The 144,179-nt window shown below is 39.8% G+C and overlaps 3 protein-coding genes across 3 annotated transcripts; 2 read left to right on the top strand and 1 right to left on the bottom strand.

The window, feature by feature from the left end:
* Positions 1-7,747: 7,747 nt before the first annotated feature.
* GDF11 (growth differentiation factor 11) lies at positions 7,748-46,064 on the top strand. The gene is made up of 3 exons (XM_032210714.1): positions 7,748-8,482; positions 34,834-35,207; positions 37,002-46,064. The coding sequence occupies exons 1-3, from the start codon at positions 8,092-8,094 to the stop codon at positions 37,380-37,382; spliced, it is 1,146 nt and encodes a 381-aa protein (XP_032066605.1). The 5' UTR covers positions 7,748-8,091; the 3' UTR covers positions 37,383-46,064.
* A 10,243-nt stretch (positions 46,065-56,307) lies between these two features.
* On the bottom strand, positions 56,308-132,970 carry SARNP (SAP domain containing ribonucleoprotein). The gene is made up of 11 exons (XM_032210213.1): positions 132,865-132,970; positions 131,861-131,960; positions 124,862-124,908; positions 118,258-118,325; positions 113,717-113,768; positions 98,576-98,649; positions 96,552-96,580; positions 94,754-94,779; positions 91,863-91,931; positions 58,673-58,762; positions 56,308-57,158 (listed from the first exon to the last, which is right to left on the bottom strand). The coding sequence occupies exons 1-11, from the start codon at positions 132,898-132,900 to the stop codon at positions 57,117-57,119; spliced, it is 633 nt and encodes a 210-aa protein (XP_032066104.1). The 5' UTR covers positions 132,901-132,970; the 3' UTR covers positions 56,308-57,116.
* A 136-nt stretch (positions 132,971-133,106) lies between these two features.
* On the top strand, positions 133,107-139,848 carry ORMDL2 (ORMDL sphingolipid biosynthesis regulator 2). Its single transcript, XM_032210214.1, has 4 exons — positions 133,107-133,285; positions 134,862-135,036; positions 136,136-136,287; positions 138,446-139,848. The coding sequence occupies exons 2-4, from the start codon at positions 134,863-134,865 to the stop codon at positions 138,579-138,581; spliced, it is 462 nt and encodes a 153-aa protein (XP_032066105.1). The 5' UTR covers positions 133,107-133,285; position 134,862; the 3' UTR covers positions 138,582-139,848.
* The last annotated feature ends 4,331 nt before the right edge of the window (positions 139,849-144,179 follow it).

The raw sequence follows: 144,179 nt of genomic DNA, 5'->3' as shown, positions 1-144,179 counted from the left end.
ACCAGGATATGCGGTTGAACCTTAGAGGGCTTTAAAGGCTAGCTATACAATAAGCAGCCCTTGGATTGCACTTGAAAACTTGCAGCAGGGAGATCCAGCAGGAGAGGAATGTTGATGCTCCTTCCATAGAGGTCTCATCAAAGGTCACGCCATGAAGGTAACCAATGTGATTGAAGGTAACCAATGTGATTCTAGTCCCATGCCCAGGCCTGAAGCCTGGCTGCCACAGGCCCAACGACCAGTTTCTGCCGGGGCCCTTTGTCACTGCTGCCTTTCCACTTCCTTCCCTACAAGGGTAAGGTTAAATATAGGATTAGAGTTGTCCAGGAATAGTGGAGCCAGGATGGGTCTCCTGAGGAAAGAGTAGGCTCCTTTATAAGGCTGCTGAAATTTCCCAGTCCTGTAAAAAGATTTTGACGTTTGCTGGATGGTCCCCTCCCTGGTTGTCTTGTGCCTGGGGCACAAGAGCACAATTGTGGAGCTCAAGTGGCAAAGGGCCCTGCCCGTTTCCTCAGAACCCACAGGCTTTGGAAGATCAAACCATTTGGAGAGCATTTGGTTGGGAAGGGAATGCTGATATGACACAGAAAAAATATACATAAGGAAGGAAAATGATAACAATTAGCTTTTTTCTTTTGCTGATATGTTTTCTGTGCCTTAAAATCAACAGAGGTTTGCGACTTTGAAATGGTTTTATTTATTCATTCATTGATTTATTTTTTGTATTCTGCCTTTATTATTTTTAAAAATCTCAAGGCATCAAGCATATTTAACACAATTCCTCTTCCTCTTTTCCCCACAACACCCCTGTGGGTTGGCCTGAGAGAGAGTGATTGGCCCAAAGTCACCAAGCTGGCTTTCATGACTAAGGCTCAGGGGTGGGCTTCAAAAATTGCAGCAACGGGTTTGCTGCCTTGTTGCTGGGTGGGCATGGCCATGGTGGGTGTGGCCTAGCTGGCCTCCTGCACCATGGTGGGCAGGAGGCATTTTTTCCCCTCCCCAGGCTCCAGAGGCTTTCCTTGAGCCTCCGAAAGGGCTCTGGATGCCGGAAATACCCATTTCTTGACTTCCGAAACCTCCGGCAGGCCCTTTCCACCCCCTCCCTGAACCTCCGCACAGGCCCTGCACTTACCTAGAAGGATGAATGGACAGCGTAAGGACTCCTAGGAGGGGAGGGGCAGGGTGAGAGGGTGGGGTGGGCATGGCCAGCCAGGGGTGGCATTTGGGGGTTTGCCAAACTGGACAGAATCCTAGGTAGAGGATCGCCCGAACCTGTGCGAACATCCATCAGCCCACCCTTGCTAAGGCGGGACAGTGTTTAATTCCGCTGCCCTATATTCTTAATAGCCAAATCTTTATAGCAGGACAGCATGATTTGATTAGGCCAAAGATGCCTATAAACCCAATATCCTCCTATAATTGGACAGGAGGGATATAGTTTCCCCCTCACATTTCATCTCCTTCCAAACATGGAAGTTTTATACCCAGGAAGCTAAGTCTGTGTCATCACAGATTTTTTATAGGGAATCCGATCATTTTAACTTAAAAAAAAAAATTTTTTCTTGCATCTTTTGATGAGGAGACTATTAGCCATTTAACAGGGCAAGCCAAATATACGAGAGAAAGAGGCCGAGGAAGAGAGAACAGGGATATTACAGCTGGAATTGGAGCTGGAGTTCCTGTTTTAATACGTTTTAAAAATCAGTGCGTATAAAATAATACACTGTTGTAATCAGCTTTTGATTTAACAAAGCAAAACAGCAAACAAGCTACACTTCCCCTTTGCGTAGCTAAGTTTCTACCTATGATCCATCTTATAACCTCAGTAACTTACATCCCTGCCCACGCTAAAGATTATATGGCAGCCCCTTAGGAAGAAGTACCTGGGGGAGGATGGGGAAAACTAATCTAATTAGCATGAGAAGGAAAAGGTCATTTGTCTAATTTTAAAACAGAATCTCATGATAGGCCAAAGACAACAAAGAGCTGTCTTAGAGAAAGGGAAGCCATATTGCGGATAGCAGAAAATGATTCAAGCAAGCAAATCACTGCAGAGAGATAACCCCTATTTGAACCCAAATAACATCTGGCTCCCCCCCCCCCCCATCTGACAATTCCTAATATGGATGAAACCGGTAATGTGGTGCCTCCTGGTGGCCAATGTAACTGAAAATACCACAGGATATACCGGTATATATTGTTTAAAAATAGATCTGCTTATTTCCCTCCAAGAGTGCTGTATGGAGGTCAGGTAAAACTTCATATACGGCACAGTACAAAATGTAACATCTCTATTTTTCTGCTCTGACAGCTTAAGGAAGGTGGATTTTATATACTATTTGATAGAATCTATATATTCCTTAAAAGGGATGTGGTGGCTCAGTGGCTAAGATGCTGAGCTTGTCAATCAGAAAGGTCGGCATTTCAGCAGTTTGAATCCCTAGTGCCGCGTAATGGAGTGAGCGCCCATTACTTGTCCCAGCTTCTGCCAACCTAGCAGTTCGAAAGCACGTAAAAAATGCAAGTAGAAAAATAGGGACCACACAGCTCTCCGTGCGCCTGTGGGGTTTAGTCATGCCAGCCACATGACCACAGAGACATCTTCGGACAGTGCTGGCTCTTCGGCTTAGAAAGGAAGATGAGCACTGCCTCTAGAGCCAGAAACAACTAGCATGCATGTGCAGGGGAACCTTTACCTTACCTTATATATTCCTTCTTGCAACACTGCTCATCACCAAAATCTGAATAGCTCCAAAAATAAAAGTATTCTAGAGTCATCTAGAGTACATTGGCCCAAGGGTAGAACATCAACCAGCTACCTATTTCTGACCTGCACAATAACAAAGAAACACGTAGAGCCTCTTGATGGTTGATGTGACCTATTTGGCAAAGATCTATTTGAATGCTTAGATAGACACTTCAAGTGTATACAATTTCTATACTTCAGATCATTATTGCACAGCGAAGTTGTTCTGTGTTATTTTGGGTTACAATGGAATAGAATAGAGCTGGAAGGGACCTTGGAGGTTGTCTAGTCCTGCCCCCTGTTCAAGCAGGAGAATCTATACAATCTCAGACAAGTGACTTTTCAGTCTCTTCTTTAAAATCTCCAGTGATAGCGCGCCCATGATTTCTGGAGGCAAGCTGTTCCACTGTTTAATTGTCCTCACTGTTAGGAAGTTTCTTTGTAATTCCAGGTTGCTGGAATTCCAGGTTTCATACGGGCAAACTTGTCATCTGCTCATATAGCATCTCTTACCATAACATGCGCATGGATCATAAGGCAATTTAAATGTTTTATCTAACCTGATAAAGTTCATCTCAACAGCTGCATGTCAAATTTTCTTCATCTCCCAGCAGTGATAAAACGACTCTGTCATACTCTGTGAACTAGCTCCTTTTTGGTTTCACTCCTTTTTGACTGGATGAAAGAGTGTAAAAGCAGATCATGTGGCACATAAGTCCCCATTCTTGGAATTTATTCCAACATCTATTGGCAGATTCCATACACTGTTTTGAGAGACAATTTATTGTAGTCGACAAAGACTCTAAACCAGGAGTCCCGCTTAGACCAGTTGGGTGACCTTGGGCCAGTCATACTTCTTCCTCAGACCTAGGAAGAAGGGCAATGGCAAAACTCTTTCAAAAATGTGGCCAAGAAAACTAGCAGGGAATAGCCCAGGCAGTTGCTAGGAGCCATCACTGACAACAGCAGCATCGCTTTAAACTATGATTTGCTGATAAGCCTCTTGACTGTATTTATATATTGTTCAGAACTATTAACTATGATTTGCAACCAGCATTGGCTGATACACATAGCTCGTTAAACCAAATACAACGTAATTCCATTATGGTTGACATAGCTAATTCACTATGATCTACAATCCAACTACGCTTGTGGGCAATGAGTCATGCCTATTAATGGTCCTCAATGCATTTATATCACCAAATGCATCCAGTCAATTTGTTGGATTTAAATGAGCTGTGCACTTTCATGTAGTTTGTGTCTTAGATTTATCCCTTTCTATAATACTAAGTATCCAAAGCAGCTTATAAAAAGAGAGAAAAATTTTAACAGTATTAACAGAATAATAAGAGTTGGAAGGGACCTTGAAGGTGGGTCTAGTCTGATCCCCTGCTCCAGCAGGAGACCCTGAACCATTTTGTACTAATGACTTTCAAATCTCTTCTTAAAAGCCTCCAGTGATGGAGGAGCCACAACTTCTGGAGGCAAACTGTTCTATTGATTAATTGTACTCAATGTCAGGAAATTTCTCTTTAGTTCTAGGTTGGATCACTCTTTGGCAAGCTTCCAACAGGTACTTCCTCTCCTGCCCTCAGGTGCTTTTGGAAAACAAGTCAACCCCCTCCTCTTTGTGACAGACCTCAAATATTGGAAAACTGCCATTATGTCACACTAGTCCTTCTCTTTGCTAGAATAGACATATCCAATTCCTGCAGCTGTTCATTATATGTTTTTGCCTTCAATCCCCTAATCATCTGTGTTGCTCTTCTCTGCACTCTTTCCTATAATCTCAACTTCTTTTTTGTATTTCGGCAACCAAAATTGAATGCAGTATTCCAAGTATGCTTTTACCAGTGCAGGATAAAGCAGTACTAATACTTCATGTGATCTTAATGCTATTCCTCAGTTGATGCAGCCCAGGACTGCCTTGGCTTTTTTGCTAGCTGTAGCACATTGCTGATTGTCCATTAGGATTCTAGCTCCCTCTCACAGTTACTGCTGTGAGGTATCATCTATTCTATACCTTTGTGTTTGGGTTTTCTTGCCTAAGTGTAAAATCTTAATTTTCTCACCACTGAATTGCATTTTATTGGATAGGGCCCAGTATTCAAGTCTGTCTAGATCCTTCCAGAGCTTGAACACATGTGCGCTGGGGAATTGCTCTTCCAGTTTCTAGTGCTTCCCCAAGCATGCACACTTTCCCATTTCAGCACTCGGTGCCGAAAAGGTTCACCAACATTGGTTTATAGTTTCCTGGATCTATTTTTTTTCCTTTTTTTGAAATTTAGAACCACATCAGCTCTTTTTCAATCCTCCTTGTAGTTCTCCGGTGCTCCAGGATCTTTGAAAGATATGGTTTTTGCAAGTAGTGATTAGAATTAGTCAGTCTAAGGGGTCATGACAGAAACTTGAAAGCCAACAATGGCAAATTGAAATTAGCATGAAATTCTCAAAGCTGACCTAATGCCTGAGCAATATAACATTAATAGTGTTCATCAGTACATAGTACCAATGAGAGGAAGAGGGGAAAATACTGGTGGCTTGTTTAAAGGAATTCTTTTAATAATACTGTTTTCATATGCAGAAATCTGCACTAGAGCATTTCTAAATTTCTTTCCAGAAAGATTTCACTGATGGACTGGAACATTTTTATATTCTGTGTGTCTTACCTGTATTTGTTGTAAAAAAGAAATATTGAGCCTTATGCTTGATGATCAAGCCCAGTCAGTTGATAGGCCAGGCATGAAGAAATGCAAAAGTAAAACCAGCCTCACATGCTTGTATTCATGGATCCTCTGATCTGAAAATGATGATGATTAGCAGGAGAAAGAAGTTCTTTCTATCTGGCTACCTTACTGGGTACATGACTGCACATATTTTCTCCATGAGGGCGTCTACCCTTACCCCCCACCCTTCCCCACTCATTGTGTGGAGAGGCTTCTTACTAAGCAACTCTATGTGATAAATGAGACATTCTTTTCTCAGGATGACCTTTTACTGTATGTGCTTTTGCTGCTCAGGAATGTTAAGAAGTGAAGGACCCAATGGATGGAAATGCCAGGCTAAGGTTGGGGATGGCAGCAAGAGGGAGCAGTGTGCCAACGTTTCAGATCATGGTTTTTTTTCCCCCTAGCCCCACCTGGAGACTCCAGGCCATGGACTGATCTGAACTTTTAGGCAGCAGCACAAGGAGTTATTCTTCTGTTCAATCCCTCTCTAAAGAGAAATCTGCTTAGATCCTTTCAATTAAATAAGTAACGAGGAACCTTATAACATCCATAGACCGAATGGCTGAAGACAAATACTGTTTGAAATGTGCATTTGTCTTACAATGCTCCTTTGCCCAGGTCTATAGTGATCCTGATGGGCACGCCACTAAGATAGGCAGCCTGGTGCCCTTTCGAGTGATAGATCACCTATGTAATGCCAGGTCTCTGTCCACGGCAGCTGGGACTTCAAAAAATTCTGGTCCAAAGGATTTGTGTGTATGTGTGTTACTCCGCCCAAGATTAGGTTGGCTATTTCAGGAAACTAAGATGTTCTATGCACTTCCCTTTTTTACCTATACGGGAAAAAGAGCAACTAATTTACACTCATACTACTTTGGAGCCTAGACATTACAAATCAACATACTTCTCCCGAGGATCATATTTTGAGTATCTGAATATTTTGAGGGGTTTTTACAGGGCCCACCAAAGCAGAGGTGCCACTTGGGCAAGGCAGGAGGAGAGCATATTTGACGGGGCTTCTTCATGCACTCGACTGTACTTCTACGTAAGTAAAACCGAAGCTCTGCTGCTGGCAGGTGAAGCGGAGCTCCTGCCTCGGACAGAGCATCGCAGCAGACCCACAGCCGCCTTTCTTCCGGCTCCGGCTGCCCCTGCTCGGCCCCATCGGCAGGCTGCTCTATTGGCGCCTCACCTGGCCCGCTCCCTCGCCCCCTTTCCGCTCCGGGGCCGGCGGAGAAAGGGCTCGAGAGCTCGCTCGCTCGCTTTCCCGCCAGGAGTCCCGCGGGCGTAGGGGCGGAAGGTTGCTGCGCTTGGCCTGCGCGCCTCCGACGGCCGCCCCTCCGCTCTCCGACGGCAAAAAAAACACAGCCGCACGTGGCTGGGCTCCGGGTCTGGAGCCACGCCGGGCACCTTTCCAGGCGCTCGGGTGCTGGGCAGCAGAGTGGCGGCCGCGGGAGACGCAGCGCGGGGCAGCCGCAGCGCCTGTCGCCCGAGGGCAGCGGAGAGTGACAGCAGCCCGCCCGCCAGGCCAGCTTCGGGCGAAAGGCGGGCGAGGGCTCCCTCTCTCTCCCTCTCCTCGGCTCCGCGCTGTCTTGGCTGCGGCGCGCGTGTCTTGCCGGGCGGGAGCGGGGAGGAGCCCTCCAGGACTGTCAAAGCCACCCAGGACCCGGAGAGAAAAGGAGAGAGCTAGAAACGGTCGAATCGATCGGGGAGTCAGACGGCACGGGCACTTAGAAACTGTCAAATGGCCCAGAGAGAGAGAGAGAGAGGAGGGGAGGGACGCTGAGGCAAACTCTGCGCTGAAGCAAAACGGTGCTGGCCGCCTCAGAAGTCCAGAAGCCCGGAGGGGCTCGTGTGTATTGGGGGGGGGGAGCTCCAGGTGGGTCGGCACCCGAGGCGGGACGAGGTCGAGGATAGTGGCGGACGCTTATCCCTCGCTCTCTCCGTCCTCCCCACCCTCTGGCCGCTCGCTCGGCCACCGCTTCGCCCGAGCCGTCCCTCCCCGCGTATTGTTAGGAGCGCCTCCTCCCCTCGGGGCCCGGGGCCGAAAGCCACCCCGCTCCGCCTGCCGCGGGAAGGTAGCGCGCGGGGTTGGGGGTGAAGGGGAAAAAAGGGGACTTTGTTTCTTTAAGGGGCTGTCAGATGCCTCCTCCGCACGCTCCCTCCCTCCCTCCCCATCTGGGCGCCCCCTCCCCTCCCCGCTTCAAAGAGCGCTGCCAGCCTTTAAAAGGTTTGACACCCGGGAGAGGCGAGCGCGGTCGGAATGCTTCGCCCTGACCCGAGGAGAGCGCGGAGAAGTCCGCTCGCTTTCCCCTGCCGGTGACAGCCCTTTTGCCGAGAGCTCTTTTGTTGCCTCCGCAGCCAATCAAGGCTTTTTACGACACAGTTCAGTTGGGATATAAAAGGAGAGTCCTTCTTTCTTCCCCCCCCTCCTCTCCTTCCCCCAACCAGCAAGTCGCCCCCCCATCTCCAACCCCAAAGAACTTAGCGGCGGCGGCGGCACCACCCCCCAAGCACCCAGCAGCTGCAGCCCATCATCCCGAGGCCGAGCCAGAAGAGAAAGGAGCAGGGCTTGCTGGGCTAGGGAGCGAGCGAGCGAGCGGAGAAGCGCCAGACATGCCGGTGCCCAAGTCGACCGTCTTCTGGGGCTTCCTGGTCCTGTCGCTGGAGTTCTGCGCGGGCGAGCCCGGCGAGAAGGCGCCCACGGAGGGCGTCCCCCTGGTGACAGAGCCCGAGGACCAGAGCTGCCCGGTGTGCCTTTGGCGCAAGCACAGCAAAGAGATGAGGCTGGAGAGCATCAAGTCGCAGATCCTCAGCAAGCTGAGGCTCAAAGAGGCGCCCAACATCACCCGCGAGGTGGTCAACCAGCTGCTGCCCAAAGCCCCGCCGCTGCAGCAGATCCTGGACTTGCACGACTTCCAGGGGGACTCCTTCCAGCACGACGACTACCTGGAGGAGGACGAGTACCACGCCACCACCGAGACTGTCATCAGCATGGCTCAAGAAAGTAAGCCGGGGCTTCTTTGTTAAAGAAGGCAGGAGCCGGGCTGCCTGCAGCGGCCAAGCGCAACTTTCGCGGCCGCGGGCTTGGGGGAGGGAGGAGGAGAGCCCAGCCGGCCAGCCAGCCGCTTCGCCTCTGCGAGTCTTGGGGTTTATTGTTTATTGCAGCTCGGCAGAAACCGCTCCCAGAGCAGCAGCAGCAGCAGCCACAGCAGCAGCAGCAGCAGCGCTGGCGTCGCCAGGGACCTCCAAATCAAAGGGAATGGGTGGGCTCCTTTGCTGCAGATGGCTGGGTTTTTGCCGGGTGGTGCGGGGGGGGGGGGGGGAGAGAGAGCGAGGGAGCCGACCAGGTGTGAAGAAGGCATCAGCACTAAGTCCTCTCTCCATCTCCTTCTGGGCCGGATTTCTTTGAGTGTCTCTTAAGGACTGATTTCACTGTCAGGTTAGTTTAATGCTTAACCTGCCCCTGTGCCCTAGAGAGCAAATGCCAGGAGGGGTCAGATAGGAAAGGTTGAGTTGAATGAAAGGCCTCTGCTCCTCAAAATGTTCGACCCTGCTTTCTATGTTTGGGGAGGGGAGGAGAGGGGGAAAAAAAGAAGAGGAGAGACTTTTCCCCAATTGACTTGCAGAAACCTAATGCTTTCCCCTAAGTTGTGCAAAGTTCTTTGCCCAGCAGATGCACTTGAAGAGAAAAGCTCTGCTTTGTGCAGAAGCTTTTCTGCGTCCAGTTTTGGCAACACCAACATATTGTGCAAACTCATCCCTGTTGAGAGCTCTGTGGCTGCACTGTTCTGTGGGTTTGGAGCTTAAAGTGTGTGGAGGTAGAGTGAAGGGGAGGGGAGGGAGGGGGGGTCAGTGCGTAGATTAGTGTTGTGTGAAAAAGTACTTCTTGCCCAAACCAAATAAACCTAAGAAAGGTCATGGAGAGGTTCTGCTCCAGAGCACAGTTGCCGAAAGGTGTCATGATTCTGAAAGGCCTCTGCCAGTCATGCTCTCTTGCAAACAGAAAGGAGAAACAGCATTTCTCCCCGCTGGAGAGGGTAGCTCCTTTCTCTCCCCCTGCCAAGTTAAGGCATAATCCCTTTTGTGAGTTCCTTTCGCCAGCTGCAAACACTCAGAAGTTTGCCCAGCCAGCAGAGCGTTTGCAATATCCAGCTGCCTCCCTCCTCATCAGGCTCCCTCCTTGTTCTCTTTCCAGGTCTGCCAAAATCCAAGCCCCTTTGTACTTCTCCCGTTTATTATAACCTCACATTGAATGGCATTTTTTCATTTGTGAAGGGGGGAAAAATCAGTTAAAAGTAAATGTTTCCTAGAGCTTTGAGAAAACAAGCAAGAATGGCTGGGGAATGACAGGCCTATGTGGGATGTAATCTTTCTTTCTTTCTTGCCACCATTCCCTTGGCTGGTTTGCTTGCGAGGGGACAGTGTGGAAGTCCTTATGCAATATTGATCTTAGGGGGACCCTGAAGTGACTGAGGTATATTTTCAGGAGTTGCAGCGGTTGGAATTGCCATTGACAAGATACCTGTTAGTTTCAGGCTCCTCTAAGAGTGCTGCTGTTGCTTCTTTGAAAGTTTTCCTCTTTGTAAAGCATAAAGGGCAATTTAATAGAAATTGCAGGTAGTGCGAGTTGAAAAAAGACAAAGTGATCTGCTAATTTCTGTCACAGTTGCACAATTGCTAGGGGATTGTAGGGGCACTTTACTTGCTGCTTGATGGACGAGATAAGTCTCGGGGGTAGAGATCATTTTGAGATTTATTCTGGGGAGGAGGATGCGTGTACACACACATACATTCCTTCCCATGATAAATCTCAAAATGATCCCTCCCTCAAGACTTTAGCTTGCTCAGTGAGTACTGCAATTTCAGCATAGAGGCCCTTTTAATTTTCTTCTAGTTCAATGACAACAGCCTAACACAACCCTGCATGCTCAGCCAGCAGTAAATAATAACTTCATATTTGGGGGATATATAGTTATATTTGGCTGGCTATTACAAATAGAGAACAATGTATGCTTTATTTGTATACAATTTTCACAGGGGTTGTCAAACAAGGTAAGCCACACAATTTGTTTCCTGCAACACACTAGCCAATATCTGACAAAGCACATAATGTTTGGTAATACAGTGTGTGTGCCAATTTATGCTTCGTGCAATATAGCCAGAGTATTCTTTTTGAACAAGTGAAATCTCGCAGTATCCTTCAGGGGGGAAAGGTGTACTGGAGCCTGAAATGAAGAGCAAATGCTGACTAATTACAGCTCTGCATTATGAATCTGCAGCTTTTCTGCCTTCTTTGCTTGCTTTGACTTCAGGGAATAATCTCTGTGGTACATAATCCTTATATTCAAACATGAGACAAGAGTCACTGAAACTCTATTGTGTAAGCAAATCTCTCTAGGGCTAAGCTCATATACATGCATCTGATGCCTGCAAATCAAGCAAACTTTCCTCCTTGAATAATTAGGTGTCATTCACACATTCACCTTCATTTGCTACACTTTTAAGTGTGCTCCCTTCAGCTACAGACCTCTGTAGTTCCAACTTTTAGTTAGGAAAGCTTTGCCATCAGGGGAATGCAGATGCTAACACCAAAGAGGAACTGATTTTCAAGTGGGGGAAACAATGCAGAATAACTTTTCATGCAGTTTTTTATAGCACTTCAATTAGTTTTAAAAAATTAAGAACAGTTGGTACAATATTCAGTTAAAGAATGCTGGATAGCAGCAGTATGCTTGAACAAGTGATGTGTAACCATATTATAAAATTAAGTGGAGATGAGAGCCATTTATTTACCATGCTGAAAACAGTTAGCATAGACCAGGGGTGTTAAACTGGTGCCCCACAGGCTGGATGTATCACGCGGAGGCCACACCCACCCCAGCTCCGCAAAGGGGGGGGGATATATTGCAAAATGTCACATGATGGCAACGTGATGCCCTAAGTTTGATACCCGTAGCATAGACCCTTTTCCATATGAGGCATAGGTGTTAGCCTTATTGGTCCCTCGGATTGCAAAAGCAGCATCCTTAAAAGTGCTTGTTGTACCATTTTGCCATTCATGCTCGTGTAAGATAACTTATATAAACTTTTCTGAGCCAATATGTCAATCAATTTTGGATATTACAGCAAGCAAATCATAGAACACAAAATTTCTTTAAATTCACTGTCTGTCTATAGGCACTGTCTTTTCCTATAGGACAGGAAATCATGACTTTTCAAATGCTGCTGCCGTAGCTAAGAAGTCTAACGTTGCGGGATCCTAGCAATTATAACTCAGCAGCACCTGAGGGGTAGAAGCTTCCTATCCCCCCCATTAACTTTTTGTGCCTTCGAGTCAGGGTTGACTGCAGGTAAATTGCCTGGACTAATCCCTGCTGTTCCCTTGGCAAGGTTTTTGGAAGTGGTTTGCCTTTGCCTGCTTCCTAGGGCTGAGAGAGAAGGATTGGCTCAAAGGTCAACCAGTTGGCTTTGGGCCTATGGTGGGATTAAAACATGGTCTTCCAGTTTCTAGCCTTTACCACTACATAGAACTGTCTTTCCATTATCGTTTACAGCAGGATATAACTTAAATCTCAAGGCTAGTTAGGCTGAGAATAAGGGGCACTGAAGTCATTCTGTAATTGCAATGAGATGAGATATATTTGAAGAGGCTGCCACAAAGAAAGGGGAGGGGTGTCAACCTATTATCCAAAAGCACCTGAAGGCAGGAAAAGAAGCAATGGATGGAAACTAAGCAAGGACAGAAGTAACCTAGAACTAGGTTAGAGGAAATTCCTGATAGTGAGAATATTAAACCAGTGGAATGGCTTGTCTTCAGAATTTGTGGGGGGTTCATCACTGGAGGTTTTTAAGAAGAGACTGGACAGCCATTTGTCTGAGACGGTATAGCATTTCCTGCTTGAGCTGGAAAAACCTTATTGGAGTAGAAGACCTTGAAGGTCCCTTCCATCTCTGTTGTTTTCATCTGTTACTCGGTGAGAATATGAAGTCCATTGAATGTGTTCCAGTATATTGATGAATATCCTCTTGATCTCTGGTTTCTAGAGCAATAATAGATTTTTAAAGTATCATTTGGTATATCACAGCAAATAAATACACCTTAAGAATGAGCTTAATATTATATGAGTTAGAAAATTGGAAGAACTATATTTTAAAACCTGATAGGAATTAGAGAATTAGAGAGTTGTTGGTATCATATGATAAGTTAGATATTCAGGCTAATATATTATCAATGAAATCACTAGGAGACAGGTGTTTAGGTCATTTGCAAAAATCAATCTATTGGTAAACACTGAGCAGGAATGGTTAGATGGATGAAGGGTACTGTCAAAGGGACACTGAGGGAATATCTGAAAAACTCTTTATCCATATTCATCTTGTATGAGGAATAGATGTTACAACCCTCTAATGTTGCTGAACTGTATCTTTAAGCATATTTCACTATGGGCCCTAGTTGGTGGGTATTCCTGAGGTATTTTTTCAGCAAAATTTAGAGTCATAGGTTCTTCATTACTGATTGAGGGATTTTTTTTTTTACTGTTTGAAATTAAAGCATTGACTGAAGTGTACATGATTGCATTGTACTGAAAGTAGATCGAGTTGAAAATATGAGTGAACCTTGTAATCTCCATAATTATTACTTCTGTGTTGAGACTCCATCTAACCATTTTAATGGTGTTTTAAAACTGAATGAGGATTTGAGTATATATCATTGGAATGGCAGCCTGTTTAACTGTTATTATTATAAATGAATATAGTTTATTTTCTGGAACAGCCTGGCTGGACAGAAATGGTATCTGTATTAAGGAATATAATTCCTATCTTATCAAAGAGAGAAAATGACTACTTGAAGACCCCATCTTATTGTGGAGATATAGTGAGCTTGGGGGAAAAATAGTTCCTGCCTCCTCCTCATGTTTTATTTATTTGTTTTAAATTGTTTCACATCACTTACTTTAAAAAAAAGTCCTCAATGCAGTTTACAATAAAAGTATTTTATGTGGAGTAGAGTTACCTGTTAAAAATCAAGCTTAATGACAACAGGTTTTTGATTATTTGAGTGAAGAACTTGTCTGTAGTATTGTCTATCCAGAAGAAAATAAATCTAATTCAGTGCTTAGGTGGTTGGATGTTTTATACTTTGTCAAATCTCTTATTCTTAGTTGAAAAAAAGTCACTTTAATCTAATCATAGGTTTAAATATTACCACTTACTGGCTCACTCTAAAATTTATATAAAGTAAATTATAGCAAATATTATATTTTATTAATTTTCTTTAAATGAAAATATTAATTCTTATATGACTTGCCAACAGTTCAGCACCATTAGTGCTAACTTTGCTTTTTCAGAATGAAGTGACTTAAATAACACTTGCTGAGAAAAAAACACTTCTTTGAATCGAATCAAATCGAATCGAAGCTATCCAGCCTGTCAGTGCCCCTTTTTTTGAACACCTGTTGCTTAAAAGGGGCAACACATCCCATCTTTATTCTCCAAGGAACTGTATATAATTAACTGTAGATAATAATTATAAAAATTGCTAGATTTTTATTAACAACAACATGTGTTTCTGGTCAAGTCAAATTCCCCAAATATTAGCAGTCAATGAAATGTTTGAAATGTAAACTGCATTTAACCTTATGTTTCATATTTATTTATATTGGTCTTTAGAGATCATAAAATTGTATCATGAAGTTGTTTTGCTATTCATTAGTTCCAACAACAAAAATCATACTATGAGATTGGGAATCATTAGGCTACATCATTGAGAAAATTAGAAGCCATATGCTGAAAATGTTTTGGAACATCTCTTTTATACATATTTCTAAGTGATCCCCATATATATACTAGTATCACCATATTACACTCTCCTACTTCATACTTTATGTCAATGAATCTATCAGATTCCTTTTAGTGCCAAACAAATTTATTTCCAAAGATTCTTCTATTGCATGACTGAGGTAAATACTGTCCTGGAACTGGGCATAAAAGCCTCCAGCACAGGTGGCAGACGAGGCAGAGTGCCACCCTGCAAAAACTCTGCAATGGACTATCTGTGTACTGAGACAAATACTCAGGACTGGTTAGCATCATCAAATTGGATGTCACTCAAAGTCTTCAGTTATCACTCACTTGTTAACTGGGGCTCAAAGTAATTTGAGTGTTTTTCAGTAAATTGAATAAATGCCTCAGTTACCCAACTCTAGAGAGAGATAATCTTTTCCTGCTTCATTTGTAACGGCTTTTTCATGACAAAAAACGCAGCAGGGGCTCAGAAGGACTTCTGAGCAGTTAGATCTCCCCCCCCACAAATGAAATGTGAATCTTCTTTCTTCTCGGTTTCCTACGGTGATCTTCAATCTCTATAGAAAACAAAGCCAGATCTAATAAGCAATAGTTCTAATCAGAGGGAGAGCAGTAAAAGTAGGGTGAAGTGAGCTGCAAACCAAAAGATATGTTCATTTCATTGAACCCTCAATTGGGAGTCCTTTGAACCTTCAGTTTCTCCCAAAATGTTACTTATTAATCCCGAGAACAGAGATTGAGAGAGAGAGAGAAAGAAAGAGAGAAGACCTAATACTGTTCAAATAAATCTAAAATAGTGGATCAATTATCCACATTGGACTTGGCTGTTACGTCAAACTTCCTCCAGAATACTGCTGAGGAAGTTAAGGAAATCAAAGAACTTGAAAGCCATTAAAAGTCCTCAGGAGGGGTGATTCACACTGAACTGCTGGACTTGAAATCCAGTCAGCACTTGGCATGGGTAAAAAAAAAAATCTGGCTCTGTAGAAGGAGAAAAAAAATGACCATTCACAGTAAAGCAGCTCCAGAAGACTCCCAAACGAAACGTACAGTGGCTTAGAAATGAGTTAATTAATGTACATGGAACCATTTGATGAGAAGAAACCTCTATTCTGATCATACAGGCGGTAGCCATGGGATGGGAGTTTAAAATTAGTGGATCCAAGAATCTGAAGTTTAAGATAAAAGATGAGCAAAGGCCATTCATCCACTGTCCCAATACATCATTTTGAAAGAGATGAATAGATGTACTTTAGAAATAAAACTATTTGTTACCTTGTGGTAAGATGGGCGGTCAATAAATTTAACAAACAAACAAACAAACAAACAAACCACTTGTAACAGAATAGAATTTGAACAATAGTATTTTGCAGGCTTATAGTGTCTCTGCTTCTGCCCCCAAATGTACCCACAGTATGAGACTGGAAAGACAGAAAATGTATACCAGGAATACTTACCGCATTGTGTGAATCGCATCCATTTCATAATCATAAGCGTCGCCTTCCCTTCTAATGTTATGCTCTTCGGAAGAACTAATGATTCCAAAGGCTCAGTTTAGCAAGCAGCCACGTAAAGGAGGAACAACAGCGTATGGTCTGGAGTGTGTGAAGGCCGAGCGGAAGGAAGGGGTGTGGGGTGAAAAGGTGTGGGGGGCACAAGTGTGAGGAATCGCAATAGGGAAAAGGACTTCCCTCCTGGCCAATTCTACAGCTCATTGAGAAATTTCTTTCTCTAGCATTAATAGATTTGGATTGCTTTGAAATTTTACTGCCCATAAAATCGGTGACAAGCTGAGACTTTTTTCTGTGTTAAACGTTTGCTGCTCCTCCTTGCTGCAACCATCTCTCTCTTCTTAACAACTTGCTTCTCCCCCCACTCAACTAAAATAAATAAATAAATAAATAAATAAAAAGTCAGCATGCAAACACTGACAAGAATAATCCAATCTGATTTTAATTAGCCATGTGGAAAAGTTCCCTTTGCCCCAGGCTCACTGATTGGCTGGAGCTCATCTACTCAACTCTTAGGTTTCATCCCCTGGAATCCTGGACATTCTTCTTCATCTCTCTTTCTCTGGATGACAATTATGATTTTTGCTGCTTACATTCTTTCATGAAGCAATTGTTTGTGCCAGTGTTTTTATGGTTCCTGAACAGAAGGAAGAGAAGATTTTATAGGCAATGGGGCCATAAACCTTTCTGGGTCTCTTCTCAGTCCTTCTGTCCTGTTCTCCCCCCCCCCCTTTTAATCTAAAGCATACATTTCTCCCACTGATAGACAAGAAACTGGGAAAGGATAATTGGGTTCTAAACCATTTATTGGCTACCCATGACCCCTGCTGACCTTTCGTTTGGGCACTGGAGGTGGAGAAGGGAAGTTAATGAAGTATCTTGTAGGTTTTTTCAGGGTGTGTGTATATGTGTGTGACAGTGTGAAATCCACCAAATGCTATTCTCAGCCCAGCATTCTGACTGCAAGGAGTAGATTTAAACCAACAGTAAACACAAAGTGGTTTGCAGGCATTATATTATAATATTATTTATTATTTGTTCCAAAATGTGAGGTCAGGAATTAGAGACTGAAATATCTCAGGAAAATCTAGGCTATCAATGTTGATTACAGTACATTAATAGAAGGAAGCTGGAATGGTGAAGTGTAATGAGACTTCAATTTTTAACAAGCAATGAAATATCTCAAAAACAGATAGGAGTAAAATGTCACACTGATGTTTTCAAAGTATGTACAACATATCTTTAGTAATAAGCCATTTATGCACAGATAGTATTATATGTGTGTGTGTGTGTGTGTGTGTATGCATATGCATATGTATAATGTATATGTATACATATACATATACATACACATATACGCATGCATGCAGTTGCAACTTGGCCTAATTATATTTTCCTTTTCTTCCTTTTCATTGCGAAAATATATAGTAAATTCCATCCTGCAAGAGTGATGCATCTTATAGAGCTTTCACGGAGTACCTACTTATATTTAAGTGAAATGTAATTCCAATACTAGTATAGAAATAATTATGCCAAGGTTATGTGATATCATAAATATATTTCTTTGTGGAAACATCTAGGGAGTAGTTTATTCTTTAACCATGGGAACAGCTTGGCATATTCAATGTGAGGTGGGGAATGTGGTCTCCAATGCAATATCATTAGTACAACTTTGTTAGTAATTGAAGTTGTTCTTACTTTGTTTATAAACAATGCTAAGTTTGAAAAAATAAACAGGGCAACATTTTTATAAAAGGAGACCACAATCACCATCATCATGCCACAAAAACAGCCATGTCTGGAAGTCTAGCAATGTCACAGTTGAGGGAGGGTATGGGGCAGATATTTTCAGTTTAATATGTCAAGATGTGCCTCCATGAAGCCAAACAATAAATAAAATTGTACCTCCAAAGTTCAGTGGCATACGAACTTCTGTGGAACGGTCTGGGGGCTACAAAATAGAGGCTGAGTATTATATGAGATTTGTAGGCCATGGGGTATTCATCCTTGCAATGAATTCTAGAAGAGCCAACATTAATCATTAATGCCAATAGAAACTAAATAGTGTTATATGTATCCCACAGTAGCTCTATTTATTGCAGCAGGTAGCAATACGTATGAATTGTTTAAGCCAGCTCATTAAACGTAAAGGAAACGGTTCCCCTCACAAATATGTGCTAGTTGTTCCTGACTCTAAGAGGCGATGCTCATCTCCTTTTCAAAGCCGAAGAGCCAGCGCTATCCGAAGATGTCTCCGTGGTCATGTGGCCGGCATGACTAAATGCCAAAGGCGCACGGAACGCTGTTACCTTCCCACCAAAGGTGGTTCCTATTTTTCTACTTACATTTTTACGTGCTTTTGAACTGCTAGGTTGGGAGAAGCTGAGACAAGTAACGGGAGCTCACTCCATTACGTGGCACTAGAGATTCAAACAGCCGAACTGTGGACTTTTCTGATCGACAAGCTCAGCGTCTTAGCCACTGAGTCACCACATCCCAAGCTCATTAAAGCAGCTACATTATTTTAGGTTTGTGCAAGAGCCAAAATAAACATGCAATGACTTTAAAGAAGTGCTACATGTACACACCTGGGGATTCCAAAGCACTCTTTCTAAATCATTTCCAAAGCATGCACAACCATCGTATCTTTGTCACCAAATACAAAAAAGTTGCTCAGCTAGTTGGGGACTATTTTAGAATCAAATCTCAGTTCTAGTATTCCTCAATTAAGGAATTATCAGGATTGTATATCTATAAATGCCTTTAAGAGATGGTTCATACTAGTGATGGGTTCCAGCAGGCACTACTGCTGGTTCGCTCGTGTGTGCATTGCACGCGCTTGATGAGTACATGCACAGTGCAATGAAAATTGTTCTGCGCATGCGCAGAACTGAAAAACAAGATGGTACTGCCTATGGCACTGCCCAGGGAACCAGTTCAGGGGCATGGCAGACCTGAGTCGCTGCTGGTTCCAGCGACCCAGGCCACCCAACCACTACCGGTTTGGCTGAACCGGTCTGAACTAGTAGGAACCCACCACTGGTTCATGTTCATACCACCCATGTAACTCAGTCAGCCATTAACTTGGTTATAGTTCCTTACACAATTGTGTCATTTCAGTTGTGCTGTCCCTCATTTTTTTCAAGGCCTGCCTAATACCCTATGAATTCTTAAACCAGGAAAAGGAAGGGCATGTCACTATGTCAGTGACCACTGACCCACTGGCCTGGCAGGCAGCAAAAAGTGTGAGTTTGCTGCAGCTGGTTAATATTATGGAGAATCATTGATTTCATTTATTTACATGAACATCTGTATACTGTCACACTTCAGAGACCATTTCCAAAAATAAATTCAATAGGTAGAGTTTATTAGATATTAAATTGACAAGAACAGACAATTTACTTTATCATAGTTGACAGTCTGAGAAGCGTCATATACTGAGAGTAAGTTCTGTAATGGGATACTTTGTGTCTTTAGCCAAACTATAGTACCACATCTTTCCTTTAAGGATTAATGAGTTGAGGATTAGGCACTGCCCAAAGGTTAACAGAGTTTTTGACAGACACAGCTGACCAGGGGAGCTTAATTAGGCTCACATTTACTCTGGTACAATTTTGTTTTTCTCCCACCTGAATACTGACTAGTAGATCTGCATAGCACGCTGGAGGGCACAGATAAATTAACATGTTAAATTAGTTATAGCCCAACAAATAAAGATTCTGTCATTTGGTTTGCATGACACACCCATAGTCAATCCAAGTTCACTCAATCTAATTTTCTGATGTTGCACAACAATGAACCATAAAATAACTAGATGGACTGGCTTGTGGAGCATATGAAAGCTAAAATGCTCTGTGCACAGTCACTCATGCCCTTGTCCTTTCTCGCCTGGACTACTGTAACGCTCTCTGCATGGGGCTACCCTTGAAGAGCACCTGGAGGCTTCAACTGGTCCAGAATGAGGCTGCGTGGGTTATCATGGGGGCACCTAGGTGCTCCCATGTTACACCCCTTTTAGGCGGCCTGCACTGGTTGCTGGTTGTCTTCTGGGTGCGATTCAAGGTACTAATTATGACATTTAAAGTGCTCCATGGCTTAGGCCCAGGGTACCTGTGAGACCACCTACTGCCACCAGTAGCCTCCCATCGTCCAGTGCGATCCCACAGAGTTGGCCTCCTCAGGGTGCCGTTGGCCAGACAGTGTCGGCTAGCGACCCCGAGGGGGAGAGCCTTCTCTGTGGGAGCACCTTCCCTCTGGAATGAGCTGCCCCCAGAGCTTCGTATAATCCCCGACCTCTGATCCTTCTGACGCACCCTAAAAAGTTGGCTTTTCCAGCAAGCCAGCCTGGCCTGAACAAAACAAAACAAATTATTGGTCATTGTTAATTTTAATTTGAATTTTTTAAAAAATGTTATTGTCAATTCTTATTGGGTTTGTCTGGGTTATTCTATTTAATTTTTTTTAACTTTTGTATTATGTGTTTTTTTAATGTTGTACGCCGCCCTGAGTCCTTGGGAAAAGGGCGGCATATAAATCTAATAAACCTAAACCTAATAAACCTAAAATGTAATTTGGGTCACAGTTTAGTATTTTGTGTAAAAACAACCTATTTCTGTAATAAGTTACATGCTGGGTAATAGATTTGGGACATTCTGATTGTTTTTAACTGAAAGCAGGAATCACGAGGACTGGAAGCCAAAAAATACTAAATATGAGTGCCTATTAACTGAGCTTCCCACACAACCCCAAATGCAGATTAATAGTATGCAAACAATTGAAAAAATGTCACTGAAATATTATGACAAAATTTTCAATTCAGATGTTTTAGGTGTATCTGTGTGAGAGAGAGAAAGAAAGGAGAAAAGAAGATTACCACTGGAGCTTTAATCAAAGGAAAATATACATAATTGACCATCAGTATGGCTGCCAAAAAGGTTTAAATTCCATAAAGATGGAATAATAAAAATGATTAGATATAAATTCCAGCAAATAAAAGTCTCATCTATCCATTGCAAAGGAGGATTATTTTTTTATAAATGCAGATTAATGCTAGAATTCATAATACTAATTATAGGGAAAGTAGGGTATGGACTGGAAACGCTTTGCAAAGATACTTATATTCAAGTTTAGCATATAACTATTCCCCCCAAGTACTATATGTCTTCCAAGTATATTGGGATGAAAAGTTCTAAAAATTATGGATGAAGAATTATTGGAGTCAAAATTTAGCACCTCAGGAAGGCAGCTGGTAGGGGAACAGCTGATTTAATTCATTATAGAAGCAAGAAGTAGGGTTATAGCTTATTCTATGCAGATCCAGTGTTCTGCTTCTATCTCCCCATAACCTCTGGAAGACTTCTCAAAATATAGACCATTTCTCTATACTGTGTCAGAGCAGCGATCCATCTATTCTGGCGTTCTCAACGTGGACTGGCATTGGAAATTTCTTACAGTATTCTCCAGTCCTAGTTGTAGATTGTACCTAGGATCTTCTACATCCAAAGCACATGCTCTAACTACAGTATAATCCTGCCATCCTATGATTCCACCTCTAGTATTGGCAGATCCTGGAACTTGGAATGAGAAGCTTGTACCCATAAAATGTTGTATGCCTGTTGCTACCATGTTTCCCCAAAAACAAGACAGGATCTTATTTTCTTTGATCCCTGAAATAAGCACTTGGCCTTATTTTTGGGGAGGTCTTATTATTTTTGAGGTCCAGGAGGCGGCAAGTGTGGTCACCTCATGGCTGCTGCCTTGTTGCAATATTTTCGGAGAGGGCTTATTTTAGCCCATGCATTGAAAAGCCCAATTGGGCTTATTATCCGGGGAGATCTTATTTTCAAGGAAACAGGGTATCAGCCCAGGCAAGTATGAGTAATTACCTGGAATGATTTGATATTTTATGTAATATAAGGTAGGGAAATTTCAAATTCCTAATAAACTGCAAGATAGATGACTCGGTAGGTCATTATTGGTGTGCATGTGCATATGTTTGGAAAGGATAAAAAGGGCCAAGATAGAAAGGAACATGTCCAGCCATATTCAGCGCAATTCATGAAGTAATCTAGACCTTCAATAATTAACTCTTCCTGAATAAATCTGCTTACTTTAAGATCCGCTAAGATGGCCTTCTCCAGATAGATGATAGATGGATGGATGATAAATATTAAGGAAAAAAAATTGTTGGATGTAGGAAAAGACTTCCTTTATGGAATTATGGGGTTCCCTTTCTTGAAACTTTATAGGTACATAGGTAAAATATTTTTATTTTAACAGCCATACTGTATGACTTGCTGGGTTGGTTAGTCTTAATGAAATGGAATTCTAATTTTTGCCTGCTTTAATTTGCTGTGCTTCACCTCCCCACTTTAAGAATTCTGTTATTCAGCTATGATTTATACATTAAATCTTGAATTTGTAATTACTTTAAATTAATTGTTTTAACACAAGACAAAGATGGAGTACACATTTACTAAATAAAACAAATATTGCAGTATGTGCTACTTCTCACTTATGTGCATTTATTAGCACAGGAGTAGGCAACTTGGCACCCTCTAGATGTTTTGGATTACAGCACCCACATTATCATTCTTCTTGGGGTTAATAGGGGATGGATTTCAAAACATTGGAATGTACCATGTTTGCTTTTGATTACTTTGGGACATGTGCACATTCACTTTCTCTCTGCTAAGCACTCAGAACAGCTGGATAGATTCAGGTGTCTTGAAGCCATGTGAGAAGAGAACAGTATTTCTCAGACAGAGATGCAAAGCCAGCTCTCTATTTCTGGTTGATTTGCTTCTGTAGTAAGAAGTGTAAGAACGACATTCAGCAACTGGTAGAGATGGCTAAAGGTTTCACTCTCTAAATATCTTCTATTATTGCACCTGCCATGATAAACCTTTCTAAGGAAACTTCATGAAGTTCATATCTATGTACTAGTGGTGAAATGCACTTTTTTTTTTTACTACCGGTTCTGTGGGCGTGGTTTGGTGGGCATGGCAGGGAAAGGATACTGCAAAACCCCATTCCCTCCCCACTCCTGGGGGAAGAATATTGAAAAATCTCCATTTGCACTCCACTCTGGAGCTAGCCAGAGGTGGTATTTGCCAGTTCTCCAAACTACTCAAAATTTCCACTTGCTGAATTTCGTGGCACGACAAAACCGCGCTCGACTAAGCCGCGCCCGATTAAACCGCGTTGCTGACGTCATCAACAGGGCGACAACAGCGAGCGCGGAGAAAGAAGAGCGCTTTAAATAGCGCTTTGAAAGCAAGCCGATTCAACTTAAGGTAAGGGTTAGGTTTAGGGTTAGGTTTAGGGTTAGGTTAAGGGTTAGGGTTAGGTTTAGGGTTAGGTTAAGGGTTAGGATTAGGTTTAGGGTTGGGTTAAGGGTTAGGTTTAGGGTTAGGTTTAGGATTAGGTTTAGGGTTAGGTTAAGGGTTAGGATTAGGTTTAGGGTTAGATTAAGGGTTAGGTTAAGGGTTAGGTTTAGGGTTAGGTTTAGGATTAGGTTTAGGGGGGTTAGGTTTAGGGGTTAATTTTAGGTTTAGCGTTTACAGCGTGCTTCTGTCTCAGCCCTGTTGTCACCCTGTTGATGACGTCAGCTACGCGGTTTAGTCGAGTGCGGTTTAGTCGAACACGGTTTTGTGGTGGAACCACTGAATTTCATCCCTGCTATGTACCATAGAAATGTAAAGGCTCTATGTGGAATGTATAAAAGCTAAATTCTCTAAAAAGTGCTACAACTAAGATTCTAAATCTTTGAACTGCTTAGTATAGTTGATTCATGGTATTGATTATGTGACACAAATTGTTTTTGACTCCTAGAGACCACATAGATAGATTTTCTCCATGACAAGCTATCCCTAACCTGATCTTTCAGGTCTTCCAATGGTGCATTCATCGCCATTGTTAACTATCCACCTTCTGCTGGTCATTCTCTTCTTCTCTTTCCTTTCACTTTCCCCAGCATTTTGCAAGGCCTTCATAGCTGCTCAACCAAGAGCTAGTCTGTGACATATGGTATTTCTTGACTGCTTGTTCCTTTGCTGTTGACGGTTGATCCTAAAAGGCAGAAATTATCCACCGCCTTCATTGCTAATTGTAAGATTGGTTGTTCTGCCAGTTGTCATTAGTTTCGTCTTCTTTATATTTACTTTTAGTGCCATTTTTCTCACTGGGCCCCTTAACTTTTATCTACTTGATACTTTATATTTTGGGCTATCGAGATTAGTGTCATGAGCATAGTATAGGTTATTGATGCTTCTTCTTCCCGTTTTAAAACCATACTTATCTTCCAAGACAGCTCCCCTTAATATAGGAATCACAAAGTGCATGCTATCTTAAATCTTGCAGATCCTAAGTTGGGTCGCCAAATTCACTCCTGAATTCACTGAGCCACTCTAAAAATGTATGGAGAAGTAAATTAGAATCCTTCATGTTTTCAATTTGCTAGGTATCCATGTGATGAAGACCTGGTTAAAAAGAATCAAGCCTAGTATCGCATTCTGAAAATATATTTCACCATGAACTACATTTCCAGAGTTTCAAAATGGTTATCTGTATGCCACCATTCCCCACTCAGATGAATTCCGGATTTGCAGAACTACAACTTTTATTATTTGCTAACAGCATAGTCCTAGACCTCCATTATGCTATCATTCTCTCCCTCCCTCTTTTTGCAGCAAATGGGGAAATAGCCAGGGGCATGGCCCAGAACCATGGACAGCGCCTTGGCAAGCTGGGGGAGGGGACACACATATCCAATACCATTGAGAATAGATGATCAGCAGTAAGAGAGAGATGGTTAATGTTTGATACGGATGTTATTACATAGTGCCCACAATCTCTTCTTCCTTGGAGACTTCAACATAATAAATAAGGGACCTCACATAGGTGCTTAGGGCGCTTAGATGTAACACGTTAGCAATATTTTATTTTCAAGGCTTCAATGGATTGTCTAACTTTTGGTCTCAAAGCCTTTTGCCACAACAACGCCTGTAACTATCTGGTGTATTTCAAATGGCTAGGCCTAAAATATTCGGGGGGAGGGAGAGAAAAGGAGGAAAGGTTTTCTGTCACTTTAAGATCTGGCAGAAACTGACAGGGAGAAATTCTCAGGGGAACACAGCATTAATTTGGGACTTGTGCTCAGCAAATTGCCTTGGGCATTCGTTAGCAGAGGCCTTTGCTCCTAGCTGGCTGTACCGGGAGAGGCGGCTGGCTGGTGTCATGACCTTGGTGTGTTAGCAGGCCTTGCGGTTCATGGCACATGCAGCTGGGGGTGATTAAGCTGAGCGGGGTGCACTAGGCAGGGGCAAGGGGGCCCTCCTAACTGAATGTAACCCAGATGTCTGTGAATAGAGGAGGAAGGTAAGGAGTTTGTCCACTGGGTGTTGCTAACTGATATTGGGAGGGAGGGAAGAAGTGCCTCCTTCTCACACTCAGCCTATTTGTATAACAACAGGATTCAATCCCAATCACTCTTCTTGTCTGCACATCTGCCTTGATAGAAATGATTCTCCATTCTCCCTGGCCATTTGTTCTATGCCAAGAGAATGTGAGGAATCTCCTGTCTGCAGCATCTGGTCCTGAAGGTTTTCTCCTCTGATTTTTCCCAGCTTGTCTTATACATGAGGCATCTATCTTGGGATCTCTATGCAGGGATGATAACCATCATGGCTGGGTTTTGGATGAGAGGATTCCTCGCTCATTTTGTTTGCTGAAAATGCATTAGATTATTGTTAAGAGCTTTTAATGTTTGCATGTTTTGTTTTATTTATTCTGTTTCTCTAGTAAAGATTGCCTGGATTTATGGTGAAAATTGATTCTCCAGTAAAGAGAATTTCACTAGATTCTAGTAAAGACTGCCTTTATAGGTGGTCTGTATTTATGGTTGCAGTACATAACTAGATAGGTGAAGATATTTAAAATGTGACACGGATTAGCAAGAGATCAGTTTCAATCAGAACAATCCAGACCACTAAAGATCACAGACCAAGAAATGGCAGTAATTAAAGTTTTGTTAATATTCTTAAGGTTATGCCAAGAGGCCTCTCATGCAGTGACATTTCAATACCATACTAAAGGAGACATTCAGAAGGAGAAAATATAAACCATGTATATGATGATATATAGATATGCAGCAGATTGTTCCAAGAATATCCTCTATTCTAAAACATTGTCTTTTTGTTTCCGAATCACAAATAACATCTGATTATTTTAAAATCTGCCTTAAAATGTTGAGAACAGGTACTCTTGGAGAAAGGACAGGACAGCATGGAAAGCAATGTCTATTTAATATATATTTTATACTTGCTTAATTTTTCAGTAGTGTTGCCTTTGATGTAGAGTTGGTTGATAGTGAGATAGGTGACATATAAATTTAATAAATAAATAAAATAAGTTTATCTAAATCAGCACTAATGATTAATCTTTTTTCCCCAAATTACAGAAATGAGACATTGTAAAATTATATGATTCATTTAAGGCTAACAGTGAGGTAATGAAGTATGAGTTAATATGGGTAAGTTTCTTTAGTGATATGGTGCACAAATTCTGTGTTAAAGTTTAATTTTAGGGATTTTTTAAGAGTTAAAGAAACCTATGCTGATCCAGGTAGTCCTCAGTTAATGACTGTTTAGTGACTGAACTTAGAACGGCGCTGAAAGAGTGGTTTTATGACCAGTTCTTAAACTTACAACAGTCATAGTGTCCTCATTATCACAATTCAGTTGCTTTGCAACTGGCACACATTTATGAGAGTTATGGTGCCCCACAGTCACATGATCACAATTTACAAGTGTCAAAGGTGGCTTCTGACAAGCAGTCAATGGAGAAGCCAGCAGTAAGATGCAAATTGCAGTCAAATGACATCATGCATAACAACCTAGGGTGATTTGCTTAATGATTGCAGCAATATTGTCAACTTAAATCTAGCTCGGTCATCTGATATTTTATCTAATGACTGCTTAACTATGGAGTTGTCAGTCCCAGTTGAAGTCATTAAGTGAGGACTATCTGTATTGCACTGTATTCTAAAGCAAGGATAATATACAACTAATGCTTGTACTATATGGTAGATTAAAAAGTCTTCTTTTCTATGAAAACAGATAAAATTGAAGGACTTGAACTATGAAAAATCTAATGATAATGTGAAACCTGATCAATATGAATTCTGTCGAGAAGTACTTAGCAGATGCTTTACTGCAGAACAACAAAAAGCCTGGGAACATTCATATTATTTTATTTCTTAACTTGGAAATATCTAGAAGATCAATCTTTGGAATTGAACACCTAGTCTCTTTTAAAGATAAATCCTAATTTTGTAAATAATATATTTTATTTACTGAATATCTCAACTTCCAAACAAATTATTCTAAGAATAAAAATGCATGGGGAACCCCCCCCCCATCAATAGAAACATATTAAATCATAATGTTGAAATATTAAAATCCCAATTTTTGTCTAGATAAATGTGATTTAGCTCCTCACTGAAAAGTAAAGAAGCGAGTGCAACAGAGCATTTCAACTTGTCACAGTACATTTAGGATGGGAATATTAAACTGTTTTGCCTTTATAGTTTCAGTGATTCCTAAAAAAAATGGAAGCCTATGGTTGATCTTCCAGCAATGGCATCAAGGGATCCTGGCACTCTGGAATGGTTTGCAAGCAACCTATCTGTCACATTTTGTAGCCACTGAAGTTTCTACACCATTTTAAAAATAGACCCACATATAACAAATAGTAACAGCCGAACTGTAATTGTAATGCTTGTGCCATGTCATAGATAGCTGATGACACATCTGTCTGACTTAGGAGTGGCTGTAGGTGCTACATTAGATTTAAATGGATGCATGAGCCTCTCACTACAGCCATCACCAGGGAATCTTGAGATAGACAACAGGCCTGTTTTTGAAAGCTGTGTTAAATCTTTACAGGCGGCTGTTACATATAAGTTGGGTTGACAAAATCAGAAATGAGGTGGTGATAAAATGCCTGGGAAAGTCAAGGGAAATCATCAAAACCATAAAAAAGCGAAAGTTAGCATACTTTGGACATGTGGTAAACCATAAAAAAGCGAAAGTTAAAATATTTTGGATGTGTGATGCGACAAAATATGCCATACTTCACTTAATCCTCCAAGGAAAGTTTGAAGACAAATGAGGCCCAGGCAGAAGAAGAACATCATGGCTTCAAAATCTAAGGGACTGGCTTGGACACAACTCAACAGCACTTTTTTGTGAGACTGTTGATAAAAATAGGATCGCCAACATGATTGCCAACCTCTGATCACAGATATGGCACAAGAAGAAGATGTTAAATCTGCAATATGTCTGTCTTACTTATCAACAGCATCTCTCTGTCTTTTTCCATCCTTCTTTCCTAGGTCTAAGTTAGAGTGACTGGTCCAAATCACCCTGCTGGCTTTGTCACAACTCAGAATTTTCTGGATACTAGCTTGGTGCTTTTATCCTATACCAAACAGCTATTGTCTCTATCATGTTTAGATTTAGTTTCATTTGGTTCATTTTGATCCAGATGATTGCTGAACCAAGAAAACATTTGTTGTTCCTTGAACCAAGAGCAATAGAGCAAAATACCAAACAGCATGCCAGAGACACCTTGTTTCATAACTCTGGATGACCTTTCCCAGAGGTTTTATATAAACACGAAGCATGAATAAAAAGCTGGAACCCTATAATTCATTGTAACAAGTTAGATGTTGAACAGAGATTTCCCTTCGACATATTTTGGATAGGGTTTGACAGGAAAGACTGGTACTGTGACAGAGAAAAGTCTCCAGGGCTGCAGGAAGAGAATTTAGCCAATAGCATCAAAGACTGTCAAGAGTAATAGAGCTGCAGTTTGACTCAGTCCTGTAAGCCAAAGGCAGAAAGGCAGAGAAACATTTGTTATTATCTCCTGTGCCATCTAGTCTACGTTGATCTGATTCATCTTTTTTCTACTTGTGTTCAAGTTGTAGTGCGTCCTCCTCCTGCTTTGTCACTGTTAGTTTTCCACTACTCTGGCTTTGTGAAGGAAGAAGTGAGCCCCTGGCAGCAATCATCGGGGGGACTGCCTCTGTATTCTATAGGTCAGCCAAGGCTTCCGTAGTATTAATAGTTTATTGCCAGGAGACGATACAGGGATATTTTACAGCACATTTCAGAAACAATTTTCAACACCATTTGAAGGATGCACAAAAGGTTCCATGCACGAAATAGCCAGCACTGGGCTGTCTGTTTCTAGACTGAAAAATGCTTGGATTTTCTTTTGACTGAAGTAATATAAAGCACTTTATAATAAGCATATTTGGCATGTACACAGACCCACAATGATGCATTCTGGGCAGAGGATTTCAGAATGGAGAGAACAGAGAAGAGCGGAGTCATCAGAGGCAGTGGTTTATGACTAAGAAGACAGGAAAAGGAAGGCATTGGCGGTGTACAAGGCATGTGGATGAAGAAGGGAGAGGTATACCCATCTTCTCCTGATCACTTTTGGAAGTTCCCTCCAGATTTCGTCTTGGCCAGAATCCAGAACAACCAAAATTTCTGGGTTTCAGAGTGATTGAACTTCTGAACCACAAACTCTTTGCTTTGAGTTGAAACCAATTTCCCCTGGAATGGGACAACTTGCTGTGACCAGCTTGCCGTGGCCAGCTCACCATCACCAAGTTACCTCTGCCAACTCACCACAAGACACCTCCATATGGACAACTAACCACTAGTGGCCAGAGGGAGAGTTGGGTGAGTGGGCGAGCAAGAAGGTGGGCAGAGCACAGAGCGTGTCAGGGTGGCAGCAGGGAACACATTGGGGCAGAAAGTGGCAGCTGGGGGTTTCCCACTTTCATACCCCCCCTTCTGTCACCTATAGAGAATAGAGTTACAGTTAATCCTTGATATACAACCATTCATTTAATGACTGAAATAAGTGCCTATAACCAGTCCTTGCAGTTGCAACAGTTGTGATGTCTCTGCGATCATGTGATCAAAATTTGGGAACTCGATAGCTGGCATGTATTTATGATATCTGCAGTGTCCCTGGGTCACATAATGGGAATTTGCAACCTTCCCAGGAGACTTCCAACAAGCAAAACCAATGGGAGAATCCAGATCCACTTAACAACCGCATGATTTGCTTAACAACTGCAATTATTTGCTTAACTGTCATGGCAAAAAGTTCATAAAATCAGATGTGATTCACTTAACAACTGCATTACTTAGTGACAGATGTTCCAATCCCAATTGTGGTCCTACGTAGAGGACTACCAGGTGAAAGTTATGACTCCTTGCTTTCTAAACAAGCCCATTGTCTTGCTTCTTCATGGTAACAAAGTTCATAATACTAATTATGGAAAAGCTTCTGAGTGCCCAGTTTCTGAGCAAAATCCAGCTTCAGTCTGAAATTTCCATCCAAGCTTGGATGAAATCAATTTTTTACTCTAAGCCTCTAGAAATATTTCTTATAGACTATTTAATGTTGTTGGAAACAATGTTATTCCTAATCTCAATACCGCTACATCTGTTTTTGACTTTTGCTTCAGTTCATTAATCCTTATGATCTTCCTTGGCTCTTGCAGCATTTTGATATTGCTCCCAGGTAAATCAATTTGCTCAGTAAAGGAGAGAGGCCAGGAAACTGTCGTCCTTCTCACTGGGTTTATGACACCCACCTGCAGTACAGAAGCTAAAATGGGGAAAAATTCTACTCCCAAATTCAAGTTTGACCTTGATTAGGAGAAAGTCTTGAGATTAATCAAAGAGGGAAAGTCTATTGCTAATTCAGTTTAATCCCCAGCATTATAACTATTTGCTGGTGGGTGGGGATGGGTTGGGGCGGGGGCTGAAAAGGGTCTCTCTGTTGGGATAGGGGATGAGGAGGGACATATCCATTTACGTTTAGAAGTAGCCATATTCTCAGTTATTTAAGGTGTTATTTCATTCTTTTGGTATAGAAAAATCTGGCTCTATCTACAATCATTCTGAAGCTGCACAATGATGGCCAAATATTTTATTTAGTAGCAGGTTGCATTTAAAAAAGGGTTAACACCTCTGGAAGAATACCGGGGTTAACTTGAGCCTTTCAAGAAGACCTATATTCTACTCTACTGGCTAAGCAATGGCCAAGTTCAACTGTATTAAATTAACTGGGTTCTGAATATGCATGATTTAATCTTAGAAGAACCACTGCCCTTTGTCACAATATTTTTCAGTCTGTTACAGTTTCTTTTATAGGTGTTATTATTCACTGGGCTAGTGTATAGGGCTGAACAGCATTGCTGTGTAGCTCTTAAACTGACCTTTCAAGAGGCCATAGAGCATTCAGAGCTCTACATCAGTCTGCTCCTGCAAGAAGATTGCACAGAGAGACTTCAAACAGCAGCATGACAAAGGAGTAAGAATGGTACATTAGAATATCTGCAAGAAATACTACTTGTTTGCAAGCAGGAACGGATGGGAGCACAAAATAGACCAAATAACAGAAAATGAAGAAGGTAAATTGTTCTGGGACTTTAGAATTCAAACAGACAAGTAACATTCACATAACACGCCAAACTTAACAACTGTAGATAAGAAAGACAAAAAGGTCCAGATAGTAGGTGTGACAGTACCTGAAGGCACCAGAAGAGAAGAGAAAGAATAGGAGAAAATCATAAACACTTGCAAAAAGATGTAGGACTGTGGAAAAAGCAAACAAAGATAGTACCAACAGTAACAGGCAGCTTGGGTGCAATCCCAAAACAACTGGCACGCCAGTTGAACACCATCAGCATTGACAAAATCCCTATCAGTCGATTATAAAAGGCAGCTTTCTTGGAACAGCTGGAGATGATACCTTTAACACCATCAAACAACATTTGCCTATTCCAGATACTTGGGAAGGACATTGAGTCCACTTATGTTTATCCACTTATTAAAAATGTCAAATCCAGTCTACACATCTGGCTGACTGTGTGATGAATTATAACTAATAGGTGGACAAAATGTTAAATCCAGTCTGAACATCTGGCTGACTTTGCGACGAACCGCAGTAACAGACCGATAAAAGTCTTGGCTCATAATATAGCAGATATGAAGTGGCTTGAAAGAAGAAAGTGTGGCTAATTGAAGTGGCCATACCAGATAGTAGATAGTAGAATAAAAGACAAACATCTGGAAAAGATCAGAAAATACCAAGATCTGAAAATTGAATGGCATAAACCAGCTGTGGTGGTCTCAGTTGGCACAGTGTGTTGACCAAAATATATTAAATGGCACTTAGAAATTTCCATCTGTCACTTGTAAAGGGCCACGCCACTTGGATCCACACATATACTATGCTGACAGATTATGGCATCCTAGATTCTTGGGAAGAACTTGGTGTATATGCTAAAGTACCAGCAGCTGTGACTTCACATTGTTGACAAAAGATAATAATTTATAATGTTTTAGAAAAAGACAAAAACTTATTGTGATACAGTTTGATAAACATTATGACTACAAAAAGATGAGCTAGAGAGCTAAAACTCTCTAATTTAAACAACACAATACAGGCAGTCCTTGACATACGACCATAACTGAACCCAAAATTTCTGTTGTTAAGCGAGACATTAAGTTAGCTTTGCCCCACTTTACAACCTTACTTGCCACATTTGCTAAGCGAATTAGGCTTCCCCATTGACTTCACTTTGCAAAAGGTGATTCCAGGACATTGCATCTGTCATAAATATGAATCACTGCAAGCATCCGAACTTTAATTAGATAACCATGGGGCTGCTGCAAAAGTCACAAATCTGAAAAATGGTCATAAGTCACTTTTTTCAGTGCTGTTGTAACAATGGTTACTAAATGAATTGCAGTTAAGCCGAGGTCTACCTGCATTATCATCATGCACTCTTCATGATGGATTCCCTTTGGAGAATAACACAATGGTTGTTGAAAGGAGTTTATGCTTACAAAGAGAAGAACAGATTTGACTGACTTGAGGTTGGTTTTTTTAAAATCCTTTTGGCAAACTCCTCAAAATTCTTTAGAGGCTTGGCTATCTTCTAGCTACATTCAGTTCTTCTAAAGCTCTTCTACCAGCACATTTTTGGTGAGCTCTATATTGAAATCAGATAATAGCTTCATTTATTCCTGCTTCCTGTCCCAACGTATTGCTACTGCATTTCATTATGAATTACCATTGCAAGCCTATGCATTTATATCTAGAATGCCCCATGGAACTCAAGAGACTTGCTTCCAAGTAAAACATATGTTTTACGTACCATTACATTGCCCTTTCTCCATGGCATTTAAGGTAACTTTTTTTGTCTTTCTTATCAATAATTGCTAAATCCGGGGTATTGTATGTGGCAAATGCTTGACTGTTTGAATTCTAAAGTCCCGGGACACTTTAGTTTATTGGTTTTCTATTACTTTGTCTATTTTGTGGCCCAACCAGTTTTGGGCTTTCAGGCAAGTGGTATTTCTTGCAGGTATTCAAATATACCATTCTTATTACTTCATTATCCCATTTTCTATAATATGTCTGTTGGTGCTGTTATGGTTGGCCACTGATGGTGATGATTATATAATTAATCTCCAATTAGATTTACACTCAAAGATGGTAACAATCTAATAATTCAAGACCACATCAAGGATCTAAGAATTATTATTATGATTATTGGCAGATTATTATTATAGGCAGTTCCAAGCAAGGTATTTTTTGTAAAATTAAGGTGTTCAGGCCCAAATTAGGATTATTATTATTTTCATTGCATAGTCAGCCAGATGTTGAGACTGGATTTGGCATTTTTATCCACTTATAGAGTCCTTCCCAAAGACCTGGGATATGCAGATGTTGATGTTTGGTGGTGTTAGAGGTATTGTCGCAGGATGCAAGCGATTCAGAGTAAAACCAACTTTTGCAATTGACTGAGGGTGAATTTGTCGAAGCCAATGGTGTTCAAGTGGTGCTCCAGTTCTTTTGGGATTATTATGGTTCATCACGCAGTCAGCCAGATATTGAGACTGGATTTGGCATGTTTATCCACCTATGGAGTCGTTCCCAAGAATCAGGCCCTTTATCCACACAGTTATGTTGTCTGACTCTATCTACCAAAGAAAATAGGTGGGGTTATTATTATTATGGTTCATCACAGTCAGGCAGATGGTTAAACCAGATTTGGCATTTTTATCCACCTGTAGTGTCCTTCCCAAAGACCTGGTATTATTTTCTCCTGCCTATTACATATTTGATCCTGCTTTTATTTTTTTATAGAGTATATAAGGTTAGCCATCATCTATACCATACACCCAAATTATCTGATAACCCATTCATGGAGTAATAGCAAGGGATGTAAGTTTTCCTGTTTTCCCTTTCTTATACTGCTTGAAAGTTTTATTCCGGAAGGTTGTTGCAGAGAAAGACTGCAACAGGAGAGAAAAAGTAATTTCTACCAAGAAGTTCTTCTGCTGAGTTACAAGCCCCTTTTCTGAAAATGGAAGTGAATTCAAATCTGGGTCTTGAATTTAATAGGCAGCACAATCATCTTAATGTCTAAAACTCTAGATGTTATTTATTGTACTTTATTCTATGCCATTTTTTAAATTTTTCTAAGTCTAGCCTTTTTGGCTCCATCTTCCAGTGGTGGAACACCTTAAGCCACTAGTAGTAATGGCTACTAATTCACCAGTGTCATCTTTATTTCTGTATTACATCATTTAGAATACGGATATGGTATATAGAATAAATGATTTGGATATGCAGTAAATGGTTTCTTAATGACTTTTATTTACATAAAATATACATTTATCTTGAAGATTTTAATATTCCCTGTGCTTCAGTCCAAGCCATGCTGCCAATTAAGATAAACCTTATTGTTCAACACTCCTTTCATTGCAGGCTCAGCATTAAAAGTTTCAATTATGCAGTAACTCTGATCTTTATATGATAATCATGATGGTGTTACAGTAATTGCGCCTTAGACAGAAACGTAGCAGGAGTGTGGGAAACGGGGTATGAAGAAGGTCTGTTCACTACTTCTCTTTTTGTCTTTCTCTGCCAGCGGACCCAGTGGTACAGATCGATGGCAATCCACATTGTTGTTTCTTCAACTTCAGCCCCAAAATTATGTTCACCAAGGTAGTAAAGGCACAGCTCTGGGTGTACCTAAGGCCTGTTCAACACACATCCACAGTTTATCTACAGATCCTGCGTCTTAAGCCGGTGACAGAAGATGGGAGCCGACATATCCGTATCCGCTCACTCAAGATTGACCTGAATTCACGCATTGGCCACTGGCAGAGCATTGATTTCAAGCACGTGCTCCAGAACTGGTTCAAGCAGCCTCAGAACAACTGGGGTATTGAGATCAACGCTTTTGATCCCAATGGCAATGATCTGGCCGTGACTTCTCTTGGGCCTGGTGCTGAAGGCCTGGTGGGTAAATGAGAACACTCGCTATCTATCCTCTTCTCTTGATCCTAGGCCTGAAAATGGAGCTGGACACCCATGGAATATTTTGATTGGCCGCTGAGCTCATATCTGTCAATCTTCTTCAGCCATTGCAATGGGCTGTGAGAATAACCTTGGGGCACAGGAGGAAGAGCTGCAGCCTAGACAACAATCTGATAAACAAAAACTGAGTCCAAAGGTGGTATGTGGGTGGAGAAAGCATCTCAGAAGGGAGACTCCCTAGTTCTTTGGAAAGTAAAGGCAAGGGAAGGGAGAGGTTCTGTCAGACTTTCAAGAGTCTGCTATTGTAACCTTATAATAAAGTTATTGTTAGGATTCATGGTTATGGTTTCCTGTCTGGACTACCCTGAAGGTCTGACAACCATAATATAACTCTGGCCTAGTTTAAACATTAGGGTAAGTTGGGGGTGTTCCGTAGGGAGCTCTGCCTTTCAGAATCAATACTATCGCTGTATAATGAAATAATCAAATGCAGGTTGGAGAATGGGAAGTAATTTCCTTTTATCTGTTTCATCTTAACAGTAGGTTTATGCTATTGTCAGGGCTAGGACTTAAGAAGGGAATTCTTGCAACCTCTATGGTCAGTTGGGGACTGCAGTGTTACTACTGAGAGATGTTTACATGTCAGTCAGGGCAATGTAAAGTCATTGTGCAATGTAAAGTCATTGCACAATGGTAATTTTTGTTTGATAATACAATCAGTGATATTCTTATTACAGCCATATGCATGATTTAGACAAAATATTCATTGCTTTCAAACAGAATTAAGATAAGTTTATATCAGTTTAATATTATTTACATAGAAAAATGAGGGCAATTCAATTTCAGTGTGTGTTAGAAATCTAACAATGAAATATTCTTCTCAGGAATTCAGAATTTAGCAGGGTATATTTTAAAGTAACACTTTAAAATTAGAATTAGCTTTCTTTTTTACACAGAGAGCTATTGTATCATGCGTTGTATCATGATTTAATTTAATCTTATAACTCATCAAATTATTTATCTCAAAATCATTTAGCAAATTATTTATATGAGTTTCATCTCAATTTTCCTATGTGTCTTTTTTAAATCCTCTCTCTCATTCTGAAGTATTTCCTTGGAACCTACCCCTTTAATTATATTTACCTAATAATTCTTACAGCTTAACTAAGAATAACCCACATATAATTAATAAAAAATACAACATAAAATACATTAAAAAATATCTTTCAGAGTATTATTCATCCATTACCTACAAACTGATCTTTTAGCCTGAATACTTTTTTTCCCCCTAGAAGCAACTGATGGATCAATATTCCACTTTTTCATGGAATTTTTTTTTTCGTAGCAGACCTACATTTACTTAAGGTATTTTTCACCATCAGGCTTAATAGTGTCAGCTGGAGTGGGTTTTTTTTAAAGGAGCAACGCTCAGGACTGTTATTAGAAACTGAATAAATAATTGGAATAAATAATGACAACTGTGTGGACTATCTTGGAAAGATGGTCAAGAGATTGTATTGGATTTGGTAAGTCTGCGAAGGTGAATGTATATTCATAGCATTAGTTTACTTAAGAGGTACAAAGGGGGATAGCAAAGGTTGCACAGATGAAACTTGAGGATGGATTAGGCATAGATGTGCATGTAATTGATACCCATCAAAACTCTCGCCACAGGCTGTTTTCCCCAGCTAGAAACTATTATCTCATCATGGGGCCAATAGTCATCCTACCTAAATTCCTCTCTCTGTGATTTCTCTTTTTGTATGTCATTTGCAGCACCCGTTCATGGAACTGCGTGTGCTGGAGAACAACAAACGGTCCCGAAGGAATCTAGGCTTAGACTGTGATGAGCACTCAACTGAGTCCCGCTGTTGCCGTTACCCCCTGACTGTTGACTTTGAAGCTTTCGGCTGGGATTGGATAATTGCCCCGAAGCGGTACAAAGCCAACTATTGTTCAGGCCAGTGTGAATATATGTTCATGCAGAAATATCCCCATACCCACTTGGTGCAGCAAGCCAATCCCCGGGGCTCAGCAGGGCCGTGCTGTACACCCACCAAGATGTCTCCCATCAACATGCTGTATTTCAATGACAAACAGCAGATAATCTACGGCAAAATCCCTGGCATGGTGGTTGACAGGTGTGGATGCTCTTAAACTCCCAGCCTGTTCTGTTCCATTCTTTTTCCTGTTTCCCTCCCCTTCTAGCCCAGATTCTTGCTTTCGAGATAGACCCTGACATTGATGAATCCATTCATTAGCATTTTAAAACACTTTTGAAGAGAAAGTAATTGTGGGAAAAGAACAAAACGAAACAGAATTGTATCGAAAATCTCTAAAGTGACAACATGCGCTGTGCAATAATCAAAACAGACATCGCGTTAATTGAGAGCGGATAAGTTGTCTTGGATCGATACTTCCATTCCTGAGTCAGATCTGAAACAAGCATTCTTCTCTCTTCCTCAAGCTCTTTGTTTGACCCAACACTTCTCAAGCTTTACTTTTACTGGCATTCTCCCTTCCCAACCCCCTCCCCCACCTTTCCTCTCTTGATCTAATACTCGAACGTGGTGATAAAGAGAAAAGTCCATCAAAAAAAAAGAAGAAGAAGCTATTCAACCCGTTTACAAGAAGGAAAGCTTCCTTAGGTTGTGATAATGTGGAATAAAACGCTGTATGAAGTTATAGAGATAAGCACGGGGAAGGGGGAGGGGGTTAAAATGGGTATTTTATATGATGAAGATGAATGAAATCTGCCAGCATGAGGGATACGTGCCATCCTGGATTTGGGGGAGGTGGGTGGGAGGGGAGGGATGATTTTAGAAGTTGAGGATTGCTGAACCTGCCTGCCTTTTGAGAGACTGAATCCCTAAAGAATTCAGGAGACTCCGAAGAAATGAAAACTGGAATTATTTGGAATGTTTTTGCAAGTTGCATGATAGCAAGAAAAAATAATGAAATGGAGGCATAGATTGGGGGGGGGGAATATGGAGGAATTATCTAAATGGAGGATAAAATGTTAATTTTAGCTGCCTTGTATTCACATTTAACTTTCTTTTCAATATCTTCATTTATAACCTGAGCAATCTTTCTCCAAAAGTCATTATTCTTTAGCTTCTCCCCTCCCCCCTTTTTAAAAAAATTGAGAAACTAATTCAATGAATTTAAATTACATATTTCCATCCTCAACCCACCTTAGAGATCGTGTACAAAAACCCCACAGAAAGGGTACTGTCCATGTGAGGATAAAGAATTTTACTTACAGAACAGAAATCTCTCTAGGCAGGATGAAGTTAAGATAGAAAATTTATTTATTTATTCCTGGCAATAGAATCTTTTTTCTGTGTCACATTTGCTTAATATTCCAATGGGGGGGGGGAGGGAATCATATATATGCATGTATATGATAGAATTGGAAATTTTTCTTTGATCATTTGCAGAACTCAACTAGATCTATCCAGTTACTCTGGTTATGTACAATATTTTTTCCATTGGCTAATATGAACATATCAATATCTTTGAATAATAGGATATGTTGCTCTGTACTGTTCCTTCCCCTCCTTCCTAACATTTTAATCCTTTTTAAATTAATTTTAAATGCACTTATATAGAGATTTAATTTCCAGCTTTCTTTGATGTTGTAGTATGACTTTCCTTCACCTAACCAAATAATACCATCCAATTCTGCTTCTTTCTAAAGCAGCAAAATCCAAGTAACATAAGATAATTAAATTAATAGGGAATGCTTTCTAAATAGAATGCTATTGATGCCATAAATTGAGTTAATGTAACTGAAGTTCTGTTTTCAAGAGTTTGTTGCTGTTCTGCTTTCAAAAGTTTGTTGAAAGTAGACAGAAGATAATTATCCTTCAAGTGACAAAGCATTAGCCGTATAGCCAGAATACAGTAATTGTAATCACTCAGATAGGATTTCAGACACAGAAAATAGAAACTTTTTGTCAGAACCTCTAGCAAGACAATTGTATGGGACCAAGATAACAAATTGCATCTAGATGTTAGCACTTGCTGTTTCCTACTATTAGGATTAATTAATTACATGTCTCGTAATTCTCAGAATCAAAGAAGAGGGAGAGGTAAAGGTTAAAAATTATTAAGAAACTAATTATTATTTACATTAGTGATAATCATGGAGTCAAAGTATTCAAAGGTGGTTTTTCCAGGCAACTGGGCAATGTTGCAACCTGGACCACAAATAAGTGATCCATTATTAGAGGTCCAGCATGTGAAATAGAAAACAAAATGTTGCTATTTGACAATGACCTGTGTCCAGTCATTCCCTGCTGAACAAAGGTTTAACAAGTTTGGCATAGGAAAAATCCATTTTTTCCCAATTGTGGTTATCAGTAGCCAAATTATGAATGAACCACCCAAATATTATTTTCAAAGATTGAAGCACTTTGGCAGATGGAATGGCATATCTAACAGACTTTGTATTTTTTGGAAGGATCAATTTCTTTTCTTAAGTAGAAGTAAAAAAAAGTAGGCAAAACAACGCATAGCAACTTTGCAATGAATCAGCTTTCCCTCTCCTGATTCAATGTCACATTTGGAATGTAAACCAATTCCTTTCTATTTGTGAGGTCAAAGTAAGGATTGTATTAATGTGAGACTTTGCTGTTGCAGTTTTCATAATATTTGTGCAATGAAATTGGAATGAAGACTTTGTAATTACTTAACTGAAAAAGGAAATATGTGACAGGCAAGTGAGAACTAAATAGGCCTTTAGTCTTACGGCATCAAACTGGAAAAACACTGGGACTTAGACTGCTCATACCATTGTGGCGTCTTGATTTCCCTTTTGCTATTTTCCTGACAGTATGAAATCAGGATCCCTGTTTCTCCAGAGTTCAACTGTTCCTGCTGCTTTAGGGCTTGTTTCTCTACTTTCGGCTTGGGCTGTCTAGGGAGCTGCTGTGTTGTATGATGCAACCCTTCAGAAATGCCTGTCATAGGTCTGGAACCCAAGTGCTGAGGTGATGGACCGGAGGGGAGTCTGGCAGGTCTGGCCAAGAATTTAGTCAAGATTTTCAACATAGACAATTTTGAGCCAACCAACTAGCTTGCCAACACAACAGCTGCTCTATTGTAATCAAACAGCTAAAATATGCCCTTTGAATTTTTCTGAATTTCCCTTCCACAAAAGTACTGGTTTTGGATAAGATGGGTATTAATAAATGGGGAAGAAGAGTCAACCGAGATTGTCAGGAAGAAAGATTATTTTTCTAGTTCTAGCACTTATTGTACATTAAGTTGAGGATCTCGGCACTCAGATAGATTTCTATATAGATGACAACTTTGGTTCTTTTGTAGGCAAACTCATACAGCTTTGATTTCTCTCTTGAAAGTTCCAGAATACTAAAGCAGAAAAGAAGGCATGGATGGATTTTGAGTTGAGGATATATAAGGTAAAATTCTGTCCCCCCCAAAAAGACTCCCACCTCTATTCTATTGATAGGGAGTTCAACTCTGCTCAAGTCGAGCAGAATCTTAGCACTTCTCATGGGTTAAATCCTAAATCTTAAAAGAAGGGAACAGTCGCTTACCCAAGGTGGCACAGAGAACAAACTCTCCTGGCCCTTTCTGAGTTGTACTGCTTTTCCTCCTCTAGCACTTAGATTGAAGCGCTTCGCTCTTTTTCAAAGCACTCATCAAACATGCCTTTTCAGCTTCTTAACACTGGTTAAGTTACCCTAACTTATTAATCGCAGAAATGAGAGAGTTTTAAACACATAGAGAGCAACAGTTCTCCAACTAGTAGCCTATGAGGGCATTTATAGCTGGAATACTTAATTTCTCAATAGCTTAGAATCTTTTTAAAAAGATGGCTAATAGGGTTTGGGTGGGGTGGGGGTGTTATATTTCTTATCTCAGTATTTGTTACCTGCATTGGTCATTGTTTAGTCTGCATTCTTGTCATTTAACAGGCCCATACAAAGATTTAGAGTCTTCTTGAGAAAAAAATTAAATAGTTTCCTTTGTAATGTGCTGCCAAATCCCCACATTTGGACTACCAGCAGTGTGAATGACATATATATGACAGTTTTAACATTTTAGACAAAGGGAAAAATGTGCATAAATCTTGAAATGTGAGATCTGTCTAAAAAAATTGGATCCTAGCAATCTTTATTATTTGTCTCGGCATTTTTCTGAATATGAATTCTGAGTATTTGCTATTTAGTAATGTAGAATAATACCACTGATTTATTTTTCAATTTGTGTCCTATTATTTTTTCCCCATCTTTGTGAATGAACACAAAATCTGCAAATGACTGATATTTCAGCCCTCCTCTGAAGTATTTATATTGCTCTGGGAATTTATATCGAGAAGTAGCAGGACATATTTAACTAACAATCCTACAAACCTGTAAAATTCTCTGCATTTTAGCTTCTTATTTTGCAACATATAGTCTACCTTTCAACTCTTATTGGACTTGGCATAGAAACAGGCAATTCAGAGAAAATGTGAGAGGCCTTTTCTCAATAAACATGGCCTATTAAGAGATACTGTACTGCTTTCTCTCTGAATAGAACAAGGTACATGTTGCATAGCTTGTAATTTAAGTAGCTATGGTACTCTGTAAAGAATTAGCAACAGAACAGAAATTACTTTTCTTTACTAAGCAATATCCCTACATATATCTAGGCATAACTTTTTCCCTTTTAAGTCAATCCATAATACAAAGATATATTCTTAATTTTCTAGCAGTGATTGAAAATGTGTATCTTGCACAAAAAACTTTCTCACAACTACTGACCCCAACAATTTGACAAATCAAACATTGCTGAAGTTTTTATTTACTGGTATATGTTTTTGTGTGTCTGCGCATATACCGTAAACACATTCTCTAAAAGTCTAGAAAATTTGATGTAGAAATGAAAAAAGAATGACTTCCAAATCTTCATTCAGTTAAGCATTTTTCCTCTAATATTATATCAGCACTGTCATTCACAAAAGGTGCCTTTTGATATTTTACAGACTGGGCACATAGCACACACAATCTTTCATTTTGATTCCATGAAAAAACAACATTAAAGATTTCACATATCCTGGCTAAAGTTTGAAAGAGTGCAGATAGAATTTCCTGACCATGGATTTAAGTAGGTCTTTCTACAGTGGAAAATAAGTATATGACATGAATAGGAAGAATGTATCAGATTAATAATGCCCAGCTATAAAATCATTGGCTTTAGAGCTATTCTGTAAAAGCAGAAAAAAAAGATAGGACTATGAGAAGTTTCATTTAAAAAATAGTAGGGATTAGTAGTTCTCCAGAAAATGAAATTAAAATGCTAGAAAAGGAATTTAACAATAATGGAACTATGGGAATAGCAACGTGCAAATTTATTTGAGACAGGAAATTCATTAATCTACCTCTGTAACATCTGCTTGAGAGAAATTCTTCTTATTGTAGTAACTTTTATTATTATCTAATATCTAGTAGGCCTTAGTTTCAACCATTCACCATGACAAAGAACATCTCATCAAGAACCAACAAAATCCTCTTTCCTTAACCATCTCTCCATAACGCATGGGGAGATGGGTAGCAAACAATTTAATAAATATATATATATTTTAAAAAATTGTTGATTCAGAGAAGGCACTGATTTGTGGCTATGGTTATCAGATTCTTAATTATATTCCTCTTTCAGACAGAGATATAGTACAATGCCACATACTTTAGTATGTATAAGTCCTTCCTTGCTATAAATACAGAGATCAGAAATGCATGGGAGAGCTATTTTTTAATACCTGTAATTTTTTGTTCATAACTTTGCTAAGCTGCAAGGATGGAACACACACACATATACACACACACACACGCCCTGTGAAAACTGAGATAGCGATGATCAAACAGTAGGATTAATAGTAGGATTTACAAATGAGTATTTTCCAATGTCCAATCAAGAAAAAGTTCTGCCCTATTTTGTTGGCGTGCAGGGAAAAGAGGCTGAAGGTATTATACTACAATAAAAAAAATACCTGAAAGAACTGTATTACATTCTTAAGCCAATTTGTTGAAGTTAGTTATTAGAACTGTTACAATTCTAAATAGCTTATTAAATACCAAAACGTTCCACTATAAGCAATGAAAGGAAAAGCTTTGCTTTCTCTTGTAGGTAGCATTGTATTAAGCCACTTCAACCTGCTATGGCTAATGTGCATCATGATGAAGAGAGAATATTCTACTTGAATTTTACATGCAAAGATACACATCATAGTGGAGCAAATATGATTTGCCCTTTTGTCCATCTATTAGTATAGTTAGTTACTGTCTCTTTAGTAATAGTTTCCTACTGGCGCAAAGGTCCAAAGCCATTTGGGATTCTTTTGGGACATGCAAATTGATCCTATGAATGTTTACTTAAGATACAAACCATGTTATTTCAGTGGCACTTATTTGCAATAAGTGTTTAGGACTGTAGCCTTAGGCAACAATGATACAGCCCATACAATTGTATAAAAACAACTCTTCTGAAAGATCATAATTTCCTATTCAATGCTGACTAACATTTACCGGCCACATTAAATATAACAGACTGAATAGCTGGGTAAGTCTTTTCTGAACTATGGATGCTTTCTTTCTGGGATTTGGGTGGTTTGATTCCCTGCTTCTTCTACTGCCCAATGGTGCTAAACTAGAAAGATAAGATCCAACGTATCTGCTACTAATAGGTTTTTCCAATGGGACAGTATTTTGCTTTGGGTAATCTGACTCACAAAAGGCAGACAGGCATAATTATTTCTGGAGGTGTGCTTGTAAATATCAGTCCTGCAAGTATATTATTATTTGCTTTGTTTATATTAGTGTCCATAAATGTCATAGAAGGATGTGTGACAATAAGTATGTGTGTGAGTGGACACATAATGTGCCTGCGTGTATGAGCTGAAGAAATGAGACTGAAGATGATAACATGGGCTAAGTTTTGTTTATTTTAATCACATGACCAAAAGGCCATTCACTGGTTAAGATTGTGTTTATGTTTGTTTGTTTTGATGACATGACCAAACACAGCACTTGAACATCAAAAATAAAAAATTAAATATTAAAAAAAATATATTAAAAAAAAAAAAGAGTTCAGAGCTTTTCACTCCAGCCCAGCACCTGGGACATATATAGCTGTCATTTTAATCTTTCTAAGCAGAAGATTATTGATGGTCTTAAACAGAAGAGGCTGCCAACTAGGGAAAACTAAGATTCCATGACAGCATGTTATGGTGCGATATAGTAATTTTGGTTGGGAAAAGGCACAAGGTGGTTTTGGACCATGACGGACATTATTCAACAGGAACTGTTGTACTTGATCAGTGAATTCATTCGAACCTCTTCACCATCACCCTGACCTGCTGCCTTTTTCTACAAAATGGATGCTGGTTCACTTTGGAAGTAACATAGGCAGTCCCATCACAACATATGGAAGCCTCAGAGACTTTGCAGGAGTGAAGCAGAGCGCCTGGACTTAAAAATGTTGAATGTTCACTGTAAAAATTTCTGTACTGAGAGACTGCTTTGGGCTAAGGTACCATTTGCACTATGGAAGGTTAAAGAAAATTTTTAAGAGAATAGGAGGGGTTTTCCCTTTTATGATACACCCTAGAGCTGAAGAGATACTTTTATGTCTGTGTTTTCTCTTTTTGTAAAGACAGTATGCGAGGACTAGTATGTATGAATTTTGATGTAGCTCCCTCTCTGAGGAAGAAAATTTGCTATGTAGTTCTGCAAACATAACAATCATATGTTTTATCTAACTTCCAAGTCACAAAGTGTTTTGTTACCACTAAATCCAACTCTAATAGGATTATATTTTAGTTCTCCACAGATTGTATTTAGGTAAACCATACTATTACATCTTTCTGAAAACCCTAAATAATTAAAGAAATAGCCAGTTAATGTCCAGCTAGGCTGTGCTTCTGCTGAGTTGTCATGAATAAGAGAGAAGACACTATGAAATCATTAGTCTGGAAGAAAGGGCTAAAGCTAACGTTTACAATAACTAACTACTCCTAAGTTATTAGGAAATCAGGAGTAAACAAAATGCACCCCTTTCCTTTTTTGCAATACTTTTTTTAAAAATATTTCAATATACATCTAGTACTTAGGACGCCTAAAACCCTTTGCAGACTTCTTCACCAACTCTGGTGTAATTTTAAGTTACATTGGTTTACCTATATGTCTCATCAAAAGAAGAGGGCTTCTCATTCATCGGTGTTGTGAATTTTAATTGATATGTTTAAAGGTTTAAAGAATTTGCAAAGGAAGGAAATGCTAAAGGCATAAGAAGGATTATGTGGTTTAATACCAATTTATATTTTAAAAAAGCACCAGTCTTGTTAACCTCTTGCTGATATTTTTAAGTTACATTTTTTTCATAATTCCATCTTATTTGTCACTGTTGAAAATCTATTTCTTAAAGGACTTCATTGCATTTATGAAATGCACAAAATTCTTGATTTCAGTTAAAACAATGACATTAATTATGAAATTAATATGATGTTATACTAGAAAAACGATTTTCCGGTTTAGCCGGAAAACGTTCCCAACTATTATTCAGTTCCAAAAATGAAAAATATGCTAATTCTGTTCAATAGGGTTTATTGAGTATGAACATAGGAATTAAACTGAGAGGGCACTCATTTATGAGAAGATGAGATCAGAACTGGTAATTTTAACAACTCTTTTTTCATACACATATTCGAAAAAAGAAATTAGAGGAAAAATTACTGCCTTGGCTATTTCTCCTCAATGTTGTATAAACTAAATTTGTTCTGTATCTGGCTCTAGTCTGTTAAGTATATCATAATAATTGCTTCTGTTCCAATTTCTCTTTGTCCTTTTATAGATTTTTTTGTACAATAAATATATACAGCAAAAAGCTTTTCTTCTTTTAATGTGTCAAGTTTGGAATCTTGAGAAGTATATAACTTGGTGTTCTGGTTTTGAGTTTCCAATGTTAATGAAGAGATTGGCATGTTTATTTCAATGGGTAACTTAAGGCCTCAGCTCTATTGCGAGGAAGGAAAAAAATATGTGCTGGAATATAAATTAATGTTACTGGATGCTCTTAATCTCAAAACCATCTGAAACTATCCAATCATACTTCTTGAGAAGTGAAAATAATATAACAAAGGTATTGAGTTGCATATGATTAAATTGTATTCATGTTTTAAGAAAATTTCAAAATCTTTATAATTCCACTGAATTGGCTATTTTTATGTATGTCATTCTTTTCCACTGTAATTTCATTCTTTTCTTTTTTAAGGAGCTTAAGAGTAGTGTTTCTTTACTTTCAAGATTCAAGTTGCTATTCAAGCAATCTAATGAACTAAAACTTGCCAGAGTTATAAATAGGGTTTAAAAAAATTCTTTCAAACTAATTTCACGTGGGTACATTTATGTACTTCTGAAGAAAAAGATTTGGGAGGGCAAGAAAACTCATATTTACAGTTACAGCTTGAAATAATAAATAGGCACCTCAAGTACCAATATAATCCAAATTGAAAGATAGTGTTAATTAAAAATTGGAAAACACTGTGAACCAACAAAAATGCTTAAAAATACTTTTAAAAGATTAGAAATTTACATCATTCCCAAAATATCTTTCAATTTATTTCAGCTGACCTTGGCTAATACAGGGTCACTACTGTATATCTATTATTTCTCTCTCTTTGTGATTAATTGCAGGCATATACATAATGGAAAGATACATGATTCAACATTGTAGCCTCCTATCTATCTAACTTGTTTGCTCCACTACTTTTTTTCTCCTTTTAGTTTTATTCTATCCCTGCAACCTTTCAGGCAAAAATTAATGCTTTGGACAGACCACAGCATTGATGAAGCAATTATTTATTGAGTGATACCTATATTGCAAAAAAGGTTGCCAATTATACCAAGGAATTTGATATTGTCCTGAAAGGCAGTCTCAAGCCCACCTCAAATTATTTCATTTGTTTTGCTATCCTGAAAGCTAAGATTTATAATTGGCCAGATGTGCTACAGGAAACTAGATCATGGAATGTTGTTTTATGGAGCCCTCATAAAAAGGCAACAGGCATGTTGAGAATGCTGGCTGTGTATGTTATCAAAGTGACAAGGTTCAACAAAATGAATCTGTGTACTCTATTGAGGTAAATGGAAGTGTGAATACACAAATGAATACCAGCAAGAAGTACTATACAGTTGGTCCTCAACATATAACAATTCATTTAGTGACCATTGCAACAGCACTGAAAAAAGTGACATGACCATTTTTCACATTTACAACCGTTACAGCATCCCCATGGTCACGGGATCAAAATTCAGATGCTTGTCAACTGATTCATATTTATGATGGTTGCAGTGCCCGGGGTCATGCAATCCCCTACTGGGACCTTCTAACAAGCAAAGTCAACAGGGAAGCCAGATTCACTTAATAACTGTGTTATTAACTTAACAACTGCAGTGTTTCATTTAACAACTGTGGCAATAAAGGTTGTAAAATGTGGCAAAACTCACTTAACAACTGTCTCATTTAGCAACATATATTTTGGATTCAATTGTGATAAGTCGAAGACTACTTGTATGCTAAATGTGTGCAAATTCTAAGCAGCTCAACTTAACCAACTTCACACAACTAAGTCTTAAGTTTCCCCAAACATCTCTAAACTAACAATGCTTCTTCAAGCTCAATAATCTATTCTAGAATACTTTCCTGATGAGATATTATGCCTTTATATAATTATCTTCCCTGCTTCAATAAGAAAAGTCTGTCAGACTGAACCACCTATACCAATCTGTTCAGAGATGATTACGAAAGCTGAAGCACTTGCCTGGGCAGACCCATCTGAGGAGGTTGAAAGATGATTGACAAACCATTGCACAGCTGTAAAATTATGTCAAAAGATATAATATAACATAATATAATAATATAATACATATTCTCTGCACATTTTCTAAGATTTTTTCTTACTGTAACGTTTACAAAAATGGAATAACAAGATAGAAAAACATGCATATGTAACTAATTGCATGGTTCACACATAGTTTATCCATGGTTACAGAGGTAGCATAGCATTCTTTTAATTAGAAGGAATGGGACAGACAGCATTTCTTCTCTCTAAATGAATATCTGCCTGGCTATTAAGTCAGTTACCTACTTACAGCATACTGACAGATTCATATAAAAATGTGAATTCATGAATTCTTTTGAAAGTTCATATTTACATTACATCAACCTTGCTTCCATTTACTAAAAGTTGCTTAATAGTGAAATGGGAGGCATATAAATATAATAAATAAAATTTCCTGAAACTATGTCTCATTTAGTAATATAAACTAGACATTACAAACTAACACCAATGGGCTTTTCCATATTTACTAGTTCAGTCCATGAAAAAGCTAATAATAAACAAACACAATTTAAAAATTACTAGTGTTCCAGAATAGCTAATTACTTTTTGCTTTGGGAGTCTCTTCTCATTCAACAATCCTTTTTAGCAAGTCTTTTACTGAAGAACTTAGGTCCAGAGGGTGAATTTCATCTGATCATTGGTGCAAAGAATAAGCTACCTTCTTGACTCAAGCAGCTACAGCGGCAGAATATTTTTTTTAAAACTGGAGATACTCTAATTTACCTAAATAACCTGATCCATAGCTTAATTCATTCTGAAGCAGTTATTGTGTGAGTAAATGAAGAAGAAAAAAACCCAGAAAGAAGAAATCATTTAATTTACATTTCAGAGTAAAGCACTGCTATTCTGCAGACATGGTTTACTATTTATTATTTTATTTTTATGACACTCTTTCTTCCCAAAGGAGCCAAGAATGGTTTAGCAGGACTTTGCATATTCAGAACAAAGAGGTGTTCATAGAAAATCGAAACAAACTCCAGAGGTAGGTAGAACCTCAGTAAGATAACAAAAAAGCAGCAATCTGGTGTGCCACAAAGTCAAAATTAAATCTGAGAGGCAACAGAATAAAATCCATATTTCAGGAACTAAAAAAGTTAAATTATAAAGACATGAAGATATTAGACATTAATTAAAATATCGAGGGTGGTGGGTGGGAAGGGGGATGATTACAGATGTCCAAGCGGCTTTAACTGAAGATAATAAAGAAATGGAAGAATGGCACACAAGGCACGACAAGTGCAGTCAAAGCCCCGAACAAAAGAAACAACTCAAGTTAAAACTCTTTCGAGCATTATAAAAGCCTTTTAGATTAAATCAAATACCTAGAGAAATAAGCCTTCTGGAATAATTAATGGGAAGTGTCTTAGGAGGCAGGCAGAATACTCAATACAGGGGAAAACTGAAAATGCTTGGAGAGAAAAAAGAAGTTGTATTCAGCTATACCAGAAAATCAGACCCAATGATTAAAGCTGTGTTTGCAAACTTATTAATATATTGTGGCTTATAACTGTTTTATTAGCACAGAAACAAGCAGGTTTCCACTTTGTACAAAAAAACAGGATGGGAACTGAGTTTATTACTGTTAGCTCTGGCTTATTGCAATGTCTGGAAGTTTCACCTAAACAGAGAGGCATGCTAAGAATCATAAGAATATGTTTTTACCTCTAGAGCACGGGTGTCAAACTCGATATGACGTACCGTGTTGTTTTTTGCCTTTGCGGAGTTGGGGTGGACATGACCTGCACATGTCGCATCTGGCTTGTGGGCCACCAGTGTGGCACCCCTGCTCTAGATAATTTCCATCTAGAGAAAAGTAGCTTTGAAAAATCTTCCTAAATCTGGTTTGTACAAGTTTTTCTGTGTACTTAACCAGTGACCACCATGTCAGGAGGCACATTCCCAAGACTAATAAGTAAGATCAGAACCAAAACAAAAATGGATTTAATTTCAGTGATATTAAATTTTAATACAAATATTACCATATGTCTGAATGGTAATTATGAAGATTCTTTACCAAAATATATTGACACAGCAAAAGTTTGAGAATTTTTCAGGGAGCTGTAATAAAATCTCATATATGTTCTCTTAGCGCCAAAGTGGGGTTTTACTTGAAACCTGAATTATTTTAAATACCTCGGAACAATTAATGTCATGTACCTGACAGCAAACACCTAGGAATAGGAAGATCACAGGGTCTTCATAATGATAAGCTCTCTTTCTGGGAGAGCAAAGAAATAGTTTTGATGTCCAATCCTCAGAATCCTTCTTGGATCTGCAGCAGGATTTTTACTTTGGTTGAAAAATTGCCCCAAAGTGCTCCCTCATCAACCCTGAAAAAGAATTAAGGAGAGGAAGCCCTTGTGTGATTGAATTTTAAATGGAGAATGCCCCCATTTCTGTAACTGCTGTTCAAACCTCTGATAGACAAAGACACTTGATAAAGGGACTCTATTGGATGATTTAAAATTATTTATGTAAGTGAAAAAATGGTCCTCTGAGGATTCAAATTCCATATCATGCAGAGCTTCTCGGGCCATAGCAACTTCTTGAACTGGGCCAAGGAATAACAAGCCAACAAAGATGGAAAGGATTATATACTGAGTGAATCACAGTGGTTATCAAACTTTGCAACATTTTGTTACAAAAACTCTCCTTTATGTAAAAACTAGACATAATCTACTTAATTGTTTATAATCCTCATGTATTGGTTGAAGTATTTCTGAATAATCTATCAACCTGTGAAGTTTTGTGACAAGATATTACTTTAATACCATTACAACTGAATTCAACACAGCCAAATTAAAAACAGTTGAACTGCTGAATTACAACTTAACGAGCAAAAGCCTAGAAGATGCTGAAAAAATAGGGCACATTAAGTCTCCTTGAGGGGAAAAAAAATCCAACTCCAGGTGCAAACTTCCTTACTTTGACAGGGATATGTAGAGGAGTCTCCCTGATGGTAATATAAACACTGATATGAAAGCTGACATTTCTTCACATCATCAACAAAGCAAAGCTTCATTAAAATCCCATATTTTGAATTCTGCTTGGAAACCGGCCAGTATAACAGCAGACTAAAACTATTGAGATAGAACTTCATCAATTGGTTCCCCACCCGCCAAAAAAAATTCTTAACAGATTTCACTGTATGCAACTCTCAGCATATGTGGAGCATAAGAGAGAAAAACTGCAAGCTTTTCAAGGACTTTGCAAAGCCCTATATGGCACAGAGCCAGGTAATCTGTGGGACCATGTCTCCCTGAAGTCATCTACCCACCGAGTCAGTTATGGTGGGCACACTCCTAGTCTCTTCCTTTAAATACTGCCATCTTATGGGATCTACGAAGCATGTCTTTTCTATGGCAGGCCCTGCCCTCCTCGGCTCAAAAACCTCTGAAGACCTGGCTGGTATAGAATAAAATGGACAAAAGGATTTAATAGAGGACTTTATGTTAGAACCTTAACTTAGTGTCCAGTTTTTTTAAAATGTTTATAGTTTCAATAGATATCTGTATTATATTATTATTGACATTGTTTTAATTATTGATTGGGAACTTTCTACAGTTTGACATAAGATGGATGGTTATATAAACATTTTACATAAATATGTCATCATTAACTTTATAGAGTACTGGGAATTGTAACTTGTCAACATCCTCAGGCCTATAGTAAATGAATTTGCAGTTACGTTTTTGAAATAGCAGACATTAAAAATCTTTGAAAGTAGCCTTTATACAAGTGCACAGCAACTGTTTAGATTGGATATTATTTAAACTTGAATAACAATGTCCAGACCACAGAATAATACCGTACATATATTTATACTATGTTTCCATTGAATAAAAATGTTCCCAGACTTATACCCGTTTAATGCAATCCAATTAAGAGTAAGTGGAATACATTTGCCTAAAAATATCAATCACTTTTATCAATCTTCTATGCAACATCAAAGTAACCAATGTAGTTTCATATTAAAATCAGTCCTGAAATCATCTTAATAATTTTCTAAAAAATTGTTTGAATGCCAAATATGTCAATTAAATAATATTGTTAAATCAAGTTCCTTCTGCAGTGAAATCAACATGCCTTGTTACATACAGCAAAATCCTGGGTGTGCATTGCCAGGAAAAATAAATTATGTCCTATGTGACTCATTCTCCAATACACATATTTATCATTGCAGGCTTAAAGCAAATCTCATCTCCTTACCCTAGGGCAGTGTAATGAGTTGCATTCTCTAAAATCTTGTAGCACTAATGCCACAATTCTGAACTATACTTCTTAAATCATGGTTGTATGTGCTTTTCCTATCATGCTTTTCAAAATATCCCCCCCCCCAAAAGAGAAGAAAGGTAGTTTCTACATGTGATCTTAATAGTTATGTACCTATAAAATTAGCTTTTAGTTCTTTCCAAAGTAGAAGGGGACTAAGTTGAATTGCAGATGTTCAGAATTTTGGATGTGAAATCACTTCATTTGCCTACTTCCAGAGATAAAATTGTGTTAGAACTCAGCAAGGGGGCAGGGAGCAAAGGAAATATATTTCTTTTTAACCAACTCCTTCCTGGCAGACATCTAAGATGCTTTTCTCTTTTTGTTACAAACAAATTTCAAACCCATCCACCAAAGGCTGGAAGGGTGGGCGAGAGGCCAATGGGGGGGAAATACAACAATGCAATTGGGAAAAACACATATTTTCTATTTTGTTATGAAGGACAAATTATAATCATTCTCCTTTCTGACCTATAGTTAGACCTATTGCATCTAGAGTCCTAGTGTCTATTTTTGAAAAGTGACCATGCTGAACGTGGGTGCTACATAGTCTTCCGTAGCTCTCACACTGCAAGTCTTGGACATCCCTTTCTTTTCCTGGTTTTCCCACACTTTCTGCCGCTCATTGTATGCCTACTGCTTTTTTTTATCTGGCTATTCAGCTCAAATTAGTCACGAGCGGCCCCCAGCTTAGAGAGGAAAAATAAATTAGGTAGTGTTTTAAACAGAGTTTGATTAGCTTGATCCCCTGCTTTTTTTCTGCTAAAGAATGAAGTAACCCTCACCTTTTACAAGATAGCATTTTGAAATATTTTCCCCAATGCAGAAGTAGTACAGATGGCAAGAAAGACCTCTGAAAGATAATTTCTTTTTGAATGATAATTAACAGGATCCGAACAGACCAAGTACATAGACCAGGAGTTTTTTATATTAGCACTACTGCCAAAATAGGTAATTTCATTAAGCAACACACCTAAAAACATTTTATTTTAAGCCCAGGAATGCAGTCATGATAAGATGAAAATTTACTTATAATAAGAGTACAAATATCCAACCATAACAAATACTTGACCATACATAGTTCTGAATCTAGCCATGTAGATTTCTCCTTACCAAGAAGCTTGCCATGAATTGCAAAAGCATTCTGATTTGATAAAGTCTGCATGTTATCTTTTCAGATACCCCTGTCACTGACTCCTATTCTCTTCATTAAAAATGAGATAATGTGTATCCATAATCTTTTGCTTCGATATGATGGACAGAAGGGAAAGAACAAAAATCATACTGTATATGAATACATTTAATAAATAAATAAAAATATCCTGTATTAGAAAAGGAAAGCAAACATTCTTCTACTGACTTCACAATATTAAATAGTATTAATTAAATCTGGGTAAAAAGAAATGTATATAAAAGCAGTTAGTAAAAGAGATCATGTCACCATAAATGAATTTATTCTGCTAGCATCCAAGAAATCGACTGCTTGTGTCCAGTATTGGATGACTGCAGGAAAGGAGTGTTTAATTTGATTATTTCTCAATCTGTCCAAATCAGGATTTATATTTTCTAATCTGAAAATCCATCAATGAACCACAAAGACTAAATCAATGCTTTGCTTGCAGTCCATTAAAGCTAAAGTAACACTATTCCAAATACAAACCATTTCAAGAAACCAATGGCTAGGAAGTAGGAAAAATTAGAACAGTAATCACCCTTTATCAAGAATGTGTTGTTCTCCCAGTAATACCTGCTTTTCATCTAACTACCTCAGCGGTTAACATGTAAAATGAATATAACCCATTCTTAAAGAATTCATACTTTGAGTGGCAATTTTGATGCACATTATGGTGGTCAACGGAACCAGAACACACCCCTTCTGAATTAATTGACCAGAAAAGGGGGGAGGGAGAGTGCAGTTGCTTTGAACTCCAGTTTTTACGGGCAAAGTTGAAAAAAATTGAGGAAGATAAATGTAATGTTGGGGTTTATTTTTCAACAAGTAATATAGAAGACAGTTCATCCTACAATAATTATGCATTATTGAATATAAAGGTGAAGTTATCCTTGATTCAAAGCTGATTCTGATAACCACATTCACTATTGTATTTATATCCAACCTTTATTTTGCATAATCAATCCATGCACATCAAGTACCTTCCTATTTTTCATTCAGTACAGAGATGTACTGAGAGGTACTGACACACAGCCAGCTTTTATATCTAAGGGCTGGAATTCCTGGTCTCCTGCTTTCTAGTCCAGCATCTCAATCACCACACCAAATTGGTTGACTAATATGCTTGCAGTTTTCTTATCAGTATAATGGAAATAGCCTGCTACTGCCTTCTTCCACAATACTTTTTCAACTTTTAGTTTAATCTGTAGCCCTGAAATTCCCAGATGGTCTTTCATTTTGAACCAAACACACTTAGGTTCTAGGATCAGTCAAGGTCAGATACAAAACAAAGCAAAAGATCCAAAGATCCATACAGCAAAATGCTTCCCTATGTTCTAATCCATTTCTTTTAAAATTACTGTTTTTGATCAAGGTACCCAATCTTTCAATGCAGGTTGACCTCCTCATACCACTGAACACTTTAAGAGTCACACTTTCTTTGGTGACAAAATCTGCTCCATAATTAGAAGAAAAACTATGCAATTATAAAGCCTGGTTTTTAAAAACAGGAATATAGGAATATTCTGATCCAACAAAAACAGGTTTTCTCTTGATAAGAACTAGACACAACCACTGTGTGCATCATTTATAGCTCTGTTATATATGGCAGCAAGTATAAACAACAACAACAAAGCAAATTCTGATGCATCAAAGAAGCAGGGAATGTATTTCCTTAAGCAGTTTTATTATGAAACCAAAAATGAAGTGTTGTACTGGTTTCAGTACAACCTACAAAACATTTCAAAGGAAGTAACCCAATTGTAAAAAAGCAATTAATAAAATATACATGTTATAAAATTAAAACACAAAAAAAAATTAAACAAAACTTTAGGATATATAACAAACAGCTACTACTACATAGCAAATAAATCATTGGACTGTTGCTCAAAGCAGGCTTAAATAATGAAAAACATAAGCATACTGTCAAACAGACTAATTTCAGAATACAAATGAAGCATGAATGCAGGATCAGAAATATATACACACACACACACACACACACACACACACACACACATATACACACATATATACACACATACATACATATATATACATATATATATACATATATATATATACACATACATACATACACACATACACACACACATATATATATATATGTATATATGTACTCAGACAAAAGGAATTAACTATGAGATACAGTATATGTGGAAAATAATCTTTAAAAAAAAAAGGGTAAAAAAAAATTCCCAAAGAGGCCAAACCTATTACCATTCAAAGCAAAAGTCAATCAGTAACTGTATAAAACCTCTCATAAATCATTAAGATTGTTTTTAAAATACAGACTGTCCTAACAACTTCTTTCTATGAAGGATGATACAGATCTGCAATAAAAATTAATGTTTGTTTAGTCTATTTTTAGTTTAAAAAAAGAGATATACATTTAGATGAAGACAAAATCACCCAAAAATATATTCCTGCTCACCTACACTTGCATTCAATTTCTAAAGCTGGTATGAATAATTTGTTTATCATGAAATAGGATGTAGTAATGTAAAAGGCAAGAAGTTTTCTCCAAGTAGTTGTCTTTAATAAATTGAAACACTAAGCATCAGATATTCAAAATACATTCAGTTCAGAGAGAAACATAGAACACTGTATTTGAAAATCAACTATGAATTTAAAGCTTAAAAAAGCTGAAGATGAATATAATATTTTGTAATCATTTTATGCCTATTGTTTTTATAACTTTTTGGTACTATTTTTAACGGAGGAAATTCTGTATTCATGACAAATTTTAAAAGTTTTGAGGCATAGTTCTAAAGGTTTACTATGAATAGTAGTAGGAAGTTGTCTAGCTATGAACATGACAATTTTACTACCTTTACACTGGGATGCAATTTGTTTTATTCTGTGGGCCACTCATACACTGTAATTGAACAATATGTAAAAAGTTCTATTTTAGCAAAGGATAATGCAAGATCCATCTTAAAATTCCATAACTTCATCAGCTTCAATATTTAGTAAACATATAACTCCAAGGAGAAAATGTTTCACTTTTTAATAAAATCTAGGCTTAAGAGTAATCAGAAGAAACTGATTGACTTTATGATTGGAATTTATAAATGAAAGAAAAAAATATTTCTTAGCTAAAATTAATAGAAAATTTGAAATGCCTAGGCAATGAATGCCTACCTAAAAATGCAAGGCATGCCCAATTACTGATTAAGTTTAAATGGAGCTGAAGGTGACAATTCATAGTAGTTGGGGAATCCCTTTGCAGAGCTGCCTCTACTCCAAAAAGAAGAAGCAATGTGTACTTTGCATACAAATGGCTAAAAAAAACCTATTAGATCCAAATTGGTTACAACATACATAAACAGAATATTTTATTCTGTACTTTTCCGGTCCAAAAGAGTGTGGGGTGGGGTGCAAACAGCACAACTCAATAGCTAGCTTTGAAATACAAAGTCAAAATGTGTGTGAGGGAGAAACTGTATTCTTCCTTAGAGATGGAAGAATGTTTAAAACATACACCCTGAACAAGTAAATACTAAGAAGAAGATCATCAGACAAGGCCAAAACGTTCTGCTCTTTTTCTCTTCTTTGCCTGTAAATAGGAATTAAAAGATGAATTAAAAAAAGTCAAAACCAAAGGGAATGGCAACTCTGAGTATGGGTTTTGGCATAAAGAAAAACAGAAAGTCTATAAGGAGTGTAACAGTATATGTCTAAGAAAGCATCTTTCATATCAGGTTTCACAAGAGGCACTCCTATTGCAATGGGGGCATCCAACTACAGTCAGAAATTAAGCTATAAAGCATGAGATACAGTGACCTGTTAGTTGCTTCATCCTGCTGGTTTATATGAGAAAGTTTTGCTTGGAACAATTACCATTTTACAAGCTTAGAAAGCCTTCTAAGCAATAGGAGGTGGGAAATGTAAAAGGCCAAAGGGTTAACACTCTTCTATTCACAGAGAAGGCGAGTGGGACACAGTCAAATGCATTGAATACACTCATGCATCTTTGAGATATGCCTCTAAGTCAATACACCAGGGGCATATAAATCTTAATTTTTACCACGATAAATAGCTTAGGGGGCAACACAAGTCCTAATCAAGAATCTCCAGGGAAAAGGTGTCATTTAGTACATACAATACTACAAAAAGAGCTTTTTGTTTCAGGCACACTCACTAAGTGCCCTAACGGAAAAGCATGGAATCCCTCAGACCACAGCCCAGCCACCCCCTTCACTCCAACTGAACAGGCAGATCATTCTACAGCTGCTATTTCATTTTGTGAAGCAATGCTTGCGTTGCATCTAGGGAAAACAAAAAGCACCCCACAGAAGGTGCCAATGAAAATAAACTTTCTCACTCAGGGTCAATCCAATATCCAAATATTGTTCCCTTTTGTAAGTGAAATTAAAGTTTAGCAAGAGAACTACTTGTGGACGAGATTAAATCTTAATAGTGCAATCAACCCAAAAACAAAGTTGCTGAGCCAAAAATAACCACAACAACCCTGCATACTTTGAATAGAAGGAATCATAGGTCTGATAACGTAATGGCAGATTCTTGTCATCAAGAATTTACAAAAAGATAAAAGCAGTAGCAGTGTTTTTCTAACAGTGGAAGAGACAATAAAATAATCTTGCATGCATGCCATGTGATATACATAAATCCCACATTTTAAAAAGCACTTTTTAAGCTCTACAATGGATAGAAAATTAGTCTGGATCTTCAATCCCTAATTCGAAATCATCTATGTTGATAACTAAATGATCCTGGACAACTCAGAAGGGTAGACATACAAGATAAAACTAAACTATTCCAAGTTTTATATCTATTGTAGAAGTTAATGACAGGAAATTCCAACTATTTTGTTCTTCAAAAATTATCCAGCAGAGCAATAATATGAAAATATCTTTAAAGAGAGAAAAAAGAAAATTTCTGATATAATCCAAAATTATTTATATTTAAGTTAGTATACAATAATTGAATGGGACTATGGGGACTGGGCAAAGAAAAGCATAAGAGTCACACAGTGCCATCTTGTGGAGTGCCTGACATTATTTCAATTACAAAAAGTATCAGCGCCCAAGATGTTATAACAAATGTTACCTCTGAGTCTTCTGTAGTTCCTGCTCCAGCTGAACTTGTAACAATGCCAAACCTCTCCTTTCTCTTTTTTAGTTTTTCATCATCTTCGGTCTATAGAGAAAGAGAGTTACACATTTGAATGTAGACCAATAGAATAATTTTAATTCCTATCATCTTATTTTGCTACCTGGAGGTTCAAACAATTGATAGAAGAATATTCACAACTACCTGTTATTGCATGCATTAAACAGACATTCTCAATATAGACAATATACAATTATAAGATGTTGATCACAGAAACAGCCAGAGCTGCTGATTAATCAAGTTCCTTCTACTTTGATTGTCTTTCTAGTAATTAAAAACTTTATGCTAAATCCAGAATCAATGAAAATGTCAGTTGCTACTAGAAAGAGACAATGATGTGTAATACAATGCTAATTCCTCTTGCCTAGCTATTTACAGCCGCAAGGAAAAAAGAAAAGAAATTGAAATGAATGTTGCAAGCACCTAATATTATTGTGCTTCTTTTAATCCACAGGCAACAGCAGGATCAAAGTACTCACCTATTAAACCAAAGAAGTTGATAATAGTTTGACCTATTAACTAATAATTTTTAAAATATAGACTGACTTTCCTCTAAAATTAAGAATTTAAGCTAAAAGCATATCATTTTCTTTGCAGGTTTAAGGTGTTTTAGGACTTTGTTAAAGATAGGAAATTATATACAGCAATGGAGAGCATAAAGTGCTTTTATAACATTTTTAACTACAGAAAAAAAACCTCCTTAAAATAGAGGATGTATTTTTTATTTTAGTACAAATAAAACTTGCAGAACTTTAGAAATTACTTAACAAAATCTGATCATTAAAATTTTCAGGACATGAAAGAAATAATTAGAATGAGAGAAATAGCGCACCTGAAATTTATTTCTGGGCAGGTCATATTTTTAATTTAATCCATTTGCTACCATTATTGAAAGCATTTGCATTAGATGACTTCTATGGCACTTAACTTGCCTTCATAAATTCTGTTTCAATTATTTTCCACCCTGAGTGAGCAAATAAATGGTGTGGGTTCTTTGGATTTCTTCAGCTGATTTTCCTGTAAGCCTGGGGCTTTTTATTCTTTTAACCTTTAACCATGTTTGTGGCTTTGGCCTAACAGTAATAATCAAGGCCATCTATTAACCTTTAAGAGCTTCTATGTCATCCATTTGCCATATAAATTCTCTTGTGCTATTTTCAGCTCTACAAGATTGTCCAATTACTTTGCTTTCCTTCTCTAATTTTGCTCACCAGTTCATACAGGGTATTTTCAATCTTCTCCCTATCCTATTTGATAATTTAGTAATGAGGGGCTTAGAAGTAAGTAGAGTCAAGGAAAGGATGGGAATGGAAATGGAAATGTAACCACATAAAATGCTTAATTTTATTTGCTTGGCTCATTAATCTCACTTGAATGCAAAACTTCCCATATCCATTATGGATATATGTCACTGGCTAGGTTATATTACAATTTTATGTATTTATTATTGATTGAACTTATACGACTGCTTATTTCACAGAGTGGCTCCTTAATCAGCAGAGCCAGGTCTTCACTAAATCACTAAATGTTGATGAAATATCAGGACTATATAACTATATAAAGCTTGCTTTCTTTCATATTTCATCTATGCAAATATCTTCTCTGATTGAACTTAATCATCCAAGTAATAATTGACTTTATTTATAAAAAAAGGGCAAAATGACACTTATCAACCAATTAGCTCATAAACTCACTCATATCACTGATACATTATGCAACTTTTGTCAGCAAAGTTGTGCTGATTACATCATGAACAAGGGTCAGCATTGTCTTTGCTATGTTGACTATTTTCTTAAATAACAACACTACAGCAATTAAGTTCAAATTTGCTAATTATAACATCTTAATCAGTCACAGTAATAGTAACAACTGAAAATTTTAATTAAAATCCAGCAGTTTCTCATGGGATTCAGACAATAGCAACAGTGTATATGAACAGGTATAAATCCTTTCTATACACTTCTATCTTTGGAATGGCTCCTGTCTTAACTCTGTGTCAACATCTTCATCAGATTTTATTTTCCAATGTTAGAAAAATTATTTAGTTGAGGGGGAGGTCCAAATCGGGACTGAAATATTATGCATATGTAATTCAAAACTGAAAAGTATGTTCTAGGCATAAATGTTTTGGAGTTGGGGATCCATGGGAAGTAAGCAAGGTTAGCAGCAGTATTGAAGTGGAACTAGGCAAAAGCAGTAGCTGGAAAGGTGGGGGGGGGGGGGGGGAGAAATAGATTGGATATACCACTCTTGAATTCAATAGTAATAGCAACCAAGGGGAGATAAGGGAAATGAAGCGGCTGGGAAGTGATGTCTATATAGGTTAGATGTGCCGTACTTGAAATCAAGGGGAAAAGGAACAACTAAATGGAGGTAGAGAAAGCAAGTGGCATTGGATATATTGTGTTGGAATTCCAGGATATTGGCAGTGAATAACAGAAGTTAGAAAAAGGAAAAATCCAAATGGAAAACAATTGGAAAGATTATGTGAAACACCAGCCTTGCCTAACTTGTCCTATAAAACTCTTGCAAATTTTGTTCTGGCCCAAACCAGGAACCATCAAAATATTCTGTGGTTAGGATATTTCTGCTTCGAATAATCCAGCTGAAATTCCAGACTGAAATTATTTGTCCCAGGTTTATAACAACATGTATTTTCTATTTTAAGTTAATACTTAACTTTCATAGATTAATTGATTTGACTATGTGCTGTCAAGTCAGCATCAATGCTTAGTGACCATATAGACAGATCTCTAGGCTAGTCTTTCTAGATATGACATAGAATATTTTGGGACCTATAATAGTTTGGCTAAGAATGCCAAAAAGAATAATGAAACGTTTTCTATTTAGAGCTTTTTTTTAAAAAAAAACTATCTAACTGCCCAAACAATAGAAACTGCCTTTTTTAATTTTAAGGTAGGGCAAAAATACGTACATTTAGTTTCATTATGCTAAACAATATATCCCAAAGGATTTCTTCTAAGTCAGGAAAACAGTGGATTGTTGAGAGATATGTGGGGACAAGGGAGAGCATTCTGAAAACTATTAAGTATTTGCTGGGGAAAAAACAAACAAAATTTGGTTTCTTTTGATTTACATTTCAACCCTTTTAAAAATAAATATAGCTAAAAAAATTAATCTCCAATAATAACGTTTGGGGAACCCGGGGAAGAAAAATACAATTCTTGATCTCAGGTTGTGCATCTCTGTTTTATGCAGATAAAGGTCGTTACTTTACATACAAATCTAACTTTGATATTTCCTGCTTAAAGGGTTTTCTTCTAATTGATAACTTATTAAGTTAACAAAGACATATGGTACTTTAAAATAAAGGGAAAAAGATGAAACAAAGGAGAGGGAAAAGCACTGCCTGTATTTAATGGCATTCCTAAGGGATGTTTTATATAGCATACTTCTGTTTGCTCGTAAATGGATATAAAAAGTGAAATATAGTATCCTTTTTATTTATTTTGCAGAGCTACTGTGTATGTACTGCCATTAAAATATATGAATATATATGAATAAAATATATTTCTTCAACAAAGATTAATCTGCAGGTATAACCAACCAACCAACATTAAATTTTTGGTTATTTCCAACTCTACAAGGAAAATATACACAATGTAATGGAAATGCTTATCAAAATTAAACATGTATTTTACATATATTTCAATATAGCATTAATCTTTCCCAAACCACATTTGTTTAGGTCAAGGATGGTAACTGTGTTGTATCGTCAAAGCCGAAAGAACATTTAAGAACAAAATAGCCAAACCACAACTTTAAATGAATGAACATATATAATGGGGCACAGAAGGGGCTGTAGTGAGCTTTTTATTTATTTTTCTAGTGAGCCCTTATAATCACCCCGCCCCCACTCGCTGCCTGAAGGGAAAGTGTGTAACAATCCCACTAAATCAACATGGTTCTAATGATCTCCCTCACTTGACCCCCTAGTATACTAGTGTCAGATGCAAACATGTTACAATAAACTTCACTCCATCCTTAGCTCCTCACTGACAGGTTTTGATTCATGGGGTGCTGAAACCCATCTGAGGAAAATTACCTCTATCAAAACACTTCTATCTCAGCATCTATCAAGCTTTGCTATAGCCCTGGGGCACACTTGAATGTGCACGTGGGCATTTGTGCATGAGAAGTGGGGGTGGAAGCTGACCTTTCTTCTGAAATGATACATTTTTTGAGGCTTGTGATATTAATGTTTTCTTCTTGTACTGCTCATGCAGAAAGCTTTGAAGAACAATCCCACTTATTCTAATAGGAATCTGAAACCTGAAATATGGCATAGAGCCTAGCATTCATAGTCTCCAGACTATTCCATTGTTTTATTAAAAAAATCAATGTGTTAGGAAAACTGAACATTTGTATTATGTATATGGTAACTGGCATTGTAAAGTATATTAATCAACTTTTAGCCTCTTTATTTAAAAATATTTTCTGGGAAGAGTAAACATTCTGAAAGTTGATGGAAACTTAATAATGAAATGCGAGACACATATGGGATTTCAGCAGCCAAGGATTTCTCCCTTCAACTACACGATTTCCTAAATAATAGTTTATTCCATGATTCTTGTTTCTCTGCTATAATTCTCTGCTATAATATTCTCTGTTGTTTCTCTGCTATAATATTCTCTGCTATCCTCCGAGTCCCATCTGCCAGTCAGTGTCGACTGGCGACTACGCGGAGGAGAGCCTTCTCTGTAGTAGCTCCGACCCTTTGGAATGATCTCCCCGTGGAGATCCGTACCCTCACCACCCTCCAGACCTTCCGCACAGCCCTTAAGATCTGGCTATCCCGTCAGGCCTGGGGTTAGATTGTAATCCGTCCCCACCCGAATGATGAATGTTGTGTTTTATTTTTAATTATGTATTGTTTTATGTCTCACTGTTTGTATTCCCCTCCCCATGAATTGTAAGCCGCCCTGAGTCCCCCCAGGGAAAAGGGCGGCCTATAAATAAACTTTCCTATTCCTATTCCTATTATCACACTTTAGAAGGTTTTCCCTAGCATCCAAGTGGAATCTGCTTTTCTGAATCTTAAGACCATTATCAGGACAACATAGAAGTTACCATCTTCTTCAAGGTCTCGGGCTTCAAATCCTGGCCAGTACCTACCTTACCAGTAATGGTCCTTAGGCTGAGACCTCCTAATCTTTCACCAGACATAAACCAGTCTTGGTGGTTTGAACATTGCCCAGATTAACAAATTCTGCATCAAATGTTGGAGAATTGGGACAACCTGACAGGAAGTGGGCTATTGGAACAAACCATTCATGAATGAGACAACACCACCACCCCCAATTGACAGAATGCTACTGCAAAGAACAAGAGATATATGAAACATATGAGGGAACTATGGATGGAAGATCTGCATCCACACCAATTGAGAAATAGTTAAAAATCTGTTTGGATTTGGGGATGGACCAGTTTTTCAGAGCCAGCCCCCTTAGAGAAAAAGAGGGATTTTTTTGGCAGGTGGCAGTTACTGGCTTCCCATTAACTTTCTGGGCAAGTTAACAGTGAAGATTGCAGGGCTTTGGCAAAGACTCGTAAGTGTGCATTTGTTGCCAAGAGCCCAAATCACAATCACATGATTATGGCGACACTACAACAGCCATGATTTCAGGCATGGGTCAGCAGTCCCTTCATCAGCACTATTGTAATTTCAAGCAGCCACTGAACAAATGGACTACCCGTATCTTATAATTCTTGCCTCCGATTTTTCGCAGAATAACCCTGTGAGGTGGGTTGGGCTGAGAGTGAGTGACTGGCCCATATCATCCCACTGGCTTTCATGCCTAAAGGAGGCCTAGAACTCACAGTCACCTGGCCACTCCTCCAAATAGGCTCTCTGTAAACTATTAGGTTATTACTGTAGAGAAACAAAACAGATGAAGCAGAATCATTCCATCAACTTTGCTGAAAGATCTACTACCTTTGGTTCATCCATCATTTTTAACAAGCAATGGCAATTCCATTAGGCAACAGGAGAAAAATAGTGCCATTTCATTGCTTTTGCTGAAATTATTCAACATAACTTTAAGAATTGGTGCCCAAATTTTGTTCCCCCCCATCTTCTCTATCTGCAGTGTTTACCATACAAGTCAGTAGGAAGAGCTGACATTGTTGGGTTTTTTTTTGGGGGGGGGAGGGTGTCTGATCAAAACATACTTTAAATAATAGTAAATTAACTAGGAAACCTTTTACTAAGTTATATTAATAACACAAAGAAAACATCCAGACAGCCTTGTATACATATTTAAGAATCTCCAAAAGAACACAAGCACTTTGAATGACAGAGAAGGCTAATATACATAACAAAGCTGTAAAATGGTTTGGATTCAGAACAGAGGGAACGCAAATGCAATCCATCCTCCAACTCATTAAACTAGCCACACTTCTCCAGGATAGTGCAGTTGCTATAGGGTAGTTTGTTGTTGTTTTTTGGCTGCACCGCATAAACTTGGAAACAAATACAACAGTTTAATAACTATAGAAGAGTATTTATAGCTCAGGGCTGAACTGTGGGGTCCTTGGTGCTCTCTGAGCTTGGTTGTTTTTTTGCAGACCTCTCATTACCAACAAAGCAACATCATCAGTGCTAGAAGGGTAGTAGTAGGATAATAGTAGACCAAAGTTCGCTCTAGTGTTCTGAAGCACTGATGCTCAAGCAGATCTGAAATGTTGCACCTATTTAACAATTTATTCAGGAATATTAATTTCATGCTTATATTGACTAGAACTGACATTTTTGTGATGTCAAGTCAGTGTTCAAATTAAATCTTTATTATGGTTAATAATGACTGGTGACTGCCTGGACCAGTTCCTACCACATTTTTTCTTGGCAAGATTTCAGAAGTAGTTTACCATTTCCTACGAGAAAGAGTGTCTGTCCCAAGGTCACACACTTAGCTTTCTCCCTAAAGCAGGACTAGAACTCCTAGTCTCCCAAGCTGTTGTTGTACAACATCAAATTCTGCTAAATTAAAAAAAAACCTCACAATTTTTACATAAAATTCTATGGAAGATAATAATATTGTTACACCTCCTGAATTCTCAAAGTTAATGAAAGCAACATTTTTCTATTACCCATCAAGGCTAGGATATAATAGCTTTCCAGTGAGAAAAGCACAGAATACAAGTGAATAGCATCCTTTTTTCATTATATAATATAAAGTAGAATAGGTTAAATATTTTAAATACATCATAGAGTCCTTTGGGCAAAAAAGGCACAATGTAAATTTATCTGGATTGTTAATTATATAGTATTTATATTCTGAGTGACAAGAAGAAACAAAAATTTAAAAGCTGCTATCACAAGGCAGGCATGTATAATTTTTAAACAAAATCCTCAGCATACTAACTTGATCCTCAGATCAGAATTTAAAGTGTTACTAAACTCTGTGTGTGTGTCTGTGTGTAAGAGAGCACACCTAAAGGGAAAAATTGATACTTAGGCCTTAGAAGATCTAAGTCCCTATTTTGTCCCCTTAAACCCCACTCTAGAAATGGGAGTGGGGGGAGATCAGGCCAATGTTGGATAAAAATAAAATAGATTCATTAAGACATTTATATTTCTCCCAAATTTTCCCAACATTTTAGTTATAGCATTTTTTGGAAAATGCAAGTGTTGGCTGGAAGCCACAACCAATTAGAAGCCAGTACAGATGACAAAACAAGTCTCTTTTGATTACTAGTCTTTGTTAGCTACCTAACTGTATTTAGAATACTGCAAAGTTGTGTAACCGATGTCTTCTAACCACAGGGGCCTCCTGTGATTTCAATGACAATGATGCATTTGAGAGCGCTCCCAAACTATATACTGACCTTCCCTGATGGACACCACTCATCTTGGCAGTCAATACATTCACTATCATGTCAGTGTTTCAAGGTATATATAAAATACCATGATATATAAAAACAAGCAGCACAAAATCCAGCAATGTTTATACAATGAAATACTGTTGTAGAATAGGATAACAGATCTTGAATGCGGTTCAGAAATATCTAGCCATCATATACCAGATAAAATCAAGATGGAGTTAGGGTTAGGATGAAAGTCCCACTTTCTCAACTACTTCCTTGATTAGAATATTGCTCTCTGATTATTTTGGTGTTGGCTTTTTTATTGTTTCTTTTGAATGATGTTTAAATGTGGTTTATCTCTATGTGTCTCTTCATGACTGATTTCACTGACTGCCAAGCTTCCAGAAATTCTGTAGCATTTGGCTTAGTGTAGGATGCTCTAGTATGGTTGACTCTGTCCATGAGTTATGAAATTAAGAAGTGCCATCATGTTTTCTGATTGCTAATTGATGCCTGCTGTGATTTTTTTGGTTTGTGTGTGTGTGTGCGTGCGTGTGTGTGTGTTAGGTTATTAAGGCTTCTCTTCATCAGGCTATCTACTTTCTATATTGGGTTGGTGTTTACTGGGATATAAGTTTCTTTGTCTTCCAGTAATTCTATGCCTCTTTTGTATGTATTATGATCTGTCCACAATAACTGTGATTTGGCTTGTGTCTGCTGCAGGATAATGATGGTTTGGTCCTTCTTTAGGCTTTTGAGCAGCCAACACCCAGATGAGCAGAATTAACACCAGACAAACAATCCATAAAATAAAACAGTACTCTAATCAAGGAACTAACTAAAGATTAAATCACACCCTACCCAACCCAGGCAGGGGTATTGTATATAAACAGGAAACAAACCTCACAGCAACTGGCACTGGTGATGTAACCTAGTCAGGTAAACTACGCAAACAAATAATCACTAAGGACTCCACAATTACAATCTTCTAAAAAAAAATCCAAATTATGCATAGATAATTCAGGAACTGTTCATTATTTTGGTTGCCTCTGACTGCTCTGTAGTTAAGTCAGTTATCTGTACTTTAAGTACTGATCTTATAGAATACAGAGAATAAATTATAATTATCAATGATCATTTGAAATATAAAACAACTACTTGGTACAAGTAACTTTTGAAAGAGAAGACCTCCCAGATGGTTAATGATTTATATATATTAAAGCAGCAGTCCTCAACCTTTCTGGCTTTGTGGACTGGGTGGTGGTGGATGGTTCTGTGCATGCGAATGGGACTATGTGTGCCCACCCAACACTTATGTGGCCTGGTTCTGAATGGATCAGGATCTGAAAGTGGGCTGCAGTATTATTATTAAAGTACAAAACACAACTACTAATTCTAATTCAAGTTCTTATAGCAAAGAGAATTACCGCATATAGAAATTTAATAAAGTTATTTAGGAAAATAAATTGCACAATCCAGAGTCTCAGTTTAGCTACCCAAATGAAAAAGCATCATTTCAATTAAGCCTAGGCAAATAAATAACAATAACAATAATAATAATAGCAGCTCACTCTCCCCAATGTAAGAATTGTTTTAAATGTAACCTAAAAATAAACAGTAAGAATTTATGAATGTTTTGTGTAGCTTGTTACTCTGAATTATTTCTTTTAGAAATTTATAAGGCTTCCCATGATTATGATGACACAGTAATACAGTAAAATAATCATACAGTAGTAAATCATACAGAATTATTATTTTCTACACTCTCAAAATTTTCTCTCTATTCAAAGATTAAGAAATTCACTGGTCTCATTTCTTAGTAATAAGCTGTAGTTAGCATTGAGATAAATCTTGTTCTTCCCATAATAAATTAGTATCAAATCAACAGTACAAAATCAGCTTCAACCCATCAGTTATGTACTCTGCAAATAAATGCAATTATAAGTAATGCAAAAAAAAAAAAAAGAAAGAAAGAAAAAAAAAGAACTCTGAACCATTTTTTTCAGGTGCCCTTTAAAAAACCACAAGACATTATTAAGAATTGAATTTTACAAGCCAATGGGAGAGCATATATATAAGAAGGAACCCTTCTGGCCACTACTCCTCTATCTCCACTGCAGCATGACGGATGATAGGATGAAAAGCAGAGCCTCCAGGCTTTCAGGCGATGGTAGATTAATGATGGCATGGCCTTGACCTCCAAAAGGTAAAGGTTATGAAACACTCACGAGTAGCTGGCTTCCAATTTCATATCCAGAGGGTGAATGACAGCAACTGATAGTTTTGTTCTTCAAAACACTCTAATCTTCAGATACACAGCTGTCACCCACCATCTTTTTGAAATTCATCCCAACATATTTATATGTTCTTGCTCTTTTCCCTAGTGGACACTATTATGTGTGTGTGTGCATCAGCTATATGAACAATAGTAAATGATAAACATGTAGGTGGAACTGGAGTGACAGAAATAGTATATGCATTTAGTGAAACAGATTACTCTTCACTTTTATGGTCCTAGATAATACTTTGGCAAAATATTCATCAAGAACTGCACACTGCACATACACTATGAACAATGGGACAGGCAAAATCAAGAGGCTATGATGATATATCTATTCTGTTCCACGAAATGCCCATATGTGACTACCTTTCCTCTTTTAGGATCAGTCAAACAAAGCTCTTAATTTAAAGATCAGGAGAAAGTAAAATGCTACCCAGTTATTTTCATTCTTTCATAAAATATGCTTCACGAAGAATTCTATATATCTGAACAAGAATATACACTAAAATAATCTTTTCTAGAATTCAAAAGATATTTGGAAATGAAGCTGTATTTGGGAACCATGTTAAGGAAGCTCATGGCTGTTTATATCAAGACAACTGATAAGTTCACGTTACAATTTGATTTTAAAATGTGACATATTTGCTTACATAATGCAAGATGGCAAGACACTATAATTAATATTTGATTTCACCTCAGTTTGAAAAAGCATTTTAATTTGCTATTTCATATAGGCCTAAAGAATTTTGAATGCTTGTTGGTCAAAGATTTATCTATATAGTAGACAAATGATTGTGCAACCTATGTTTGCTATACAAAAATTAGATAGGTATATTTGTTCATACATTTCATTATTGGATTATATAAATTAAGAATTTATTCAAATACAGGAAGTTGAATATTATGAATATTACCTTCATTATTCCTTCTTTTATTTCCTAAACTCTCTCTACTTAGCACAAAAATATAAGCCAAGAAAAACAGAAAGCTTAAAAGATCAAAATTGTCTGAGGTGTTGGATTTGTAAAAGGGCAAAGTTCTGAGAGTCAGCAGTTCTGAAAGCTCTGTGTCAAAATACCAAGGCCTTCACAGATAAAAGTTTATGCTTGCTCCAAACAGGATCAGCAGGGGAGTGAGGCACAAAAAAAGTCACAGCCATGTGTTAAGAGCACACCTGCAACTCCCAGCGTTTAAATTCTGTAGTTGAAAAGCATTCTTTGACCTAGACATCAGAGGATGAAACACATATAAGGAATGCCATGTGGAACAGTCAAAGAGACATATCTCAGGTGCAGGCGAAAACACAACAAAGCCTTTCTATAGTATTTGAATATTTTAAAATTAAAAATATATTCTAAGTGGCAGGCTTAGGGCTCAATTTTGTCACAGTTATTTAATTTACCAAAGATATTAGTACAGATCAGGTTAACCATGACAAATATTAGCCTATGTTTTTGAAAATACTTTATACTTATGACTTTCCTGTTATGTTGTTAAAAATTGTCTGATTTGATATGCAGGTTGCAAACATATCAGACTAGGCAACATCATTAGTGCAGAAAAGGTGAATAAATGAAGTGTGTAAGGATTATACATATCTATTTTTCAAGGCTCATATATATCCATTACTATTGGACTTGCATTTGAAGATGCAATTAGAGAAAGGGTAATGCAGTCATAGGATAGATATATTAAAGGTGAGCAGAACTTCAAATTAAAAGGGAATATTTTTTTTTGCATGTGGGGGGATGCTGCCAGACACCTGTCAGTAAATCCTTGAACATCTCCGCCCCCACCCCTGGATCACGGGTCATGCAATACACAAATACCATGACATAACAAAAGAAATTATGTGTATAATTGAACTCCCTGCATGTAGTCAATACATGTGGAGATTCACTTTAAATGTACATCACATCTTTTATCGAGACCCTATTGAATTGATTGAGTGACACAATAGATGAAGGACCTGTTAATGATCCTATAAATGAGAAGCATTGGTCAATTGTGATGGAAAACTAAAAGACAATGACGAAAGAATTATTATTTTAAAATAAACATGCAGAAAAGTGCTATCAAATTATTTCATTCCAGATGTCCTAGTTATATAGTGTTTTGTCATAAAACCAGTTATCAAAAATAATGCAGCCAGGAGTTATAATGTAAAGAAAGCATTGTTTCACAACCATTGTGTCATATTTTTTATTCTTCTCAGTTGGTTGTCTTTTTTCAGCTATATTTTTTAAAAAAAATGAATATGCCATTGAGGTGACTGTTGACAAAAAAACTGGATAACCTTTTAAAAGATTCTGAGACAGAAACTTTTAGTTGCATTAGCTCACTCTTGTCAGCATAGAGAACATAAATTAAGGGAATGAAGCACCCTGCAGTAATAAACGTTTAGATCTGACTGGTACATGCTTTTGAGTACAACTAAAACTAAAACTAAGAGTGGGAGAATAGAAAAATGCCCATAAAGAACTTTAATTAGTTTTGTACAGTTAAAAGTGTACAGTTTATGTTCTTATATTACTACAAAAATGTACATTAATAGAGAACCTCTTGTTAATTACAATTTTTACTTTTGAGAAATTAAAAATATTAGGAAGCTATTATAATTTTTTTTGATTAATATTTCAAATCACCTTTATTACAAGGATGAAAGGGTTAAATTTAACTGGTAAACATGTTACACACAAATTGATGTGTGCTAAATGCAACAGAAACTAGAACTTTCAGTCTTTATTCTAATTCTGATTTGAGCTGCCAAATTTCCTGGTCCCATTTTGATGCTTTTAGTATTAATGTTGTAGAGGAATTTAAGCTTATGTTTACATGATCCTTTCCACTGCCAAAAAATCCAAAACAAAACATTTATTAATTTAAAAAAGCATGAAGAAGTAGTAAAGAGAAAGAAAGAAAAGAGACCAGTGAAATGAGATTGTACTAGGTAAGGGAATAGTGAGAAATAAATTACATTCATTTGAACAAAGGCATTCAGGCTGTGGAGATGATGTGCTTAATTTGCAAAAGGGAAGAGCCCACCCAATTCACCTCAATGAAATTATTTTGGTGGGCTCAAAATGCTTTGGTCCAATGCTGTGGGGGGGGGGGGGGACGAGTCCTTACAGCCTGGATGATGCCTGTCACATGCAGAGGCAGCTCCAGCAGGCTCTGTGCATGTGTGCACAGGCAGTGCTGTGTACATGCAGTCACCCAACCTGGAACGCTGGTTGGCAAGGACTGCAGATAAGTTTCTTACTGCCTCCCAACCAAAAATGACTATAGGCTTCAACACCTCTTGCCCGAATTATTTACCAAAGTTACCCAGCCCTGAAGACTCTCAATGCACACTGAAGTAGTTCACAGATAGATAGCTGTCTTCAGGGCAACTGCAAGCAGTCCCAGAGTATTTGTTAAAGTCAAACAAGGACTCCAGCTACTGCTGCAAGAAAATGCTCAGAAGAGCAAGTCACAGAAACTTGGCTATTTCACTCTTAGAAGCTGGGGGATCTTAACCCTTTGAGGGAATGCCTAATCTGAAGCTTCATACATGAGAAACACCCCTCCAAAGTTTTGCATGGCTATACTACCTGATATGTGCCGTATTTTTGGAGCATAAGACGCACCTTAGCCTTTGGGGAGGAAAATAAGGGGGGGTCTGCCTACCAGGTATTCATCTGGCTAGTGTCCTTAGCCTAGTCAGCTTCACACATTAGTTTGCTGGTTGTGAGCAAGTGCACACAAAAATAAAACAAAATGTGTGTTTCCTCAATGATGTTAAGTTGTTCAGTAAAATTAGGGGTAACAAACCATTTCCAGTATAATACTATTGCTTCTATGCTTGACAGCTGTTATAAAGGTCTTACTGTAGAATGCAGTGTTTAATTATTCTGATATAGCTCAAAACATTTTGTTTTTATTTTATATTGGACTGATATCCCACCTTTATTTTGTACAACTCAAGATGTCCTACGTAATACTCCCAATTCCTATTTCCCCTACAACAAAAAGTATTGTAAAGTGAGTTGGCCTAAGAGAGAGTGACTGTCCTAAGCCACTAAGGTAGCTTTTATATCTGAGAACTAGAATTTGTGTTCCCCCGTTTCTATTCCAGTACCTTAACCATAACACTAAGCTTTATTTTTGACATTTATTTTAGTCTTCTGTCCACAAAACATTCCTCCAGAAGTCAGAAATTATCTACTTTTTTGGGGGGGGAGGGGAAACTAAGATAATTATTAATATTTATTTATTTAGATTTCATATTATTACCATCAAGCATCTCTTTAAGCAATGTACAAAGATAATTACAAAATATATAAACATTTGGCTATTATCAGCATATTGATGATTCTGCACCTTGCAATGATGAATTATCTCCTCAGTGGTTTCATGAAAGTATTAAAAGTATTAAAAGGAAGGGAAAGAGAACCAAACTTCTGATATTGTACTTGTGAGAGACCCCAACTCCCACCTACAATCATTGATTTGAGCTGTCCACTGAGGAAGGACTGGAATCAATGGAGTATAGTGACCTCAACCCAAACAAACAATTCAGAAAGATATCATATAGTAGCTGATGGTATTTAAGGCAAATAAGCGATAATAAATCCAGAAGGGATGTACAAACATTATCAACCAGTGTAATTTCTACCTCAGGGCTATGTCTGAATCTTAACTGAAAAGGGTACTTTGGTGTTTAGAATAACTGAGCCTGGAATTACTGTCCTAACTTGTACTGGTCATCATGTGACCATGCCCAATTTTACAACTTTTTTTTTTTTTGCACTTGCCGTTAAGCAAATGCTGTGGTTGCTAAAATAAGCCATTATCAACAATGGGTGTTTTTTTTTGCTGGGAACTGGAAATAAATGCTGGTTTGTGGCAAAAATGTAAATCATGATCATGTGACTGCAGGATGCTACAAATGGCAGTAAAGGTGGGCTGTCAGCTCTCAAAATGTGACCATGTGATAATTAGGGGGAGCGGCCATCAGAACCTCTGGTCATAAGTACCTTTTTGGAGGGGGGGTCCAACATAACTCTGAATGGTCACTAAGTAACAGATCGCTAATCAAGGACTACTTATAATATTTTATTTCTGGTCTTCCTCCATCAAGATTCCAAGTGTCGTTTCTGTTTTTTCTCCCAGAAGTTCTCTATGAATCAAGGAAGCAATCAGGATCACTGAGCAAAAAGAGGTCATTCAGAAACACTTGTCTCCCATGGCTAGTTTCATAAGTAATAGTGTCTACCTTTTATTTCCCCAAAAATCCTACTCTAACCAAATGCCTTTCTGCTGGTGGAGGTATTAACACTTGAGCCAAAGTAAGAGAAGTCTGCAGATTTCTGGATATTATTCTGGGTTCCCTGTGACTTCCTGGATGTTTTAGGCAGCACTCTTGGGAGTAATTTGAAGGTTCACTATGTCTCTTTCTGGGAGCCCCAGAACCTTAGAAATGACTTTATAATTTTCTCCAGGTTAATAACCATCAAAGACATTACAGAGACATTTAGAAATTCTTCTATGTGAATTATGATGTACCTCTAGAACCTATATAGTGACCTATGGTGAGAAAAGACAGTTTGTGAGACTTATGTTTAGCAGTGTTGGCCCATATCAGCTCTAATTGTTTAATGAACTATTTATACAATTGGACCAATGGTGGGATTCAAATAATTTAACAACCTTGCCTAATGATTTCTTCCAACAACCAGTTCAACAAACTGCTCAGAAAGTTAACAACCGGTTCTCCCGAAGTGGTGCGAACTGGCTGAATCCCACCACTGAACTGGACCTAGTTATCTATTTAACTGAACTGAGGGAAACATACTTTTTCGAACTGGCACACTTCATGTTGGATTACTTTATGAAATAAATGCACTGAGACCCAACTTTGGTGTTCTTCATTCATTCATAATCTCTTGATACGTTCGTAGGAATTCTGAGAGATTCTCCTAAGATTCAGTGGCAAACATATGCAAACATTTAAAAAATCTGTTGCCATTTAAAGGGATTAGGCAGGGTGACTTCATGGTAGCAGCTCCTGTCCTTTGAAACATCCTTTCCCCTGAGGGCTGGCAGGCCTCTAATCTCCTAGTCTCTGAAAAGCCTGAGACTTGCCTTTTCCCACTAAAGGGGCATCAGGATTTTAAAAAGTTGTTTTTATGTTTTAAAATTGTTTTATTGATACTATATCTTTCCAGCATTATGATATGTAAAATGGGCAGCTTTATAAATCTTTTTCTAGAGATTTTTGTTCTTTTAATATGTAGTGCATTATCAGGATGCTGTATTTGCAACAATGGGAAATTGTCACATGTACATAAAATATTAAATATAGATCACTTTAAGAGCAACTTGACATCTCAACTTCAAACTTTCAATATTAAGGAATGTCAAGTCAGAAATAGGGAACAAGATTTCCAATGATCTACAGTAAACAAATGAGAAAAATAAAATCCTACATATACTATATCCTTCTGCTTATCTACAGATGAGATTGCTCGACTGTTACCAACACTGAAGGAATTCTCAGCAAATATCACAGGAATATTAGTTATACTTCAAAACCTAAAGATCTTGTTTTCTATAAATAATGCACCTTTTCTCTAGCAATACTGGACAAGTATTTTATCAAACAAAACCTACAGAAAGTAATGAAGTATAAAAATAATGACAATAGTGATCTTTTTTAAATTAAGCCAGAGAAAGCACTAATAATTCTTGAAAAATGGTTATGGATTAAATTGGCTTCAAAGTATTATTCGTTCTAAAGAAAAATAATAAAGTTGACCTCATATACAACTACTCTGTTCTTTTTACTTTAGATTAGTTTGGAGGGGTTTTTTCCCCACCATGAATGGGGCTTTTAAAGATTAATCTGATTTTTGTTTTTCTGGTTAAAATCAGAATAAACTCTTGAGGACAGAGAGAAAGACAGAGAGCGTGTGAGTCAGAGAGCGCACAGCTCTCTTTTCTTCTAGCTGCTCCTCCAAATTCCAGCAGCCATGTGGTTCAACAGTTCCCTGAATGGCACACATAATGACATCATTGATTGAATTATAATAGAAGGCAAAGGATGGGGGTGGGTTGAAGAAAAAGATGTATTTGTGTTACAGACAAAAGGTGAGTTCTGTTTCACAGCAGGGACAAATGAAGAACCAGATGACTGGACAAAGTAAAGTTGAAGAGTACCCCTTGCCATTGTCTTTGCTTTAAGCAACCATTCCACTTTTCCCTAAGGTTGTTGTGGACTCAAAATCCTTTTCGAATGACACTGTGTAGAAAGCAAAGATCAGGAGCCCTGCTGACCCTCTAGAACACTCTTATAGTTATTTTTAAAATATCATGTAATCTAAGTGTGACCAATGATATACACTTAACATTAATAGTAATTTTAATCCTAAACACTAAAGTATGACAAATATTCAATCTAGGAGAAAAAGAAAGCTAGAAAGCACAAACAAATTAATCAAACAACAAAGTTTTAACTATTCTTGCATTTAATTCTTCTCACAAATATTAGTATTGCCTACACCACAGATTTAGTAAATGCAGAACATTAAAACTTGCTAGCGAGTTTAGAAGAGTACTATTTTGAGACATATTATTTTTCATTCTTTCCAAAATCTGGAAAAATTGTTTTCAAAATTATCTCCAGCATTAGATTTTATCTCAAGTAAAAGTGTGTGTGTGTGTGTGTGTGTGTGTGTGTGTGTGTGAGAGAGAGAGAGATTCTACAGTATATTGTCAGGATCAATTTGATATTAAAGAAAATAATTAAAGAATTAACAATTATATATTTTTACATTTTCAATGGCAATTTAGAAAGAAAATATATAGGAAAATATTTATACACCAACAACTATGACATCTAAACCAATTAGAACTAACATAGCAATTATATTCACAGATCATTATTGCTCTTTGAATCTGAATGTTTAATCTGATGAGATGAATCTTGTATTTATATAATTCACAAACAGGTTGTCAGAAAGCACACACAAACAAACATCAGAAAGTAAGGGGCACAGAATAAACATCCCATTCTATCTGAATATCAAACCTAGATATCATTTTATAAACTAAATGGGAATTAGAAAAAATAATTTCTCAATACCTGGGAAGCATTTTTAGCATATTTATTTTGTGCCTTGTGATGTACCGTATTTTTCAGAGTATAAGATGCACCATTTTCCCCTCAAAAAAGAGGCTGAAAACCTGGGTGTGTCTTATACACTGAATACAGCATTTTTTGCCTCCCGAAACCCCGCCCATTAAACCCATGTTTAATGTTTTTAAACATCCTCTTAGACAGAGATTAATACATTTAGTTAATATAGTTGTTAGTACTTAGCATAGACTATTATATTACACTACCTAATAGTTGCCTATCATGAAAAGTGAGAAAACAAGTGGCTTTAAAAAAAAAATCCTATTACCTCTACAGTTGAATATGTGTTTTGTTTCACTAGAATACAACCAACAAGTGGAAGTGTTCTGTTTCAAACGTGGAACAAAAGATTTATACATTTTATGTATAACTCTAAAGTTCACCTTTACCCCATTTCCTACTGCAAAAAGCACAAGGCTTTTTCCCCATGTTAACTGGTATTTGCAACAGGACTATATTTGTCCCAAATGAGACTATTTAATACTGCCTTATATATGTTTACTTTATCTCACTTGTTATTCAAAGGGTTCTTTTCAGAGAACCCTCCTGTGCACAAATGATATGCAAATTCATGAACTATTTTATGTCCAATATGCTGGCTTGCAAGGTAGGTTCTAAATTAGGGATAATAGATTGCAAGAATGAAAGCTGTACTTTGACTGTGCTTGTTATGGTAGCACAGTGGTTAGAGTGCAGTACTGCAGGCTACTTCTGCTGACTGACTGCAATTTGGCAGTTCAAATCTCACCAGGCTCAAGGTTGATTCAGCCTTCCATCCTTCTGAGGTGAGTAAAATGAAGACACAAATTGTTGGAGGTAATATGCTGACTCTGTAAATCGCTTAGAGAGGGCTGTAAAGCACTGTAAAGTGGTATATATGTCCAAGTGCTATTGCTATTGTCACTCATTGGTCAAAATGTGTCCAAACAGGCAGGTGTTACTGTCATAGTTAGTAGAGAATGCTGCACGCAGCATTGATGTAAGTAGGGCCGATAGACTAGTAATGTAGCCTATCACCCCCAATCTTACTAAAAAGACTCATTTGACCATAGTCAGGATGAGCAACAGAGATCAATACTTATGGGTGCATATCAAAATATCACAGCATATGAAAAACTATTAAATTGTTAAAAACATAAATGAACCAATATCATGAAATCTAGTAAACTTGTGAAACTAAAAGAAAGAGATGTGTATAAGGAAGAATGAATGAAATGAGGGATTTATAGGATATTAATAATTGTATAGTACATTATAAAAAAGCTATTCTAATGAGTAATGAGCAAACTGGGCAACTGGCGACATACAGTTCAATGTCCTTTTTTAAAGAGGGCCACCAGAATTGTCTCTTCACGAGGTGCAAAGTTTTAACGAACCCAAAATGACCCGCCATTCTGGAGTCATGAGCGCGACGAAGGACGACAAGTCGTAGGGAAGCGGGGATGTATAATTTAGCACCAATCCACGGTAGATCGTCCCTCATGGTGCACTCGTCCCGATGGTTGAGAAACCAATCGTCTTGAGGAAGAGCCGTTTTGAGGTCAGAAAGTAGATCTTGAGGTATCTCCTTCTGAGCGTGGGTCTGTCGACGTGTGAGTACCGGAGCTGCCAGGAGCGGTTGGACGATGCTCAGTTTAGAACAATTGTATTGAGGTAATCGGGACAAAGCATCCGCCATGAAGTTCTTTCCCCCCGGGATATACTTTAGAGTGAAATTGAAACGGTTGAAATATTGGGCCCATCGCATCTGCTTGGGGGAGAGACGACGAGGCGTTCGCAACGCTTCTAAGTTCTTGTGGTCAGTCCAAACCTCAAATGGGTGTATAGAGCCCTCTAGGAAATGGCGCCAAGTAGCGAGGGCCCAACGGACCGCAAAAGCCTCCTTCTCCCAAACCGCCCAGCGCCGCTCCGTGTCAGTGAGTTTACGGGAGGTGTATGCGCAAGGCTGTAAGTTACCTTGGTCATTGGCTTGCAGCAGAACGGCCCCTACGGCGACATCACTGGCATCAGCCTGGACAACGAAAGGCTGGGTGAGATCAGGATGTTTAAGAATCGGTTCAGCGGCAAAAAGGCGTTTAAGCTTTTCGAATGCCTCCTGGCATTCCATGGTCCAGTCCAAAGGTTTATTGGGTTTAGGCTTCGGGTCGCCTTTCGTCTTGAGCAAATTAGTAATAGGGAGAGCAATGTCGGCAAAAGAGGGAATAAATTGACGGTAGAAATTAGCGAAACCCAAAAATTTTTGCAATTGTTTACGAGTTTTGGGCGCGTCCCATTCAGTGACCGCCCTCACCTTCTCAGGGTCCATTTCAATGCCATCAGGGGAGATGCGGTAGCCCAGATAGTCAATTGTAGTTTGGTGAAACTCACACTTAGACAATTTGGCATAAAGGTTAGCGGCACGGAGCTTTTTCAAAACAGTGCGCACCAGACTGACGTGGTGGTCATAAGTGCGGGTATAAATGAGGATATCGTCCAGGTATACGATAACGCCCTTGTACAGATGATCGTGCAGGATCTCATTAATAAATTGCATGAACACAGCAGGAGCCCCCTGCAGGCCAAAAGGCATAACCCGGAACTGGAAACAACCAAGAGGGCAGTTGAACGCGGTTTTCCATTCGTCCCCTTCCTTAATGCGGACCCTATAGTAAGCCTCTCGTAGGTCCAATTTTGTGAAGATGCGGCCCTTCCCCAGTTGTGCTAACAAGTCCTTCATCAACGGGAGTGGGTAGAGGTTTTGAGTAGAGATAGCGTTCAGGTTTCGAAAGTCACAGCATAAGCGAAGAGAACCATCTTTCTTTTCACGAAACAGTACAGGGGCAGCCACTTTGGGTCGGGCTGGTTCAATGAAACCACGTTTCAAATTTTTGTCAATGAAAGAACGCATCTCCTCCATTTCTCTGGGTGACATGGAGTAAATGCGGGGTTTAGGGAGCTTAACCCCGGGTAAAATGTCTATGGAGCAATCAGTAGGTCTGTGGGGGGGCAGAATGTCCGAAGATTGTTCGCTGAAAACTTCCTTAAGGTCTAGATATTCTTTCGGAATTTTCTCCTCCCCTGCAATTCGCTCCTGCCCTCTAGCGGCAACTTCAGGAACGTTAGTGACGGCAGGCAGGTCCGGAGAGCCCTCCCCCACTGGAGGCACCTTCGAGCGGATGCGTAAGCGGCCTGTCCGCCAGTTTATGTGAGGGTTCCACTTCCGAAGCCATGGGATGCCCAAAATGAGTGGCCTGTCCATGCCAGGTGCGACCACAAAAGAGATTAATTCAGTATGGGTACCCATTCTCATTTCCAAAGGCTCGGTAAAAAAATGGGCGGGTCCCCCCCCCGCAATGGAACCGTCTATTTGGCAAAACACAATTGGGGTTTTCAACGTGCGCAATTTGAGGCCTAATTTCTCTACCATGGCTGGATTGATCATGGATCGGGAACAGCCGGAATCAAGTAAAGCGAGGAGGGTGGCAGGTGTCCCCTCAGGAGGAACTTTTAATTCAATAGGGATTAGAAGGGGCCCCTTGTTTGAACTCACCCAGTGAGGCGATGTGTCGTCATCGGAGTCCTCCGAAGAAGAGGAGTTAGCATCCGCGTCACCCTCTAATGGCTGGGCAAAAGGAGGGGGGGTGGAATCCCCAGCGAAAGCCGTTTCCTTCTTCTTCTTGTCAGGGCCTCTGGCAGACTTTTCCTCACGTCTGGGAGGGGGTTGGGCCGAGAGAGGCAATTTAGCCCGACATTCGGGGGCGGTGTGCCCAAGCTTGCCACAGCGAAAGCATGTTAAAGGTCTGGAGAAGCCAGAAGGGGGCCCTCTCGTTTCACCTCGTCTTTTGGAAAGCGATTGAGTTGCAGGAGGGGGGAGGGACTTGGCCGCCCTCTCTTTCCGCTTCCTTCTTTCTTCTTTGGCATAGCGGAGGCGGGTTAAGTCGAGTTCAGCGTCGGCAGCATGCTCAAACCAAGTGATTAAACGTCTCGGCAGGTTACGATTGACACATTGCTGATAAATGTCTTCATTTAACCCTTCAGCAAACCTGTCCAGAAGAGCGTCCTCCCCCCATCCTCTCATATATTGGGAAAGACACTGAAATTCCTGGATGTATTGGGCGACAGGTCTATCGTCTTGTGCAAAGGTTAAAAACTTCAATTTGTTCCGCTTCTCAGTTAACGGGTCATCAAAACGTTGGCGGAAAGCCTCCATAAAACGGTTGAAATTCCCCAAGAGGGGAGAGCCCGACATATGCAACGCAGTCGACCATGTAGCCGCCTCACCATCTAAGGACAAAAGAATCATCCTGACTCTCATGGTGTCAGTTTCAAAGTCCCGGCCATAAATCTCCATGTAGTTAAACACTTGCATAAGAAAGGAGGGCAGGCTAGCAGAATCACCATTAAAACGCACAGGCAAGGGAGGGATTTTAGCCATCCGATGTCTACGGGGGGGAGGCTGGGGGGGAGGTCCTCCTTGATCCGCAAAACCTCTAGCCGCAGGGGGTGACGCGGGCCGAGGGGGGGGTGGGGGAGATGCCTGGCGTGGGTAACGTTGCCAATTTCTCCAGTCTCTTTCCTCCTCCCCTCTTCTCTCCTCCAAATATGTTTGACCCCAATAATCAGGTAATTCACTCCGCTGGGGTTTTCTTACGTGCCCCTGGTGCTGATAACTTCTCCATTCTCCTTCATCGCCCCCTCTTCTTTCCCCAAAGTACCTTTGGCTCCAATAGTCAGGGAACTCACTCGCCTGGGGTTTTCTCACGGCACCCGGCTCCAGCGAAGTTTGTCGGGGTGGTCTTTGGGTGAGGCCAGCATTCCAGCTTGTCTCTATCTCTTTTTGTCCCACCGAAGTTGACCATCGGGGTGGGGGGGAAGGTTCAGGTTGGCTGGAAATTTGCAGTTGAAATAAATCTTCGTGCAAGGGTCGGTCAGGCGGGCTGGGCTCGTGTAAAGAAAGGTCGGGAGGTCCTAGTTCACTGGAATCCGCTCCTCCAACGGCGCCCTCCCCCTCTCTGATCGGAGAAGACATTATTTCCCTTCTCGGTAGACGTAAATCTCCTGGAAAGGGTTATTAATCAGACTTTGCTTCTTGTCAGGCCCACTCCATTCCATAATTAGGAAAGAAAACTAGGAGACTCCATGGGTTGGAAATCAAAAGCACTTTTACTAATTATAAATGGTAAGCGAGCAGTAGCGAAGCAAAGTCTGATTAATATGGCGCGAAAGCAATTGATATATAGGATAGCCCGTTCCCCCCCCTTAGGATCAAAGCTCCAGTCCAATCATAAGTCCTTCAAATGTCAGGTGTGAGATAACTTCAAAAAGACAGGCCAACGATGGAATGTGTAGGCCGTTGATGCAGGCGGGAAACACATACGCATGCGCAGTCCCAACGACTGGTACATCCTAGAACATTCCTCCAGCACATCAATTAACCCCTCCCAAATACACGCCCCCCCTTCCCGTTTCATGGCAGCTGAAGCAACAGCAAGGCAGAAGCTGACAATAATGGTCTGGAGTATGTATAGTCTGGATAATGAAAAGTTTTGAATCGAGACACGTAATTTTGTGGTAATGTCAAAGTGAATCTTGGAGGAAAAGAAATGTAGAAACAAAGTGAAAAAGCAAGAATGAAAATAGATTAGGAAATATGAGTTTTGTTGAAAGAAATCTTATAAGATAGGTAACTCTTCCAATAGAATGAAAGGAAAGTAGACATAAGGAATGAAGATGTGACAGCTGCTTTGAAAAGAATGAAAAAAAAATATTACTGACACGAAGTATGGAGAACTATGTTAACAGGAAGTAGCAGAAAGGATGCTTGGCATAGTGCCAAACTGAAAGTGGCTGTAGATGAAGAAACAAAGCACATAAGAGAATGATTGCTGCCAGAGGTGGGTTGCAAATCCCAGTGCTACCGGTTCACTCATGTATGCGCTGAGGCATCTACCACCGCTACTGGTTCACCCAATCCGGCCCGAACTGGGAGCAACCCACCTCTGATTGCTGCCAAAGGTGAGGATGTGAGAAAAAAACAAGAAACAATTAAGGATGAAGGAGAAATAGAAAATACAAAATCATTTTGATAAGAATAAAAACAAGGTAGAAAGAGCTAAACAAAAAAAATACAGATAGCCCTTGACGTATGATCACAATTGAGACAAAAAATTCTGTTAAGTGAGATATTTGCTTAGTGAGTTTTGCCCTACAACCTTTCTTGCCCCAGTTAAGTGAATCACTGCAGTTATTAAGTTAGTAACAAGTTGTTAAGTGAATCTGGCTTTCCCATTGACTTTGCTTGTCAGAAGGTTGCAAAAGGTGATAACATGATCCCCTTGGACATTGCAACCGTCATTACTATGAGTCAGTTGCCAAGCATTCTGAATTCTGATCATGAGGAATGCTTTAATGGTCGTAAGTGTGAAAACGGTCATAAGTCACTTTTTTCAGTGCCACTGTAACCTTGAATGGTCACTAAATGAACTTTTGTAAGTCGAGGACTTATAATTGAAAAAGAAGAATTAAACAAGAAGTTTTCTGCAGAGTGGTTAGAATTAAAACTAAATATGTTAAAATGATTTGGGATGAAAGTGAAATGAGGGAATACTGGAAGGAAAGATTTTAGAGATCTGCATGAAAATGATATGTCAAAAAGTAAAAGTGAAATATAAATATTATATCTAATGAATTAATGTTTAGCAATTGTATAACTTGTTTAATCTATTTGTGAAGACTGCATTTTTCCTGACAACTAAAAGAATGCATTTTTGTTCTGTATGCAAATGGATAGTAAGAAGCAATACCTAAACTACAGAGAAATATTTTACTGAAATTACAGCTTCAGTGTTGTGGTTCAACACAATTCTGGGTGAAAAAAGCAAGAATAAGCAAAATTTAGGAAGTGTAGTACAAGTTTATGCTAGATGAAATTTGTCCATATAAGCCTTCTGCTTTTCAGCAGATCACTGAGAAATGTGAATGTAAGAAAGAATTCTGCTCACTGCCAAGAGTTTGATCCTGACAGGCTTTTGAGGTCAGTAAAACGAGGACCCAAATTGTTGGGGGCAATTTGCTGACTCTAAACTGTTTAGAGCTGTAAAGCACTACAAAGCAGTATATAAGTCTAAGTGCTATTGCTATTATATGCTTGTTGATTTAGGGAAAGCAGATTATAATATGAATAGACTTGAACTCTGAAAAGCTTCATGCAAATACAAAGATGAGAGTTGTAATAATGTGATATAATGGTTGATGAAAGTGGACTGATGAAAATGGAGTGCTTACTGAATGGTTCGACATTAAACATGATGAAAAACAAGTATGTTTGATGGTCCCCTAGCTGTTTAATATACAAACCAAGTGAAAAGAGGTTGAATACTTTGACAAGATGATCCAAAACCTATTTTTAAATCAACCATGAATACTTACAGGAAACAAAAGAATTTGAAATGACCTTAAGTATCCTCAGACTTGAATATTTTTAAAGATCTGTGGGTGGATCTTAAAGTTATCAGACAGAAGAATACTTCAAGGTGGAAATGACAAAATAAAAGTCCTAAAATAAAAACAGAAAGCCCCTTAAACAGCTACAGGAAATATTTCTGAAAAATACGGTATGTATATATTCTTTTAAATGCAAATGACACTATATTGCTGTCTGAAAACCCAAAACATTTGCAGTGAATATTAGACAGGATATGATGCAATGTAACGTATGATTCACATACATTGTGAGTAGCAATATTAGTATCCAATTTTATATATTTAAAGGAACTTGGCTAAAGGAACTTGGGAGTTTCTTCAAAACAAGTGGAATTTTTATTTGCTTTCTTATCGACAGTGCTTTGGGATCCAATTTTATAAGTTTATTACAAACTACAGCTAGTCTTTGTTTAGTGACTGCTTTGTTTAGTGACTGTTTACAATTAAGAGAGGGATGAAAAAGTAACTTTACAACCAATCCTCACATTTACGACCATCACAGGTTTATGTAGAGCCGAGGTGGCACCGTGGTTAGAGTGTAGTACTGCAGGCCACTTCAGCTGACTGCTATCTGCAGTTCAGTGGTTCAAATCTCACCGGCTCAAGGTTGACTCAGCCTTCCATCCTTCCGAGGTGGGTGAAATGAGGACCCAGACTGTGGGGGCAATATGCTGACTCTGTAAACCGCTTAGAGAGGGCTGAAAGCCCTATGAAGCGGTATATAAGTCTAACTGCTATTGCTATTGCTATGTAGCAAAGGATAGGTAAAATAAGCTTGTAAGCCCAGTTGCTATTCCACTTAGTGATCATTTAATGGCTGAGTTGCTGATCCCTATTGTAGTGGATAAACAAGAATTACCTCTATTTAATATGTTTTGATTTTTTGACAACACAATGTTTGTCCTTTATAGGGGGAAAAATGAGTGAGTGCTATACACACAGTTTTCAGCTGAAACAAAGGATATTATTAAATAATATTTGATGCAAAATCAAAGCCAAACACTGTAGAAATGTGGCAAGGAGTAGAGACAATCTGAAACTTAGATCAAAACAAGATTGGTTGGGTCAAGATAAGTAGAGTTGCTATTTATAGGATATAACAAATTTTAGCCTCTGATTATCACTTCATTGATTCACTTTTTAAAATTGTAAGTACTTCTTTTTTATTTTTGTTTGTATGCTGCCCAGGGTGATAATGTTTGAATTGGATGGATACACACCCATACCCTTATAGTGATCTCGACAGCCATTTATGCCAGTGAGACCTGGAAGGCATCAGCAAGTATTAGCAAAAGACATGATGTCTTGCAACAAAGATGCTATTTCGACCATGTTACTAACAAAGAAGTGCTCCTAAAGAGTTTCTCCTGAAACTATAACATTGCTGCATGCAAAAGACTTCAACTTGCAGATCATATTCTTCACATAGAGAACAATCGGATCCCTAAGATGGCCTCACTGATGTCAAACGACCAGGACAACACCTTCACAATGTATCTATCTATGTATCTATGTGTATCTCTATCTCTCTCTCCCTCCCTCCCCCCCCTCTCTCCAAAAGGGGGAACTCCAAGGTGGAAGGGAAGAGGGAAATAGCACAAGATAATGAGATGAAAAGGATTTTGTGGATTTTGATTCACTCTGCCCATTTAGAACTACTTTAATACAGCCTAAGCTTTCTAAAGCAGGTTATATATAAAAATGTTTAAAATATAATTTTCAAGTGCTGAAAGCTATTTACATTTAAGTTGACATAATTAAAAATCAAATGGCCTTAAAAACTAAAGATAAAACCTATTACTGAGAGCAAAGATATATGTATTTTTGAATAATCTAATACTTAAAATACACCTTAATAGATATATAAGATATTCAGACCTGCATCCTATCTGCACACCAACAGCATAGAGCTGAACAGACCATTAAACTTTTTTTCAGAACAGCTCACAGCATGGGGGAGGTGGTGGCCTTGCTTTCAGCAACCCTGTATTGAAATGGCCATGACTGCCAGCACTATTATTCATCTTGTCAGTTCTTATTATTCTAAAATCAACAGGCCTAAATTCATGGTAACCAAAGTTGGAGCATGATGACATCATTTCAACAGTGGGGGCAGGGAAAGGAAAAAAACAGTAACAGGATAATCTACTATACTAGATATAGAGATACATTCATTAACATTCACAATTTATATTGAAAAATCAAGTAAAAAATTCAAAATGTTAAGACATTTAAACGTATTTTTATGGAGCATATGTGGCATGCAAAACTGAAAACACTAAAGTCAAAATGCTTTTATCAGTGAAATGTCTTAAAAATATGTATGATTACCAGAGGCCAAAATACATAGCTATTAAATGGTTCAAAATTGGGGAAGGGGAGCACCCAAGTGACAGTATAACTGTGAATTTACTTTATTACATTCAGATTTTTTCATCACAAATGTTGGACTAAAAGAAGCTGAAATTAAAACTGCTGGATGAAACAAGGACCTCAGATATGCTGTGATGGTGGTAAAGAGGAAGACTCAAGAATAGTCTTTCGAAAGTGAGAGTGCTAAAGCTCATCTATTGCTTAGTATTAATGCTACCACAAGATTATGTTGATAGGCATTGCCAACCCAATACAAATAGGTGGAGAACTAACAAGCTTTATTTTCATAGGCTCAAAACATCAGAGAGATGATGCTATAGAAATGAAATAGACATGTTTTCTACTTAGGACAAAGTCTGAAACAGAGGTAGCAAATCTTTAAAATGCTGAGACAGCACAAGGAATACAATGATTTTTATTTTACAGACTATCATTTTCCTAGTTTTAACATATCTATCTGAAAATTTTGGTTTAATAGTTGGGTTTTGGTGGCATGAGAGTGATGAGCTACTCCCTGAGGCAATTGAGGAGCCTGCCCCTAGGTAGCAGTCTAAGGAGGGCTGTTTTGCATGATTGCCACCTTCCACTTCATGAGAGTTAGGTAGAAGTTGTATGTGTCTGTGGCCTCTCTCAGGTGATTGGTGAGAGACCAGCTTTGGAGGAGGGGAGAGCATTGTGGGTGGGGGTTGGAAGGAGTGGGCACCTCTGCTGGTGCTAAGAGCTGACACTTGAGGTTCAGAGCAGGGCAACATTTCTGAGTAGTGGTGGACATGGGGAAATTTAGAAGGGAGACAGAGGGAAGGCTATTCCAGGGGAAGAAGCATCCAATGTTTAATATTGATGGTGTATTCTTGCCCTTTGAGTTCATGGCCAGGCTCCAGACAGTAGACACATGGAGGCTTGGATCTTTGCCTGCTGCTACTGAATGCTGGGTTGGTCAATAATTAGGCATCCCTTATTTGCGACCCTATTGGGAAGAAGCAAGCTGATCTGGTGTGCATCATCAAGACTTGTCTGACATCAAGGGGAGAGCTCTCCTCTCAGAAATGTGTCTTTGGCACCAGCCAAAGACTTCAAGGCAGGGAAGAGGGGATAGTAGCTGTCATCCTGGATTATTTCTTTTAACCTTCACGAGTAATGTTCTCCAAGTTTTCAGTTGTGAGATCCTATTTCTGAAGCTGGGCTTGCAGATCCATTGGGACTGTTGCTACTATATTAGCCTCCCTGTTGCGGTACTGTTGGAGACCAGCCCAGGGTTGGCTGTGGAGTTCTCTAGGCTTATGATCTGGAGGACTTCAACTTGTCATCTTTGGGGATACCCTCAAAGCATCTCAGGAGTTCATGACCACTAGTTCTAGACAGACCATTTTAGAAGGCCCTGGGACTGAGCATGTAAACACTGTAACTAGACACACTGCACTGGTTGCCGGTTTGCTCTTGATCCAATTCAAGGTGCTGGTTATCATCTTTAAAGTCCTTCATATCATGGGACCAAATTCTGTCTCATCTCAATGGGATTGGCCCACTGCACTCCCTATGGCAGAAGGGGAATGTGCAGACCCAATCAGTCAAGGAATGTCAGCTGGCAGGTTCTAGGAGAACAGCCTTTACTTTCATGGCCTCTGACCTTTGGAACATCTTGCTACTGGAGGTGAGATACAGCTCCACCCTCTTAGCCTTCTGTAAGAGCCTCAAAATCCGGCTCTGCCAATTGGCTTGGGGTTGTGAGGGGGCATTTTACCCTGGAAGTGGCTGGTAGAATTTAAGAGAGATATCCCACCTCTGAAACATGAGTGTACCTAGTTCATAGTTTTATCTAATTATTGTTAATTTAAATGTTTTATTATTTTTGTTTTTGTAGCCCAGAGTTGCTTTGGATAGTGAGATGGGTGGTAATACATAAATAAATGAATAATAATAAATACAATTATAATCTAATGCTACATAAACTAGACTGAGAACTTAATGTACGTAGAATGAACATAAATATTTTGGACATACTGTATAATGCAAAAAGAAGAATCATCAGAGAAGATCCAGGTGCCTGGAAACATCAAAGGCGATAGAAAAAGAGGCCAAGAGAAGACAAAATGACTAAATACCATCACTAATGGCACAAACAAAACTTGTGTTCTGCTTGACAGAGAATACTTGTGACCTGATATCCAGGTTAAGAGTTAAGCGCTACTGAACAACAAAAAGATAGGAATCCTTTTTCCCACTGCTAAATTACCTTGTTTCTTTTCTCTTTTCTACCACTTTTCTGTTTCTTCTGCTAGAAAGTCCTTGAATAATAGCAAGCTTTCTTTCATTTTAGTCTTTCAACTCATGAGTAAAGATAATATATTCATTCCAACTGATTTCTCTTTTTCTCAATGGAGTGAGTTAATACTAGGAGACTTTCTACAATAAATTTTGATAATGGTGAGTTCATAAATAAATTCCTGCTTGATTGTTTAGATCAAATATTTTGGTTCAAGTATAAAATCTGAGCAAGGAATTTTATACTTTAAACTGAAATCTAGAGTTTGAAAGTTGGAGAAAAATGATGCTAAGATATCAGAGGTTAGATATTTGTACTTTTATTTCCATTGGCAGCATTTTTACCTCTCATTTCTAACCTCTGAGAGGCTCAAGGTTAATAAGGTACTCCCAAACCCTTAAATTAGATGATATGGAGTACAAATTGTTTTAATCATTTATCTGACTGAGAATGGTGCCACATAGTTCGGTGCAGAAAAAAGAAAGATACTGTACATTTATGCTAATCTTAGGGCTCTCTTAAATTCTTTAATCCCCTGATGGATATCTACAAAGTTGTTTTATGCATAAAAAGAAAGGAAAAAAAAAGCTCTCTGAGAATGTGATTTTGCGTTACAATGTGGCCCTCTTGCAGCAGAAGCCTGCAAGCTATCAGCTCTCCCAGTGGGAAGCAAAGGGTTGAGTGGTATTGAGAGCAGCTGCTACATAGGGGAAATTTACAAGGGAAGGGAGCAGTTTAAATGTAACTCACTGGAATCAAGGGACAGCAGCCTCGGGTCAGAGGGTAAATTTTAAAAGGAGGCCTCCCATGAGAATAGAAAGGAGGGGGTATGATTAGTTCAGGAAAGAAAAATGCTTTCCTGATTTATTTAAAAAAATTATTTGATGGTTCTGTCCTGACAAAAATACAAGCAAACACCTGCCACTTCTACTATACCAAAGAGGAGGATGAATGTTATCTTTTAGGAAGATGTTTTTTAAACAATAGATTCTATAATAGCAATAAGTTCAAAGCTACAGATTAGCTGAAGAGCTGTTCACTTCAATCTAAGTTTACTCCCCCAGTCCCAGCAGGTTTGAAATTGCCTTTGGCTATGTCCCCCCCCCCCCCACCTTGCTTTTTCAAAACCAATTTGAATAGGAAATGAAATGTGGCTCCTGAGAGACAATGGTTTACTGTAAAGATTTTGCTGCAATGCATGGCATTAAAAATCTGCAAAGATCTATGCAACCAGGCTATTCTGTGATGAAAAGCTATAAAAAACACCCAGGTGGGCAACTCTATACTAGAGGCTAATTGAAGCAAGCAATAATATTCCTCAATAAAATTCATGAGCATGCTCTTCAGAAAAAGGAAATCTACTTCTAAGCAGCTGAATTCTACTTAACAGTAGAACAAAGAAATTAAGCCCTTGATAATTGTTCTAATAGCTGAAATTATTGACATATGCATTGGCAATCGCAAAGATAAAACATAGTTTAAAAACTTATGCAAAAAACACACATTTATAGTATTCATTTCATAATTGATTTTTTTAAAGCCCAAAACATGTCATTCTCTTGTTGATTTTTTTCTCCATGCGAATAATTTGCTAATGTAAGTAGCTGCACACAGATCCTTAAAGAGAACAAAAAATAAACCAAAATCTATACAGATTAAATTGTGGGGAGCTCTTAGAAACCTTAGAATTGATATACTGCCTCACCTACACAATTGTACTTAAAGGAAACCTGGCCATAAATACTGACAAATCATATTTTTTTCCTGAAAAATGTGCTCTCCTGGTGACAAGGTTAATAACATTTGAGCAGCCTCTCACTCTGACCTGTCTCTCCACATATTCTGGTTTTAATGCACTTGCATGATTTCACCCTGCCCCCCCCTCCCCCCCAAGAAAAGGATGGGAAGGAAAGTGGCCTCCACCTCCAGTTATTTTCTATATGGTTGAATTCCCTGGTGCCAGGTTCAGTGCCTTCCTACAGAATGGAATGCATTAAATGTTTCATGTGCAAATCCCAAGAGGGATGGAACAGTTCATTTACTAAAAGTTAGGGGGAAATTACAGCTAAATCACAGCCATACCCTCTTCTGGACTTCTTGAAGAACATTTCATTCTTTCTATATTGTTATTTTTCTTATGAATTCAAAGTCTTTATATTCAATTTTGGGAATTTTTCTAATAGAAGAAGGAACCACTCAATGTTTATTCTTGATAAGGGGCAAAACATAAGTTTGGGCAACTTAAAGAAAGGTATCACTAAATATTCTATAAAACAAAACAAAAAATTAAACAATAAAAAAATCTTTCCACAAAGGAAACTAGAAAACAGTGAAAAGATTTCTAGCCTAGGCTTCTCCTTCATATCTTAACTTTTCTACTTAATTCAGGCTCTGAATTAATTTGAAGAGGCACATAAGATTATCACCTTGATGAGAAAAGAAACTTGGACTTGCAGATTTGCTTTCTTACGAAAAAGATTAAACCACAGATATTTTAATAATCTCATCTGAAAAGATTTATCTTCAGGACAGTCAAAATATATGCTAAAAGCTAACTATTCTTAATCAATGATGAATATTGTTATTTATCATCTTAATGTGAATTCTTTAAAATCTGTAATTTGAAATGTGATGGCTCTAGCAAAATATATATATGAGGAAAATGACAAGTTATATATTGCTGATATTTTTAAAAAGTTCTAATATCCACTTTTGCTATATACTGCTTATCCTAAAATCTTACCTTTCTGGAGATTGTGGAAACATTTATACCAAATCTTTGAGCTCTTTCCTTTAATTTGTCCATATTTACCTAGAAAAGCAACAGAAAACAGGTATATTTACCGTATTTTCCCCAAAATAAGACAGGGTCTTATTATTTTTGAGGTGCAGGAGGCAGCAAGTGTGGTCACCTCATGGCTGCTGCTGTGTTGCAATATTTTCGAGGAGGGCTTATTTTAGCGCATGCGCTCAAAAGCCCGATTGGACTTATTATCTGGGGAGGTCTTATTTTCAGAGAAACAGGGTATATAAATTTAAAGATTTCAAAATTATAAATGCTGAAATTATGCCAGTATGAATAAATTTGTTGAAACTTAATAAAACATCACTTTTTGTACTAAAATTGCAATAATCTTTGAACATATTATGGAATTAATTAAAATGGCAACCACAGAACCAGTGGCTTACTGCAAATCACTTCTGAGAAAACTTCCAGGTATTATTTTAGTAGATCAATTAGTACCAATTATTTTTGTTTTCAATAATGCATGGATGGGAAAAGTGGAATCCACTATTTTCAACTCAATACTCTGTCTAGCACTCTCTGTACATTTACCAATCAAGCTCCTTAACATGGAAGTAACTAAACTATCAAGAAGATGCAAATATTTTCAACATATAACAGTATTATAGGCTTTGATTAGATGTTAATTATAAGAAAGAAGCTTTCACTCTAAATTTAAGATGAACATTTCAATTTGTTTTTAAAGCATACGAGGAAACAATTTTTTGCTCTTAAGATAGATCATCCTTTTCTGTTAGCATAATCCTAATGGAAAGGCAATATATTGTTGTTAGGCTTGAAATCTTTGAAGTAGTGCAAGGCTTAACAATAGCACTAAGACTTATATACCGCCTCTCTAAATGGTTTGCAGAGTCAACATAAAGTCCCCAACAATCTGGGTCCTCATTTTACCAACCTTGGTAGGATGGAAGGCTAAATAAATCTTGAGCTGGTGAGAATCGAACTGCCGACAGCCGGCAATCAGCCTAAGTCACCTGCAGTTCTGCATTCTAACCACTGCGCCACCACGACTCTTAGGAAAGTTAGCAGCAATATACACTTCTTGGAAAATTGCCAAGATGGGGGAAAAGACTCAAAAGTTTCATATTACCTACTTTTGTAATCCTACAGATACCTTTGGAATGATAACTGCCACATGAAGACAGGTATAATATATTGCTGCTTTTTTTTAAAGGATCACTTAAAGCAATGGTTTTCCTTCAGTGTAAAACCTTATGTTTGCTTTAGTTTACACATAGTCAGGAAGTGTGGCACAATGGTTAAAGGTATTATGCTGGGGATACCTACGTATTTTTCGGAGTATAAGACGCTATTTTCCTCAAAGAAGACGCTGAAAATCTGGCTGCGTCTTATACACCAAATACAGCATTTTTTGCCTCCCGAAGCCCCACCCCCTTCACCAAAATGGTCGTGCATACCCTTATGGAGGCTTTCAGAGAGTTCCTGGGGGCTGGGGAGGGCAGAAATGAGCAGAAAATGGGCCATTTCCACCCCCAGCAGCACTCTATAAGCCTCCATAAGGCTATGCATGCAATTTTTTTGATGAAAAACCAGCCCATTTTTGTGAAAAATGGGCTGGTTTTTGCTTATTTTTGCCCCCCTCCAGGAGCACCCTGCAAGCCCCCCCAAGGCTATTCATGCCTTCTTTTCTTTTTTTTTGAAAAAAACCAGGCTGTTTTGGGGAATGTTTGCAGAGTGCAAAAACTTTTTTTTTTCTTTTTGGAAAGCTTTTTAACTGATTGATGAGAATTACATTGATCAAATGCTGTGCCAGCAGAAACAAAGTCTTAGGTGCTGCAGATTGTCAGCGATTTCCTTCTCCAACATATGGATAAATACACCTGGAAACATCTACCTACCTACCTACCTACTCTCTCTCCCCCTACCTACCTATTGTATTTTTCTCTCTCTCTCTCTCTACAACTTTATCTACCTACCTACCTACCTACCTACCTAACTACTCTCTCTCTCCCCCTACCTACCTACTGTATTTCTCTCTTTCTCTCCCTCTCTATCCCTCTATCTACCTACCTACTTTTTTTTAAAAAATGCCTCTTTAAAACCTTGGTGCGTCTTATACTCTGGTGCATCTTATACTCCGAAAAATACGGTAGTTTCGAGTCCATTTTCCCCTTGCTTGCTAACTTTGGAACAGTATTCTTTCAGTTATACTATTTCAACAATTGTTGGGGGGAGGGGAATCAGAAGAGGGCTTAATCTACACTTAGCCTTGAAGATGAAAGGTAGGATATAAACCAAATGATCCACTGATAATAATGAACCAAGTTTAACAGAGATGAATACTGTATGCATACATTTTATATTTATTTTGACTGGAAAGGAACACTAAGAGATTAAAACAAATGCTTTGCAGGACTGATTTTTGAAGGAAGAGAGATGTATAAAATCAGGAGGTGAAGAGGAATGTTTAGAAAAAATACAAAAATAAGACTTTTGGGTAGTGAGGAAGGAACTGTTAGAAAAATGAATGGCATACCAAAATATATTTCCTGCAACTAAGAAAAAGGCGATACAAGGTCCATGGTTTGATTATGGTTTTAGAGGATATTATTAAGACAATAATTTAAAACAGGTGAATACTGAGAGAAAATAATTATTTAAGCAACAGTTTTTTAAAAATATAAACAAAATCAGTAAGTTGCAGAGGCACCTAAAATAGTGCTACAGTTGAGGACAATGTTATACTAAGTCCAACAGATTTGATTATCAGATTGAGTTAATAAATATTATAGTCTATGTCAAGTTGCTTTAATGAAGTATCATGTAAAACCATGCCAACTATTTGAGGAAACAAAACATCTACTTACTGGAGTCTTACTTTCTGTGTTCAGACCTGAAACAACAACAAAAAAACATTTTAAATCCAAAATATGGCTCCTTTCATTTGCTTAACTAAATCAGAATTTATCACTTTTATTTAATAATGTTGATATACTGAATGTTCAACCCTGGTTTTGCAAGAACTCAATATTAATACTTCAATCCCCCTAGATCATAAAAGTTTCTCTTCCTTTTCCCTGCCAGCTGGCCTAGGTTTGAGAGGCAACTACTTGTTAGGGCAACTTAACAATATCAGATTCATTCCATATACAAATATGATCAGTTTTTCTTTATATACAACTAGCAACAGCAATCCCCGTAAAATTAATATTACTAAATGTCTTTTATTTTTCTTCCATTCAATTCTGTCAATTCTTGGAGACTGCCTGGACAAGTCCTTGCAATTTTGTTGGTAGTGGTTTTCAGAAATTGTTTCCCACTGCCTCCTTCCCATCTGCTGAGATGGGACTAGAATCATGGTCCACCCCACTGGCCCTGTTTCTAGTATGATGCCTTAACCACTACAATAAAAGGTGTACTTTCCAGCAAAAGATTTTAGCGCTCAATCTAATAATGGCTAAGATTTTTTGGAAATTTGGCTCACTAATTCACTCTCCCAATTTCCTGACTCAATAATTATGGGCTGGCGACTTTAATGCCTGGATGGGATCTAATGACATGGCTCTTCTAAAAAGGCATAATGCCAACTATTCCGTAATCAGGAAGAGTTTACAGAAATCCATAGACCTTTCCATTAGCATGAGGGGTGGGAGAGGGGGTGGAGACTGTTTTTGTTAACAATCAAATTTATTTTATTCCTGGGGATGATTTTGAGAACAAGTTCACCTTTTGGGAATCTTGAGAAGTATCTTCTTTTGATTAGATGCAGAGTGGCTATATACCAAGATTTTAGTGTACTTTTTCATTCAGGGGGTGATCACCTACCATTACTATTTCTTTTCATTTCTGTAGGAATTAAGCAGAGCCACTTGCAATATGTTAACATATTACCTTCCAAAGGCAGGTATCTTAGATTGGTATGAGCAAATAAATTGGCTGTGTCAGTTTTTCAATGCCTGACAAACTATCCATCTGAAGCAGTCACTATGAATGATCATGTGGAAATTGTCTCAATTTTTGCGATACTTTTTATTAGTTCTCAAAAGTAAGATGCTGGAACTACAAATGACCAATAGCAGCAATGGTACACTGGAATATCTGCAAGAAATACCATTTGCCTGCAAGCAAGAATTGGTGGGACCACAATATAGACAAAGTAATAGAAAATGAAGAATCTGAAGTGTTCTGTGACTTTAGAATTCAGACAAGCACCTGCCACATAACACCTCAGAATTAATAACTATAGATAAGGAAAAAAAAGTCCAGATAGTGGATGTGGCAGTACCTGGAGACAGCATAACAGAAGAAAAAGAATTATAGAAAATTACAAAATACAAAGACCTAAAAATAAGAATGATTGAGGCATAAGAAAGCAAAGGTGGTACCAACCGGATACCTTGGGTAAAATACCAAAACATCTGGAGCACATCAACACTATTAGCGTGGATAAAATCACCATCAATGAAATTGCAAAAGGCAGCTTTACCTGGAACAGATTTCATCCTATGATGATACCTTTAACACCATCAAACAACATTTGCCTATTCCACCACGTCTTTTGGAAAGACTGGATAGGTAGATAAAAATGTCAAAATCCAGTCTAAACATCTGGCTGACTGGCAACCGACCATAATAATATATATATTAAATCTCATAGTCACATACCTTTAGTTGAAACTGCAGGCATACCAAACCTATGGAGAGGGAAATAGTCCTATTGGCAGCTGTAATGTTTAAGTTTGAAGCCACACACACAATAGAGTAGTTTGAACAGCAGAACTATGAATACTGTATTTTTCAGAGTATAAGATGCACCCTTCCCCCCCCCCCCCAAAAAGAGGGTGAAAATCTGGGTGCGTCTTATACACTGAATACAGCTTTTTTGGTCTCCCAAAATCCCGCCTCCTTTGCAAAAATGAAAGTGTAGAGGGTTTGGGTGTCCTGCAAAGTGCTCCTGGGGGCTGGGGAGGGCAAAAATGAGCAAAAAACGGGCTGTTTTTGCTCATTTTGCCCCACCCAGGCCTCAGGAGCACTGTACAAGCCTCCCAAAGCCTATGCATGCCGTGGGCTTTTTTGCAAAAAAGGGCCAATTTTCACAAAAAATGGGCAATTATTTGCTCACACCCCCCCCTCCCGCGCCTGCAGGAGCACTTTGCAGGCCTCTCAAACTCTCTGCATGCCCTGTTTTTCACAAAAAATGAGGCCTGCAGAGGGTTTCGGAGGCCTGCAGAGTGCAAAAACTTTAAAAAAAAATTTTACCTCTTCAAAATCTTGGTGCATCTTATACTCTAAAAATATGGTAATTTGAAAATAGAGCAAAGCCCTTCCTGGCATATAAAACTGGTCTTGATCAGAAGAGTAAGAAAAAGTGAATACAGGTTCCATCTTTACTATTTAAAATATCTCTACCAACTGAATGAATAGCCTACAACAATGATGGCGAAACGTTTTCACCTCAGGTGCCAAAAGTATGTCCGTGCACAGTATTGCGCCTGCTTGCATGTCCACCCCCATAATTAAATGCCTGTGCCATGACCCCTGTGCACGTGACAGCCCCCTCCACTGCCCTGCGCATGTGCGCATGGCTTCCTTTGGGAACCGACTTCTAGGTTGCCAGCTGATTTTTGGGCGTTCTTCTCCCTCTGGAGATTCCCTGAAGCCTCCGGAGGGCAAAAAATAGCCCAACACTCAAACCAGAAGTCCGTTCCCGAACTTACGGTTTGCACATTGGGCGGTTTTTTGTCTCCGCGAGCTGACAGGGCAATGTCTCGCATGCCCTCAGAAATGGCTCCATGTGCTACATGTGCCATAGGTTCGCCATCACGGGCCTACAATATACTTAGAAAACTATATCTTGCTTTTTCATTCATTTTACTGATAGAATCCTTAAAATTCTTTGTATATCTCAAAATCCAGGACATTTAAGATATATAATGCATGCTATCCTGTCAGGTGGAGACAGAATAAGGTAAACTTTCAATACTAAATATTTGTTTCGATTTTAATTTTTTGCAATCTTTCATCTTTGGCACTGATAACAGCACAAATCAAAGTATAGAATATTATATAATCCACAAAAAAGAATTTTAGTAATTTAGTAATACTTTAACATTTGTTAGAAATTAAAGCTGCACTTCAGTGCAGCGTACTGTTGCTACATTTTAAAGTAATTTGGCTTTTTTTTTTTTTTTTTAAGAAACGCTTCCTGCACTGAATAACAATGAGAGAAATACCTACTCTGTCTCATCTACATCTTCCATAATACTCTTCTGGACACCTCATGTTGTGTTTCATTTTTACTTAATTAATAAACCCATTTCTTAATTAGATGTGAAAGTCTGGCTCAAATTCACATCATTCCCAGATCACATAGCAAGTAATCAGTAACTGGAATTAAGAGCCCAGAATAACCAGACACTATAGGCTTAAACTCCCTACTCCTAATAAAAGGATCAGAACCAATAATTTCAAAAGTTGTTCATTGGAAAGGAAAATGTTATTTATGAGACGTTTCGATATTACACAAGTATCCCTTCAATATAATAGGTATCCACAATTCAAATTCCAGAAGTTCTTAGTTGAAGTTACCCCAATTAAGAGGGTAATAGTTAGAGGATGCACCCAGAATACACTTCTATTTGTATGACTAAACAGCTGTAGGAAACTATAATAATCAAATATACACTTACCGAGCTGCTCGTGCAGCTTTCTTACTTTCCAAGCTCACAGGAACATTGAACCTTTCTGCTCGCTTCTGCATTCTCTAAGATTAAAAATAAAATACACACAATGTAACATAGCCAACACAGAAATGCATTTAATTTTGTTGCTTATTTAGTGCATTTTGGTACATTTCAAATTTTCATTACTAGTGCTGTCTTGGCTATTCTGAGTTTTGGAAAACAAGATGTAATAGAAGCAGTAAAGGAGGATGTACTATTTACATACATTTTTCTGAAAGGCTGAATATTATTTAACTATGATACTACCACACCTACCTGGGCTTAGGTATTAAATCAATTAAACTGAAAAGTAATTAAATGGTGAATGCAGCAAATTCCTGGTTTGGCCCAATTCAAACAGATTATCTCTTACATGTTTACAGCAAAAGAGACAACACTAGTAGATAAAGGGCAAGAAGCAAACCCGAAGTAGATGCCAGGAAGGGTGAGGCTTGCCCTTTGAAAATATAAATACAATTCCTCATTTTTTACTTTGAGAGAATGGTCAGCAGATTCTAACAGTGAAGAAGTCTAACTGTTTCAGAAAAGCTGAAAGGCAAGGTAGAAAGCAGAATAAACTAACATTGAAGGGAAGCATGAAGTTCAAGAAATTCCATCAGAAGAATCTGTTCAATCCAATGGTTTTGTCAGAAGCCTAAAACATACGTCAGAAAATGACAAGCAAAACAACATGCATCAGGCTGAACAAAAGGGATGGAGTTTATATTAGATTTGTCAATTTAAGGCAGAGAACCCATGAATAAAAACATTCTAAGGTCCTGCCCTCCCCCACTTTTAAGGGGGAAGGTGGGTTATTCTTTGATATAATGGGAAAATTACAATTGAAGCTAAGAATGAAGAATCATCAACAAATCCTCCAGGCAACCTGACCATAACATGCAGAAATTAGGAGCAGCAAAATGGAGGCTTGCTTGGAATTTTTTTCTTTCTTATCAGTAGACAAAACTATTACTTTGACTAGAAAGTAATAACTAACTCCGTGAATTGGATCCAGTAGAAAACTAATACCCAAGACAGTGTGCATAGCAGAGGTGTTACATGTGCCACTCTAGGGATGCCCAAAACTGCTTGTGCCAGTGTATTCTGCACCAGTTGCACTTTCCAGATACTCTTCAATATAGAGCTCATTGAATGGTCCATCTGAAAAATGCACATGGATGACTGAAAGAACAGCTTGTCGATCCAGAAAGGGGAGTAACTAGTGCACAAGCCAAAGTTGAGTAAAAGCTCTCCTAGCCACAATTGCCACCTGCTCCTCAAGCAGAAGTTGTGGATCTAGGAGGATTCTCCCAGATTATGGGTCAATGTTACCCCATCAACGACCAAAGATGGTAAACCCCAAAATACAGACAATCAACCTACTTATAGCTGCTTTGTCTTACCAGGATTAAGTTGAAACCTGTTGTCCCCCATCCAGGACCCCACAGCCTCCAAACACCAAGAAAGGACGCCCATAGCATTGCTTACTTCACTTGAAATGGAGCTCTACATCTGGGGATCATCTGCATACCTCATCCTATTGCAACAGATGATCTAACTTAGAGCCTTCTTGTAGATGTTAAAAAAGAGTGGAGATAGTACCAAATCTTATGGTATCCCTCAAAGCAGGGTTTGTGGGTTGGACCTCTTGCGCCCTATCACTGAGTGGAGCTGGTACAGGAGAGGTGTGAACCAGTGTAAAAATTGTGCCACCAACCCCCAGCTCCTGGAGTCAACCAAAAGGGTATCTTAGTCAATGGTATCAAATGCCACTGAAAGGTCAAGAACAGCCAGGATGGATGTACTACCCACATCCTGCTCCTGTTAGATGTATGTTTGTTTGTTTGTTTGTTGGATTTATATGACGCCCTTCTCCCAAAGGACTCAGGACGGTGTACAACATTAAAAAAAACACATATTACAAAAGTTTTAAAAAAAATTGGATAGAGTATCCAAAAACCCAATTAAGATTAACAATAACATTTAAAAAATTAGATTAAAATTAACAATAATCAATCATTTATTTTATTTTGTTCAGGCCAGGCCGGCTTGCTGGAAAAGCCAACTTTTTAGGGGCGTCGGAAGTATCAAAGGTTGGGGATTATACAAAGCTCCGGGGGCAGCTCATTCCAGAGGGAAGGCGCTCCCACAGAGAAGGCTCTTCCCCTGGGGGTCACTAGCCGATACTGTCTGGCCGACGGCACCCTGAAGAGGCCAACTTTGTGGGATCGTACTGGATGGTGGGAGGCTACCGGTGGCAGTAGGCGGTCTCGCAGGTATCCTGGGCCTAAGCCATGGAGTGCTTTAAAGGTCATAATTATTACCTTGAATCGCACCCGGATCATCTGCATACCAATAATACCTCATCCTATTGCAACAGATGATCTAACTTAGATCCTTCTTGTAGATGTTAAAAAAGAGTGGAGGCAACCAGTGCAGGCCGCCTAAAAGGAGCGTAACATGGGAGCACCTAGGTACCCCCATGATAACCCGCACAGCTGCATTCTGGACCAGTTGAAGCCTCCGGGTGCTCTTCAAGAGCAGCCCCATGTAGAGAGCTTTACAGTAATCCAGGCGAGAAAGGACGAGGGCATGAGTGACTGTGCACAGAGCATCCCGATCCAGGAAGGGGCGCAACTGACATACCAGGCGAACCTGGTAAAAGCCCCCCCTGGTCACGGCTGTCAGGTATTCTTCTAAACTAAGCCGCGTATCCAGGAGGACTCCCAGATTGCAGGCCCTCTCTAAGGGGGCTAAAATTTCTCCCCCTATCATCAAAGATGGAACATGATGCACAAATCAGGATGACGGAAACCACAGCCACTCAGTCTTGGAGGGATTGAGCTTGAGCCTGTTCCTCCCCATCCAGATCCACACAGCATCCAGGTATCGGGACAGAAATATCCCCTAAATCTAGATCATTCATCCACTGCCCAGAGACAAAAATCAGGTCGAGCGTGTGTCCTCCATTATGGGTGGGGTCTTGAATTAACTGAGTTAGGTCCATAGCCGTCATGAAAGCCATGAACTCCCGAGCTGACTCAGATGTCTCGCCAATGGAAGGCAGATTGAAATTCCCCAGGATCATAAGCCTGGGGAAATCAACCAATGTCATCCAAAAGTGTCACTAATGTTGTTTGCATCCTGTATCTGGGCTTGAAACCTGACTAGAAGAGGTCCACATTAATCTGTTTTATCCAGGATCCCCTGGAGCTACAGTGCAATCACCTCCTCCTCAGTCAGCACTCCTTCCCTTCTCTTCTCTTCCCGGTCTTGGAAATGTATATCAGGTTGGCAAGATCACAGATAAGCGCTGTTTTATTATTGACCAAGCTGGCATTAAGCAGTAGCAGTAGCCAAAAGCCAGGGCCTCAGTAGGCCTACTGACCAGGAGGTATATTACAGGAGGTAGGAATTTTCAGGATGCTTTGGATGGGAAGATCTCTCTTCAGATAAATAGTCCTAAAGATTTAAAAGGCTCCAAGTCATATAGAGCTTCTCAGGTTAAAATCAGCAACGTAGGCGGAAAAGGTGAAAATCTATATCTTCCAGAGTTTTTTGTAGCTGATGTCCCACCAAAAGGTCAAGAACTATCCAAAAGGGGAAAGTTGGAAATGGCTTAAAATGACTGAATGCAGGTCTGACTGTTTAAAGAAAGGAGTTACAGCCGTGTCTTTTTCAAAGACTGCAGCATCTCCTCCTTACATAATGAAGCATTCACCAGTTTCCACCATGACTGCTATACTCACTTCCTTGAGGGAAGGAAGAGATACAAATCTAATAAATAAAAGTTAACAGTCAGAAAACCTTTCTGCTTGTTTAAATATACCACATAATCAAGGTAGCAAAACTTGATGGACCAGAAAAATCAATCATTATTGACAGTTAATTATTGCCCTCAAAGCACTATACTAGCACTTGTTTCACTCTCTTCAACAACACTTCTATCAACAGACTCTTTTGAAGAGTCAACTTTTTATAGTACAAAATATCTGCATGCCAGCAACAGCATGTAAGTTGCTATGAAAAGCAGGAACATTTTCTTTCAACAAACTAACACAATAGTACTTCATTCTTGGGTCAAAGTTTCAATGCTATGTATGCAGCATAATATATTGTACACCCCAATCACAAAAGGATGATAAAATGACCATTGGCTTAACTGAAGGGTTGTTTTCTGGATGCTGCGAAGGAGAGTCGAAGCATGGGTTAAATACAACCAATCTGCCCAGGACTGAATTGAAACTTTAAGCCACGCCTCTGGTGCTGACTATTCTTCAGATTTTTCTCAATGAAGACGTGGAGATTGCGCGCTGAGAAGTTCAAGAACAAAGTCATACAAAGTCTGAGTCACATGTCCAGTTCAAAAGTCTGCAACAAAAGGTGGAGACAGACCCCAGGGTGGGGTTGGACTCTCCTTCGCAGCACCCAGAAAATGATCCTTCAGGTAAGCCAATGGTCATTTTCCTGGGTGCTGCTTAGAGAGTCCAAGCATGGGACATACCCAAACTAAATGTCACTAGGGTGGGAAGAAGAAGCCTCCAGGGTCTCTCCGCTTGCATGGATGCCCTGAAGAACTTGCCTCCCAAATGCCCCCTCCGCAGAAGCAAATTTGTCCAATTTGTCGTTCCGAACAAAAGGAGACAAGGAAGTCCAGGTCGCTGCCCTGCAAATCTCCTCAATCGGTGCCTGGGTGGCCCAGGCTGCCGTGGTGGCGCCGCTTCTGGTGGAATGTGCGGTGATATGGCGTGGCATCGGTGTGGATTGTAGAACGTGGGCCAAGGCAATACAGGCCTGCAACCAACGTCCGATGATAGAAGAGACCTTGTGGCCCTGAGAAGCAGGTTGAAAGGATACAAAAAGCGACTCGGAACATCGGAAGGCAGCTGTGCATTCAATGTATTTGCGTAATGTCCTGCGAACATCTAGCTTGTGCCATCTCTTTTCTTTAGGATGTTTGTGGTGCGGACAAAAATCTGGGAGGATGACCTCCTGGGCCCGGTGAAACCAGGAGTTGATCGGGGATAAATGCTGGATCCAAACGGAGAATCACCCTGTCAGGTTGAATTAGGCATAAGTCCTCTCGAATTGACAGGGCTGCCAATTCAGAAATTCGCCGAGCAGATATGATGGCGATCAAGAAGGCGGTTTTGAACGTCAGATGTCTAAGACTGGCGGACCGGAGTGGCTAATGAGGGCCCGTAAGACTACGTTGAGATCCCAGGACGGGTACCTGTGGACGACCGGGGGCCTTAACAAGTCCCTCCGGGAATAGGGCGGCATATAAATGCAATAAACCTTTAAACCTTTTAAACCTTTAAGTTGGTCACGCCCCGCAGGAAACTACGGATGATGGGGTGACGGATGAGGGACAAGTGTTTGTCCACTGCCAGAATTGTGGACAAGGCAGCTACCTGTCATCTGAGAGTATTAGGAGCCAGGCCTTGGTCAAGTCCATCCTGTAAATAGTTCAAAATTTGTGGAATCGTGGCTGCAGTCGCCTCAACGCCATGCGCTCTGTACCAGGTGTCGAAGGATTTCCAAGTGTCATCGTATATTCTGGTTGTAGAAGGCCACCTGGATGGTATGAATGACCTTGGTGGAAAGACTACCCAGACTTAGGAGGTCCCTCTCAAGTGCCACACAGCTACTTGTAACCACTGGGGCTCTGGATGTTGAAGCGCCCCCTGGCTGAGAGAGACCTCATGTTGGGGAATCCACCACGGTGGATTGACGGAGAGACTCACCAGGTTCTTCTGGGCCGACAGGATCTTCCGAATCATCCTGGGAAGAAGAGGTAATGGGGGGAATGCGTACAGCAGTCCCAATGGTCATAGACAGTGAAGAGCATTGACCCCCTCGGCTAGCGGGGTGGAAAACCTTGTGAAGAATCTGGGAAGGTGTGTGTTCTCCGGGGTAGCGAACAGGTCGACTAGAGGATGGCCGAACCTCAGACACAATTGATGAAACAGGTCCAGATGCAGGCACCACTCCGAGTGATCCCGGAGATGTGCTCCGCTTGTATTGAGCACAGGTGCTTTTCCACCCACCTTCCCAAGTGCTCGGTCTCCGCCATCAGGGATTTGGAACGAGTGCCTCTCTGGCGGTTTATGTGCGCCTTTGTGGCCACATTGTTCATTAGGATTCTCACATGGTGCCTCCTGATGCCGTCTTGGAAGTGAAGGAGGGCGAGTCTCACCGCTCTCAACTCTAACCAGTTGATGCTGTGTGACGCTTCGGACTCCGACCATCTGCCTTGCGCAATCTGGTTGTGGAAGTGAGCACAGCAGCCAAAGAGGCTGGCGTCCGTCGTGATAGTGAGACTGTTCGGTTCCTTGAAGAGGGTGCCCTTTTCCAGAGCAGGGGACAACCACCACTGGAAGACCGGAATCAGTTGTTGAGAGTTGCTCTGGTTGGCCCTCTGGTAGGGCAGGAGGAGCCATTGCAGATGTCGGGAATGAAGGCGTGCCCAAGGTACTATCGATAGGCATGAAATCATTTTTCCCAGGAGGGAAAGGACCCATTGGTCTGATGTGATCTGCTCCCATTAGGCATGGTCAGCTGTTAGATGCCCTCCTATGGGAGCCGTTTATTGATGGTCATTTCTATCGTCTGAAGAGTCTGGAACTGGACCCTCTGCGATAGGGACATTTGGAGAAGGACTGATGGCGGCCTCTGTCACGAAAGGGCTGATGGTCATGAGACCTATCCGTGCCCTGGTTAAAGGAACGTTGGAAGGAACCAGAGGTGGAAGACTGTTCCGTGTTCCAAAAGGGCTGCCTCCTGTGGGACTGGGGCCCCTTGCGGTCAGACTTCTTATTGACCGAAAGCATGATCTTCTTTTTGACCTTATTTTCAATGAGGACAGGATCAAGGGCCTCCCCAAACAACTTGCTGCCCTTGAAGGGGGCAAAAGCGAGCTTCCACTTGGAGTGCATATCCACGTTCCAATGTCTGAGTCATAAAAGGCGTCGAGTGGTGACATTAGAAGCTAGGGGTCGGGATGCAAATTTGGCAGCATTTAAGGTGGCATCAGCAGTGTACTCTGTGGCCACAATGATCTTGCTAACATCCTGCCTCAATTTGGTATCCCCGGCAAGAAGCTTAGCAAGAAGCTGCCTTAACCATAGTAGTGCTGCCCTGGACAGGAAGGACGCAGAAGCAGAAGTCTTAATGGCCCAAGCTGCCGCCTGATGAGTTTTATGGCAGGCATTTTCGGCCCTCTTGTCTTCCACCTTCAGCCCCTCTAATAGCTCAGGGGGGAGCCCTGATAAGGAAGTGAGTGCGGCCACTGGTGCATCCATGGGAGGCAGTTTCAGCAGGTCCTCCAGACTCACATCCACTGTGTACAACTTCTTATCATTACCACTGGGAGTAGCAAGGGTATCAGGCTGTGCCCATTGCTTTTGCACTACATTTAGAAATAATTTTGGAACTGGCACAATTTCCTGTATTGGTTCTGGCTCCTCAAAGAGTCACTCGCTGAGGTCCTCGGGAGCAACCAGGGCAGGGATGCTGGTACCCAAATGGGTCGAGGCTTTAGCCTTGTTCAAAATAGTCTTGAAATAAGCATGCTTAAGCAAGCCAGAAAAGGCAGGTTTGTCTGAAACAGCAGCCTCATCCCCGGAGACGTTGGGCTCAAAGCCCGGACTAATGTCCTCCTCCCAGTCCGAATCCTCACTAGACAGAGAGGATTGTGGAGACTGAGGTCACTGGGCCTGAGAAACCTCCTGAGCAGGCTCTGAGGCCAGGGCAGCTGGGTTTTGCGTGGGTGCTTGGCTCGCTGCAACATGCTGGCCTCTATCCCCTGAGAGATGGCCCTGGCAATGACATTCTGCATCTCTATGGATAGGTCTGGTTCCTGATCCTCCAGAGGGCATACCCTAGATGGGGGCTGAATAGCCGGTTGCTGGGGTGCAAAGGGATCCACCGGGACCAACTCTTCCTCAGGGTCGGAGGGGCATGCAAATAGATCGCCTCAGTCGGCCATTGAGGGCCCTGGAAAGCCCACCATGGCCATGGAAGCCGCAGAAGAAAATTCCTGGCCATCATCCTCACTTTCAGACATCACATTCCTTTGTCTAGGTTGGACCTCGGGTGGATGAACCCCAGAGGAAATGGCCTGGAAGACTGGGCCTGTTGTTGTTGGGCCTTGGAAAATTGTTTTTCCAAGGCCTTCTGGGGTCTCAGAGCGCCCTATCTAGGCCCGAACCTTGCTTGGTCCCCTGCCTGGAATAGGGCTTCCTTGCTCTAATTGCCTCCCTGGCTGCCTTGCCAGCTTGTCTGGTACAGGCCCGGCTGGTGGATGGGCCTGACTGTGGCTCCTCAGGGGCCTGTTCTGCCATGGCTGGGTGTGGGAATGCAAGGGCCAAATTTAGGACTTCCCCCCACTCACCACCTTACAGTTGGGAAGGTGCCTTAGCGCTCTAGCGAAGAGACACTGAAGACAGGGAAGGCAAGGCTCAGCAGTCCTTGATGGCAATGAGCAGATCAGTGCAAGCTCTGAAGCCCCCAGCACCCACGCAGGTCAAATGCTGTGGAGTGTGATCTCGTAGGGCCACAAGCCTCTGCCGCCCACTGCAGAGTTGCATTGGTTAATGAAGACAAAATCTGCCGGAATGACCGGTCAGGAAGGCTCCTGGCAGTGACCTGCAAGAGATAGGCCATCAGGCAGCTGCGGCAATTTTTGCAGCAAAAACTAGGTCAAACAAAATGGTGGCTGTCACTTTTGTCCTTCTCAAAATGGCCACCGCAATGTGCGACCTCCTTAAAATGGCCGCCCGCACTTGCTGGAGAGCCCTGAGGCTCCGCGCAAACCGCTGGCTCCCTTAGAAACACAGTCGGAAGCAGCAAAAGTTTCAGCAGGGAGAAAGATTGCAGCGGGATTGCTGCGATCGTGCTGGCATCAGCACTCCGACCCATGCGCTTCCACCAACAGCTGCCTGCAGTGTCACAGCGTCCAAGCGAGCCCAGGACACCAGAGAGGCTGAAAGTGGTGAATTCCAGGGAATTAGGGGGAAACAACTCACCAACTCACCTGCTCACAACGATCCAAGTAGAAGGAAAGGAAAAAAGGGGAAAAAATTTAAAAGGTGAAAGGAACAGAGAGTCCAAGCAATTTATAGGAATGAAGAGAAAGCGCATCCACTGGGCTGACTGAATTGAAAAATATCTGAAGAATAGTCAGCACCAGAGGCATGGCTTAAAAGTTTCAATTCAGTCCTGGGTAGATTGGCTGCATTTAACCCATGCTTGGAATCTCCAAGCAGCACTCAGAAAAAGACACAAGAGCAGACTTGCCATGACTAGAAAATGACTAGATTTAGATTTATTTTTAGATTTTAGATTTTATTTGTGATTTATAGGCCGCCCTTTTCCCTGAGGGGACTCAGGGCGGCTTACAATTCATGGGAGGGGGAGTGCAAGACAAAACATAAGACGATACGTGAATAAGAAAAAAAAATAAAGCAATAAAACACAACTTTCATTCAACATTCGGGTGGGGGCGAATTAGAATCTTATCCCCAGGCCTGACGGGATAGCCAGATCTTAAGGGCTGTGCAGAAGGTCTGGAGGGTGGTGAGGGTACGAATCTCCACGGGGAGATCGTTCCAAAGGGTCGGAGCTGCTACTGAGAAGGCTCTCCTCCGCGTAGTCGCCAGTCGGCACTGACTGGCGGATGGAACTCGGAGGAGGCCTAATCTGTGCGATCTAATAGGTCGAAGGGAGGTAATCGGCAGGAGGCGGTCTCTCAAGTACTCAAATCCACTACCATGGAGGGCTTTATGGATGGTAAGTAGCACCTTGAAGCGCACCCGGAGATTAACAGGTAGTCAGCGCAGCTCGCGGAGGATAGGTGTTATGTGGGTGAACCGCGGTGCGTCCACGATCACTCGCGCGGCCGCATTCTGTACTAGCTGAAGTCGCCGGATGCTCTTCAAGGGCAGCCCCATGTAGAGCACATTGCAGTATTGAGTTTGAGTTTGAGTTTATTAACATTTATAGGCCGCCCTTTTCCCTGAGGGGACTCAGGGCGGCTCACATAAAATCAGGAAGGGGAATACAAACAATAACGTAGACACACATAAGTAAAAATAATAGGCAACATTCATTCATCATTCGGGAGGGGCGGCTATCTTTGTCCCCAGGCCTGACGGGCTAGCCAGGTCTTAAGGGCTATGCGGAAGGCCTGGACGGTGGTGAGAGTACGAATCTCCACGGGGAGCTCGTTCCAAAGGGTCGGAGCTACTACTGAAAAGGCCCTCCTCCTTGTAGTTGCCAGCCGGCACTGGCTGGCAGATGGAATTCGGAGGAGGCCCAATCTATGAGATCTAATTGGTCGCAGGGAGGTAATTGGCAGAAGGCGGTCTCTCAAGTACGCAGATCCACTACCATGAAGGGCTTTATGGGTGACTAATAGCACCTTGAAGCGCACCCAGAGATCGACAGGTAGCCAGCGCAGCTCGCGGAGGATAGGTGTTATGTGGGTGAACCGAGGTGCACCCACAATCACTCGCGCGGCCGCGTTCTGGACTAGCTGAAGTCGCCGGATGCTCTTCAAGGGCAGCCCCATGTAGAGCACATTGCAGTATTCCAGCCTAGAGGTCACAAGGGCCCGAGTGACTGTTGTGAGAGCCTCTCGATTCAGGTAGGGTCGCAACTGGCGCACCAGGCGAACCTGGGCAAATGCCTCCCTGGTCACAGCCGTCAGGTGGTGGTAAAAGGATAGCTGTGGATCCAGGAGGACTCCCAAGTTGCGAACCCTCTCTGAGGGGTGTAAAATTTGACCCCCCAGCCTGAGTGATGGAATATTGGTCGAATCTTTGGGAGGGAAGCACAACAGCCACTCGGTCTTTTCTGGGTTGAGTACAAGCTTGTTAGCCCTCATCCAGTCCATAACGGCCTCAAGGCCTCGGTTCATCACGTCCACCGCTTCATTGAGTTGGCACGGGGCGGACAGATACAACTGGGTATCGTCCGCATATTGATGGTATCTTATCCCGTGCCTGCGGATGATCTCTCCCAGCGGTTTCATGCGCACCCGGAGATTAACAGGTAGCCAGCGCAGCTCGCGGAGGATAGGTGTTATGTGGGTGAACCGCGGTGCGCCCACGATCACTCGTGCGGCCGCATTCTGGACTAGCTGAAGTCGCCGGATGCTCTTCAAGGGCAGCCCCATGTAGAGCACATTGCAGTATTCCAGCCTAGAGATCACAAGGGCTCGAGTGACTGTTGTGAGGGCCTCCCGGTTCAGGTAGGATCGCAACTGGCGCACCAGGCGAACCTGGGCAAATGCCCCCCTGGTCACAGCCGATAAATGATGGTCAAAAGTCAGCTGTGGGTCCAGGAGGACTCCCAAGTTGCGAACCCTATCTGAGGGGTGTAAAATTTGACCCCCCAGCCTGAGCGATGGAACACTGGCCAAATTATTGGGAGGGAAACACAACAGCCACTCGGTCTTGTCTGGGTTGAGTACCAGTTTGCTAGCTCTCATCCAGTTCTTAACGGCCTCAAGACCCTGGTTCATCACGTCCACCGCTTCATTGAGTTGGCACGGGGCGGACAAGTACAACTGAGTGTCGTCCGCGTATTGGTGGTATTTTATCCCGTGCCTCCGAATGATCTCGCCCAGCGGTTTCATGTAGATGTTAAATAGTAGGGGGGATAAGACCGAACCCTGCGGCACCCCATATGTTAGGGGCCTCGGGGACGATCTGTGCCCCCCAACCAACACCGACTGCAACCTGTCCGAGAGGTAGGAGGAGAACCACTGCAAAACAGTGCCTCCCACCCCCACCTCCCGCAGTCGTCGCAGAAGGATACCATGGTCGATGGTATCGAAAGCCGCCGAGAGGTCAAGGAGAACCAGGATGGATGCATGGCCTCCATCCCTTTCTCTCCATAGATCATCGGTCAATGCGACCAAAGCGGTTTCTGTGCTGTAACCAGGTCTGAAGCCGGACTGGAAGGGGTCAAGATAGCTAGCTTCCTCCAAGGACCATTGAAGCTGGAAGGCCAAGACTAATGTTCTTCCTTTCCTATCTATACAAATCAAGCTATAGCTTAACTGGCATAAACATTATTTGAAATCAGGCACATAGCACTTTAATAAGAAAACATATGTACTGTTTAAAAATTAAAAGTTACAGTGTTTTTGAGGCACAGTGGCAGTGTTTAGAGTGCAGTACTGCAGACTACTTCTGCTTCTACTGCTGCAATTTGGTAGTTCGAATGCCACCAGGCTCAAGGTTGACTCAGCCTTCCATTCTTCCGAGGTGGGTAAAATGAGGATCCAGATTGTTGGGGGCAATAGGCTGACTCTGCAAACTGCTTAAGAAAAGGCTGTAAAGCATTGTGAAGCAGTATATAAATCTAAGTTCTATTGCTAAGTTTACACAAGAATGAGCAAGAATATGATTGCACAGTCAAGAAAAAGTGCGGAAATCTATGATAAATTCAGAAAAGAATGTTAGAACAACAAATGTTCAAGAGACTTATAAAGCTCATTCAAACAAAATGGAAAGCCATAGTTTCTTGTTATGTGAGTTGTATGGTGACCCTTTATCTCACATATTTTAAAAAAAGAAACACTCTCTCCATAGCCTACTTTATATACAACCCCAAAATAATCTTTTCAATCCTAGTTCACTGAAGGCCATTAGGAGTTATAAGAAATATCAAACAAATAATTTATCCCTGGGCAAGTAGTCTAACTTTATATTCCTTCTTTTTGCTCTGCACAATCTTGACTTTTAAATCATTATTGTGTCATCACAGGATTTTATCTTTTATCACTCTTTGACTTTTAGGAATTCTTAAAGATTTTACCAGCTTACTTTGTAAACCCCATAAGAAACAGTCTGGGATTTCTTGTCAGAGCTGTTCCATGTCCAGATACTTTTTCTTGATTCATCTTTTGTAGTCCCATTTTGGTAATGTCAATGTTGTAATCTGCCTTGAAATTCTACAATGTCTGTGTCATTTCTCATCATCTTCTGAAAACTAATTCATTGAAATATGTATCCTTTCTGAGATATTGGTTATTAATATTTTAGATGTTTTTTTTAAAAAAAACTCTTAAAAATATAGAAATCTTAGTCGACTTAGCCATTTTAATTATTTTCTGCCCAATCCTTTAAATCCCTCATGTCTATTTGCAAACTTTATCAAGCCTTGATTCTTAACTAGGTTCATTTCAGTCATTTTATATGAATTTATTTTAGCAAATTTCTCTGGTCTCCTTTTTTAACCACCTCCCCTTTTTTGCCAATTTGCCAAGTCTCCATTTAAAACTTATCGGGTGTCAAATTAAGTTTGCCATTTTGAAGTTTTCTAATATCCATAAATGGTTAAACTTAACATTTCTAAATGTGATTAGAAAATGAGTTAAGTTTGCTTCATGTCCTTATGAAAGTTCCTGCCGCTGCTGACAGCAAAGAGCTCCCGGCACTCAAGCCCACAGGAGACCCTTGTTTTAAGGTCTCCTTGTGAGGGGCTACCAATTAGAGAACCAATGGGCAATCTTTCTTTTTTTATTATTATTTTTCTTCTACAACACCTTACAGTCATTATATCAATATTATGTCATCATACCTGTACATGTAAATATTATTTCGCTTCTATGTTTATAAACCTTTATACACAGTTCTCTCTCTCTCTCTCTCTGTGTGTATATATTGTTTTCAGCTTAATTAATTTTATTCTTGTTTTGCAGTTATTCGTACCAATTATTCCAAATTTCATAATATTCCAACACTTCTTTGTCTTTTAATTTTAGTGTTAATTTGTCCATCTCTGTACAATCCAAAAAAATTTGTATCACTAATTCGTCCAAGGGGATACATCATCTATCGGCTGTGACCAGGGGGGCCTTTGTCCAGGTTCGTCTGGTGCACCAATTGCGGCCCTATTTGGATCGGGAGGCACTTCAAATGGTTACTCACGCCCTTGTCACCTCAAGGCTGGATTATTGCAATGCGCTCTACATGGGGCTACCCTTGAAAAGCGTTTGGAGACTGCAGTTAGTCCAGAATGCGGACGCGCGAGCAATATTGGGTGCACCGAGGTATACCCACGTTACACCTGTCCTCCGCGAGATGGTGTTGGTTATTACCTTTAAAGCCCTACATGGCTCAGAACCAGCGTATTTGCGAGACTGCCTACTGCCACATACCTCCCAGCGGCCAGTAAGATCCCATAGATTGGGCCTCCTTCAGATGCCATCAGCCAGATAGTGTCGGCTGGCGGGCCCCCGGAGGACAGCCTTCTCTGTGGCTGCTCCGACTCTTTGGAATCAGCTACCCCAGAGATCCGGACCATACCCACTCTCATGGCCTTCAGGAAAGCTGTAAAAATCTGGCTGTTCCGGCAGGCCTGGGGCTGTTGACCTCACTGTTGAGGTCCAGCCCCGATTAGAATGAATGTATGTGGTGTTGTGATTTTAAACCGTTTTTTTTCCTCTCTTTTTTCTCTTTTTTGTAAGCCGCCCGGAGTCCTTCAGGATTGGGCGGCATATAAATTTTATAAATAAATAAATAAATATTATTTTGTTTCCAGCAAATGCTATTCTAGCTGTGGTCAGCCGATGTCTTAATATGTACTTAATTTATTTACACTTTCAGCAGGTCGGATTCATGTTTGGGTACATTTTAGCCAATCTCGTTGGTGGTAAATGCCAATGATAAAACATTTTATACATATTTTCTTTGAGTGCTACTGATCGTGTTAGTTTATAATTTGTGTTCCAAATTCTTTCCCCATCCACTAATCTATATTGTGTCCAATCTTTCAATTTCTCCTTCTCCAGAGAGATTTGAAGAACTAATCTACCAACTAGTCTTTTATTCTTCACAGCAGTCTTCATTTCCTTTTTATTTGTGGAGACATCTTCAGTCAGTTTTGACTCATACTGGAAGCCAATATATGTGAACTATTCTCAACCTAATATTATAAGATAAGCAACATACTAGAATTTTTTTTTTAAAAAATCCCTAAGTCTGTTACACTCTAAACCACCAGCCAAATCTCAGCTATAAAAAATATGGTTTGGATAGAAAACATTTCCCATATTTGGATGCTGTATCTATAAACTGCAACAAGGCAACTTACCTCCATTTGAGGAATTTCTGAGGTAATTTTCACCACCTTTTTTTCTGCACTTCTAAATAAAAGCAAAACAGATTGATCAGAATGCAAGATATACTTTCCTTTCATAAACAAAAGTAAATTCAGTTTGATGGACATAAAATATATATTACTGAATAATGAATGCTTACTGGTTTGAGATGCACAGCAAGCCATGGACATTGAAAGGCCCTCACTTTGGGATGTGTAGAATACCATGTTTGATCTATTACTAAGTCAAGGCTATTTCCTGCTTGTGGCTATTATGAAACACAATATGATCATACTTCAAGCTACATGGCGTTGTTGTGCAGTGCTTAGAATGCAGTATGGTAGGATAACTCTGCCCACAGGCTGGAGTTCAATTCTGACAGCTCAAGGTTGACTCGGCCTTCCATACTTCTGAGGTTGGTAAAATGAGGACCCAGATTGTTGGGGGCAATATGCTGACTCTGTAAACCGCTCAGAGCGTGCTGTAAAGCACTATGGAGTGGTATAGAAGTCTAAATGCTATTGCTATTTGAATATGTTTTGTCTTTCTCATAATTAAAACTTCAACAGGATGCAAGCAAGATACATAAGAACTGCAAATCCAAAGATTCTCAACCACAGTGGTCGAAAAGAGTGGAATTTTGGGGACGCAGTCATATCTAGACAATATCAAGTTGAGAAAGGTTACCATAGGTGTTACAAATATACCACAAGCTTCTGAAATCTAATTAAGGATAACTAGCTGTCGCCAAAGATATTTTGTTGGTAATCTTACCTTCCTACAATTATTTATCTTAATTTTTCTCTGATAATAAAATGAAAATAATATTACACCTATTTTATAGCTGGCAACCTTGCTTTGTCCTTGCTTTGGTACATTGGGAAATTAGGAGAATATTGTCTTTCCTCTCAGAGGAAAGACAATCTTAAAAGTCTCTTCCAGTCAGAGAAGCTGCCCTGCCATCAGTATCTGAATCTAGAGAAACCCTTAAATATTTTTTAGTTCTACAGCTACAGTAACAGCGGAGGATCTTTTAATTGGGCTTCTCCAGAGAATGAAGAGCTACACATATTATAGATTGGCTACCTTTAGCTTGTTGCTGGGACAACATCCTCATTGTTAGAGCAAGGGGGAATTTCAGACAATAAATTACATTTTGCGCTGTCCATGGTGCTGGATTTATGTCTATTACACAACTTTTTATCAACTAGCATAAGGACTCCATTTAATGTCCTTATTTGCCCAAATTCCATTTACTTAAAAACATCACTTAATTAGACTTAAATGATTCTACATGGACTGCCTTTTCTGTGTGGTTATATTCCTCTGAAGCATTACTAGTGTTATCTATAAATCTTGAGTAAGTACACAACATTCAAAGAGACTTCTATCTATAAATAATTTACTCCGCAAAACCCCAAAACCCTTCAAGCTCTGTCTTGGAACAATTGTTCCCTAAACCTTACTTAAGGATCATTTATAAAAACATCATGTTAAACTTTACAAATTAGAATATTACCACAAAATAATGTTCAATTGGTAAATGTTAGCAATCCTAGACGAATTATTAAAATACTTCAGGTGGTAACATCAACTTATTAAGGAGAGGTATGGTACTTTACATTAACAAAAAAGTTTATACAGTTGTAAGGGCAGAATATATTTAATTGCCATTTTGATGGTTAATTTTTTTTCATACGATAAAAATTTAGTAAAATGGGTAAAATATATATAGAAACATAATTTGAAGGCAATCTTATGCTAATTCAAAAAAGTTATTAAATTTAGACTTTATGCTAAAATATTTTTTCTCAGTTTCCATGTTTAACAAAGATAGATGAGAGAATGATATGGATGTGAGAAATAATATACTCCATAAGGCAATATGAGTTTTGGGAATAGCAACAGCACAAAAAGAAATTTCCCTTAACAAAGTGTATGAGCAAAGGATCAAATATGAGGCTTGATTTTAACTCTCTAATCATATGGGTGATAGCTGTTGTATTTTAGTTAATTTAAGTTTGTTATCTGTACCACACTGAAAGGAATAAAATTATTTTCAGCTCTGAGGAAAACAGATGTCATTTAACTCAAAAGCATGGGAAAAAACAGCACATTGGTGAAGAAGGAAGAAAGCTGACAAAGGCATTAGAGAACTCAATCTGCCTGAACCACTCCTACAAGTCAATGTAAACTTGTAAATGTCATTTGAACTTCTGGATATTAAAATATTTGAATGCCTTCTATATGAAGATAAATGAGATTTCATTTAGCATATAAACATTCATACACAAAGCAAAACCAGAAAAAAGATGAGTTATGCTAAGGAGTCAATCCAAGGCAGAGAAATAATGCCTATGTTACATCCCCCGTGACTTTTATCTTTTTATGACCCTATATTAACAAATGAATTATAGTTCATGAAATAACTATGGTTGACTTTTAGCTTGGTCTATCTCCATATCAAATATACACTTCTTTAACAATGTTCAATGGAAGCAGTTAGCTGCTGGAACAAAAATATAATGGACTAGGCGTGCTTGGAAGTTTATGCTCTGAAAACAAGGTTGAAGTTTGGAAGAAAAAACAAAGTGGAAGACAGAAAGTTCGGAAGTTCCCAGGCTAAATGAAACGGCATCCTCCTCCTCCAAACAGCTCCCATAAAACAGTGGGTCATAACCTGACTCATTAAGGTCTCCCATTTAGAGAAATGGATGGCTTTTGTTCAAGATTCCTGAACAGTTTTTCTATTTTATGCCCTGAAAGGTAGTAATGGTTTAATGACTTTTTCACAGGAAGCAATTCAAAACAGGAACCAGGGATTTGTTGTCCCTGCAAGCAGAGTTTGCAATCTGCAATAGGTATAGAGAAATGGCACCCCCTGCTGGCAAGAAGCTGATATTGTATTAAATGTTCAGCTGTGATTTAATCAAACCTATTTCATTTTAAAACCATTTATTTCTTTTGAACAAATGATGGTCTAATCATACTCACTAAGAAATAACAGATCTGGTGTCACAGAAAATGAATATGAGAGCTTTACTGCTGCATCTGAATGCACTGCTGTTATATTACAACTAAGAACAAATCCATGTAGGATTCTGGACTACCAAGTCTATATTTGGAAATATTTTTGCCTGTCTAAACCCTGTTTTGCTAATTTTGTAAAATGCCGAGTCATGGAAGTGAGATAGGTAGCTATATAAATTTAACAAACAATTTAAAAGGAAATATACTATAACCTTGCTTTAAGAAAAACACAATGTCTAGGCAGAGTGGGTTCTTTCAATATATATCATGAAGCTTATGTTTACCTAAAAATGGCATAATAGACTAAAATCCTTATTTTAGTGTTGTATCACTTTTGTGTTACATATTTGTGTTTTAGTTAGTATTCTTAGTGCATTTTAAAAATCTTTTCCTCCTAATTTATCTGAAAGTCTTTTGGTTTGAAAAGAAGTACAAAATTAGTCCATAAACAAGTGGATTAAAGTTTGACTTCTCAGATAATCCAAACTATTCTACAAGAATAGTTCTATCTGCCAAAATCTAAGCTTGGAAAGCAAGTAAATGACAAAATCGCAAGCAAGGTTATTGTTTATTTACTTTATCTACCTTAACCATGATTTTTGGTATGTGACATACCTGATAATTTCATGATGAGCTACAAGTTCACCCTCCTTGACCTCTTTTAGTACAAAATGAATGGCTGCTTGCTTGACTGGGCCATAGGAGTATACTGTGTTCTACTTCAAATGTTCAGCTGACGAATGGCACTACAGCCAAATGGGCAATTTGCTTCTCTCTCTTTTAGCCTTTAAAGCATGTCGTTGACACAGGTGGCCCTATTTGCTTTTACAACTTGCCTGTTCCTTGATGTGCAATGAGAATGGGCACTGCAAACTAAACTGTGTATCTTTGCTTTGTCTTTGTTAATACAGGGGTAACTTCTAATAGCTTTCTTTTGTGTAAGAAAGCTTGGTAGAACTAAATTTGTAATTCTTCATCTAAAGGGAAAGTCAATGTATATGTAGAAAAATAAAGCAATATTGTTCAAGGAAGGAAGACGGACTATAACAGCTTTGGTTACATAATTGATATAAATGACCTTTATCTAGAACACAATTTCAAATGCTTTGGAAAAGAATGTTAATTTCTTTAAAAATCAAAGGTAAAATATACACAGGGTTACAAATTTAGAGATTAGGTAAATCTGTTTTAAGCACAAAAGAGTCATGAGGACTGGGTGTTAAATCACAGAATTTTGGACTATACTTATTTTAAATACACTTCATTAAATTTGGCTTTTTATTCAGGTCAATTATATTTAGCTTCTTTGTACTCATACCTGAGATTTCCAAAATGTCACACTATTTCAAATGTAATCCATTACTAATCCTTCCTAATCCAGATTCATAATCCACTTGCTTATTGAGACAAGAGTCAGAATTGCAATAAACAAACAGCAAATAAATTCTGAAAATGTACATAGATGAGTAATACTTGGCCAATATAGATTTTGAAGTAAAATTACGTTTCAGGAGAGGTCTCTGTAGTCATTTCCTCTTTAATGGGATTGTCTAAGGGCTTCTGTTCTTCTTCCTGCAATGTAAATATTCAAAGTTAAAAAGTGGATCTACAAAGCAGAACAAATATAGGCTGCACAAACAGTTCCAGCCCCATCTTATATATATGCCTTACTGAAGTAGACATTAATGAGTAAATTATGAATTAAAGTAAACATTCACAGAATTTTACCTCTGAAGAGAACCCCACAACTCTTGGTCAACAGCATTTGAGGCTGGAAATATTTAACAAATATTTGGGGGGAGGGGGACAGCATGTCCAGTATTTAATTTCTTATTGTAGTTCAGTCTATTGGATAGCCAATATGAGAGTGAAGTGCAGACAGGGTTCTAAAAATGTTATCCATATAAAAGTTTATTCCTAACCAGGATGACATTCAACTGCCCCAATATACTTCCCAAAAACCTATAGGAAGATAAATACATTTGCATTATCCATTTCTAGAAATATAAATTCTGCTATTAAGATTCAGAATAGCTTCCAGCTTGAAGTAAAATACATAGTTTCCTTGTAGGAAAACAGAAGAGAGAACAAACAGCAATTAAAAGCTGAGGATAATTTGAAGAAATATATAAGGAATGCATGTACATTCAGGTTAAAGACTCACAATACCACTGATATTTTTTTCTCCAGTGAACTGAATAGCTAAAATTGGTGCTTTTCAAGTCACATACAAAGCAAGAATAACTCTGTTGTCAAGAAAAAGTGCAATAGCCCTAGCAATAGCATTTAGACTTACAGTGCATTCAGAAGGCATTCAGACCCCCTTCACTTTTGTCAATGTTGTTATGCTGCAGCTTGATTCTACAATTGTTGAAATTTATTTTTTCTCATTAATCTACAGTATGCCATAATGACAATGTGAAAACAGAATTTTAGAATTTTTGTCTGTAAATTTATTAAGAGGAGAAAACTGAAATATCACATTGGCATAAGTATTCAGACCCTTCACTCAGTACTTTAGTGAAGCACCTTTGGTAGCAATTACAGCCTCGAGTCGTTTTGGGTATGACACAACAAGCTTTGCACATTTGGATTGGGGGATTTTCTGTCATTCTTCCTTGCAAATCCTCTTGAGCTCGGTCAGGTTGGATGGTAACTGTCAGTGGACAGATATTTTCCAGAGATGTTCAATAGGGTTCAAATCAGGGCTCTGGCTGGGTCACTCTAGGACATTCACGGAGTTGTCCCTAAGCTTCTCCTGTGTTGTCTTGACTGTGTGTTTAGGATTGGTGTCATGTTGGAAAGTGAATCTTTGGCCCAGTCTTAGGTCTCGAGGCACTGTAGAACAGGGTTTTCATTGTGGATATCTTTGTACTTTGCTCCATTCAGCTTTTCCTCAACCCTGACCAGTCTCAGAGTCCTGCTGCTGAAAAACATCCCCACAGTATGATGCTGCCACTACCCTGCTTCACTGTTGGGGTGGTATTGGGCAGGAGATGTGCAGTGCCTGGTTTCCTCCAGACATAACATTTAAAATTGAGGACAAACAGTTCAATCTTGATTTCATCAGACCAGAGAATCTTGTTCCTCAGAGCTTGTGAGTACTTCAGGTGCTTTTTTGCAAAACTCCAAGTGGGCTTTTCATGTGTTTTGCTTCCGTCTAGCCACTTTGCCATAAAGCCCAGATCAGTGGAGGGCTGCAGTGATGGTTGTTCTTTTGGAACTCTGCCCCATCTCGACACAGGATCTCTGGAACTCAATCAGTGACATCGGATTCTTGGTCACCTCTCTTACTAAGGCCCTTCTCCCCCAATTGTTTAGTTTCACTGCACAACCAATCCTGGAAGAGTCCTGTGCCAAACCTCTTCCATTTGAGAATTATAGAGGCCACTGTGCTCTTTAGGAACCTTCAGTGCATCTGAATAATTTTTTTTGCAGCCATCCCCAGATGTGTGCCTTAAAATAATCCTGCCTGTCTACAGGCAGTTACCTTAAGCCCATGGCTTTTGCTCTGTTACAGTATGCATTGCCAGCTGTGAAGCCTTCTATGGAGCGGTGTGTGCCTTTCTGAATCATGTCCAATCAATTTAATTTATCACAAATGGACTCCAGTCAAGGTGTAGAAACATGTCAGCAACAATCAAAAGAAATGGGAGGGACCAGAGCTAAATTTCAAGTGTTGTTGCAAAGGGTCTAAATACTTATGCCAATATGATATTTCAGGTTTTTTATTTTTAATAAATTTACAGACATTTCTAGAATTCTGTTTTCACTTATGGTGTACTGAATGTAATCAGAAAAAAATGAATTTCAACCTGTAGAATCAGACTGCAGCATAACAAAATTGACAGAAGTGAAGGGGGTCTGAATACTTTTTGAATGCACTGTATATAATGCTTCACAGTGCTTTACAGTACTCTCTGGGCGGTTTACAATATCAGCATATTTCCCTCAACAATCTGGGTCTTCATTTTATCAACCTCGGAAGGATGAAAGGCTTGAGCTGCTAACTCCTGGTAACTCCATTGCCAGCTGCTAACGCCTGGCAATGGGCAGTTAGTCTGCAATGCTACATTCTAACCACTGTGCCACCATGGCTATAATCTAGCATAAAGGTCAGAAATTATCTGGTTATTTTATAAAACTTGGGATGACCATATAACATTACAATTCAATATAGTAATTTTTCCACTCATGCCCCAATATTACTACTTTTATGTGAATTTACAAAGATTGACTTCTATAACTTTTGGATATTTTTGGAAAGAATTATGCTGTTATGTCTTTAGCAGCTCTCCTGATTGTCAAAGGTATTCAAGAATTTAATGCAGGCAATGTGCCAACTTATAAGAAAAAAGAAGAATCATTGCGACATTTGGCTGGTTTCTATGCCAGCCATAGGAAAAAGATATCAGAGGATGGATGAATTGACCCAATTCTGTTCAATCAGTCCCTTTGTAAAATATTTTCTCCCCTTTATTCTTTGCTAAAGGCTTTTTGGTTCATGCTGACTTTGAAAAACGAGCCCTACAAACATTTTATACATTTATGGACTAACTTTAAGATGATTTAAAAAAAAATGTCTGGTTATATGTAACAAAAAGTAAATTTCTATAGTCTGCACAAGCAAAATAAGTAATCAATGAATTTTATTTGCATACTTTAGGAAGGAAGGAAGGAAGGAAGGAAGGAAGGAAGGAAGGAAAGTATGGGCCATATAGCGATATCTCAAGAATATGTGGGGACAGAACAGGGGGAGTAATGAATCATGTGAGGAATCACATTCAAAATTCATAATGAACTATGTTATTTCCATGACCGGAAAAAGAAAGATTATGCACCTTGAAAGAATGTGATTACTTAAAATAAATCACACTTCTGCATTAGTTTTTTTTATTATTTTAGAGCATAATATCTATAACATTTATAAAGAACAAAAAATGTCATTTTAGCATCGTCCTCATTAATACTTTTAGAGCCCTTTCTAATAATTGTTACAAAGATTTTACATAAAATTAAAACTTATTTAAGCTATTGATATGGAAGTTGTAAGAAGTTAATAGCTACAGCTAAATCAATTTTCAAAACAGATTGGAAGCAACTTAAACTGTGTTTTCAAATATTTGGAAAAAAAAACCATAAATATTTTCCCCCATTACTGAAGTGGTCAGTTACTGAAGATACATAAATGATTCAGTTTCTGAGCACAAAGGAATATTTTATTGTACTGAAAAATAACCAGATGCACTAAACGTGACAATGTGAACAGCACTGTTCTGATTATTATAAATACTAGATTTTTCAGACTATAAGACACTCTGGACTATAAGACACACTAAGCTTTTGGGCAGGTAAACAAGAAAAAAAAATCTGCCTCTGCCTCCCAGCAATTTTCCACCTTGCAGCAAACAGCAAGGTCAGCTTCAGCACAGCCTGATTTTGCATGAGCAGCTGATTGGCATTTGGGTCAGCCTCCCGGAGTACCGCTTATCAGATGTTCTAGGCTGTGGGGATCCTGGCCGCCCATCCAGGCTGCCACCTATTGCCACCTCAGTATGCTCCATTTTCGGTCTCCGTGTGTCCTGTTTCCAGCTCATTCCTGGCAGTGGGGATTGCTGCCGCTGCCTATCCCCGCTGCCTATCCCCGCTGCCTGGAGTGGGCCAAAAATGGGATGCGTGGAGGCATTGATAAGTGGCAGCAGCAATGGCCGGTGGTGATCCCTGCAGCCTGGAACAGCTGATTGGTGGTATTCCGGGAGGCAGATCCAACCACCAATCAGCTGCTTATGCTAAATCAGGCTCTGCTGAAGATGACCAGGCTGTTTGCTTCAAGGAGGCAAATTGCTGGGAGGCAGAGGCCGAAGGGTGGAGGTAAGCGAGTGGGCGGGGCTTCAGCAACATTAGTTCTATAAGACATTTCCACCAACTTTTTTGGGGGGGGGGAGGAAGAGTGCGTCTTATAAAATATGGCAGATTTTTTTCCTATTATAATCCATATAGTCTAGAAACAATTTATAAAAATAACAAAAACATTCATAAAATAATTACATCATTTAAAAATATTATTATTTAGCATATGGCTTATCATACATGGCCTAGCAATATATAGTAATATTGCACCTAAATTAGTAAACACAATCAAATATAAGTTAAAATGATCTATGTTCGAATACTAATGTTTAGGCCAGTGATGGCGAACGTTTTTTGCCTCAGGTGCCAAAAGCACACACACACAATTGCGCTTGCTCGTATGCCCACTCCCATAATTTAATGCCTCCCTGCGCTGTGCCCTCTTTGCATGTGCACATGACACACACATGGCTTTCTTGGACCCTGGGGAGGGTGAAAACAGCCTCCTCCGCTCTCTCCCCGGAGGCCAGAAACAGACCATTTTCTAACTTCCGGTGGCCCCGGTAGGTCCGTTTTTCACCATCCCAAGACTCCAGAGACTTTCTAGGAGCCTGGGGAGGGTGAAAAACAGCCCAATAGACTTCCGGGTTGCCCGTTTTCTCCCTCCGGAGGCTTCAGGTTTCCTTAGATTATAGCCAGTCACAATGCAGTTTAACAAGACACCCTGCAGTCACACTGAGGGGAAGATATTATACCGCTGGCAGCCAGGCTATTCTGCAGACTTTCCTGACTCTCAAAATATATAGCAACATGAAAACGGACTTTTTCAGGCCCCAGTGACAAGAGAAATCTGAAATACTATTTGAATCTTCAAAATCAATGTCGAGGAGCTCAGCAAATCCAACAGACAGTATGTTTCCAAACTCAATGGAACTGCATCTACATGGAGGGAAGTATGCAGTGGAGTACCCCAAGGCTCTGTTTTACGCCTAGTACTCTTCAACATCTTCATCAATGATTTGGATGAGGGAATAAATGGGGAACTCATCAAATTTGCAGATGACACCAAGCTGGCAGGAATAGCCAACACTCCAGAAGACAGGCTTAAGATACAGAAGGATCTTGACAAACTTGAACATTGGGCACTATCTAATAAAATGAAATTCAATGGTGAAGAGTAAGGTTCTACATTTAAGCAAGAAAAACAAAATGCACAGGTATAGCATAGGTGGTAACTTTCTCAATAGTAGTAACTGTGAGAGGCATCTTGCCTAGTGGACAACCATTTAAATATGAACCAGCAGTGTGCAGCAGCTGCCAAAAAAGCCAACACAGTTCTAGGCTGCATAAACAGAGGGGTAGAATCAAGATCACGTGAAGTGTTAATACCACTTTATAAGGCCTTGGTAAGGTCACATTTGGAATACCGCATTCAGTTTTGGTCACCACGATGAAAGAAAATGTGGAGATTCTAGAAAGAGTGCAGAGAAGAGCAACAAAGATGATTAGCAGACTGGAGACTAAAACATATGAAAAACGGTTGCAGGAACTGAGTGTGTCTAGTTTAATGAAAAAAAGGACTAGGGGAGACATGATAGCAGTGTTCCACTATCTCAGGGGTTGCCACAAAGAAGAGTGAGCCAAACTATTCTCGAAGGCATCTGAGGGTAGAAAAAGAAGCAATGGGTGGAAACTAATCAAGGAGAGAAGCAACTTAGAACTGAGGAGAAATTTCCTGACAGTTAGAACAATTAATCAGTGGAACAGCTTGCTTCCAGAAGTTGTGAATGCCCCAACACTGGAAGTCTTTAAGATGTTGGATAGCCATTTGTCTGGAACGGTATAGGGTTTCCTGCCTAGGCAGTGGGTGGGACTAGAAGACTTCCAAGGTCCCTTCCAACTCTTGTATTGTATTGTAATTTGACAGTATCATAGACATTTTAAAAATAAAGCAATTAATACTGGAAACAACACAGATGTTTGCTATAAACCCCTAAATACTTGTTATAAAAATATTTCAGTTATTTGCAGGTTAAGTTTACTTCACTCAAAGATAATATAGCGAATACTTAATCAAGCTTTCCAGGTGTGAAAAAATGGAAGGTAAAATGATCGTAATGAAACAAAAATAAAAATTCTTGCTGAAAAGGAATTCTGCCAACACAAATTATATAGCATTTACAGCATATTTCTACACAAATCAATCCACTATTATATGATTAAAGAATTGATGCTATAGTAGTATGACATAGATTTACCTCTGTTTCTTCTCCCAAAACATCTTCTTCATTGGCCTCTTCCTCAGCTAAATAATTCAGGAGAAAATGAAGTTATTAATTAAAATATTTTTGATTATAAATCAAAGACATACTGAAACCTAGATCTGTTGTCCCTAACCTTTCTGGCATGTAGGACTGGTTTTATGGAACACATTTTTTCCCACGGGCCTGGAAGCGGGTGGTGGTTTCATGTGCAAGCCAAATCCTGCACATGCACAGATGGAACCATTACTAGCTTACCTGCTAATTGAACAGTCCGGTTCCTAATAGATCATAGACCAGTACCAGTCTGTGGTCTGCCCCAGATGTTTAAATATTATTCTGTCTCCATCTAAATATAGCATTCAGTTTTAACATATTTGTCTTTTTTGAGTTATAGTAAATTGAACTGTAATACTAATTTCTATACTGTACAGTTTAGGGCTTCTATCATTAAATAAAAATCTTTTGGCCAATACTCTTTTTTCAATTCCCATCCAACATTTCAACAACTGCACTGATAGCTGATTTATGTGTTGACCATACGACATGTGTTATTTCTACATTTTCTTATATTTATTATGCAGTGGAGTGGCTTTGACATTTTTAAAAATGAAAGTTTAACATGAAAACAGATAAATAAATAATAAACGCTGCAAGTCATATTTTTAATGTCAATTTGTCATCATCATCCTAGACTTTTCCCGCAGGTGCAAGGTCTGCCTTTTTTAATGTCAATTACTGTATTTTTTGGAGTATAAGATGCAGCTTTTTTCCTCAAAAAAGACACTGAAAATCTGGGTGCATCTTATACACTGAATACAGCATTTTTTGCCTCCCAAAGCCCCTTCCCGTCACCAAAATGGCCGTGCATACCCTTATGGAGGCTCTCAGAGCGCTCCTGGGGGCTGGGGAGGGCAGAAATGAGCAAAAAAACGGGCTGTTTGGGGGGGGGGGGCAGCAGCACTCTATAAGCCTCCATAAGGCTATGCATGCAATTTTTTTTGACAAAAAATGGGCCCGTTTTTGCGAAAAACGGGCCATTTTGGGGAGGTTTGCAGAGTGCAAAAACTTTTTTTCCTTTTTGAAAGCTCTTTAACTGATTGATGAGAATTACATAGATCCAAGTACTGTGCCAACAGAAACACCTACCTTTCTACTATATTTCTCTCTCTATCCCTCTACCTACCTACCTACCTCTCTCTCTATCTACTGTATTTCTCTTTTTTCTCTCTCTCTATCCCTTTATCTACCTACCTACCTAACTACTCTCTCTCTCCTATCTATCTACTGTATTTCTTTTTCTCTCTCTCTATCCCTCTACCTACCAACCTACCTACTCTCTCTTTCTCCCTACCTATCTACTGTATTTTTCTCTCTCTCTATTTCTCTCTCTATCCCTCTACCTACCTACCTGCTCTCTCTCTCTCCTTTTATCTACCTACCTACCTACCTAACTACTCTCCTTCTCCCTCCCTCCCTATCTACTGTATTTCTCTCCCTGTCTATCCCTCTATCTACCTACCTACTTTTTTAAAAAAATTGTCTCTTCAAAACCTTGGTGCGTCTTATACTCCAAAAAATACAGAATCTGTGAACAAATGATTTTTCTATCTGATTGATCCTGGAAGCTAAATAGTGCTTGGATGGAAAACTACAGTACCAAAGGGAATATTGAGGCTATAGGCTACACTGGGAAGTCAAAAAACATTCCAAAACAATGCAGAAGGAAATGACAGTATTGCCAAAAAACCAATACAATTGTATCCATAGTCTTCTTGAATTCGAAGACATATTTTCTTTATGTCTGCAAAGTATTCTATAATTTAGCTCGCTCATTCTCATGTTGGAAGTACCGATGCGCTTCTGGGTGAAAGGACTAGCCAACATCATCACCGTTGCCCAGGGGATGCCTGGTTGAGGACTCCTTTCATGTCCCTGTTAAGTTGCCCACTGACATGGTACCATCTATCTACTCGCAATTGTCCACTTTCCTGCTGAGTCAGCAGGAGCGAATGACAGAGCTCACCCTTATCACGAGTCTCGAACATGAGCCTGCCAATTGTCAGCCATGCGTCCTAACCATGTGAGTCACCACACTCCTATATTGTTTAGTTAAGAGCAAGTCTATTTGATTAGTTTTCAGTTTTAGTTGGAGCCAAACTTGATTTGATGCTTAGCTATTCTGTGGCTTGTACTAAGATGTGAGAAAGGGAACTAAGCCAAATCATATTAAGTCATATGAATCTAGATATATTAGATGAAAAAGTCCCATTATACATGACCCAAACCTATTTTGCAACCCATCTAGAACAGCAGAAACATATTTGGCATATTGTTTAAAATATATTAATATACAGAAGTTTTTTGGCTAGCATGTTCTTCATTCGTTTTTCTAATGCTCCCTTTTAGAACACAAATGATTCAATTATATTTTATGCAAATTGTAAGAAGAAAATATGATTATTCCTAAATTTCATATGCCAGCATTGGAGGAATATTTGGGGGGTGGGGTGGTTGGCAACACCTTTAATGGAGACAAATCAGTGCCAGAGTTGATGAGACTTTTTTGTCAGCATTGCAAAATCAAATCTCAGCTTCTCCATGATTTCTCCCCTGAAGATCAATCCAATATTAGATATCTCCTTTGAGTAAGAATCCTCTTTACAACCACAAAAGAGATAATAATATAAATTCTATAAATCCAATGAGAATAGATAGCACTCTGGATCTGTACATTGGAATGACATTTATGTCTCTCCAAGATTAATCTCAGCATTCAGATTTGTTCAGTTGAATTTGCTGTATTTTTTCAAAAACCTTAATTTTATGTTGTTGCAATGTAATTAGATGAGGAGAAACATGTTCTGCAACAACTATTATAGTGAGTACCGTGTTTCCCCGAAAATACATGTCCTGATAATAAGGCCATGCCACATTTTTCGGGTGGGCAAAAATGTAAGCCCTCCCACGAAAATAAGCCCCCTGGACAACCCCCCCCTCCAGCCAGGCAGAGCACCACTCACCGAACTAGTGATATCCCGAAGGCGCCAAGTCGCAAGAATGGGGTGGGGCAAAGGCTCGCGTTGTTTGGCGCATTTGGGATACCATTAGGTCGATGAGCAGTTCTGTGCTCAACTGGAGAGGGGGGGTTGCTGGGCAGTTGCTCTCTTGCGAGCGGGCTCCCTAAGAGCCGGGCACAGCCTCAGGTTCGAACAGCTGTGTTGCGCTGTCGCAGAAACACTACACAGCAGCCATGAGGTGACCACGCTCACGAACAGCCGCCTGGCAACCCCCCTTTTCAGCCAGGTACAGCACTATTCACTGACCTAGGGGTATCGCCAAGCTGCGCGAGCGCCTGTTCGCTTCCCTACGGCTCCAGCTGCTTGGTGCCTTCGGAATAAACCCCTAGGTTAGTGAATGGGGCTCATGGCTGGAGAGGGGGGTTGTGCGAGCAGCTTTTCAATTCCTCTCTCACGCACCTTCCAGCCTCACGATGCCCTTGCCTAACTTTCCCTGCAGAGCCAGGGCATCTCCACTGCCGCCACCGCTGCATGGCTTTTTCTGCAGCTTCCAAAGCACAAAAGTAAGATGCTGAGTCTTCCAGAAGTTGCCACTCTGGGAATACGCTCTATGGTTGTACGCTGTGGGAGTACGCTCTGCCTCAGCCAGCCCACAACCATAGAGTGTACTCCCAGAGCGGCCGCTGCTGAAAGACTCGGCTGCATATCTCCGGAGTTTGGAAGTCAGAGAATAGGTTATGCTCGGAGCGCAGCGGCGGCACACTGGCCCTGCAGGGAGAGCTGGGCCAGGGCATGGTGAGGTTGGGAGGCACACCAGCTGGGGACAGTACGGGCACTTGCACAACCTCCCTTTCCAGCCGGGCAGAGCGCCATGCACTGACCTAAGGGTATCCCGAATGTGTCAAGCCGCGGGAGCTGGAGGGCAGAGCACCACACGGCTTAGCGCCTTTGGGATTATCACTGGGTCCGTGAGTGGCACTCTGCCCGGCTGGAAAGGGAGGTTGTGGGGTGGCTGCTCGTGAGCAGTCACCTCATGGCTGGTATGTTGTGCTGCTGCGACAGCGCAACACAGCCATTCGCCTCTGAGGCTGTGCCCTTGCTCTTTGGGCGCCCGCTTGTAAGAGAGCAGCCACATGGCAACCCCAAAACAAGAAGCCCCCCAATAATAAGACCCAATCAATATTTTGGGGGTCAAAAGAAAATAAGACCCTGTCTTATTTTCGGGGAAACACGGTAGATCCTCCATGTTTATTTTAACTATTCTGAGATTGTGTACATTTGTACATTTTAGGGGGTGACACGGGAGCGATTTGCATTTTCTTTAGAAAAAAGACTTGTCTTTTACTGTTTTTGAAAATATGGTAATTACTGATCTTTGTTTTACATCTTGTATTCTAATATAGCCTAATGGCTAATTAATAAAGTATTATTGTTGTGTAAATCTGTAATAACAAAAATACAGGTAGTCCTTGTTTAGTGACCACAATTGGAACTGGCAACTCAGTTGTTAAATGAAATAGTTAGTAAGTGAAACTGCGACTGTTCTTATGATCTGATTTCAACTTTCCTTTGCCTTACAGACCTGCAAAGGTCACGGCTGTCACTAAACGAGGATCTGCGTTTTGGCTGAATGGAAAAATGTAGTATGATTTTGAATTGCATTAACACTACTTAAAAATTTGTAGATTTTTGTAGATTTTGTAGATTTTAATAGCATTTATAGGCCGCCCTTTTCCCTGAGGGGACTCAGGGCGGCTTACAATAATAAAGGAAGGGGAGTGAAGACAAAACATAAAAAGAAATGTGCAATAACTGAAAAATACTAAAAACACAACATTCTCTCAGCATTCGGGAGGGGCGGAAGAGTTTATCCCCAGGCCTGACGGGCTAGCCAGATCTTGAGGGCTGTACGGAAGGCCTGGACTGTGGTCAGGGTACGAATCTCCACGGGGAGATTGTTCCATAGCGTCGGAGCAGCAACTGAGAAGGCTCTCCTCCGGGTAGTCGCCAGTCAGCACTGACTGGCGGATGGAATACGGAGGAGGCCCGCTCTATGCGATCTGATGGGACGCAGGGAGGTTATTGGCAGAAGGCGGTCTCTCAAATAGTCAGATCCACTACCATGGAGCGCTTTATAGGTGGTAAGTAAGACCTTGAATTGCACCCGGAGATCCACAGGCAGCCAGCGCAGCTCGCGGAGGATAGGTGTTATGTGGGCGAACCGAGGTGCGCCCACAATCACTCGCGCGGCCGCGTTCTGTACTAGCTGAAGTCTCCGGGTGCTCTTCAAGGGCAGCCCCATGTAGAGCACGTTGCAGTATTCCAGCTTAGAGATCACAAGGGCTCGAGTGACTGTCGTGAGAGCCTCCCGATTCAGGTAGGGCCGCAACTGGCGCACCAGGCGAACCTGGGCAAATGCCCCCCTGGTCACAGCCGATAGATGGTGATCAAAACTCAGCTGTGGATCCAGGAGGACTCCCAAGTTGCGGACCCTAAATACCACTTGCTAAATAAAGAATATAATTTTAATTTAATGTAGATTTTATTTTTAATCTGTGTTTTTTAAAGTAGTCTGAATGCAGTTTTAATTAAATGACACATTCAAAGTCAACCCACCGAATCTTTTGAATTAAGCCATCCTTTCATGCAGCAATCATATTGCTTCTTTTTTTAGGAACATATATTATTAAATATGCTTGTCAATTTTGTTTGATCAATTTTCTTAGACCAGTTGTTAAACTATGTAGCCTTTCCTAGATCCTTCCAACCACAATTAAGAATTCAAACGTGACACAGATAAATTTTCCATGGGCAGATACCTGAATCCAGGCATTTTTCGCCAATAACCCTAGAATACACTTATTATCTCACTCAGTTGGGGTTTTTTTTGGAAAAATTCAGCTGAGTTATTTGCCCTACACCCACACCCAGCACATATTTTCCCTGGATAAATGTCCATTTATTTTTCTTCACTTCATCTTTAGTTTCCGATTGCTTAAAGGTCAAATTTAGAATGGAAGGATTTATATTCCTTGCGGACAGCTCGTCATTTGTATTCTTTTAGAGAGTCATTGATGCTACTTGGAGGATTATCTCTATCCTCAGGGTCACCTGAGTAGTGCAAATGGGTGTGAAATATTCTTGGAACTGCTGACATGACTATATTATAGACTGGAGATAGATGATGTCGAATCCCTCCCCCTCTGTTCAATTTTGACATAGAAGGCCTTTTTGACCCTTTCAAATCAGATTTTGAAAGAAAACCCAGATGAACCTCCAAGTGCTTCAATGACCCTCTAAAAGGATGCAAATGTCTGCAAGGAATATAAATTTTTTTCATTCCCCACCATCCAGTCAGACCTGAAGAGGCTTTTTTAATGAGAAGCAAAATGTTTTCAAAAAACAAGTCCAGTTGCCTCTTGAAAAAGCACCTTTGGGATAACCATGACCTGGAAGGCTGAGAATCTCCGTAGAATTTAAAATTAAACCAATAGCTGGGCACTAGGCAGCTTGGAAACCTACCCAAATTATAAAAACCTCAATGATCAGTAAAAATATATCAGGTAGAACACAGAACCTTGAGGACATTCAAGAGAGCTGTCAAAGCCACCAGACTGGAGATTCCAAAATTAAGCTATAAAGAAGAATGTTCTTCCTACTGAAAAAGTAAGCATTTTAATAGGCTCCAATCATAGTAGCAAGTAATCCCTAATGAACTTAATTCTTAAGAATGCAGCTGTCACCATCATCTTCCTCTCATCATGCCATTATTCATGAAACTATGATATTACTTCTACTCCAGAGTTAGGAAAAAAGAATTATACTGGATGTAGGCCTGCAACACCTCCACTAGAAGTAAATATGTTAACATTTCTTGTTGTAACAACCATCTTTTCTACAGAATACCTGATTACGTATGCTACAAATTAATACTTCAGTCAAGGCAGATCTGACCAAAGAATAGCAAGGAACCTACCATGCTGCTCTAGATATGTCTGGAGTCTGTTGATGAGATCTTGTTTGTTTCCTTTTGCCTCCAGTCCTCGGGCTAAACACTCCTGTTTCAACTCTGCAAGCTGTTTTAAAAGTAGAAAAGATTTAACCTTAATCAAACATGTGATTTCCTATAGACATATAAAAATTAAAGTGAAGCTCTAAAAATTAGGTCATATCAGCCTCAGTTGACAAGCAAAAGATGTGACCTTCAGAGAAATAGATTCTGTTACTATACAACCTATTTCAATAAAGCATAGCTATAATTTTCCAGTGGAGCTGTTTTCCTCATCTGGTCTACCTGTAGAGTAGGCACTCCTGCAGGCAGACGCTGTGGTTTAAAGATGACTCTCAAATGTTTACATCAACCTGACCTTGAAAGGAAAGCACCAATGGGAGTGTGAAACCAAGAAAACGGAGGAATTTCTTCAAAAAACTCATTAGTCGATGAAGAAACTCAAGTTGGACCCATCATTTTAAGTTATTAGATCGCAGTAATGATACATTAACGATTTTCTTAAGATTTTCATGCTAACAAGCTGCCCGACAAGTAGGCAACCCCCGGATTTCCCATAATGTATCCCCAAAAGCTTTACTTGTTCAACGGGGGGGGGGGGGGGTGACAAAAAGCAACACGTTAGCACGCTTGCAGATGGTTTACAATTCCGGAAAGCAAAAGGTTGAAGACAGGGGCGCCGTTCTTTGAAAAGGGAAGAGGAGAACCGCCGTGGAAGGGAAAGGCCATTGGCCAAGAAGGATCAAGTCCGGGCTGGGAGACAAGACTCCAGACGCGCGGCGTGAGGAGAATCCCAGCATCTCTTTCCCGCGCTCTGGGAAAGGTTGACAAAAGCGAACGGAGTGTCCGTTAACCCACCCACCCAAATAGAAGGCAGCTCCCGCCTACGGCCGAGTGGGAGGAGAAGGCCGAGCGCCGCTTCTCCGGGGCAAAGGAAAGACGTGCCCCGCCGCCCAAAGCAGCCTCCATACCTTCAACTTGTGCAGCTCCACCGCCTCCGCCGCCATCTTAATTTCGCCTCCCTCAACAATCCAACTCCCCGCTCTCAAAAACAGCCCCCACCCACCCACGACGCCCCCCGAGAACCCTCGCCGAGTCCCTGGCCCAATCCGAGCCGCGCTCTCACTCGAACCCTGTCCTTCCCGAACGTCGACCCTCGCCATTGGTTGGCGGGTGAGGAACCGGATGGAGGGTCAAAAGAAGGATGGAAAGGAAACCACCAATAGGAAGGAAGTGGCCCGGCCGGAACGGTTGCTGACTAGCGAGGAGGAAGTAGGGACGGGGAGGCGTTAGAAACCGGCCGCGTCGTTTTATCCGCGGGAGGAATAAAGAGGCTGCCCGCGGGGGTTTTCTTCTCGTCGTAACAGTGGGAGCCGTCGGGAAAGCTGTCAGGTAGGTAGCTAATGAGGCTGGAGCAGAACTGGGTCGGGGTGCAGGAATCTCTGCGAGAAGAGAAGAAAAAGGATCCTTTAGGCCAGTGGTTCCCAACCTTTTTTTGGCCATGCCCCGCCTAAGCATCTCTAAAATCATGGTCCCCCCCCCCCGCATATAATTACTTTACTCAAAAAGTGAGCTCTACTCACGTGGAAGAAGCCTAAAAGGCCATTAACTTGGTTTAAACAAGGTTCAAATTACCTCCATTAAAAATCAAATTGCCCCACATTGAGAACCACTGGTTTAGGCGCAGCGCCCCCCCACTCCTTTTGGGCACCAAGGACCGATTTGGTGGGGAGACGTTTTCTGTAGACCGGAGGGGATATTGTTTCTGGTCAATGCTAGTAAATGTACCAAGACATTCTGGTGCTCTGGGTTTCTCGATCTCAGGACTGTCTGTGCTATCAGGCGACCTTTCACAGCTGTTCATATCCATTAAAATAGTCCTTAATTGGACAATGCCACAGTAGTTTTTTTTTTTTTTAAAGCAACTGTGCTGGAGAAGCAGCAATGAAGTCATCATAGGAGGTGTTTTTATTTATATGTAGAGTCTTTCTTTACAAGGAAGTTATGATGGTGAAATCTATTGGAAGATGCATAATTTTCTTGGTCTGCAGATTCAGAGTGGAAAGAATTTGGGTTACTGTTCCTTCCTATCATAGCAACAGGAAGCTAGGCAAATAACAAATGATTGCTGTCACTGTTTGCTTTGTTCTGCCTGGCAGCTATGGCTCTGATAATCAAAGTAAGTGACTCCCTCCTCTGGGTTTGTTCCAGCTGATAGTGAGGAGAGATCTAGCCCAGGGGTTCCCAACCCCCGGTCCATGGACCTACATCCGGCTGCAGCATGCCAAAACCCAGGCCATGCAAACAAGTGAAGCCCCATCCATGGAATGCAGGCAACATGCAAATCCATGTCACCACTGTGGAAAAACCTCTCTCTATGGAATCAGTCCCTGGTGCCCAAAAGATTGAGGGCCGCTGATCCAGCCCACCACCGTCTTTCATTCCTGTTTTACATCTACAAGAGGTTGCTGGATGAGATCATCTTACAGCATGGAATAAAGTAGGGGTCTCCAACCGTGGCAACTTTAAGATTTGTGGACTTCAATTGCACAGAATTCCCCAGGCAGCCGTAGAGTTCTGGGAGTTGAGGTCCACAAGCCATAAAGATGCCTCAGTTGGAGACCCCTGGGATAAGGTATGACGATCCTGATGATGATATCCGGCTTTATATCATCACTATGGTCTGATCTGGTGATGTCCTAGATGCTTGCCTTTTCTGTCAATTAGTGTACAAGCTTGCCTTAAACCCAGTTTTATGAGGAAATTATGGGATGTACAAGGATTAACTGAGTGATTCTGAGACAGTATTTTGATTTGGCTCCATACAGCTCAGGTTCGTTCTCCCCACCACACCCCAAACTACCAAGCTTAAACTGGGGCTATTCTATGTTTTCTGATGTGCATTCACACACCTATACCAATAGATGGGTGTCTACATATATACACACCAATGTATCTTTCTCAACAGCATGAATGTTGGAGTAGCCCACAGTGAGATGAATCCCAACACGCGAGTGATGAACAGCCGAGGCATTTGGTTAGCTTACAGCATTTCTGTGGCTGTGCTCCATATCATCTTTCTTAGCATTCCCTTCTTCAGTGTCCCTGTGGTCTGGACTCTAACTAACGTTATCCATAACCTGGTAAGTCTAAACTCTTGATCTGGGCCAATTTATTGGCCATGTTCTGAGAATTTAGGATATAAATTGACAGCTTTTAAACTTAAGTTTAAGTTAAGTTTAAGTTTAATAAATTTATATGCCGCCCAATCCTGAAGGACTCCGGGCGGCTTACATAAAAGACAGTTTAAGAAGTACTAAAAAGTTTAAAAGTAGAAGACAGAGCAGGTTAAAACACAACACACACTCAATCGTAATGGGGCTGGACCTTATTCAAGAGGTCAACAGCCCCAGGCCTGCCGGAAAAGCCAGGTCTTAATAGACTTTTTGAAGTCTGTGAGAGTGGGGAGGGTCCGGATCTCTGGGGGTAGATCGTTCCATAGGGCCGGAGCAGCTACAGAGAAGACCCTCCCCCGAGGAGCTGCCAAACGACATTGTCTAGTTGACGGCACCCGGAGAAGGCCCACCCTGTGAGATCTTATTGGACGCTGGGAGGTATGTGGCAGGAGACGGTCCCGTAGATATCCAGGCCCTAAGCCATGTAGGGCTTTAAAGGTAATAACCAGCACCTTGAAGCGCGTTCGGAGACCGATCAGGAGCCAGTGCAGCTCGCGGAGGATAGGTGTAACATGGGTGTATCTAGGTACACCCAATATCGCTCGCGCGGCTGCATTCTGGACCAATTGTAGTCTCCGAACGCTTTTCAGGGGCAGCCCCATGTAGAGCGCGTTGCAGTAGTCGAATCTTGAGATGACGAGGGCATGAGTGACCATTTGAAGTGCCCTCTGGTTCAGGTAGGGCCGCAACTGGTGCACCAGGTTAATCTTGGGAGCCTCCTGTACGGCCTGCCACAAGTGACCACATTCCAATCCCACTGCGGTTTCATTCACTGTACAATTTATTTAGGAATATTTTCCCCCCAAATAGTTCTGCCCTAGGTGATTTTACACATTTATTAAAAAGTGCAAGAGGTCATTATTTTTACAATTGTTTCAGTTGTATTCTTCAGGAAAGTAAGAAAGGGAGATGGGCGGTTAAAAACTAGGAAGGAAGGAAAGAAGGAAAGAAAGAAAGAAAGAAAGAGAAAGAAAAAGATTGTTACTTTTTTTTTTGTTTCTCCCAGGTGATGTATTGGTTTCTCCATACAGTGAAAGGGACCCCCTTTGAAACTCCTGACCAGGGCAAGGATCGCCTACTCACACACTGGGAGCAGATTGACTACGGCACACAATGGACATCCTCCCGCAAATTCTTAAGCATTTCTCCAATCATTCTGTAAGTGTTGGGTAATACTCAGGCCAGCCTTGCTATTAAAATTGCTGCTATAATTGATTTAATGGTTTTATTAAATTTATTAGTATTTATTAAAGCGGTTTACAGAGTCAGCATATTGCCCCCAACAATCTAGGTCCTCGTTTTACTGACCTTGGAAGGATGGAAGGTGGAGTCAACCTCAAGTTTTGTAAGGATCAAACTTCAGGCTGTGGGCAGAATTTGTCTGCAGTCCTGCATTCTAACCTCTGCACCACCAGGGTTCTTAATATTTTTTACATTTTGCATGTGTATGAATTTGGGCCTCCTATTAGCATGTATTATGTAACATGGTCTCCATATTCATTTAAAATTGGGGGCCTTAGCTCAAATGATTATCAGCAGTTTACAACTTGATTTTCGGTGCTATTATCTTCTCAACTCTTAGTCAAGAATGTATACTTGAAACTGACTTTGAAGTTACCAGGTTTATTGAATCAAAGAAAGCTTCTTGTTTTAAGTCATAAAACTAGTTTTTGTAAGGACTGTATCAACAGAATAACTTGTGCTTTTCCAGACACGCTTTTCTCATTCTTGAGATATTTAAATTATGTAAGTTCAAAAATATCCAAAGCAATCAAATTCACTATTTCTGATGTTATGATGCTCTACCACAAATAGATTTTTTACCAATTATCATGGTAGAAATTCATATTCTTACAACCAGAAAGTGATATGTTTGTGAAAATAGAGCTACCCGTAATAGCTGTACCAATTTTGCTGATCCATAGTACCTGGGAGAAATCTGCAGTTGTCCTCAAGAATGTGAGGACAGTCAGTATGAAAGTTGGAAATCTTTTAAACAAATCCTGTCTTTAGATTGGCTGATTCCCCTAGTCAGAGAAATACTGGGGAGCAATAAGAATTGAAATTATTCGCACTCTGAGTAAGACATAGCAACAGGTGCTCAAAGACATGAGAAAGAATGTCCATAGATAGCCAGCAGTCTCTAAAGCCCCTCTGGTGTACTGTAATATGGCGTAATCTGGTGGGCAGAGTAGCTGAAAAAGATTCCCAACTACCTGTACCTAGGCCACTGTTATACAAACTACATCAGAGGTGGGCTGCTCCTGGTTCAGTCGAACCTGTAGTGGCAGTGGGGGGAGGCTCCGCCCACCCGCCCAGATAATTATGTGCAGAAGCATTGCACGTGAACACGAGTGAAGTGGTGGTAAACCAGTTAGGAACCCACCACTGAACTAGATGCATATTTTCATCCAGATTTTAGGTGTTAGATTGAACTACATTTCTTTCCCAGTCACTGTCAACTCTCCATGTTGTCTTGGGGACAGAATGAGTGGGAGTGCATTCCACGCATACTGTTGGCTGGAATGGGTTCTCAGATTACTGCTGCCGGGTTGGGAGGGGTGTATCTATTGGATAACGTGATTTATGACACAGACTGAGAGGAGGGAAGGAATGGGTAAAGTTCAGAAGCAAATAAAGCAAAATTTTACTGTGAACAAATCTTGCCTAATGAAGCTATTAGTAAATCAGTTTTTTGTATTAAAACATTGGCTTGATTATTATGAATCAATTACGGCATTGTTAGGAAACTTGACAGGCACTCACCTGATGTGAAATAGTAGTTCCTTTGGTAGAAAAATCCATATTGATTATCACTGATTTCCTAACTCAGATTGAAAGTGCACCAAGGGATTTGACCAAAGTAAGGGGTTTGATTTGTTCAGAAATATCTGTTTCTCACTTATAAAAGTGCGACAAAATGCTGATTGTCTATGAGCTAAATGCTGGACTGCTAATAATTTCATTTTCTTAAAACAGTCCTTTTTTAATGCCCACAATTGGGACCAAGCTCTTGGTCATTAAGCAAAATCTTTGCTAAATGAAACCACAACTGTGCTTACGGCCTTACTTTTCTTTTACAGGCTTGCGAAGGTCATAAATGTGCACATTGTTTGCATAGTTACTTTTTCACCACCTTCACAACTGTGAATGGTTGCTAAACAAGGCAGTTATTAGAGCAAGGACTACCTGTAATGACCGTATTGCAGGACTCTTTCCATCATCTTTCCTTAAAGGAAAACTAAGCAAAAAATATATATATGGAGAAACTGGAGTGCATATCTGTAACTAATCAAGTATATTTCTTACCTTTCAGGTACATTTTAACCAGCTTTTATACAAAATATGACCCTGTGCATTTCATAATCAATACCACTTCACTCCTGAGTGTCCTCTTGCCCAAATTACCCCTGTTCCATGGGGTCCGTCTCTTCGGTATCAACCAGTATTGAAGCAGAAGGGATCTTGGGACTGCTGAGACGCTATTCTTCCGAAGTAAAACTAGTTCCAAGAAAGTGTGGGCAAAGCTGTGGTTGCATCACCTCGGACTCTCTCTGGAACCACGTTTCGCTGTGCGAGGCAAGCCAAGCTGCCACTGCTCAAACGACTGAGCCACTGCTCAAACGACTGAGCAGCATGGAGAATTCTTTGACGTTTCTGGCAAGGAGATCGAAGCCACGTTTCTTGTGGTTAGTCTATACTAGGGGTGGAATTCTCTGGTGGAATGAAACAATAGTTGAATTTCACGTGAACATGAGTTCTCTAGCTCTCCCATGTAAAAATTCCCGCTTTTGCTCTTTGTAGTGGGGGACTGGGATCCCTTTCTGCAAGGGATTTCATGTTGCTTAAGATCACCTTCCTTTGATTTGTAAACTTCCCTTCCTTTTTTTTTCAAATGTGGTTGTGCTGCTACATTTCCAGAGTTTTCCCACTCAGGAAAATGAATTAGCCTGCTGTGACAGGTCTCATACTTACGGTTCTAAGTTGTGCAAATAATATTTTGTAAATACTCACGTGGTAGGTATGTATTAGCATAACTTTGTTCATTCCAGTTGAATGCACAGTATAGAGTACTTTGTGCTGCCCCTCTACACTCTCCCCCCTTTCAAGTAGGTTTTCCGGTTATAAAGGCATAATGTAACACAACATTGAAGTTGGAAGATGCAAATTTAATTATACATTTAGTCAGTGTTCTGCACTGCTTTTGTTTTTCATGAACCCTGCTTATACCAGCCCCGTGAAATTATCAACATAAAAAGCTGAAAAGATAAATGACATGGGCAGATCACTTATTTAATCTGTGTATGAACCTTTATTTGTTGTTGGTTTCTATCATAGTTCCCCAGCTTGTTAAAAAAAAGTCCTTATTTTTATAGGGCAGACATCTCTAACCTGCTGTTTATAGGCTAAAGGAATCTCATTTCTTATGAGGTTTCTTCACACATCCATGAAAGTGATCCAATGTTACGTCGAGGGAATTGGTTTAAAGCACAAGATGAGCGCTCTGTTTACTGATATTTCAAATAGCCATCTTTAAAAAAAAGTAAGAAAGGCAGTCAAAAACAAATAAATAAACACAAGCTTATAGTTATCAGCACTTTATAGCTATTTTTTTCTGATCAAAGTTTGTGCTAAATATTGAAATGGTGGTTTTAAATTTGCTTCAAAAATCCACAGGGGACTCTATTCTCTCTCATTCCTTACCATTAACTCTGGAAGTAGCCAATAAAAGTGTAATACTAAAAGCATCCAAGTGGGACTAAAAGTCTAAGTAAGAACTAGATGTGTCAGTATTATGTTAGTATGAAAAGCAATCATGTTTGTACCCACCCTCTAGATCAGCTTTTATAGGCTTATCTAGAAAATCGGTGTTTCTCAAACTGGGCAACTTTAAGACATGTAAACCTCAACTCCCAGAATTCCCAGTTGAAGTTCACTGTACCAGAGTTGAAAGGCCAAAGGGGAAATAATGACTTCAACGATCATCCCAATTGGTGTTCCTTCAGTCAGACACATACTGAACAGATGAAAACCTAACACTAATCTTAACCATAATGAAGGCATCACTGCTGAAATTTTCTATAAAGTTCTAACCTACTACTAGCCCCCTGTATTTTTCCTGGTTTTAAACCCCAAATTGCTGTGGATTGGAGGCTTCTGTCTGCCTTGCTTTAAGCCACCTCTGGAAAAGTTGCTCCTTCACACAAGAAAGCAAGCAAAAGGCTGAATGAAGCTGCCCTTTCCCGTTTCATCTCAACCCATCTTAAAAGCAGACTGTTCCTGCTCTGTCCTCCTAGATTGGCTATTTAACATTTTGATGATCTCTGCCCATCTTTTAACTCATACCTTTGAGGATGACATTTCTCCTCATTTAGTGTGCCCTTGCAACAATCATACACCTCCTGAGCTGCTCCCCCATTTTGGAACAGTGTTTGCCCATGCATCCAAATTGCTCACTCCCTCCTGGTTTTTAGGAACACTTTCAAAAAATACAGGTCTTGGAGGCTGGAATGCTACAATCTGTTCCCTCCAGCAATAGAAATGATCTTTGCTTGGTGGTTGAATTAAATTCTGGTTTATTTCTTACTGTGTCCTGTTTTAAGCATTGTAATTATTGCTATTTGACTCTAATGTGTACTGTATGTTTTTAATCCAATTTACAATAGTTGGGATGTATGCTGCTCAGAGTTGATTAGAGCAGCTTATAAATAAAATTAAACCCAAAGAGAAAATGTTTAGCTCCTTGTGTTGCTGTTTTTAACCTTGCCTAACACTTCTCAAATGACAGAAGCAAGACATCTTGGTATGCCTTCAAAAATGAGGGCATTAATTCTCTGAGTTCAAATACAGAATAACAGTTGGAAGGGACCTTTTAGATCTAACCCCTGCTCAAGCAGGAGACCATATACCATTTCTGACAAGTGGCTGCCCAGTCTCCTTGAAAGTCTCCAATGATGAAGCTCCCAGGCAAGCTATTCCATTAGTTTATTGTTCTTACTGTCAGAAAATTACTCGTTACTTCTAGGTCAAATCTCTCCATCAATTTCCATCCATTATTCCTTGTCTGGCTTTCAGATGCTTTGGAAAATAGGTTGTCCCCCTCCTCTCCGTGACAGCCCTTCAAATGTTTGTTATGTCACGCTGGTCCTTTTCTTCATTAGACTAGCCATGCCCAATTCTTGCAACCATTCATGTTTTAGCCTCCAGAACCCTAATCATCTGTGTTGCTCTTATTTGCACTCTTTCTAGAATCTCCACATCTTTTTTATAGTGTGGTGATCCCTCTGTTAATGCAATTTATAGCATTGCATTGGCTTTTTGGGCTGCTATTGCACACTGCTGGCTCATATTTAATTGATTGTCTACTAGGACTCCCATGATCCCTCACAGTTACTGCTATTAAGCCAGGTTTCACCTAATCCAGTGATGGCTAACCTTTTTGTCATCGCGTGCTGAAAGTGCACACCCATAATGCAATGCACACACAACACCCCTCCCTGTGTGTCCCGTCCCACCCCCGCACATGCATTTGCAACCCCCTGTGCTCCCTGCACATGCACGTGCAACCTTCCATGTCCCCCGCACGTGACACCCCCCCAAGCCGCATTTTGGACCTTACAGACCTCCCTGAAGCCTCCGGGGACCAAAAAATGGGGCGCAGAGGGATGCAACCTCCCATACTCCCCCCACCCCCCATGCATGCATGCACATCTATATGCACAGCAGACCCAAAAATCAGCTGGCTGGTGGAAGGCACATACATATGTGAGGTGGAGCTGAGCTGGGGCAATGGCTCATGTGCCCACTGAGAGGGCTCCAAGTGCCACCTGGGGCACATGTGCCATAGGTTTCCCACCACAAACCTAATCTGCACATGTACTTTTGGTTTTTCTTGCCTAAGTATAAGACTACTTTTCTGCATTCAGGTGTTCTGTATTCAGTTTTCAAATCTGTTGAGATCCATCTAGGGCAGCGATGGCGAACCTTTTTTGGCTTGTGTGCCATAAGGGAGGGAGTGCAGGGGAGTCGTGTGCAGGCATGCCACACCCATAATGCAACGTGCGACACCCCCTAGTGCGCATGCGTGCATCAGAGGTGCTCCCCCCCCATTTTTTGCATGCTTTTTTCACCCTCCCCAGGCTCCAGAGGCTTTATAGGAGCCTGGGGAGGGCGAAAACAGCTCCCTCCGAGACCCCTTGAAGGCTTCAGGTACCTTCAGGAGGCTTCCCTGAAGGCTCCGGAGGGAAAAAAACGACCATACGAGCAAACTGGCCATAGGCTCACCATCTCGGATCTAGGGCGTTGGCTATTCCTGCCAACTTAGTATCATCTGCAAATTTGATAAAAATTCCCCTGTTCTCTGATCTAAGTCATTTATGAAGATATTGAAGAGTACTGAGCTAAGACAATCCATCTGGTGGTGACATTATCTATTTTGTAGCTTATCAAGAAGTAGTTGTGATCTACTTTGTTGAATGCCTTACTGAAATCTAAATATACTATGTCCACAGCATTTTGCTAGTCTACTAATTTAGTCACTTTGTAAAAGAATGAAATAAGATTGGTTTCACATGTTCTGTTATTAACAAACCCGTACTGACTTCTAATTATAACTTTTGTTTCTAGATGTTCAGAGAGATGTTTTTTTATTATCTTTTCCAGTATCTTTCCAGGTACTGATGTTAGGTTGATTGGTCTGTAGTTTTGTGGGTTTGTTCCCCCACCCCTTTTTTGAAGATGAGAATCACATCAGCTCTTTTCCAATCCTCAGGTAATTCCCCAGTGCTCCAGGATTTTTGAAAGAGGTACAGTGGTTCTTAAGAGGACATCTGCCAGCTCCTTCAGAACTATGGGATGCAATTTGTCAGGTCCCAGTGATTTATATTCATCAAGATCAGACAGGTGTTCTCTTAATATTTTCTTGCTTATTTTAATTTTTATTTCTAGTCTGCCTTTTGCAGTTGTTTTTGGTAGGTTGGGCTAGTTTCTTTTTGCATGAAGACTGATGCAAAGAACGAGCATTCTGCTTTCTCTCAATTGCCTGTTACATCCTTGCTATCTTCTCTCTTTAATGGACTGACCGTTTGACTTTTTTCTTATTTACATGCTGAAACTTTTAAAACTTATTTTTGACTTTTATTGCAAATTTTTGTTTATTCTGAGCCTTTGCCTTCCTGACCTCATTTTTGCAGATACTATCTGCTGCTATTCTGCCTTAGTTATGTGTCCCCCTTTCCATTTTTTGTACATATCCTTTTTGTCCTTCTGTTCATCAGATTTTTGTGCAACCATGCTGGTTTCTTCTGGAATTTCTTGTTTTTCTTTTTCAGTCGTAGTGCTGGATTTGGCTTTTATTATCATATTTTTCAGATTTCCCAAGCTTCTTGGTTGTTTCCCCTTTTAGGATTTTGATCGAAGAAACCTTTCCCAAGCTGTGTTTGTTAAAATCAACTCTTTTAAAATCTAAGGCTCTGGTATGATTATGTTCTGTTGCTTGCGTTTGCATTATATTGAAATTCAGTATGGCGTGGTCACTCTCACCCCAAAATTCCTGTAATTTCAACTCCCTCTCTCACTTCTCTGTTAGTAAGAATTAAGTACAGTATGGCTGTTCCTCTAGTTCCCTCCTCTTCCTTTTGGACAACAAAGTTGTCAGCTAGGTTGGTCCCAAGGTCCATTATGGTTCCTGTCACTAAACAATTCTCTAGGTGTAGTATCTCTTTCTTTATATGTAGTCTGTCTGAAATCACACTTTTTCAGTGGATGAAATTCGTCTTCGGCCTCTTTCATCCACTACTACACAGCATAGTACCAAAAAAGGAGAATATTTGTAGCTTGGGGTTGAAATGAAGGATCCTTGGTACTCTTTGAGCTTGGTTGATATTTTGCATCAGCACTGATATGTTACCCAATTTTGGAAATGAAACGTCTGCAAAGAAACAGCCAAGCTCAAAGAAGCCCCTCACACAAATAGTCTATATGCTGTAGGAATCTGTGACCCGGCTTTCTCTAAAGCAGTGGCCTCCAACCTTGGCAACTTTAAGACTTGT

This window comes from Thamnophis elegans, chromosome 2, assembly GCF_009769535.1.
Source record: "Thamnophis elegans isolate rThaEle1 chromosome 2, rThaEle1.pri, whole genome shotgun sequence".
In the NCBI taxonomy this organism is placed as follows: domain Eukaryota; kingdom Metazoa; phylum Chordata; class Lepidosauria; order Squamata; family Colubridae; genus Thamnophis; species Thamnophis elegans.
The sequence above is the reverse complement of the archived record's forward strand: the minus strand, read 5'-3'. Positions and strand labels throughout refer to the sequence as shown.

What these genes read in the sequence shown, in the direction of transcription:
- GDF11 (XM_032210714.1), top strand. Translation starts at nt 8,092, where the DNA reads ATGCCGGTGCCCAAGTCGACCGTCTTCTGGGGCTTCCTGGTCCTGTCG. An exon ending in CATCAGCATGGCTCAAGAAA is followed by an intron (nt 8,483 to 34,833) that starts GTAAGCCGGGGC and finishes TTTCTCTGCCAG; the next exon opens with CGGACCCAGTGGTACAGATC. An exon ending in GGCCTGGTGCTGAAGGCCTG is followed by an intron (nt 35,208 to 37,001) that starts GTGGGTAAATGA and finishes TGTCATTTGCAG; the next exon opens with CACCCGTTCATGGAACTGCG.
- SARNP (XM_032210213.1), bottom strand. Translation starts at nt 132,900, where the DNA reads ATGGCGGCGGAGGCGGTGGAGCTGCACAAGTTGAAG. An exon ending in TGGAGCTGCACAAGTTGAAG is followed by an intron (nt 131,961 to 132,864) that starts GTATGGAGGCTG and finishes CTTTTAAAACAG; the next exon opens with CTTGCAGAGTTGAAACAGGA. An exon ending in GCCTGCAGTTTCAACTAAAG is followed by an intron (nt 94,780 to 96,551) that starts GTATGTGACTAT and finishes TTGTTGTTTCAG; the next exon opens with GTCTGAACACAGAAAGTAAG.
- ORMDL2 (XM_032210214.1), top strand. Translation starts at nt 134,863, where the DNA reads ATGAATGTTGGAGTAGCCCACAGTGAGATGAATCCCAACACGCGAGTG. An exon ending in CTAACGTTATCCATAACCTG is followed by an intron (nt 135,037 to 136,135) that starts GTAAGTCTAAAC and finishes TGTTTCTCCCAG; the next exon opens with GTGATGTATTGGTTTCTCCA. An exon ending in AGCATTTCTCCAATCATTCT is followed by an intron (nt 136,288 to 138,445) that starts GTAAGTGTTGGG and finishes CTTACCTTTCAG; the next exon opens with GTACATTTTAACCAGCTTTT.